Source organism: Enhydra lutris, unplaced genomic scaffold, assembly GCF_002288905.1.
Source record: "Enhydra lutris kenyoni isolate GAN:26980312 unplaced genomic scaffold, ASM228890v2 scaffoldscaffold25, whole genome shotgun sequence".
NCBI lineage: Eukaryota > Metazoa > Chordata > Mammalia > Carnivora > Mustelidae > Enhydra > Enhydra lutris.
This window is the reverse complement of record NW_019154109.1, coordinates 21,445,982-21,590,160: the sequence shown is the minus strand read 5'-3', so window position 1 is coordinate 21,590,160 and position 144,179 is coordinate 21,445,982. Positions and strand designations below refer to the sequence as shown.

The following is a 144,179-nucleotide window of genomic DNA, read 5'->3' as shown; positions in this document are numbered from 1 at the left end:
ATCACAAAAAATAGTTAGAGAAATCTCACTTCTAATTTTGATAGCTTTATGGGTTTAATAGTATAGGAAGTGGATATAAGATGTCTTGATTTCAAAAAAAATATTTCATTCTCCATTGTCAAAAAAGATTCAAGCCATTGATAAATATGGACATGACATGTCCCATCCCCGCATCTTGAACCACTGTTAGGTATATTCATAAGTGGGTGATCAATTTTACCCAAACATTTCGTTTTAATTCATGATTCACATCAACCAAGAAAAGATCATTGTTGACAGATCAGAGGACTCTGCTTCGAACTCTGTCCTTTTCTCTTTAACCATTAACTTAAATACAGTTTTTAAGAATCATTGAATGTATCTTCTCAAAAATGTTGTGGAACAGGAGGATATAGAGAGCATACTTAACAAATTTATCAATAAAATGAACCTGGGAAGGGTAGTTAGCATATTTGATCACAGAATAAGTATTCAAAAAGTTACAAACACTGAGAAAAGAGGGCCAAGTCCAACAGGATAGTATATCAGGAATAATTAATAAGTTCCCAAAATATTCATGTTCAAGTGATAAAAAGTAAATCTGATTTACATTTGTTTAAAAAAGAGGTTTTTGGTTGACAGCATATATGCTCAGTGATAAGCCAATAATGTAATTCAGTGACTTCAGAAGGCTATTAATTTTACAGCCTTTTTAAAAGTTTTTTTTTTTCTATTACAAAAAATAGGAAATGCAGAAAAGTAGCAAAAAGTGAACAAAAATTATCCATCATACCACCACTACCAATACCGTCAATCATTTCAGATAGTTTCCTTAGTATCACTTATTTTTAAATTGATTTTATGCTGTGATTATATTAGATGTGCCACATTGTAGCCTATAGCTAAGGAGTAATGGAAAAACAGTAATAATCTCCTGGTCCTCTGTATTGGTAATAACCTCCCTATCATCTGTACCTGTCAGATATGACTAGTACTACTCTCCCTGTCCTTTGTACTGGTAATAATCTCCTTCTGTATTGGTCACATACTTCTAGGTAATAGATTAAAAAAAAAAAGTAATAGTCGCCCTGTCCTCTGTATGGTCAGGCACTTCTAGGTAATAGGTAAGAAAAAAAGGTAACAGTCGCCCTGTCCTCTGTATAGTCAGACACTTTTAGGTAATAGGTGAGCAAAAAAGGTAACAGTCACCCTGTCCTCTGTATGGTCAGGCACTTCTAGATAATAGATGGTAAAAAAGGTAACAATCGCCCTGTCCTCTCTACTGGTCAGGCACTTTGTTGATACCTCATTTTAAAAGAGACAGAGCAGAATTAAATTTGTCACACAAAAGATTCAGAACGATGAGGTCTGGCATTATGTCAGTAGAAAGAGCAGGAAATATTATCCTGGACAAGAAAAGAATTGGGATAGCTTTCCTCATATACTTAATGGCTGGCAATGTGTTTGCTTTCCTCTAGAGAGTAGTGTCCAGACTTGATTGATGCAGAAGTCATCTTCAAATTTAACAATTCTTTTAAGAAGTTTCCACAGATATTTCTAGAATACCTCTGGTGTGCCAGACACAATTCTTTAGGAAATAAAACAAAGATCTCTGTCTTTGTGGCCCTGTATTCCAGCAGACTAGTATTTTGCATGTAGGTAACCAGAAGACTTAAGCATGGCATACAAGTCTTTGATTTTCATGATCATTCCTTGTTTCATTAAAAAGTATTGTAAAATATTTACTATTTACAGTAATAATTTTGTAACTCCACCCAATCAGGCATATATGTATGTATAAATTGCAACATGTCATAATTCTGTGAAAGCAGACTATAGAAGACGTTGTGGTTGTCATTTGTAAGATTTTCCACAGTCTTCTACTAGAATGACTATCTGACGGTAGGGATTGAGTAAGAATGCTGTGTGTGAGCTAAATATATCAAAGGTAATGCTGTTCATTTTCATAGTTTTTATATTTTGGAAACAGGAATTCTTTCTATCATCATGAGGACCTGTTGAATTATTAGGAAAGTAGATGCTTAGTAGATTAGAAGATTAGTGAGTAGAAGTTATAGAAAGATTCAAGTTGGGAATATCTTTCAAACAGCTAAAGATAGTTTTTAGCTTTGACTGCCATGAAAAGTTATGAATCTCCTGTCTCTTCATCTTTTTAAGCAGAAGATTGATCTAGAGGTCTTTTTTTTTTTTTTTTGAAGATTTTATTTATTTGACAGACAGAGATCACAAGTAGTCAGAGAGGCAGGCAGAGAGAGAGGGGGGAACCAGGGTCCCCACTGAGCAGAGAGCCCGATGTGGGGCTTGATCCCAGAACCCTGGAACCATGACCTGAGCCAAAGGCAGAGGCTTAACCCACTGAGCCACCCAGGTGCCCCTGATCTAGAGATCTAATGTAGGGAATTTATCAACTGGGGGAGAAAGTGTTCTTATAATCTAAAAGCTCCTTTCCAAACTTTAACCACTATAAATCCCATGAGAAAAACCAAGCCAGGAAACTAATTGACTCATTGGGTGTTAAGTTCCATGAATCTAAAAACAAGTGCAACTTAAATGACATAAACACTCATGCACTAGGAATCAGAGGACAACTTATTTCAGATTAGTTCTGCTAAAATTTACATTCTTTGTTGCAGACCTGTGCAACAGACCTGCAGACCAAAGCTGACCGATTGGCACAAATGAGCATTTGCTCTTCGCTGGCACGGAAATTCCCCAAACTAACAATAATAGGGGAAGAGGTAAGACTTGTAAGGAATGATCTCTTTTTTTAATGACTGTTTATCATATGGATTTATAATTGCCACTTTTTAATGACTTCTGTACCACTGTCATTATTTCAAGCATTACATCTGGTGTTTTAACACCAAAATAATTAGCCTGTTCCCTTGGACTTGAAGGAAACATCCGATTATAAAATATTTTAGTCCATTTCTAGGCAGATGTCTCAATTCTTGACTGCAGAAGATAGGGTTCCTGTTGTAATATTTAGCATGCAAACTAAGAGATGGACAGAGTTCTAGACCTTTGGAATAAAAGGGATTTTGTTGTTTCTGGTTTTTTTTTTTTTTTTAATCGCATACTTGTCCAGTGACTGTAACACTGAAAGTGAAGGAATTCACATTTTATGTAACGGAGAGAGAAGTATCTCATGTCAGAACCACTTACTTACTTATTTATTTAGTTTGGTTTTTTTTTTAAGATTTTATTTATTTGACAGAGAGAGACACAGTGAGAGAGGGAACACAAGCACGCGGAGTGGGAGAGGGAGAAGCCAGCCTCCTGCCAGGCAGGGAGCCTGACACAGGGCGTCATTGGATCATGACCTGAGCTGAAGGCAGACACTTAACGGCTGAGCTACCCAGGCGCCCCTATTTATTTTGATTTTTAAGAATGTGTTTATAAGGGCTTAGGATGATAAAGGGCAGGAATCTTATGCTTACAAATAGGTTTATAATGATTAATTCATGATGAATTATTAACTACTGAATCCTGTTGAGGGCAGGTTAGGCATTTGAAGCCATTTAAGTGTTCCCATGGAAACTAGAGTGAAGTCAGAACTCTTTTAATTTTTTTTTGTTTTTGATTAGTTTTTTTATTTACATTCAATTAACATGTAATACATTATTAATTTCAGAGGTGGAGTTCAGTGACTTCATCCGTCTTATTAATAATCAGTGTTCATTTCATCACGTGCCAACATCCATTTACCCCATACCCCTCCAGCAACCCTCAGTTGGTTTCCTACAATTCAGAGTCTCTTATGGTTTGTCTCCCTCTCTGATTTTGTCTTACTTTATTTTTCCCTCCATTCCCCTACGATCCTGTTTTGTTTCTTAAATTCCACATATGAGTGAGAGCATATGATAGTTGTTTTTCTCTGATTGACTTATTTTGCTTAGTATAATACCCTCTAGTTCTGTCCACGTCGTTGCAAATGGTGAGATTTCATTATTTTTGATGGCTGAGTAGGATTCCGTTGTGTGTATAGACTACATCTTCATTCATCTGTCAGTGGACATTGTAGAGGCACTTACTTAAATAAGCTTTTAGCACTTAGATTTTTTTTTAACTGTTCAGGATAATGAAGATGGGATTTTTTCGTACTCAACTTTGATCAGCCATATGTGGTCATTTTTGCAGTTTTATTCAGTGTGCTTTATTTTTTGACTCAGTTAAGCTCTAGACATAAATGGGAAACAGGAAGGTCTGGTGAACTCTGATGCTGCATTTCTTCTGTCACTAAGACAATGGGTGCTCTGGGAATACCAAACAGCTTCAGTAACCATCCTCATTATCTGCTTTAGGATCTGCCTTTTGAAGAAGTGGACCAAGAGCTCATTGAAGATGGTCAGTGGGAGGAGATACTGCAGCAGCCGTGCCCATCCCAGTACAGTGCTATTAAAGAAGAAGATGTATGATCCATATGATTTCTTAAGTCTTTGTTGACCCTCTGTTTGTGCTCTAGTAAATAAATTTTGCCTGTAAGGTTGAAAAGCTGGCAGGCATAAAATAGGGGCCCCCAGGAACTTGAAATCTTTAAGGGAGAGCAAAGAAGTGTTAGGCGACCATAGGGAATGTGTGACCTGTTGGTTTAGGGCTTGGTTCCTCACCCCATCAGTTTCTTCTCTAAAACTGTTTCTAAAAATACTTCTAGGGAGAACATCTAATTTGTTAGTAGATTTGGTAGTAAAAACTTTTGTTGGTAATTGAGGCTGGAAGGAGGTGAAGTAGGTCGCTGTTTTATGTTTGGAAGGCCATAAAACTCACCTTGCTTCCTTTATAGAGCCGCTTAAACTAAATCTCTGGCTTCAGATAATTATGCTAATTCTTTAGTTGTTGAGTTTTGATTTATTTAACGCACATTCATTGAATACCTACTGTGAGTAAGGTGCTTTGCTTTGAGGGAGGGAGGGCACAAGGACAGTGAGACGTGGTGTCTTCTGGGAGAAGGGGGCTTCATTCACAGATTCATGCCAAGCATTGTAATTCTGGTGGGTCATGCCTACATAGCCTGAATCATCCTGAAGTTCTAAGGAGAAGGGATTTCTTCTTCTTCTCCCTCCTCCTTCTAAGGAGAAGGGATTAAACTTCTACTCTCAGTTTATAAACTGTTCATTTTTCTTTGCTGGACATATGTGGTGTCCTTAAGTTAAAATTAGACTGTCTTAATTTTTTTTTTTTTTAATCAGCCTTTATATGTTAGAGTGAGTAGCAGCCACACACTGTTTAAAACATTTTTGGTGCCACTTTAAAGCTTTCCCTGTACCGCCCCCCAGACCTCAGTGTGTTCATAGCATTTTGTTGAGTGTTCAGGTGACAGTAAATGGATGAGTGAAGCATGTCCTATTCAATATTCTTAGATGGGACTTTTCTCTAATTTAAATGGACTTTTTCCATGATTATGAAACAATAAGGTGTTTTACTATTGTAAAACTGATGACATTAGCTTAAGCAATTCAAAATATAACTTTAAAAATGAAGAAAGAGGTATTTTTAATCTACTTAAACCTATTTTTTAAATGTTGTATGCTTAATTTAGATATTTCCCTTTTTTCAGCTTGTGGTCTGGGTTGATCCTCTGGATGGTACCAAGGAATATACTGAAGGTTGGTATCTCTTCAATATTTGTTTTTGATAGCAGTGGGTCTAGTAAATGATATTTAGTTAAAAACAATTAATATTTCATCTGCTGCGTAACAACCCAGTATCATATTTTATGTTTATGCCCTAAAGCTGCATTTCTGCTCATCCTTGTTATTATTGTATATCAGCGATTGTCAAGACAGGGAAAGAGAAAATTCAGTCCCTTCAAATACCACCCCGTGATCTCTACCAGTGCCATGATTCTAATGTCCCCCAGGTGGGAATAACTAACAGAAAGCTAGGGTTACCAGAAGGACTGTGCTCTGTTGGGGCAGAAAACAAACAGCTGTGCTCTGCAGTCACCTCCCGCCCCTCCCTCCCCAGCCACCCCTTCCCCTGCCACCAAATACCTCCCCTCCAACCACACCCCCTGCCCCCTCATGCCCCCCCCAACTATGAGCTGTTTTCCCACTCATAGCTTCACCTTTAGAGATGAGTTTGGGAACGCGGTACAATATTTCTCCTTTCTGAAATTGTCTGAGATGAGAAAAATTAGAAAGCAGCACATTAAAATAAAATTGGCAGCGTTAAAGTAAAAAGACCAGGCTCAGAGCCAGAGTTTTAGGTTTTAGGAGCAGAGCAGATATAAGCTTAGAGTTTTATTTTTGAAACCAAGATCTATATAAGTTTTCTTATATTGGTTCTCAGCTTCATGACTTAAAAAAAAAAAGATTTCTCATAATCATTAGAAAAAACTCTCTGTGTCCTTGGGTGAGACATACCTATACGTCTGAGTCAGTCACACAGTATATGTGCACGTGTATGTATGTGTATGTGTGCACAGTGAAATGTCACTCTAAGGGAAGCTCTAGACAGCTTAATGTGTGTGAGAACACCCAGGTAGATTGCTTAGATGCTGACACCCACCTCTGGAGATTGATTCACAGGCTCTGGGAAGGACCCAGAAAATCAGTATTAAAAATTATGCCAATGAAGGGGCCCCTGGCTGGCTCAGTCAGTAGAGCATGCAACTCTTGATCTCAGGGTTGTGAGTTTGAGCCCCATTATGGCTGTGGAGTCTACTTAAAAAAAAATTATGCCAATTAGTTCTTATGCTTCTTGATAATCTGCGGACTCTACTTGGAGAACCCTTACCCTGGAGACTTGAAATGCAGGTCTAGACAGTAATCCTGGAGTAGAGAGTGAACCAACAGGCAGGACTGGCATGGGTGGTGGCAGAGGGGACAGGAATCTAACAGTAATGGCTGCAGAGTCATGGCTGGTTTATTCAGTTGATATACAAACTGTACTAATGAGACCGTGTCTACCGACTCAGTTAAGTGGCCAAAGAAGTCGAAGCCTGCTTCTGTCTCTGGCCAGCTATCTCTTATAATTTGTGCATTTTGTCAGAAGTAGGATTGATCGTGGCTGAATCATCACAGATTTCTTACCTTTATTCTAAAAATAACTTGGAGCAATTGATGCGCTGATGATAAGTCAGAAAATTATATAATTGAGCTTGATACTCATTTCTTCTTCACAGGTCTTCTCGACAACGTGACCGTCCTTATTGGAATTGCTTATGAAGGAAAAGCCATAGCAGGAGTTATTAACCAGCCATATTACAACTACCAGGTATTACTATAAATGATACAGAAATACTTTATTAGATACATAAGTAGAGTGTTCTGTGATTTCCTGATGATATCTAAACCAGTGGTTTCTAGCTTTGTTTCCCGTACAATTACTGGGAAGGTCTACAAAATACAGCTTCCCAGATCATACCCCAGACCTGTTGAATCAGAGCCTCTCAGGGCGTAGGTATTTCTCTCCGGAATGTATATGTATGTATCTGTGTGTAGGCAGACACACCGTATGTATTCATATATGTATGTATTTTATGGATGCCTCTTGATTCAAATGTAGAAGTTTGGGAATTACTGACATGGTTCTTGATTAGCTTGGTCATTGAGACACCTGATTTGCAGGTGGTTCTTGAAGCAATTGAAGAAATGAACCATTTCAACCAAGGAAAGATGCTAGCCATGTTGTTTGCCAGGTAATACTGCATAGCACCTAAATTACAGTCAGCATTAGTAACAGAACTAGATACGCTCTTGCGCTCATTTGTCTTACTTTATCTCTCTAATCTGCTCTTTCTACTCCAAAGAAACTGTCTTTCTTACAAGCCAGAGACTAATGTAATTCCAAAGCAGAAATATACCATGAAATTGCATTAAATGTTAAAGGAAATTGTTGCAGTAAAATATTTGAGGTATTCACATTAGTGTGATCTTGATTGAACTTCGGAGAAGCAAAGTAACCAGAGTAGGGACTATTACTACTGAATTTCTAATTTGAGTTTAGAGCAGGATTAATCTCTGCTTCTAAGATAAATTTGTTTCTCATGTGTATGATTATAACTTTTTTATTTATAATCCTGTGCTGCTTAAATTTATTTAGCAAAAATAGTGGATTATTGGGAAAGTCTCCCATATTGAATTGCTTAAGTGTCCATGAATTCTTTTAATATGACTTTAACGTTTATACAGCGTTATAGAAAGACACAAGCTTGTGGTTTTTGTGTAGACTTTCAAGTAAGTTAACGCTATTACTTAAAAGAGGGGCATATAGTTCATAGATAATGTTGTAATGCATGGCACGTTTCATCAGAAGAAGATCACAGTGCTTAGAGGTTATCAATACTTTCTATCACTTCTTTCTGAGATTAGAAACATTGTATTCGTTTTCCACAGAACAATGAAAAGCAGAAGTTAAGGGAACACAAGAATGAAGCAAAGGTGAGAAAAATAGCTAGGGTTTTGACCCCACTAGTAGGTAGAAAAGAGGCAGGTGACTTGTGGTACCCCAGGTGGCCATTGTCCATCCCCTGTCTCAGTTCACTTCCTCCTATTCTGCTTCTCCTGTTGCTGCCTTTCCCTTTACCACAGTTCCTCTGCACTCTCTTGTTCCTCTCGTCCACCATCCACTCCTGCTTATGCCTTAAAATTTGTTGCGAAAGTGGAAAAGTTGCTTAGTTCTGTTGATGGTATTCAGGGCTGGACATTCCATTTTTAGTAACCATCAATATAATAACAATAGCTAAAATTCATTATGAGTTTACTGTGTGCTGCCAGACTGAAGGGATTCACATGCATTATCTCATTTAATACACACCACAGTCCTTTAAGGAAACTTTGTTCCTGTTTTAAAGAAGAGGAAACTGAGTCAAGGAACTTGCCCCCAGACCTCCCAGTTGTCATTGACAGATCTGTAGATTGAAACCCAGGCCCAGGGGTGCCTGGGTGGCTCTATGGGTTAAGTGTCTGACTCTTGTTATCAGTTCAGGTCATGATCTCAGGGTCATGAGATCGAGCCCCAAGTCAGACTCCACAGTCAGTGTGGAGTCCATTTGGGATTCTCTCTCTCTCTCTCTCTCCCTCTGCCACTCTCCCCTGCACTTGCTCGCTTCCTCTCTCTCTAAATAAATGAATAAATAAAATCTTTAAAAAAAAAAAGGAAGAAGAAAGAAGGAAACAAACCCAGGTCCAGACCCTTAGCAAATACTCTATAGTGCTTTCTTGAGATAAAGACTTCTAACAATGCAAACTTTAGTATTCTAACAGATGCTGAAGCTGGTAGGCACTTGAAAGAAACAGCTTAGTGCAAAGAGACCTAATCTGTCTTTATGTTGGAGATAGCTTCTTTTTTTTTTTTTTAAGATTTTATTTATTTATTTGACAGACAGAGATCACAAGTAGTCAGAGAAGCAGGCAGAAAGAGGGGGGGAAGCAGGCTCCCTGCTGAGCAGAGAGCCCGATGCGGGGCTCAATCCCAGGACCCTGAGATCATGACCTGAGCTGAAGGCAGAGGCTTTAACCCACTGAGCCACCCAGGCACCCCTGGAGGTAGCTTCTTAACCACTGTGAATCATAATTAACCATTATGAAGTAAGATGACAATGTTAGCCTTTACCACCCGCCAGAAAGTTGTGGTGGGGCTCTGAAGGAGAGAGACAGAGACGAGGAGCACAGCGGAAGGCTGGCTGGCAGCCTCTTGGGGTCGCATTTACCTCCCCAGGGTGCCAGATCCCCTGGGCACATCCTCTTTGCCGCCATACTCACTTACAGAGGGAATATGACATCTTAGGGAACAGAATACCCATGTCCACTCTCCAATATGCTTTCCTTTCTTTTTCAGAATAACTGGAGAGCTGAATTAATAAAAAGGCTCCTTGAAAGCATGACTTGTATCTCAGCAATTAAGCGAAAGCCCAGTGGGCACCAGAGCCCATCTGTACTTCTCAGGTTCTAAGACTCCTGTAGTGTAGACTCGATGGCGAGCACAGGAAGCACGTGAACATATCCTGAGCTCCCAGTGCTTGTTCTTTGGTTCCTTTGTTGCCCCATTTGCAGGGCGAGCTGTGAGCAGACAGCCTCCTGCTGGCTGCCTCTTCAGGGATCACCTCACTTGTAAAGAGCTGCATGGCCCCGTGAGGTGCCCTTTCTCAAGGCGGTCCATTTCCAGTGACTGGTTATTGCCTGAGTATAAGTGCCTGGTATCTCCTTCTGATTTTATTTTTTTTTAAAGATTCATTTGTTTATTTGACAGACAGCGATCACAAGTAGGCAGAGAGGCAGGCAGAGAGAGAGGCAGAGAGAGAGGGGGAAGCAGGCTCCCTGCTGAGCAGAGAGCCCGATGCGGGGCTCGATCCCAGGACCCTGGGATCATGACCTGAGCCGAAGGCAGAGGCTTTAACCCACTGAGCCACCCAGGCGCCCCTCTCCTTCCGATTTTTATAACCCTGAAGGGCCATTCTAGCTTCAGAGCTCCCCCCAGGGCCGGCTGAGACTGTTGTTGGATCTGCATGACAGCTCTGGGTCTCCCTCTGCCCACTAGTGCTTCCTTCCCTCCCATCCACAGGGGTTAATCCCAGGGGTACTCCATGATAAAGACGCTGTCTGTCCCAGAATCTGCTTCCCAGGAAATCCAACCTGCAACATAGGTGTATTTCACTGTAACGGCAGCCAGGGTACTGTTAGTGGGCGACTAAGATGTGTTTGAAAGCATTTTATTTTTTTAAAGATTTTATTTATTTATTTATTTTTGCGAGAGAGACAGAGAGAGAGAGAGAGAGAGAGAATGAGAGCACATGTGCATGACCAGCAGGGAGGGGCTGTGGGAGAAGCAGACCTCCCACTGAGCAGGGAGCTTAATGTAGGACTCGATCCAGGACTCTAGGATCATAATCTGAGCCGTAGGCAGTTGCTTAACCCACTGATCCACCCAGGCGCCCCTGTTTGGAAGGATTTTAATAAGGAAAATGGGGCAGTATAGTTTAGTGATGAAGACTACTGGCTTGGAATACAGATGAGCCTGAGTTTGGTTATGATCTTACTGGAGTCCTTGGGCGGGTTACTTCAGGGATTCCAAATCTCATTTTTCTCATCTAAAGAACAAGGATGATAATCCCTACTTCATGGAGTTTTGGGGGATTAAATAAGATAATACATGTAAGGCATTTAGAATAGCACCTGCTATACTAAATAGTATTACTTAGTATTCAGTAAAATATCTGTATGTCTACAATATATGTTTACTGTATTAACATAATGGTGTTACGATGACTCTGTGTTAATCATTTTATGCATCGGGTTACGTTTTTCTGCATGAAGTGTATAGTTATAACCATGTGTTTGAAAATTCTTTGAGCTCTGCAAAGGAAATACAGATGCTGAGATTGCATTGTCATTGCCCTTTTTACCAGCACAATTGTCAGCACAATTTTTAACCCTGACCCCATTGTCTGTGGCTGCCCCTCAGTATCAGCCTGTTCAGTTGCCCTGTCTCTATCGCAGCAAAATACATAACTGCCATTACCTATTCCCACAGTAACAAGATCCTTGTTCCCTGGATAATGAAAAGTAGTAATCAATACATCGTGTTTCATTTCCTGGGGACTTGAGTACCTTTTGCAAACAGCTATTTTCAAATACAATAATGAGATCACTGGCTGACTCAGAGAGACATGGGAATCAGTATATGATGTTTCCTTTCCTGAGGACTTGAAGGAGTAACTGTAAGTTCCCTCCAGTAGCTCTCAAACCCAGTTTTTAGCCAAAACAACAAGAGAAGGCTCCGTTGATTATCTCGGGAAAATCTCAGGGTGGATGATGATGTTCTGGTTCTTTATTAGATTACGTTGTCATATTTTTATTTTTATAAAAATCAGGATGCAAACGTAAAGCGATAGTCTCTGTATGGCTGACGTTTTTCTCCAGATGATTACAAACATTGCTGTTATTTCACCCACTTGCATAGGCAGGACCCAATGCTACGTTGGGGAGGACAATCTGGGGAGTTTTAGGTTTAGGTGCCTTTGGGTTCCAGCTGAAAGAGGCTCCTGCCGGGAAACACATCATTACAACGACCCGCTCTCATAACAACAAGTTGGTGACTGACTGTGTCACCGCCATGAACCCTGATGATGTGCTGCGCGTGGGAGGAGCAGGAAATAAGGTACGAACACGTCTGCCATTCCGCTGAAATGCAATTGAATTATGGAAAGAAATCCCGAGCATTTCCCGAAACGTGAAATAAGAGCTGGGAGAAGGAGTTAGAGGTTGTAATTGACCCTTAAAAGCACATTTCAGCAACATTTGAATTTTTTTTAAATGTTATCGTTCGAGTCTTTTTATCTAAGAGAGTTCTGTGCTAATGCAAGTCATTAGGAGGACATCTTGAGCCTCTTGCCAGCCCTCGTATTCTTGAGGACCCTCTTGGGTTACTTCCTAGACCTTTCTTCTGTGGACCCAAAGGATGGGCCTGCCCCCCGTTCCTGGACGCTTCCCCCATTCTTTCACGTAGGCTTCCATTCTGCCGAGAAAGTTGTGAAACAGAACCCAGTTAGGTCTGCGTCCCTAGCCCTGATCTCTTCTCATCTGATTGCCCCCTGGATAGCACCATGATGACATACTTCAGATATCTCAAATTCAGCATGCTCAATTGGATCTCTTCCTTTTTCCTTCCTGCCCCTACACGCATTCCTCCTATTTCCTGTCTGCTTAATAGTACCACCATTTGCCTAATTGCTCCAGCCAGGCCCCTGAAAGTCACCCTAGACTCCTTCCTTCCTCATATCCCATCTGTATCTTCTTAATTCCTCCCTAACGTCTCCTTTGTCCATCTCAGCTGCCTCCACCCTAGTTAAAACTTATCATCATCTCTCACCCAGACTTTCCAGTAGTTTCCAACTGGTCTGTCTATTCAGTCTTAGGCCTCACAGTACCATAAAGCAGTTAAAAATGCAAAACTTACTGTATATCACTTCCTTGCCCCAAATTCTTGGATAACTCCCTGCACAACAGTTTAAAACCCAAGCCTGTGAGAATGGAATGTTAATTCCCTTATGTTTTGGCCCTTGAACACACCCCAGGCTTATCTCATGCCATCCCCCAACTCAGACCCTGGGGATACCAGACTGGCTTCAGTTCCCGATGTAAGTCTTCTTACACTTGTGTCCCTGGCACGGGGAAGGCAAATCGTAAATACTTACTGAACTGAGTGGAATTCATTTTTCTTTACCTACCCTTTGGAAGCAATAATCAACTATTTTTAGATTTTCCAAAAGCATTTACTGGTGAGAGGATGAAAATGGGAGTTTAAAAATAATAGTATTTTGGGGAAAAAAATTCTAAAACATTTCCAAGTAAAAATGTATTCACTAAATATAGTGGCAGGTGTAATTTCTCTTTGCCCTTACTTTTTTTTTTAAATTAATTAATTAATTTATTTATTTGACAGACAGAGATCACAAGTAGGCAGAGAGGCAGGCAGAGAGAGAGAGGGAAGCAGGCTCCCCGCTGAGCAGAGAGCCCGATGTGGGGCTTGATCCCAGGACCCTGGGATCATGACCTGAGCCGAAGGCAGAGGCTTTAACCCACTGAGCCACCCAGGTGCCCCTCTTTGCCCTTACTTTTATAACTGCAAAAATCCCATTATGTGTTTTATTCCCAAGGGGCACCATTCTCTTTAGGAACAAAGTCCCCACCCTGTACATCCCCCACCTTTTCTCCTATAAAAGTTGGGGCAATTATTAACTTTTTTGGGCATGTTACTAACTTGTTGGGCAGTTTAACTTTTTCATGTCAAGGACTTCTTTAAGAGTCTAATGAAGGCTACAGCCCTTCTTCCCTTAAGAAAACAGACCCAAAATAGTTCCTGGCACATAATAAGACTTGACACATATTTGTTGAATGAAAGAAAAGCGTTTTACATAGAGGTCTACAGCAAGGTTTAATCGTTTGATGGTGTTCTTGAAGAGTCCTAAGAAGAGTAATTGGTTACATTGCATTCATTGAGATTTTCCTCCTCCTCTCAGTCTGCTCTCTTCCTCTGAATATTTGAGGCCTGAATTTTACAGTACTGATTATTTTATGGTATAACCCAAAAATAAGTAAATGATTCATGAAAGCCTGATAGCAGGTTACTCTTTAGAGTCATGTCGATTCTATCAAATACCCTCAGTTTTGTTAGAGAATTATAGGAGTTATTTTTTTTTTTTTTTTAAAGATTTTATTTATTTATTTGTCAGAAAGAGAGAGCGAGCGAGCGAGCACAGGCAGACAGAGTGGCAGGCAGAGGGAGAAGCAGGCTCCCCACGGAACAAGGAGCCCGATGTGAGACTCGATCCCAGGACGCTGGGATCATGACCTGAGCCGAAGGCAGCTGCTTAAACAACTGAGCCACCCAGGCGTCCCGAGAATTATAGGAGTTATTAAGATGACAATTTAAAAATTCATAATTTGGTAGAAGAAACGGTAATATGTAGTAGGACTCCAAAGACTTAAGAAACTACTTGTTAGTTTCTTTGTCAGCATTGCATTTGTATTAGGACTTACTGCATTTTATCTTGTAAAATGTTGATGTTCCTCTAGCCTTTAATCTACAGGATTAAAAATCTTCAATTTTTCTATAATATACAGTACATTGTTTCTACAGCAGGAAAAAAACCAACACAATAAAAAGCAAACTTTATTTATCTAAGTAGGACTATGAAGACTGTTCTGATCTCTTCCTTGTAGCTTATTTAACCACTTCCTCCCCACCCCAGGTCACTGTATGATTCTATATTTTATTGTATTCTGTATATTTCTCCATAATACTCATGTTCCTTTCAACCTGCTAATAGCTTTCACCTAAGTTGAGTCTGACAGAGGCATGGATGAAATACACTTGGTAGAAACAAGCATTTTCTCTTATTCTTTAATCATTTCATGGCCAGGGGATAATTATTATCTCCAACCCTACAGATCATTCAGCTGATTGAAGGCAAAGCCTCTGCGTATGTATTTGCGAGTCCTGGATGTAAGAAGTGGGATACTTGTGCTCCAGAAGTCATTTTACATGCTGTGGGAGGTCAGTCCCTTTTATTTTGGGGAATTACAGGTGTTACAGCTTTTTTATTACGCTACGACAGAATCTTTCAGTATATTTACCTACATTCTGAGGCCAGAAAAGCTCAGAGGAATCCTAGAGATTAGCCAGCCCAACCCCTGCATTTCAGAAGTGAGGATGTCAATTTTTCAGCAAATTCATTTTCTTTAGTTATTGTTTATCTTTTGGACTTCAATCTACATATAGATGACTTAATTAAACCCTTATTGATTTGTGGATTTAATGCTTCTAGGGTTTCTCTTTTCTTGAAAAGTAAAATGGTCATCACCATTGTCTTCACCTCACTTAGTTTCATTTAAGCCAATACTGGTAAATGTTTCAGTACTAGTGCTTAAGATCACAGAGTTAGAATTTTTTTTAAATCTGACAATATATTACAAATATATGCATAGTAAGAGGATTTTCTATTTCCATTAGACATAACTTGACTTCTACTCTTAAGCGAAACATTTGATTTTTGTTCTATCCTTTCTCCTAATATATTATCCAATTTCATATCTCATCAGCATATTACATGACAAGGGAGTTAAATTCATCACAATTCCATCTCATTAGGATGCTAAATGAAACTATAATGTGACACAATTAAATTTAATGAGCATACTTCATTTAAACCTTAATAAATTGTTAATACTTGGTGGTAGAATGAAGAAAACACTTTTGAAAATGGGAATAGTAGCAATAGGGTAGAACCAGCAGAAAAAGTAATCATCTCAGGAAAAGAGAAATTAACTGATACCGAGAAATAGGAGTTAAAAATGCTAAATGAAATTAATTTTAACCAGGGAGAAAAATAATTTTTTGTCTTTCAGTTAGTCAAAATTGTTCTATAGTTTTAAATTTAAGTGAATTAAAACTTAAGCCTTTATAGTCACTCATTATTTTTCCTATCTTATCCAGAATAAATTGATACTATCCCATAGGGAAGTAAGAGGCACTTAAAAATAACTAGAAATGTAACGATCCGGCCAGCCACTGATGTTGTATTGATGTTTCTTCTGTAGGCAAGTTAACCGATATCCATGGAAATGCCCTTCAGTATAACAAGGAGGTGAAACACATGAACTCCGCAGGCGTCCTCGCCACGCTGCGCAATTACGACTACTATGCAAGTCGGGTTCCAGAGTCTGTGAAAAACGTACTTGTTCCTTAAAGGAAAACCTCATTTACTTAACTAGGAGAAGGACACTTGATTCTCAGAATAATATACTTTAAAACGAATTGGATGAAATTACTAGAGTTCCCCTTTCACTTAATTCATTGTTGATCAGTGATTTATATTTAGTTACTTAGCAGTAAAAAAGGAAAGAATTTCTTGATTAATTATTGACCCAGGCCAATTGTGAGATCAGAAGGATTTATAAAGTAAGTGTGTTACGGTTCTTTTCCTCCTTGTGAAAGGAAGGGTTAGTTTCAACTCGCTATTCTGGTCGATTGTTTAATCAACATCCCTGTTATTGTGAACAGTTTCTTTAGGGCACAGAATCACAAGTTGTTACCTGAATCTCATTCTTGTTTTTCACAATAATTTTAAGTTTTCCTTACTCCAGTTAAGAATATACTGAAATGTCATGTATGTTGATGAAACAGATTTATGGAAAAACTTCTTTGTAATAAATTATTTAATTCTAGTTTTTTATGTTCTTTACCACCTTTTAAAATTTTTAAGTAGTATTTGAAAATGACATAGTCTCTACCGTGGACATTACTTAATTCTTATGGTGCCATTGTAATGCCTAGCTCTGGCAACTTGGGTAATTACCTTAGTTCTTTACAAGGGGAGATTATAACATAAGCTATCAAAATTATTCTGACATTTTTGGGTCTCTTTCCAGTGCTTTTAAATAAATGTCTCTGTTACTGGATTAGGTGAGTCGTCTAAATTAATGGTTCTTAGACCCGACTATACATCAGAATCACCCAGGAGGCTTTTCAGAAATACAGACTCATAGGCTCATCCCAGCAGTTTTGATTCTGTATATTTTAAGAAGTCTACTCCAGGGAGTTTGATAATCACTGAAGTTTAGATAATATCCTCAGAACATCCGTAACCTAGCCTGAAGAGGTCTTTGTGGCTTTGACACCTTCGATGACTCCAGTCTCTTGTGACTCTCTTCTCAGTGACTTTCTTTTTTTTTTTTTTTTTTTTACATTTTATTTATTTATTTGAGAGAGAGAGAGAGACACAGTGAGAGAGAGCATGAGCGAGGAGAAGGTCAGAGGGAGAAGCAGACTCCCTGTGGAGCTGGGAGCCCGATGCGGGACTTGATCCCGGAATTCCAGGATCATGACCTGAGCCGAAGGCAGTCGCTTAACCAACTGAGCCACCCAGGTGCCCCCTCAGTGACTTTCTTATTCCCTCTTCTAGCCACTCCTACTTGGTCTCCTTTCTTGGTTTCTCTTTGTTTCCCTTCCCTTAAATGTCAACATTCACCAGGATTCTCTAGGTTCCCTCTACTTTCTCAAAAGATGATCTAATCCACACGTATGGCTTCATTTGGGTTGTTTGTCCTTAATTCCAGAATCTTTATCTTGTTTAGAGCTCATGGCGCGCCTGGCTGGCCCAGTCAATAAAGCATGTGACCCTTCACCTAGGAGTTGTGAGTTCAATCCCCTCTGCACCTTGGGCGTAGAGCTTACTTAAACAAAGCAAAAAACTTCTCAAGTTCTAGGTTATGCCCAAGAGCCTGCTTTGATGTCTCGCAGGTGTCTGTGAATTATTATGTCTACAAAGCTCTTCATTCTTTCCCATCCGTCCTTAAATTATTTTACAAATCCTTAAGGTGATCCTAATAACTGGCCAAATTTGGAAATCACTTCTGAAATCCATTTTCTTCCCTCTAAGAACACAATTCCTTATCTATAAAGAAGAGACTAAACTTAATTAAAAAAAAAAAAAAAAACAACCCAAGTGCAATGTGAGAAAAACTTTGAAGGCATTTTCTACATGTTCCTATTTAAAAGTGAATTATCCGAGAGACATATTGGCACGTCCACATTCTCTCTTCATTCACATTGCCTATTCATTAATTCACACCCTCATGCTCCTTTATTTCTTCCACAGATCACTGTCATGCCTTCCTGACTAATCTGCCTGCCCGCCCTGTACTTTCCCTCTGTTCTACTTATCATATCCTCAGGGGTGATTTTTCCCAAAATCAAATCTGGTAGTGCCACTCTCTTAAAATCTTTTAGGGCTTCTTTTTGCCTTCAGGATAATATACAAGTTTCTTGTCACAGCATGTGAACCTCTGATGTCATAGCTTCTTCCTTCTCCCGCGTCAACTCTGATCACTAACTTATATCCATGCTCAACCATTTAAAGTCCCCCCCCCAAATACCATGCTTTCTCTCACTGTGGCTTCCATTAATTCATTCAACAAATAATGTTTTGAACACGTGCTATATGTTGGTCACTGCTCTAGGTACTCAACATTTACTGGTGCATATAACACTGGTGTGAGTCTGTTCTGTTGAGCTCATATGCTTGTGAAGCAAATGAGATAAGGAACAAGTAAATGATATCATTTAGCTTGTGGTAAAGCTGCAGAGGAAATCAATTAGGAAGAGTAGCTAGAAAGCAACAGGGGCAGGATGGGAGTGGCTGGAGGAGGATCTCCTTTATTTTTAATTTATTTTTTAAAGTTTTTATTTGAGAGAGAGAGGCAGAGAGGACTAGTGGGGTGGGGGGCGGTGAACATAGGGAGTGGGGGAGGGGCAGAGGAAGAGGGAGAAGCAGGCTCCCAGAGCCTAATCTGGGGGCTTGATCCCAGGATGGTGGGATCATGACCTGAGCTGAAGGCAGACACTTAAGGGGCTGAGCCATCCCGGTGACCCAAGGATCTCCTTTGCATAAAGCGGCTATCCTTTCTGGGAGGTGATGTCTGTACTGAAAACTGGATGAAAAGACGTCAGTCATATCTAAAGCAAAAGGTACAGGGTTTCTTTTTGGAGTGATGGTTTAAAATTGTCTTAATGATTGGACAATTCTGAATATACTCAAAAATCATTGAATTGCGTACTTTAAATTGGTGAATTATATGGTATATAAACTATATTTTAACGAACCTGTTAGAAAAAAATTAAATAGCCCCATGTGGCTAGATCCCATCATATTACATAGCACAGCTCCATATCCGCTTCCTGGTTTATTCCAACAATTTCAACAACCACTCAACTCCAGCAAGACGTTTCAACTAAGCCTCAGAATTAGAATATGCACACGCTGTGGGATATTTTCATCTAGATATATTATAAGCATCTCAAAAAACCAGTCTGGAGTCAAATACTTTGCCAGACCTGTTTTCCTTCCTGTCTTCCCTTCTTAGATGATGACATCACTGTCCAACCAGTTATCCAACCTGAAGTCTGGTGACAAACGTAGACACACCTGCTTCCCTGCCACTAATCCCTCCCCAGGATCTCATCCAGTCACTATGTCTGGAACTTGCTCTCTGTTGTCAGTTATGATTTTCACTGCCTTGGTTTAGGCCTTCATCTTTTATCTTCTCTCACATAGACTGTGGTAATCGCATCTTAACTGGTCTCTCTGCCACCATTTCTGCACATTCCAATCCATCTGCCATATTGTCACTGCAGTCCTTGTAAAATGCAATCCTAATCATCTCTCTCAATGTCACTTAAAACACTGATTCCCTATCCTATCACAGGATAAAATCTGGCTCCTCAGAACTCTTTATAATTTAGTGTCTGCCTATCATCTAGCCTTGTAATCTCTCATTGCAAAATAGTTTACATTCTGACAGTAATGAACTGGCCAGTTTTCTAAATACGCACGGCTTCATGACTCCAGGCTCTAGCTCATGTTCTTCCTTTAAACTCTTTTTTCCATCCCCTAGATATGCCATCTCTTATTGGGAGCTTTCCTTTGCTATTTTTTCCTCCCTCTCCAACTCACCGTGGATAATAATTTTCCATCCTTTGAGCTACTTTTGTACTTTGTGCAGACTTTCATTTATTCATTTGCCTTTTGTTTCGTTGATTTTTTTTCTTTTGCTAGGCAGAAAAACCTTTTATTTTGATGTAGTCCCAATAGTTTGTTTTTGCTTTTATTTCCCTTGCCTCAGGAGACATATCTAGAAAAATGTTGCTATGGCTGATGTTAGAGAAATTATTGCCTGTGTTCTCACTAGGACTTTTATGGTTTCAGATCTTCTATTTGATCCATTTTGAGTTTGATCCATTTTGATCCATTTTGAGTTTATTTTTGTATATGGTGTGAGAAAGGGATCCGATTTCATTCTTTTACATGTAGCTGTCCAGTTTTACCAACACCATTCATTAAAAAGGCTTGTATATTCTTGTACATACAAGAATCGCATATTCTTGCCTTCTTTCTTGTAGATTAATTGACCTTATAAATATGGTTTTATTTCTGAGCTCTCTATCTTGGAATTGTTTACAATCTTAATAGGAGTCAACAGTTTAATGTGACTGTAAAGAGTTAATGTGGTATCCATTAATAGCATTGTGATGGACAGGATAAAAGAGACTGCTTCTGCCTGCACTCTGCCCTGATCACACCACACCCAGAACATTTTGTTCCATTTTGATCACATTTTAAAAGGCACATTGAGTAACTGGAGCATGTTTGGAAGAGAGCAGCTGGGATCAATTAAAACTATCATTTGAAGGATTACTGAAACAATTGGAGACTTCTGGCCTAGAGAACAAAGATGGGGAGATATCATGACAGCCTTCAATGTATGAAAAGTTGTCATGTGGAGGACCCCAGATCTGTTCTGCAGACCCTCTGAGGATTCAGGGGTATCTAATTGTAATTAATAGGTGTTTAGAAACAGAGGGGGTTGTCTTGGGTGGTAGTAAGTTCCTCATCACTGAAGGTGTTCACAAACAGTTTATTTGGTTATTCCTTTTTTTAAAAAGATTTATTTATTTTAGAGGTGAGGAAGAGAGGAGAGAGTAAGAAAATCCCAAGCAGACTCCTCATCGAGTGCGGAGCCTGACACAAGGCTCAATCCCATGACCCTGAGATCATGACCTGAGCCGAAATCAAGAGTCAGACACTTAACTGACTGAGCCACCCAGGCACTCCTTGTTTGTTGAATAAATGATTTCAGTGTTCTTTGTGCATTACCTGGTGCATCATATGGTAAAAGACAGTCAACATGAAAAGAATTTTGAAAAGAGACCCAAGGATTTCTCAGCAAATAAACAGCTATATATCCCTATATATCATATATGATTCAATCACTCCATAATATTTAGTGACTGTGCATCTTTGATGTGCTGGAAACTCTGTTGGACCCTTGTGAAACTTAATAACATTAAAGAAATCTTAAAAGTCGTATTGACCAAGAGGAGTATGTTTGGGAGACGGCAGCTATCAGTATAATCTATCTTAGTATTAGCACTGCATAAACACATTGCTTACTACCTACATGGAAGCTGTGACCAAATCTGAAAGAATTACATGAGGTATAAGTTGATGAGTGGAAGGGCCCACAACCAGGGAAGAATGTGACTTTCACCTTAGAGTTCCTAATAGTCATAAAATAATGCTGAGCATGATAATACAAGTTTTCTCGTCTTAATGGGATCATATAGCACTTTATAAATCTCTTTCCCCACCCCCTCTAACCATTACCTCATTTAACTTTATTCAAGTGTTTCCATACATTTAGAAAAAGTATCCTGTGGCCATTTATGATACTATGGCCAGAAAAATAAAAGGCTCTTTCATTGTTGTATGTTCAAATGAAATTATGAGTCTCTAATCATAAATAAAACTAATATGTAATAAAATGGCCAGAACAGGAGCTGAAGTGGCAGCAGCGTAAGGAGGTCTCTGCCAAGTGATTTTAGGAGAAATTCAAGACGGGAAAAGTAACAAAAGATCCAAAACTACTCTGATTTCAAGTAGAGCGTTTTATCTAATTTACTAGTAGAGATAGACCATCAATGGAGAATATGAGGTTAAACAGGTTATGGGACCATCTTAACAAGGCCAAACAGGTAACAGGTCCATTTCTCACTATTGTGTTTATATGTTTAAAAGACATGAATCTATAAATATTATGTCTGAAAGGCTATAGATAAGCAATGCAAGATTAGCAATAATTAAATGCTTAAAGAAAGCAAAAGGGATATATGCAGGTTTATTCAGGTCTGAGATTTGAGTAAGAAGTCTGTCATATAAAAATCTGGGGGGAAATAATTTCAGGCAAAAGGAAAGTGGTACAAACAGATAAAAGATGGGCTAGTATTCTTTTTTAATTTGAGTAAGTCATTGGTTTACTGATAATGTTTTATAAAATAAAGGAAAATAGATACATAAAGGTCCCAGATATCACCTGAATTCAAAGAAATGGAGGAGTCTGGATTAATAAGTTTGAGGATCAATTGTAATTTGGTTTAATATAAAACAGTTCACAAATGATATTTCAACTTCAGAAGATGCAGTATTGAAATATCCCTTTGTCCAATCTTGAAGCTGCATGTTTTGTCCAAAGGGATTTTTTTTTTTTCTAGAGAGGGTGTAGGTTTACATGTGTGGAGAATAGGTGGACATGCTATTTCAACTATTAAATTCTTGGTTATACGTGGTATTAGAAAGGAAAAACAAATCAAAATTATTTCTAGCAATCAATTTTCTGGAACAACTCTGTGGGCTTTTACCAAAAGTGGTGACTGGCTGATAGCATCTAGGGAGAAGAGGCTTTGCCAAAGAAAAAAGTACCATTGGTTTGAATGTGATTGAAGAACAGAAGGGTGATCACAGTGGAAATTTTCATGAATTGGCAATGATGTTGGAAGTTTCCATGCCAGTGTCAGCTGCAGACTCTGTGCCCTGCTCAGTCACCTCCACAAGGGACTTGTTTTAGGATTTTAGATGCTTCAGACCCCTGGCTCCTGGTCATGCCCTATTGACTGAAGGCAGCCACTATTCCCATGGCTCCCAGCATGGCCTTGACATCAGAGCTCTCTTCCACTTTGAACAGAGAGAAGTACAAATCTACATCTTTCTTGCTCGTATTCTACGAGTTGGCCACGTTATCAAGTTTTTAGTGGTGAGTTTATCTTTAAGCTTCTGCAGATCACGTACTTCATTTGGCAGCAGCAAAATCCTGCTCAGATCTGCACGGTCGGCCCTGCTTAGATCAGCACAGTCATGCTTGCCTTTTTTACGGTATCCAGGATCTTGGCTTGTGCATCCTTCAGGAAGGCAAAACTAAAGACCTTGCTTTGTTTCATCATCTGCTTAGATTTGCTCATATTTTTGTTCAGCCAAAATTCTCCTTCTTCAGTATGTTCTTTATCAAATTCCTGCTCCCACTGCCCTTTGAAATAGACTGTGTTCATCGGAACCAGTACAACAGAGCTGCTAGGAGCGAGACTGGGAAGTAATCCTTACTGTTCCTCCTGCTTGGCTTTCCACCCAGGAATTAACCCTCTTTACTTTCTGCAGTGTTTACATAATCAACAGATTCCACATTGGCTAGGTTAAGTTTGTTAACATTACCCAAGTCCTGAAGAAACTGATGCATCATTTTTCCCTAGAGCCTGTTGGCCGTGATGTTCAGTTCAGGTGCATCAGTGGGTTTAATTCAGTAAGAAACTTTCGAAATGGATGATGCGGACATCCTGACTTTAAACCTGACTTGTTGGAAGTCCTTCCTTTTGTGTCTCTGTGACTTCATTAAAGTGTGTCAAATTCCCCTCTCCTTCTAGGATGATGTAATCTCTAGATCCTTAACTTCACTACATATGCAAAAACTCTATTTCCCAATAGTCACATTACAGGGACTGAGGGCTCGGACTTGGACATATCTTCTCTCGGGAGACACAATTTAATCTACTATTTACCCCAGTGAACCAAACCGCCTGGTATTCATGCCTTTGTGCAGTCCCCTATTTTGTATCTGGGGGGGGGCCTTTGGGACTGGTGACACTGGTCACCAGTCAAGTGTCGAAAAAGTGATGCTGTGTAATTTCCAAAGCTAGATCGGAAGGAACGTGGAAGCTTTCCAACTTGGGTCTTTTGGAACCTTCACTCTCACCGTACCCAGACACCCTGAAAGAAGTCTTACTACCCTGTTGGAGGCTTCACACGGAGCGGATCTAAGAAACTATGGACAGGGAGTGGGGTCCAGCTGAGTCTAGGCTTCCAGACTTCCCACCGCAGGCATCAGGTGAGTGAAGTCTTCTACACCTTCCTCCACCCTAGCTTCCAGTTAAGTAACACCAAGCGACCCCACCTAATGCCGTGGGGCATCTGATGGTGGTAGTGGAGTGATGAGGTTGAGCTGTTCTGTAATTAATCCTTTGCCCCTCGACCCTTTGGAACACACACACAAACACACAGGAAAAGAAATCCGATGACCCTGTGAAAGGCACGCTTGCAGAGTCCAGGCAAAGCTAACACAAATTCGGGCAAATTCGGGCACCGGCTTTTAGTAATGCCTTTTATAAATAAATCCATCCTTTTTAAGCACTAATTTCACGTACGAAAATAACTCTTGGAATTACATTCTTCTTTTGAAAAATACGAAACATTAGAAAAGCTCCCCCATCCCCAGCGGAACCGGGGCTGTCGGCGTGGTGTGCACGCTTCCACGACTTTCCTGTGTTTACAAACACGCAGTGCCATCAACAACACCCTGCTCCACTTGCGTGTTCCGTTCCGGAACTCACGTGTACGGCTCGCACACCGTAGAAACGGTCTCGTAACTTGTTCTCGCTTTACGAAGTGTCGTAAAGTCTCGTTCGCTTCAGCTTCTCCCCCCTCAGCGCGAGTCGCCACGTAGGCCCTCCTGTTCCCAGATGCGGAGGGGCGGGGTCGGAAGCCGCGGACTCCCGTGAGCCGGCCGAGAGGCGCACGGCGATGACGCACCGCGGTGTGCGCGAAGACGGCGGCAGCCACGACGCAGGGGAGGGGCGAAGGCTGCGGCAGCGTCCGGCGCGCGCACACGTTGCAGCTTCTTGCTTTCGGCGGGGTACGGAGAGGTTCTGACGGCCAGGCAGGCGCACTGATAGGTAGCTGCAGACCGGCGGAGATGGCGACGCTCTGTCTGACCGTGAATGCAGGAGACCCTCCGCTGGGTAAGGGGCCGAGGCCGCGGACCTGCGTGGGTTGCATCAGCCGTGGAGGGTGCGGGGCAGGGAAGGTCGCCGCGCCCGGCGTTGCGCAGTGGCGGTCACGGTCTGGGAGATTAGGCCTGCCGGCTCCTCGAAACTGTGCACGGAGTAAGCTCTGCGCCCTCCTGGCATGTGGATCTGCTCCTGAAGACAGTTTTCTCGGGCGTGGAGGGAGGCGTGGTGTGAGCCCAGGCAGGGCGACACGTCGCTCAGCTTCGGACCTTTTCTCTAACAGGGATGATTCTCAGCCAGCTCCCCTCTCCCTTTTTTTGAAATGGCTTTCCCTGGAGACCTCGAGCTGCCGGTAGAAATGTCGTTTTGAAAGTTAAAATCCATCGTCTTCGCGTCCCCCTCTTTCCGCATACCCCCCTTTACTTACATCTCCCTTCCTCCCTCTTCTCAGAAAATATCTTTAATACCCTAGACTACCTTATGTTTCGTTGGGTTCAAGGGGTGCAAGGCAGTGTAGTAGCTGAGGTTGCATTACAACCGAGGTTGCATTTATTTTTAATTAATGGTGGCACGGTAATTGCTAGAACACTCGAGTGCACTGCGGACTGATAGGGTTCCTTTCCTACACACCCTTGTGGATGTGGTCAACGCCAGAGTAAATGTCGGAACTGTTCCCCTTGCTAGTACGTGTTAAGTTCTATTTAGATTTGCTTTTTCTGTGGGGCCGAGGTTGTTTTCGATAGATCGCTTAGAATTTCTGCTTTTTTATTACTTTGGGAAATTTCACAAAAGAATTTGAGTAGTTTATTAATCTCCTATTTGTTAACGTGTATGCATAGTATAGACTCATAAGTAGTTTTTTTTTTTTTTTAAGGTTTTATTTTTAGGTAATCTCTACAGCAAACATGGGGCTGGAACCAACAACGAGGTCACCCGCTCTACAGACTAAGCCAGCTAGTCTTTTGGCATAAAACCCACAACTTAATAGCCATTTTACGTATTTTAAAAATGCTGATGTTTTAGCATATTGGTTCTAGTAATTATGGGCTAACCTCACACAAATCAATAAACTCTAAAAAAAAAATGGTTTTGCTCTTTGGGCTGGAAAGTACTAGACGGTGTGGTCTCATGGTTAAGAGCAGAAACATTTGGTTCCTGGAGACTTGGGTCCAATCCTGGCTGCCATTTACCAGTTGTGGAACCTTGGCAGGTTGCATGTTTGGCTTCTCCCACAGTTTCTTTGGTTAAGAAAGGAGGAATAGTATTTTCTACATAGGGTTGGTTGCCAGAATTAAATGAGACGAAGGTAAAATTCCTGACACATTTGAGATACTCCGTAGCTATAGTTTTTACTATTGTTACCTAGTAAATCACCCTGTTTCCTTGGTTACCACATTCTGACTGTTCTGGAAGAACAGAGGATCTTCAAGAAATTTGTTGTCATTTTGAACTGTAGACCAGTGATAGAGTGTATGTATGTTTTCTTCTCTCCTCCTTTTTTGTTTTTTAATTCTTCCCACTGTTTGATTAAAGCACATCTCTAAAGATTGAATGAAACATTTAGAAAAACAGATTGCATTGCTGGAATTTCCCTGTTTGACATGCATTCAGCACGGGAAATTTTTTTTTTTTAATGTTAAAATAATTTCAAACTTAAAAAGGTACAAGAATAGAATCAAGTACTTTTTTCCCCCTGTACCACTGGAGAGCATACTGCAGATCATGATGCTTCAGCATCAGGAATACGCCAACACACAGCTCTCTCAAGCAAGGAAGGTCTTCACATGACCTGACAGGACCATCAAAATCAGGAAGTACACATTGATACTATTCTTCCATTTAATGCGAAGCCCCTATTCATATTCCAACACTAATTGTTTCAGCAAAACTCCTTTTTATTTTTTTTAAAGGGAGGGATGGGCTATTTTTTTTTTAAGATTTGTTTATTTATTTATTAGACAGAGATCACAAGTAGGCAGAGAGGCAGGCAGAGAGAGAGGAGGAAGCCGGCTCCCTGCTGAGCAGAGAGTCCGATGCAGGGCTCGATCCTAGGACCCTGAGATCATGACCTGAGCCAAAGGCAGAGGCTTTAACCCACTGAGCCACCCAGGTGCCTGTTTCAGCAACACTCTTAACAGTACAGGGATCAAAATCCAGAATCAAGCTTTGCACCTCCTTGTCATGTCTCTCCAGTTTCTGGAATGTTTTTTCAGTCTTCTCTTGGCTCTCGTAGCTTTGACCTCTCTGAAGACTAAAGACCAGTTACTTGAAGAATGTCCCTCCCCATCAGATTGTTTGATGTTTCCTTGTGGCTGTATTCAGCTACACATCTTTGGCAAGAGTAGCACAGAAGTGATTCGTTTTTCTTCATTGCAGCCCATTAATTGGTGCATGAATTTGATTTTTCCATTACTGATGATCTAACCTTGATTATTTAAGATGGTGCCAGCCAGCTTTATGAACTGCAAAATTTTCTCTTTGCATTTTTTAAAAAATTTTATTTATTTATTTGACAGAGAGAGATCACAAGTAGGCAGAGAGGCAGGCGGGGTGGGGGGAGCAGGCTCCCTGCTGAGCAGAGAGCCGGATAGGGGGCTCGATCCCAGGACCCTGGGATCATGACCTAAGCCAAAGGCAGAGGCTTAACCCACTGAGCCACCCAGGTGCCCCTTCTCTTTGCATTTGACAGGCATTTTGTGGGGAGATGCTTTAGGACCATGTAAACATGCCACTCAAACCTTCGTTTACTGGTTTCAGCATCCACCGATGCTTCCTGCCCAACTTTATTATTATTAAGATGCCAAAAGGTCACCTTCCAGTTCTGTTCCTTCTACATGTATTAGTTGGCATTTTTCTGTCAGAGGATCTTTTTTCTTTTCCATTAAAAAAATTTCATAAGAAAATGTACTCAGGTTACAATCTGTATTATTTACTTTTATTCTTTTAATTTAAAACTTTTATTTTTTAAAATTAGTTTTATTAAGCTATAATGTGCATTTACTAAGCTTCACCAATTTAAAATTGACAAATATGTACAGTAACCACCGCAATAATGATAGAGAATATTTCTCTCATTTCACAAGGTTTCCTTATGTTCCTTTGCAGTCAGTTCCCTTTCCCCATCTCTGGTCCCTGATAGCCTCTGATCTGCTTTCTGTCATTATTGTGCCTTTTTTTTTTTTTTTCTAGAATTTCATATACACTGTATCATATATCATACCTAGGATAATGCTTTGGGATTCATCTGTCTTATTGCCTGTGACAGCACTTCATGGTTTTTATTTGCCGTGTAGGATTTTGTTGTATGGATACACTAAAACTTTTATCATTTACGTTAGTGGTTACATTGCTGCTGTTCGCCAGTGGGAGCCCCTCCAAGCTGGCCTCTGTGTCGTTTTGGTTTATCTGTTTGATTACTTCTTGCTTTCTAGCACAGATTTTCCAGGTCTGTCTTGTACCTTCCTTGCCACAGCCCTGTTTCCAGTGGAGCTTGGTATTTAGAAATCAATATCTGGGTGCTGGTGGTTCATCTTAGCCAAATTTCAAGGACAAAAGATTAATGGATCAATTTAGGATATTTAATAGGTGTTGCGAGGCAGATTACACTGTGTTTCAGAGTAACTTCTGGGTTGCCTTAGGCCTGCATTCAATTCCTGAGTGCCACATATTTAGTTAAGGACTTTGGGTTCAGTATTTAATCTTTTCAAGCCTCAATTCCCTCTTCTGTAAAAGGAAGATAAAGATGTCTCCCTCTTAAGATCACTACGAAGATTAAAAATTTCGATGAGGGGCACCTGGGTGGCTCACTGGGTTAAGCCTCTGCCTTCGGCTCAGGTCATGATCTCAGGGTCCTGGGATCGAGCCCCACATCGGGCTCTCTGCTCAGCAGGGAGCCTGCTTCCCCCTCTCTCTCTGCCTGCCTCGCTGCCTGCTTGTGATCTCTCTCTGTCTCTCTGTCAAATAAATAAATAAAATCTTTAAAAAAATAAAAATAAAAATTTTGATGACTGTAAGGCATTTTAGCACAGTGCGTACCACATAGTAATTACTCAGATGCTATTAACAGTAGTTTTTATACAAGGCACTGCTCTCATTTCTTGTCTCCTGAGGGAGGAGTAGATGTATTTCGATGCCCTTAACTGGAAGCTGAACATACGCAAAAGCAGTTGGACTATGCCAGTGCATAGTTTCTGATATGTTATTTTCCCAAGACTGGAAGAGGATTCTTTCTTTTTATAGACTACTGGGAAAGAAGTTTACTCCTCGCAGGACTCAGTATTGGCTTGTTGAGTCATTCTTACTGCTTTATGATTCAGGTTTTAAATACTACATTGTTAATAAAGAAACATCTTTTCATCTCCTTCCACCTAGGAGCTTTGCTGGCCGTAGAACATGTGAAAGACAATGTCAGCATTTCTGTTGAAGAAGGGAAAGAGAATATACTTCATGTGTCTGAGTAAGTACTTTTGTATCTGTTTTCAGTACTGAACAGCATTTTTTAGATATTCAGAATTCAGTGTTCTGTGCTTGTTTTATTTGCTTATTGGTAGATTAGAAAGAATTGTGCTTTTCTTCCTCATTCTTAAAAGAAGTATATCCAGAGACTTAAATTTGTCAGCAAGCTCTCTGATCCCACTTACAATCTAAAAGAAACTAGAAACATACTGAAAGATTCTTTTTTTCTTTTTACTTCTCTGTTTTCACGGCTTTCTACAATGAGCATATATTGTATGTTCCTGATTAAAGTGAACCATTTGCATCCCAGGATATATGGAAGATTAAACTTCTTTTTCAGGAACCCACTGAGAAGAATAAAAAGAACTGAAAGGGAGATATTATTATCCTTAATTTTAGTTTAATGAAACTGAGGAATAGATATAATCTGGTTTTAGATTCTTTTAAAAATACTTCACCACATAATAAAATCTGGACCAAACTGAAAGAAATTTTCCAGGGTATTCTCAAGCAGGATACAGATTTGAAATGTGTTTCAAAGGTCCATAAAAACTGACAGAGAGACTTGTATTGGGAAAAGGGCAAGATACATAAAAACACATACTCACACACACTCTTCTACTCCCCATCTCCTCCTTCCTCCCAGTATAGTTGTATCATAATTTTGGTTAGGTTTCCATTCCGTGTTTACACTGTAATGACCCAGCAAGTTTTATTCACTGCTAAGCCACATATTATGATTATTTTTTGTGTATGACTCTTACTTTTCCATGGAATAATTGTTTGTTTTGTTCTCTTTCTTCTGAAGCCTCTCTGATTCCTGATCTTTTCTGTGTGACTTCAGGGGTTTGTAGGAATATTTTCTTTTGATGTGGGTCATTTTTTTTTTTTTAAGATTTTATTTTTAAATGATCTATACACCCAACGTGGGGCTTGAACTACCAACCCCAAGATCAAGAGTCACATGTTACATTGACTGAGCCAAGCTGGTGTCCTCTGTGGGTCTATTTTTAATCTCTTCCACTAGGTGCTTGGTCTCCTTTCAATGTGAAAACTTGGAATCCTTCTATTTTGGAAAATTTGAATAATTTTTTTCTTTGATGATTTTCTCCTCCCTTTTTTGTTCTTATGGATGTTGAGATTAAGTATTACCTTCATTTTTCATCTAATTTTTCTTTTTTCTTTACTTTCTGGAGAGTTCTTCGACTTTACCATCCTAATTTTCTATTGAGTTTTCTATTTCTGCTATTATATCTTTAGTATCTAAGAGCTTGGTTTTTTATTTTCTTTTCTTTTCTAATATCCTGTTCTTGTTTTATGACTGCAATATATTGTTTCATTGCCTAAAGGAAATTTATTTGTTTACTTTTTAAATTTTCTTTTCTCTAATTTGTCCAAGTTGCATTTCTCCATGTTTTTATTTTGGTTACTATCTTTCAGGTTAAAAGCTTTCTTCAGATATTTGGTAACTCCTGAGGACCTTCTCAGATTTAAGCTGGAGTTTAAAGCTGTTTATTAGTTCTGAACTCTAGGGTAGGCTTGTTAGTTCTGAGCATACTTTGGGATGGTCTGATTGAACGGTTCATTTAGGGGGAACTTCTGATGTTAGTATCCTTAGTTATTTCTTCTTAGGCTGGTCAGATTATTTAGTGAAGACTTTCAGCCTCCCGTTTGGAAGGTAAAGAGTTGATGCCAGAATATTTTGGAAGCTGAGGGTGGGAAGAAGGCTGAGGATCTTAGCATCTAGTGTGTATGTGTGTATTCTCCCAGTTACCTGTGTAACCCAGTTCACTGCCCTGCCAGATTGCCCCCAGTTGAGAGAGCCTTCGTTTTACTCTTTAGAGAAAAGGCTTCAGTTTTTGCCACGATTGAGTAAAAGCAGTGGTTCCGCTGAGCAGAACAGGGCTCGATGGTGTCTGTTTCCCACCGATTAGTAAACAGACTTTCTATCACCCCTACTTTAGCCCCAGTTCACTTTTGCTTCCATCGAGTCATTACTCTTTCGTGGATTCTAAAATTTAGGTTGGGTTGGTTTACAACTTTGTCCACTACTCACTTAAAATTCAGTTTCTTCAGACCTGCTGAATCCATCTGCTGTCTGGCTTCGTAAACTTTATTGTGACTGTTTCTTCTCCTTAGTCTCTTTCCTTATGGGTGTGTGTCTCTTAAAAAAATAATTTCTACAGAACAATTTTGGTGGGGTTTGAGCTGTCCTCTTTTACTTGGAAGTAGATAAAACTAGCCTCTTCCTGACTGTGTATCCTTGACATCTCTGCCTTGATTTATTTTAAATCACTGTTATTCTTGCCGTCCCAGTTATATTTTCGTATTTACACCGCAAATAGACAATAGTTAGAAGGACAAAGCATTATAGTTTACTCTGAACTGAATTGTTGGATTTAGCCAAACATTCAGAACAAATTGGATTTTGATAGAAACAGTAAGGAATAAATTAGGCAGATTTTTTTAAACTGTAGTTAAAAATACATGGTAAATAAAAGGTTTATATTTTTTATACTCCTTTGTAAGTCTCATGACTCCTACTGATTTGCTAGAGCTGTGGTAATACTTTATCACATGCTTATATTCTAGAGATGTGGTGTTCACCGACGTAAATTCCATACTTCGCTACTTGGCTCGAGTTGCTACTACAGCTGGGCTCTATGGCTCTGACTTGCTGGAACATACTGAGGTAAGGGATGAACATTTCCTTGGGCTTATTTTGATTTATGCCTGTTCTTTTGAGCACTTCATTTTATTGTTGGCTTATATACTATTATTCTATGTAAGGATAGTAATGGAGTTTAGTGATGGACCTAGTTAAGGAATTCTTGTCCTGTTTTTATTTTTAGGAAAACAAAAAAACACCTCATATTTCCTAAGTTTGAACTTTTAATCACATACCAGCTGTCCTGTTGGGCCCATGAGTGCGGTCGTCTTCCTAGATTCCTAGAATTTCAGGCTGGATGTGACTGTATAGATCATCTCATACAAATCCCTTAACTTTACAGATGACGCAGCGGGCCTAGAAAAGTTAAGAGGTTTTCCCAGGGTCACACACACAGTTTGGATCCCTTTCTCCTTTCTCGGTATATACTTTAATTATCGTATGTGCTGCCAAAGCGAGCATGGTGATACATTAATTAATTACAGCAACTGTAGATTAACTTCCAGTACTGCTGTTTAGATGCTTTTTGTTTGTATTCAGCTCCAGTTCTCCTCAGTTTTATAAAAGTCAGCATACAAAGGATAGTTTCCTCGGTATTTACTTTTAAATTTTGCAGGTGGATGAATCTGTTTGGCTAGGTATCACCTGTTAGTTTTGATCAAGTGGGTTATTCCTTCCTGCTGCCAGTTCTCCAATCTTTTTCTTCTCCGAAGTGCTCCTCTGCACTTTTGCAGGAGTGAGGGAAGCACAGAAATAGAACAATGAAGTTTGTTTATTTGGATGCCACTTTAGATCTCAGGCAACCAGAATTAAATCCACACAGTGGCAAATTCAATAATTTGAGATAAGATAGGCATGGTTCTGAGTTCATTTGTTTGTTTAAGTCTAAACGCCGAGGTACATTTCTTTTCGATCTTTTATGTCCACAGATTGATCACTGGTTGGAGTTTAGTGCTACAAAATTGTCTTCATGTAGTTTGTTTACTTCTGCAATCAACGAGCTCAATCATTGCCTGTCTCTGAGAACATATTTAGTTGGAAATTCCTTGAGCTTAGCGGATTTATGTGTTTGGGCCACCCTAAAAGGTACCATTTATTCTTCCTGAAGAATGCTGTATCTTTATTGCTTGATATTTTGCTGGGTAAGAAGTGTGCATGTTTCTCTCTATATAGGTCTCTAAATACACACACACACACACACACACACACACACATATATTTATTTATATACAAATAAAGTCAGATATGTGAGTGTGTGTTTGTGTAGAACGAGAGTCACTGAGGACTTCCTTGCAAAGGAATGACTGCCTTGGCTGTTTCATTCCTATCCACATGTAGGAATTCCTAATAGTTTGCTGTCCCGAGAGGTCTTTTGTCTCTCACTAACCTAGCTCCCTTCTGCTTGTAAGGCTGACCTTGGTCCTATTGAAGAAGCTCTCATCCCATTTATGTCAGCACCTCTCCTGTCTCAGCCATTCCTTTACTCCAGGCATTATTGTCTCTGATTACTTAGTAGGGATGTATGTGTGTTTGAGGGGGTGATCTGGAGTTGTTCCTTTTGGAGGTCATAGATTCTCTGACTAGTTGGCAACAGAGTGAGATTATAGGATTGATGAGAGGTGTAAAGAGGACTTGAATTTTCTTAGCTTATTTTCTTGGGGGAAAAAAAAAAAAGGCAAATATGCCAGAAAGTTTTATCATTCTTTAGTATTGCATCATGTGGGGTTTTTTATATTTTTTACTATTTTTTTTAATTTTTTTTTAATATTTTTTTTAAAGATTTTATTTATTTATTGGACAGACAGAGATCACAAGTAGGCAGAGAGGCAGGCAGAGAGAGGAGGAAGCAGGCTCCCTGCTGAGCAGAGAGCCCGATGTGGGACTCGATCCCAGGACCCTGGGATCATGACCTGAGCCGAAGGCAGAGGCTTTAACCCACTGAGCCACCCAGGCGCCCCTATTTTTTACTATTTTTGTGGCTAAAACTTTTCTCCAAATTGTCATAATAATAACCAATATAAAATGAAGGCTTTTTCTAATTAGATGTTTTCATGTATAGTTTTGACATTTTTCATCTTTTTTCGATTTTTGACTTAATATTCATGGAAGGAGGATACTACCTTGAGGATGTAGCTTTGTGATATTACAGAATTAAATTTTCCTTCACTGCCTCCTTTTGATACTACATTTGAAGAAATGAGCTAATTCTTGATCTTAGTTTCCTATTTTGTTTTCTAGTTGATCTACTTAAAGCATTTCCTTAATTATGAAATAGGACATTGGCCTTATAACGGGGGTGTGGTGGTGTTAAGGGCAGGATTTAGTATTTACTTCAGTGAGTTGAACTGCAAAAATATTTTTAACTTCCGTGAATTCTGTAAAGTGTATTAAAACATTAGAAAATGTTACAATGCATTAACCTAGATGTAAATTTTTCATTACAGAAGCACTTTTTTTTTTTTTTTTTTTTTTTTAAGTAGGCTTCACGCCCAACATGGGGCTTGAACTCAAGACCCTGGGATTAAGAGTCACATGCTCTATGGCCTGAGCCAGCCAGGGATACCTATAGAAGCACAACTTTAAGCTATCTCATTTACTTAAATTAACCACAACTAGAACTTTGCTTTTAAAGTTGTGGATTTATCGAATGGTTTTAAAATAATTTTTGCTAGGGGCATTTGGGTGGCTCAGTCAGTTAAGTGGTTGCCTTCAGCTCAGGTCATGATCCTGGGGTCGTGGGATTGAGCCCCACGTAAGGCTCTCTGCTCAGCAGGGTAGCCTGCTTCTCCCTCTGCCTGCTGCTCCCCCTGCTTCTGCTCTCTTTCCTCCCCCTCCCTCTCCATCTCTGTGAAATAAATAAAATGTTTTAAAAAAAATTATTTTTGCTAATAGGCAGTGCTGCATGGCAGGAACAGTTGAAACAGAACAAAGCTCCAGTGCACGTAAAACGCTGGTTTGGCTTTCTCGAAGCCCAGCAGGCCTTCCAGTCTGTAGGTACCAAGTGGAATGTTTCAGCGACCAAAGCTAAAGCGGTAAGCATTTTTTAATGCTGATACCTTAGTTTTTTTGAGACCGTAGATCTGAAAAGAAAATTATTCTTACTTGGAGTTTTTCTTTTCATATGTGAAAAAGGATCTTCTTGGAAAAATCTGCTGAGTCTGTTAAGTGTGGGCTTGCCTGTAACTGTTTAACTCCATAAAGCCTTAATTATCTGTCTAAAATATTATGATCATGCAGTGTATATCTCTTAGGAAATCCAAAATCCAATTAATTAAAATCTCATTATTTATAGCTATATGAGTTTTCCTTACTCCCAACTCTCCTGTTTGCTCATTTTTGACCATTGAGTCCTGAGCTTCCGCAGAGCCTTTTTGTTGGTCCTCTAGGAGGATGTGATGCAGAGTCCAGTAGGAAAGATTGTCTTCCCCAGCCAGAGCCTCTTTATTTCGATCTGTTTCACACATTAGGCATGTGTAGTAAAGTCTCAACTTAAAGGCTTTCCACTGTAGTAAAATTAGAAAACTACTGCCTGCTTGAGTAAAGACACAACAGTCTACTCAGTTGTTTTGGCTAAAAATCGTCACTTGTCCTTCACCATTTTTCCCATGAAATCAGTTACTAAGTTCTGTTCTTATATTTGTTGATATGTTTTCTGTCTCCACTGTTACTTAGTTTTATTGGAGCTTCATTACCTCTTGATTGATTTAATACCATAATCTCACCCAAGGTCTCTCTCTTTTCTACTTCAGTCTCTGCATTGTCCACGGTATCATTTTAGAAAATACAAATAAATGGTCCTGTTACTCCTGGGATTTCCTTGTTGCCTAAAACCGAAAAGCACGTGTATGAGGAGCTTCATATTCTGGACCTCATCAACAGTTTCACCTTCCTTGTCCACCCATCCCACATGCATTTTTTAACTTTTTGTGGATGTTGCACTGTCTCTGTGTCTTATGTGTGCTGTTGTTCCTTTTCTTAGAATGAAGGCACTTATACATTCTACATCTAATGTATTTCCACTTATTTTTTAAGGTCCAGCTTTGGTTCTTAATCTCCTTTTAAGCTTTTCCTGATGACCCTAGAAGCTGTTGGTTAATGTCAACTGACTGCTCTGACAGCACTCTCTAAATACATATGGATATCTCTGTTCCCAGTGGTTGGTTTTATTTACATACTTCATAAGATTTTGGGTGCTCAAGTGCAAGGACAACGTTCTGTTCCTCATGTGTCTTGTAATCATGCCTGGTACATAGTGGGCACTGAGTTAAGTATTTGTTGAATGAATGTGTTCTTTAACATTTAACGATGTAACTGTATTTGTTGTTTTTGTTCTGCTTTTCAGATACCTGAGAAAAGACAAGATGTTGGGAAATTTGTTGAGCTTCCAGGTGCTGAGATGGGAAAGGTTACTGTCAGATTTCCTCCAGAGGCTAGTGGGTAAGGAAATGTAACTTGTAATTACAGTGGAATATTTTTAGTGGAAAAGCTTTAGGATAGTTGAGAACTTATGATATTACTAGATTACTAATATAGAAGAAAATAAGTAAGATTTTAGTTGTGGGAACCAAAATTCTAAACATCTTAATAGTCTATTATTGACAAGTAATGTTAATGTATCAAATTTATAGTTTTAGCTTATTAATCAGACAATATTGTTATTTTGCCCCACACAGAATTTTAATTATAAATAGAAAAATATCCATCAATAGAAAGCCTTAAGTTTTATTTAATTTTGAGAATCTTCAGCTCTCATTTAATGAGGATTTGTAGTTGTACCCTGCACGGTCCTTTCGGTTAGCAGTAGAAGTTATGGTAGAATTATTTTTAGGTTCCTTTTTTTCTGAAATAAAGGGGCATCCTGAAAAAATCCTATTCCTTTTCAGTTCTTTCTATTGTCAGCAGACTTCCCAACCCCTTTCGCTTTTGGTAGCAAAAGAAAATAACATTTGAATAGCTCTTTGGAGAAAAAGTCTTGTTTTGGCTGGCGGCCACCAGCCTGCGGCCTTCCCAGGCCTTGCGCAGCATTGCCCAGGGCTGTGGGGAGTCCACCTTTGCACATGCGTTGGCCTCTTTGAGCTGGACAAGCTTTGTAATAGTGCCCTTCCAGTGAGGATAATGTAAAAGGGGTCTTATTAAAGCCATTAGCCTCAGGAACTTAGCCATTAGGAAAGAATTGTGCCACATTTGGTAAATGAGATGATTTTTTCCCCCCAAATTTGTTTTAATTTCAGATTGTGTATTCTGTAGCTAAATTCTTACCCATTTGTGGTAAGTGGAATGTGTAGACAGTAGAAAGTAGCAGAGTAAGCAAAAAACCGTTTTATTTTAGCTGTTCTTAATAGTTCTCCACAGACTTCTCATAAGCACCACTGACAGGAAAATTTGTTGTAGAATTCCACATTTTCTCTCTGCTTTTCTAAGTTTGCCGATGAAGGTGGTAAAATAAAGGATAGATAGAAGGAGATGAAAGAGAAATAATAAATTCAGAAAATTCATAGACTAATTAAATGATCGCTTGGTAGTTGATTGGGTGGAATCTCATAAATCAGACTTACTGTATGTGCCTTAATTCCCACAGACATCTCGGGTCCTTGTGGCCCAGTGTTCTGCTCCTGTGTGCTTCATCACAACTGCTTTCCCATTGGTAGTGACTTCAGTGGTTTTCTAAAGCCACTTTCTTAACAGTGGCTGTTTATAGCTCTGGCATTTGGACATTAGTTCTTTTACAATCTTTTTATATTTTCTGTCACTGTCATTTCTTAGAATAATGAGTACCTCATGTTTATAATTTATGAAGTACATTTGTCTGCCATAAATTATATCAATTTCAGAGACATGCTCTTTGCCAAATACAGCTTGAGGATTTGGAATATAAATCAGTATTCAGGTGTTTTTTTGGTCTTTTTTGTTTTTTGTTTTACTATTCATAATTTTATCATACCCCTTTATACTGCTAAAGAATTTTTAATTTTTTTTTCTTTCTTTTCTTTTTTTTTTTTTAAGATTTTATTTTTAAGTAATCTCTACACCCAGCATGGGGCCTTAAATTACAACCTTGAGATCAAGAGTTGCGTGTCTACCAACTGAGCCAGCTAGGGTCCCCCTGTAATTTTTCTTATTAGTCATTTTATTTTTCTGTGTCTTTCATGAAATGCCAGAAGGCATGACTTTTTTGTTTGTTTAAGATTTTATTAATTTATTTGACAGAGAGAGAACACAAAAGCAGGGTGAGTAGCAGGCAGAGGAAGTGGGAGAAGCAGACTTCCCACTGAGCTGGGAGCCCTCACATCTCAGGGCTTGATCCCAGGACCGTGGGATCGTGACCTGAGGTGAAGGCAGATGCTTAATCAACTGAGCTACCCAGGTGCCCCGAAGGCTTGACTTTTGCCCTTTTTCTTACTCTTAGCTAACATATATAGAACCTGTTATGTGCAGGGACTACCAAACATTGTACATTTAGTGTTTTAATCCTAATAGCCCTGTGAGGAAAGCACTTTTAATAGCTGCATTTTACAAATGGTTTCAGAAACTGATTCCTACAACATTTTGGTAGTTTGCCAAACTTGTGCTATCTGGCTCTAGAGTCCATTTGACTTAAAATTCTGCAGCCTATACTGTTCGTGTGGCAGAAGCCCAACTCGGTATTAGTACTAACTGAAAAGCGTGAATCTTACTTTCTTTAGCTAGCTAGATGTCTCTTGAGCTGGTTATTTTAGTTATCTTGTGAATATTTCATAGTCCTTTTAACTTTCTTGATATTTAGAATTGTTAGAACCATATACATTATTTCAGATTCAGAAACATCATCTGTAAGATAATGGTTTGATTTCCTCACCTCTCTTAAATTAATTCCTTTATGTAAAGCCTAACACATTAACTATCAGATAGTGTGGGTAGTTAGTGATTATTAGTTTGTTTGTTCTTTTTTTTTCTTCCTAATGATGAGTATAGGATGATATAGGTATAACACTTTCAACAAAGACTATAGACAGTGTTTCTGTTTCTTTCTTGGAACTCACTGTCCTTTGTTTTATTTTCTTTTTGGTTAACCTTTTGTTTTAGAGTAGTTGTAATTTTCAGAAGCATAGCAAGGATAGTACAAAATGTTCCCACGTACACTGCCCCCAGTTATCTGTAATGTTTACCATCTTACATTACTCTTGTACCTTTATCACAGCTGGTGAACCAATATCATTATCATCACCTAAACTCTATACCTTTTTTGGATTTCATTAATTTTTTCCTAATGTCCTTTTTCTGTTTTAGAATCTCATCTGGGATACCAGTGACAGCCTTTTATGTTACGCAGAAAGTTTTGAGTAACCCTAAATGCATTGCTTTGTCTTTGTCTGCATTTGTCTGCCTAAATTCTTCTTAACACTTAATCATTGATCTAGAATGCTGCCTGAATTTCTAAAACATGGATTGATTTAAAAACTGATGTGAAGACTTGCAAGGAGTTGTATTTTCCCCTTCCCTCTTGACACCATGTTGACATGAAACCAGGAAGCTAGTGCAGTGGGACCATGGCTACCACTAGTGGAAACTAGTAGAAATGATCAAATGTCCTTGCTTCATGCCATGCTTGCTGCCTGGGAAAGGGTATTTTCAACAGTAGTGGTATAGGATACTGCTTTTTACCCACATTGCTGATAGAAGAGAACATTGATATAGAATATTACCGACAGTGCCTGTGACATACTTTATTCCTTGTAATTGCCAGTTGCCCGTAGAACAGAGTAGTGTTTTCATAGATTGTGATTCACAGAGCGTTGGTACTGGATGGTCCTTTAGTTCAAATCCTCTTGTTTTGGCTTCTGAGGAAACTGACACCTTGAGAAGTGGCTCTCCTGCAGCCTCCTGATCCCCATGTGCCCTTTCATGGGATCCTCCTGTGGCAGTGGTGATCTCAGAGGTGCCTCTTGCTGGCCTGCATGAGGTGGGCACTCGGTTCTCAGTAGCATCAGGTCTTAGTGAAGAAGATACACTACCGCATAGCACTAAAAGCTGTTTTGGAAGCCGTTTTCCTCTAACTAAATGACCACTTGTTTCCTCTGTAAGGAAAAAAAAAAGGATTTTCCTTGAGGTTGGTTTTTTGTTTATTTTGTTCTTTGTTTTTTCTCCTGAAGGTTGTAATGTTAACAAATAACTTGTCCCTTTGTGAGATTTTACATATGACATTGTTTCTTGTGATTATTTTATAAGTGTTATAGCCTTTTTCTTCCTGTGAGGGTCAGATTTTCTATCACAGTACTTTTTTATTAGAAAATAAAATATGACTGGAGTACCAACTAGAAGGATTTTTGTTTAGTTCTCATCTCCTCAAAAAGGTTAAGTTTAAGTATTTAGTTAAAACATGTTAATGAGTTTCTTTGTGAAATGTTTTTGTTTTAGTTACTTACACATTGGGCATGCAAAAGCTGCTCTTCTGAACCAGCACTACCAGGTTAACTTTAAAGGGAAACTGATCATGAGATTTGATGACACAAATCCTGAAAAAGAAAAGGAAGATTTTGAGAAGGTAATTAAAGGTGTAGTGATGACCCTTTGTCAGAAAAGTTGATGAAAATTAGAGGGTGACCTGATACCTTCATGGTATGAAAATAAGTTTGTTCTCATAGCCACTTTTATCCCTCATCTGTATATTCTGTGTCTGAGACCTAAGCCCAGCAATACTGAGCTCCCATACCAAAAAACTTCAATTTATTTTTTGCTTCCTCAATTGTACAATTTACCAAAGTGTGCTATATTTTCCTTTAAGTACCAATTTCTTACATGAATTGGTCACTAGAGGCAGGTTTCCTTTTTGTCATATAATTTTAAGTGTATGAATGAAACAGTCACTTAAGTAGGTATTGGAAAATCGGGAAGGTTTCCTAGCCTCTTTTATCCTCTTTATTCAGAAGCATTTCAATTTATTCAAAGAGAGGGCAAATGATTGTCAGTATGACCAATAATAACCAGTTTTCCAGAGTAAATGGAAAGCTCTTTCATGAGATCAGCTTTCTCAGCTGAAAATTTGGAGACTAATATAATGAATATCTTTTTTTCTTTTCTTACCTAATATACAACTTGCACAAACATTTTCAGGCCTTTTTTTTTTTTTTTTTTTTTTGACCGATGGTGTATAATTACATTTGCCCAAATGCAGTATCAAGGATTGAAAATACACAAGAAAATGCAAAAGATAAAGTGATGGTTATTTTGGATTCTTTTTGTAGGTTATCTTGGAAGATGTTGCAATGTTGCATATCAAACCAGATCAATTTACTTATACCTCGGATCATTTTGAGACTATAATGAAATATGCAGAGAAGCTAATTCAGGAAGGGAAGGCTTATGTGGATGATACTCCTGCAGAGCAGTTGAAGGCAGAACGTGAACAGAGGATCGAATCCAAGCACAGAAAAAACTGTAAGGCACATGTAGTGTATTGTATTTTAATTGATGGGCTTCTGTTCTATTTCTCTAGTAGAACAAGATTTCTGTGAAAGATGCTCGTTTGAGACACATTTGGGAATATGATTCATACGTTTACTCATCATAATTCTTTTTCTTTCTTTATCATCTTCAGTTGTTTTTACTTTGTTGCCATCACACCTGCATGTGATGTGTGTTTCGCTTAGTAAGTGCCGTCTTTGGCGTTATATTCATTCCGTTTGAATGGTTATTTCTGCAACTTTTTATAGTTCTCCCAATTTAAATACTGAGTCTTTCTGTAAAATGATCATGTTATTAGTACCCAAATCTTCTTAGCATGTGGGTAGATGTGAATATAATACTGAATATAATATTGAAGCTCGGTGTACTGCTCTGTACCTCAGAAATACCACTTGATGAAATAACCTTTCTTATTCATTACTTGTCCCCTGAGTTACTGAATAGGGCTATTTTCACTCTGTAATTATGTTGCCATAATTTCCACAGTATACTGTATTTAAATCTTGGGAAGTGTCTAGTGAATTTAGATTGTTACAGAAGTCTTTCTTTTTTTTCTCTCTTTTTTAAGTTTCCCTACATTTTCAGAGATTGTTAACAACTTTACTTGTAGACCTCACTTGATTTTTTTTTGAGGGCAGGGGAGATGTGTGCATTCCCTTCAGGAGTTTCCGCAGACAATCACTGTGTCATAGTTCTTTCTTTCCTACATGGGACAGGTTTTCAGTGTTCTCACATAAATAGAACCATAACCACTTAGGACATAGAATTCTTTTTTCTGGGATTAAACTTGTGTCATTGTTTTCTGTGCTCTCTCATGTTTTTCAGTATAAGAGTCTCCTGCTTTCCACTGGAATGACTGACAGGACTTTCAGGGACCCCACAGGCTCAGGCTTACAGCCCGAGCTGTGTTCTTTACCTGGGCACGGGCAGTAGCACTGATCCCTGTGGGCCCTGTGGATCAGGCCAATCTGGTCTGTCCCCTGGGCATGAGGTGGCAAAGGGACAGAATGCTTCTGCTTCAAAGGCAGTGTTAAATTCGAGGGGGTCGGGCTGACCAGTTGTGCAATGATGGGAAAAGAGGAAATGCAGGATGAGAAAAACCTGGCCTCTTTCGCTCTTACTCTTAAATCGGTATTAACATCAGTGAAATGTATTGATTTGACTGCCTTTAAAAATATATTTATAGAGTGTATTTTTTAAGCGTTTTGTGAGACTTCATAAAAAATGATGCATTTACTCTTCATACCAAATATTAGAATTATTATCATACTTTTAAACTGTGGAGTGTGCTTTTATTATACAAGTAGAATGTGGAAATTTGTATCAGATTATGGGACTATTAAAATAATTTGAATTCAACTAGATTAGTAATACATGAGATAACCTAATAGAATTATCATCTTATAGCTGTTGAGAAGAATCTGCAAATGTGGGAAGAAATGAAAAAAGGGAGCCAGCTTGGCCAGACCTGTTGTCTGAGAGCAAAAATTGACATGAGTAGTAACAATGGATGTATGAGAGACCCAACGCTTTATCGCTGTAAAATTCAGCCACATCCAAGAACTGGAAATAAATACAAGTGAGTGTCTCTCTTTCATTATGCTCTGTAGCCTAGTATGATTTTTGTTGATCTCTGTAAATGTGGAGTACATTCAGAATAGTCAAGAGACTTGGATCTTTGTTCATCCACAGGTTAGTAACTGCTGTTGGTTGAGTGTGTAACCTAATCTCTTGGGGGTTTACTCACCTATTGATTAAGGTTATGTTAGGTTATTTCTAAGATTATTTCCATCTATAAAAGTCCTATACTCTCCCGAAAATTGCTTTTTGTATTGACTAGGTTTACTGTGGTGTGTATCTTTATTTTTTATTTTATTTTATTTTTTTAAAGATTTTATTTATTTATTTGGCAGAGAGAGAGAGAGATCACAGGTAGGCAGAGAGGCAGGCAGAGAGAGAAGCAGGCTCCCCACTGAGCTGAGAGTCTGATGCGGGGCTTGATCCCAGGACCCTGGGATCATGACCTGAGCCGAAGGCAGAGGCTTAACCCACTGAGCCACCCAGGTGCCCCGGTGTGTATCTTTAGATGAAGATAGTTTTCTTCTTCTTATAAACTTGGATTCTGCTGGGCGTAAATTGATTCACAAAAGTGATGGAATTGAAAATTTACAGAAATAGGAACAATATAAGAAAGTATCATGCATCTTTTTTCTAGTTTTGATTAGCTTTTTATGTGGGTTTTCAGTTAATGATTTTTTTCTTCAAATGGGTTCCCCTCCCCTATTAATTTACTTTTATAAAGTAACTATAGAATTTTTTTTTAATAATTTGAAGAAGCCTACTGCATATAATTGCTGAATCTGCACTTCTGAGATTAGTGAATGTAAATGCTAACCTCTTTAGCTAATGTAACTTTCTTTAAATGTGTAGGTGTAGATATGGTGTCCATATGTAGACAAAACCTTACACATGTGGTTACAGGTATCTACATAAGTCATTTTTAATAGGGTGCTTTCTCCTTTTTTTATTAAGCAAATACTTCGACTACCTTTGGAAAAGTGAATTTGGATACACATTTTCAGTATCAAATAATTGCCAAGCATAATGCAGTAGCATTTTAATGAAGCCGTATCCAAAAAATTAGAAGGCATAATGCAATAATATATTTCTTAAAACTCAGAGTGCTTTCACATTGTGTACATTATTTTAATCAGGAATTGTTTCTAAGGCCATTTCATCTTGAATGGAATTTTAATTAACCTACTTTTCTTCTCTTTTACTTGTCAGAGAAGGAAATGCTTTATTCTTAAATTCATTTAATTACTGGAGATTAAGCTTAGGTATTTATTCAAGTGTGGGATTTATTAAGATATTGAAAAGCTAAAAATTCCTTTGGATTATTATGTACAGTTGGCTCTTGAGCAGTGCAGGGAGTTAGGGTGCTGACCCCCTGTGCAGTCAAAAATCTGATGACTTCTGATTCCCCAAGAACTTAGCTACTAGTAGCCTCCTATTGACAGAAGCCTTACTGATAACATAGTCAATTAACACATTTTTATGTTATATGTATTATATACTGTATTCATAAACTAAACCAGAGAAAATAAAATACTAAGAATATCATAAGAATATCATAAGAATATATTTGCAGTACTGTACCGTGTTTATAAAAGTCCATGGATAAGTGGACACATGTAGTTCTAATTTGCGGTGTTCAAGGGTCAGCAGTATTTTGCTTTTTGCTTTTTCCTATGCTATACATGAAGTGTAGATTGTAGAATTTGCTGTGCCAATACCCAGTTGTCGGTTAAGTTGCAAATTTGCTTTTTTGTTTGAATATTGAGTGGGTTAACTGATTTGTTGGTCTCAAAGACTGATAATATTTTGATATACTTTGAAAATTATGGGTCATGAAACCTGTTGATTTTTAAGAAATTCCTAATTTGTAAGGAATTATATTTCAAATTACTCTTGCTTCTTATAATGCAATAATCTAAGATGGAAAGGGTAAAATGCTTCAGTTTACTTTTGAACATATTCCTTTTTTTTCCAGTGTTTATCCAACATACGATTTTGCCTGTCCCATAGTTGACAGTATTGAAGGCGTTACACATGCCCTGAGAACAACAGAATACCATGACAGAGATGAACAGTTTTATTGGATTATTGAAGCCTTAGGCATAAGAAAACCATATATTTGGGAATATAGTCGACTAAATCTCAACAACACAGTGCTCTCAAAAAGAAAACTCACATGGTTTGTCAACGAAGGATTGGTAGATGGATGGTATGTTTACTGTGACCTAGAATTTAGAGGAAGTAGTAAGAACATGGTCTATCAGTGATTTTAAAACTGTTTTGAGGGGCGGGTGGGAGGGTGAATGGGAAAAGGTAGAGTGGGTGGGCCTCTAGGGTTTCTGGTCCTTATCTTTATTTCATCCAGTGCATCAAGTTCCTCTACCGCTCCCCTTTATTTTAATGCTACAAATATGGAGTGCCCATTTGGATCCTGGTGCATGGGAATGCAAAACACACAAAGGCACATTCTCTGCTGATCTTAGCATTTTGTAGAAAATTAGTTGTGACTCTTGTCCTTTGTATATCTGGTTACCATTTTCCACACTCTGCTGAGGCTCTGAGGCTTTTCAGCTAGGTCCTAGGAAGGCCAAAAATACTGAGTTGAGGCGAAGACATAAACGGTTTCTGCCTTGGTGGTGAAGACCCACCTCGCGGAGCCATTGGTTGCCCAGAGTACTCAGCTCCTAGGAAAAGTTAGCAAATCTCTGTAGCAAGTTAACCTATATAGGATTTCTATGAGAAAGAGGAATATAAAAATTCAAGTCATCTTGTAGCCATAGATCTGTGTAAAGGAAACCTGTTCAAATGAGTTACCATGCTGATGAGTGTGTTCTTTATGTGAATTAACGGGAATGTATGTATCAGTTTCTGTTAGCATCGTGTAATAGTTAATATGTATTTTATACTGGTTTTAGAGCTGAATTTGATAAAAGGCAAGTTTATCTTGGGCTCCAGGCAGAAGTTTTTATTGAAAATAAAATAAAATTTCTGCAGAATGTTAATAACCAGTGTATATATTTTTTACAACCCAAGGGGCTTTGTAAAGTATATTCATATATGGGTGACATGATACCATTTCTTATCTGATTCTCATGGTCATATGTAGAATAGGGAGCTTGAATATTTGTTAAATAAAAAGCAAATAAGAATGTTTTAATACATGGGTTTTCCCTATTTGAAGATGTCACCTGTGTCTTTTTTGAAATGTGTTTTTACTATTCGTAGTAGTGCATTTATTTTACTGAGCAGTATTTGACTAGTAAGCAGTTTTCCTCTTCCATGTATGTGGGCTCATTGGTATTTTAAGCTACTCATTATTTAAACAACTCAGTCCAACTATTTCATAAGCTAACTATAATTATTATTCATTAAGGTATTTTGTACTGCTTGTGTTTGTACATTAAAAAGATCTCCTTGGTACTTACAATTTCCCAATTTCCCAGGGATGACCCAAGGTTTCCTACGGTCCGTGGTGTGCTCAGGAGAGGGATGACTGTCGAAGGGCTGAAACAGTTCATTGCTGCTCAGGTGACCTACGTTTGTTTTCCATCTTCTCTGTTTGAGTTTTCTAGTGTCTTATTAATATCCCTCTAGTCTCTATTAATTTCTGTTCATTTTGTTCCTTGTTCCTTATAATGCAAAGGCAGAATTTTTTTTTCAAAGAGTATGTTTAGGATGGTGGAAAATTGAGAACATCCTTCTCTAGTAAGCTGGAGCGGGACAGAGATGGCCTGTAGTATTTTTATATAGTGAAATATACAGCTCTTGAGTCTGGCTGTTCAGGGTAACCAAATTAGTTTGTGCATACTAGGTTTTATATTCCAATGGAAGTAAACTTGCAAGTATTTGGGGGGTTTATTTTTTTTCTAACATGCTTAGCTTACGTACTCCAATGAATACTTTTTGCCTTTTAAGTCATTTTATTATTGCTTTTCTAGGGCTCTTCACGTTCAGTTGTGAACATGGAATGGGACAAAATTTGGGCATTTAATAAAAAGGTACTCATTTTTGACTTTTGGTCCTCCTTTCTTGTGCCTAACTCCTGAATAATATGATATGTGTAGAATTCATTAGTGTGTTCATCATAGAGAAAACTCTGTGAAGAATGTTACCATTTTGCAGACCTTCAGGAAAATGGAATGTTTTCCTTTCTTAAACCTATAAAGAGTATTAAGCCTATTTTCTGTACCAAACGAGTCACAGTGATTAAAACAAACTTGGAGTTAGTGGGGAGCGGTAACAGTTTTTTCCTTAAATATCTTATGAACACTGCATTTCATTTTTCTGCTTTCAAGCTGCGAGCTCTCTGTAAGAAGGTATCACTTAACGCTTTTATTTGCCTTACCTAGCACATAGCTTTTAGCGTATTACATGTTATAACCTGAGATGTTATACAGCTTTGAAGCACAATCACATTTATATAAAAGACTTGCTTATACAAATCCACTGAAAATGCATTATTCCTAGTTTTAAAAATCATGTCCTCTGGTTTTCTTAGTGGCAAAGGGAAGATCTGGCTAACTTTATTCCACTGTTCCCTTGTGTGCTGAGAGGACGGAGTTTTTAAGTTGTCTGTTTCACCGCGTTGTATTGAAGGTTCACTAATTGTAATTCCTGTGTCTTATTGAATCTAGTTTTTTTTTTTTAACTGTTCTTAAATGAAATCAAATAAGGAATACTGCATATTGACATTGTTAATTGCCAATTGGAAGCAGATGCTTAGACACTATAATAAGGCAAATCATTAAAATGCCATGTTTTAAACTATAGTTTCTGTGATTGTGTTCTGTACTTTTTTCTTACTGCTGCTTGATTGTGCTGATGCCTTGCTTCAAGAAAGACTTGCTTGTCTCGCATGTGTCTTGAATTTGTTTTATTTAGTGTCGTGTGTTTTTGATACATAAAGGAATTAATTGGCTCTTTCTGTTGCTGCAGTTACTAATTATAAATACAAGTAGAATTTACAGGCAAGTTTAATTTGGTGTACTTTTCATTAACCCAAATTTTAAAGGTTTTAAGTTTTAATAAAGTTATACATGTGCACTTAGTTCAAATACATGAATTATATTTCACCACGGTCAGTTCTGTAGGGTCTGTTAAGGTGAGGAGCATATTTCCCTCTCTTCTTTCCTTCCATTCCCCGCCCCTCAGAGAAATACTTTCAGCTCTTTTAGATCATTGTTTTGGTATTTTTATTGTCGGTATCTCTAAATAATATGTGTGTTGCTATTTCTTATTTTTTACTTAAGTTTTAGGCATCCTCCTTTGACTCACACAATGAAAAGAGGGGACATGAGTCTCTTACTTTTTCTCAGACCCTCTTGGTTTTCTTGTAGTTAATTATTGTTTTCCCTCATTTGTTTCGTTTTCTACTTCTGTCCTCTTGGAATTGTCTGAATTCCCTACCAAGGTGTTCTTGTGCCTCAGTGTTCTTTCAGTTCCGTCGTGGAGACCGATCTGCTAGAGCCTTCTGCCCTGCTCTGCGCTGCTTCGGAGGCTCAGCAGTCTTCCGTGCTCGGCCATCATTCCAGGGTTTCGTGCGCTTTTGTTCTGTGATGGATTGATCACCTGGTTCTTGGAGCTCTCGTCTCTTTTTATGTTCCTCTTGCTTTGCTCTGCTGTGTCCTTTGGTAGCTCCCTGAGAAGGGGGCAAGGGATAAAGATTTTTGAGACCTTGTATATGACCTTTTTCATTCTGAAATTTCATGAGGAGGTGTTGTGGCGGGGCTCTGTTTTCATCTTTATCCGTCAGAAAAACAGGTGGCTTCCAGTCTGGAAACTCGTTCCTTCAGTTCTGGGAAATTGTCTTGAATCCTTTCTTTATTTTTTCTCTGCCTTGTGTTCTTCTCCCTGGATCTCGTGAGCAGATGTTGGGCCTCCTGGACTGGTCCTCCAGGTTTATCTTCTCTCTTTTTTTCTATCTCATCTTTTGGCTTTGCTATGTGCTGGATTGACTCAGCTGTATCTTCCCGACCTCCTGTTGAGTTTTTCATTTATATATCATGTTTCCAGGGTTTTGTTTCTGTTCTCTGATTTTAAAAAAAAGTTCTTGTTCTTGTTCCTGTTTCATGCTTAGAATACTAACATCAATAGGAATTCTTCTTGTGATCTCTTTCCTGCAGATTATTTTGGCTTTCTGTTTCATACTAAAAGCATGTTAAAGACACCTCAGAGGTCTGGATAATCTTGGTTATCTGCTCATGTTTAACATGGAGGACTAAAGGAGCAGTCAGCAGGCCCAAAACAAAGAGTTGGACTTGTCAGCTGAGCCTCACTGTAGGATGACCTAGCTGAGTCAGTAGTTGGAGAACCTCTGTGTCAGTAACTTCATCTCTTATCTCTTGGAATTGGCAGTTTTTCCAAGGAAGTTTCTTTTAATTACCTGCCTGAAGTGTGAAGGCTTAGCTGTCAGAGCTTTGGAGCTGAACAGAAGAGGACCGAGGGCCTTTCTACGTAGTATCATGCATTCACTTAATTTTGTGCAGTACCCTCTCCTTCAGCTCCTCCTAGTACTTGCCAGGATCTAGGCACCCTCCTCCTTGCAGAGAAAACTTCTTTCTGTAGTGGGGATGGGGAAGTGGCAGTACCTCATTTATGGAACAGAGAGGGGATGTTTCTGTATGGTTTTCAGATCACAGAATTTTGTTGTTATCTCCTCTTTGATTACACTAGTTTTCGGGGTTTGTACTTTTAAACAACAACAACAAAAAATCCTTTTCTTTAAATCTTTTCCTTTTTTTTAAGATTTTATTTATTTGAGAGAGAGAGAGAGCAAGCACTGAGCGGGGAGGAGAGGGAGAAGCAGGTTCCCTTCAAGCAAGGAGCCCAATGCAGGGCTCGATCCCAGGACCCCGGGATCATGATCTGAGCTAAAGGTGGATGCTTAACTGACTGAGCCACCCAGGTGCCCCAGTCCTTTATGTTTTTTTATTGGGATTACAGGAGGGAATGAAAGTAGGTGAGTATTCGTCAGGCTGCTTTGTTTATCCATACATCTGTGGGACCTCTAATCAGTAAGCACCATGTTGAAAACAGCACAGTTAAAACATTTTGATGGGTAGTAAAGATGACGTTATTCTGGTGACGTACCTTTTCGTTTCTGTTGCTGGCTTTCCTCACGTCCTCCTACACTTCCTTCGCTTTGCCACCCTTTCTGCCCCTTGAGGTACAGATCTCATATTTAGGGTTCATGTCCCATTCATTCTGATTACTGCTTTGTTATTTTGTAGCTCACTCTTTCTTTCCAAGCTCTGTGAAGAAAATGTAAGTGAGACATCACTGAACTAAATTTAACACCATGGCTCGGTGAGGCAGTCATTAAGGACAGAGATAAAATGTCATTCTCTGGACACTCTCCCGCTCTTCATAACTTAGCATTTTTGTTAAAGCCTCTTCTGCTAAAGGACTAGAGGGGTAACTGGATTAGCTGGAACTCTTTAAGTACATGTTCCTTTGGAGAAAGAGCTTTATTTGCAGAGCATAGTGTATATGGCCGAGAAAAGGGGAGAAATGGATGAAGGGGACAGTGAGATGTAGTGAGTAATAATCTCAATATCCTCCTGAAAATTCTGTAATCCATATTTTCATAGCCTGGCTTTTCATATTGCTCAGAAATTAATACATAATTTTTCTGAATCATAATTAAAGTTACCTAGTTCCATTATATATAATCTGCCGTAATACTGATAGGAGACATTTCACTAGCTTACTCTGTATTAACGTAATTTTCTTCTTGGTTGTATGTAAGTGTAAGTATTAGGATCTGAACTCGTTAGCCAAGGCAGGAAAGTCATAGCTTTAAGGTGTTCATTTTACAGTAATACTTGCTTACATCAACCTTCCTTTATTGCTATAATTTTTAAAGCTATGTTAGTATTCAGTAGTATGATAATATCATAGCCCCCCCCCCAAATCGCATCCCAACTCCCTTGCTTCTGCCCCTACCTAGTAAATTTAAAGTAGGTAGAGACTTCTCTCTTTGACCCCCAAAAAGGAAAGTCTTCAAATGAAAACTTCTCAAGTAAACCCCGGTAAATAAAAGGGTAGCTTTTCTGGTGGAAGTGTGTTAAGGGTTCTGGAGTCTTATCCACAGTCCCAGGCCTGTCTTTCCCTCACTGGGTGGTGTATGCCAGGGGAACTCCTTGAAATCCCTGGGACACTTCGGAGTAATTTGATCCAGAATTTTTAGAATTGTATAATTTAGAGCTGAAAAACTTAAAATCTTTTAATCCAAGATTTCTCAGACTTCACTGTCCCTGACTATCCTATGGAATGCTTGTTAGAAATAGATTTCTTTAGCCTTTACTTCAGACTATCACATTCATTGTCCTGTAGGGTTAAGTGGCCTGAGAATCTGAGCTGGCCGCCCTGTAAGTGAGGATTGTAAATAATCGGGTGTGAGAAACCATCTTATCCGGCTCTCGTCAGGTCCGGAGGCTGAGCTGCAGTGACCTGGAAGAGGTTTCCCAGGCCGGCTTGTCTAGTTGTAGCTTTCTTTAAAGAAATTTTATCTTCCTGGCTTAAGTACTGAACTGAGGAATTGCAGATTAAGTCTTCGATCATTTTAGCCCAGTTGAAGCTGAAAGGAGGAATCTTTAACTAGTAAGGATGATCTTTAAGCTAACTCAAGGAAGGAAGGAATGGAATGACGATATAGAGAGAGGCTGGTCCTGATTTACTACCAACATGAAATAGAAGCCAGGAGGAGTAGCAGACACAGGGAGTTAAAGAGCATTTCGGACTTTTATGAGTGACCCTCTGAGTCACTGAGAATTTTCATATTATTCTTTTCAGAAGCTGGAAAATACTCTAAAAGCAAACATACAAAAAAATAACCCAGCAGTGGTAACAACAACAGAATAATATAAAACAAACACAGCCAAGTTCAGTTAGCCATACACTGTTTTCCTACATCCTCCTTAGCACCTCACTCTGTACATACGCCTCTATCTACGTTTTTCTTCCATATGCTTTATTTAGTGTCTAAACACTGCTGTTTTGTGTGATCACCATGGATAATTGTAAATTGAACAGTGAAGTGAGGAAAATACATCCGATCCAGAAGGGCATGCTACTGCTGTTTTGGAGGTGGAGTTAGGTCAGAGCACAGCGAGTAGAACCATTCATCCAGTGAATCCGCACATGTCTGTTGATTACCTGTGTGTGCCAGGCCCTGGCTCAGTACTGGGAGCACAGTGGTCCCTGTATATGTAGCTTGCAGACCAGCATAAATGTCTTGTTTATACTATTGAGTTTATAGAATTGCCTTATTATAGTGACCTAATAATGTTTTGCTTTTGATTGTGATGTGTTGTCTAACACTGGTTAAAACTGATACTAAGATACATTACCTATATTCTTTGAAAACGGACTTTTCCAACAATACAAAAGGACATATCACACTTAGCCATAGGAATGATAGATGACCCCGCAGGATGATTTTACCTCATCTTCTGATAACAGAGTTATAAGTTATTTTCAAAGGTAATATTTTGCTTTAACTAATTGGTTTCTTTTCGCCTGTCAGGACTTATTCTTGAGAAGGAACTCTGAATTTCATGTAGCTTTTGATTATGATTGTTTTCTTTTTTTCTACTGGACAGTTAAATATTAAAGGAGACTTAGCAGGTAAAACAAAAAATTAGTAAATGCAGTAACAAAGAAAGCCAGTTAGTATTCCTGTGCTATCATTTATTTTATTTGTGAAGTTTTAAAAATATCCAGATGTTTTAACACGAGGTTGCATTTGTTGCAGGTTATTGACCCGGTGGCGCCACGATATGTTGCATTACTGAAGAAAGAAGTGGTTCCTGTGAATGTCCCTGAGGCTCAGGAGGAGATGAAAGAAGTAGCCAAACACCCAAAGGTCACCCTGCCCTGTCACCAGTGTTACCCTCAGAAGGAGCAGGATGAGAAAAGGGAAAATTTGGCTTGGGGGCAGCTGTTGCATGGTTTTGAGATCATTTTCTGTTCAATATTATTTGTCAGTATTTGATACTGATTGAAGTAAATGTTTTTGTGGGTTTTTTTGCTGAGGAAATTTATTCTAGTAATAATCCAAACACATCTCAGAACTTTAACACTCTGTGCCTTTGTTGTTGTTGTTGTTCTGTAGAGATAGTATATACGTCTATAATAAAAGTTCACCTTTTCTTGGAGTCCTTCTGAAAGATGATACCATAATTCAGGCTGTTGTCTTTATAGGAAAGCCGAGGTGTGTTCTCTGTTAACTAGTTATTCATTGGTACCTTTGTCTTTAAGCCCAAACATTAGACCTAGTAATATTGAATCACAATTTTTATTTTTTTTAAAGTAGGCTCCACGCCCAGTGTGGGGCTCGGACTCATGACCCTGAGATCAAGAGTCGTGTGCTCTACCGATTGAGCCAGCCAGGTGCCCTTTGAGTCACAGTTTTCGTTCACAGTCTATCACACTGGCATTTAGTCTGTTTTAGAGAATATCAGTGAAGTGAGAATGAACTCTGTCCATCTAAATTGAGAATGTAAATCTTAGATACAAGTAGTAGGGAATTCCTCTTAGTTAAACCATGGTGGTTGTCTTCGTTATGACTGCTTGGTTGACAGCCTTGAAGCAAAAATAGATCCTTTTATTCAAGCTTTCTGGGTTGTCTATAAATACCTTCATTGTATAATGGAGACGCATAGACTGACTCACTCATACAATAGCCTGATATGCTCATAACCTTACTCATAACTGTGTTATGTACACAGGCTAACTCACATATAAAATAATAGGCATCTGAGTTGTAGCCTTATATGATTGTCTTTCTACATGGCAGTGGCTATTTTTAACTTTAAAGATTTGAGTTATTTTAGGGTGACTCCTAATAAGATTTGGAAAGAGTATATGTCTGTGATAGATTTGACTTTGCCTTTATCTTAGATCTGATTGGTTCAACCAGGCGATGTGCTATCTGTGTATCATGTCACTGACTACAGTTAGCTTAATTGTGAAGCTTACTGAATGCTTTGAGATTTGAGTGGTGAGATAAAATGTCCTAAAGCACTTATTTGTTAAAATGGTAGTTGTGTTCAGATAGCATAGTTAATAGTTACACGTAATAAAGGATAAGTTTATTACTCATTTGGAGACACTCTTTAAATGATGACTGGAGTGCTCAGTGCGATCTGTGGAATCTTAGGTATCATTTTCCTCACTAAATCTTAGCCTGTTACCATTCTTCTCTGAGCCCAGCAGAATGTAAGTCAATATAGCATACTGATTTTTCTCAAATACATTGGTACATTTATTGAGTAATTACTAAATACATGCTGTGTAATATTTATTTCAAAAAAATCTTAGACTTTTCTTCTTTTGAAGTCTGTTAAACAAAAACAGAGTTAACACACCATTCTTTTTATTCTCCAAATCTTTTTCCTTCTTTTATAATACATACTGAAAAGACAGAAAATTTATCTATCTATACAAATATGATACTCTTTAATTTGTCATCTAAAATATGAAAGGTCCACAAATTTTCTTGCTGTGGTGACATCTGTTGTCCTGTAATGTTCTGTAGCCACCGATCAGGAGTGACTTCATTTTCTCCTTTGCTGCCAAGCACTAGTGACATTCTGAGGATTGCAAAGTAGATTCTGGTTGGAGGGACAGCAAAAACAAATGATACTGTCTTAGCTCTGAAAACAAAGAATTTTAGGCTGGAAGTAATTGTAGGGACAGCTCACTTCGTCTGACTCCCATTAGCATTACTGCCACATGGCTGGGATTCAGCATGTTTGATAAAAGAATTAAATGAATGAATGAATATTAAATTTGCATGCTGGGTTCAATAAGTTGTTTCAATCAACACTCTTCTTTTTTTTTTTTTTTTTTAATCAATCAGAATCCTGATGTTGGCTTGAAGCCAGTGTGGTACAGTCCTAAAGTTTTCATTGAAGGTGCTGATGCAGAGACCTTATCGGAGGGGGAGATGGTTACCTTTATAAATTGGGGCAACATCAACATTACTAAAATAAATAAGTAAGAACTTTTTGTCTGTTTTTAAATAAATATGGAAAGGAATTCTTAGTTTATTCACTTATTAAAAATTACCAGATTTAGTCTCATGCACTTTCCCGCCGGTAAATCTGCTCAGGGGTAGAAACTGCTAATTCTGGACGCACAACAGGTTTCTTTTCCATATGTGTCCAGTTTACTAATTGGGTATTGGGGTGTTTTGCTTGTGATACTGAAAATTACTGTGTCTAGATGTTAAAAAAAATAGTTCTCATGCTTACAGGTCTCTTCTTGTCATCTAATTCTCTTTGTACAGTTGCTGGGCAAGGGATCCTTTGGACAGAATTTGTATACATAACATTCTTTACCCTAAAATCTGTTTTAAAATTATTTTGTGATGAATACGAGCTTTCTAGTTAATATAGTGTGTTACACTTGTTCTTAAGGTTACATAAATGGAATATAGTATGCTAATAAAATTTATATAAACTCTGAAATCTGAATTGTCCAGTCATTACATATGATTTCAAGTAATTGTTAAATGTTTAAAAATATGGTACTTTACATTTTTTAATGTTTAATGCAGATGACTTTAAAATTTGTAGATATGTTCATGTTTTTTATCAGATGAGTGTGCATCTGTTCTCTAGTAGATTATATTTTATTCGTCTCTTAACCACTAGGTGTCTGGAACATAGTAGAAGCTCAAATAGATGTTTGCTTTGGCATTTTTCCAAAGAAAATTCCTAGCCATTTATTATAGGTACAGGACAAAATAATGCATTTTTGACAGTTATGGTTTTCTTTTAACACTTTTCAATCTTATATCTAGAAGTGCAGATGGAAAAATTGTATCTCTTGATGCAAAGTTGAATTTGGAGAACAAAGACTACAAGAAAACCACGAAGATCACGTGGCTTGCAGAGACTGCACGTGCCCTTCCTATTCCTGCAATCTGTGTCACCTACGAGCACTTGATCACCAAGCCGGTGCTGGGGAAGGATGAGGACTTTAAGCATTATGTCAACAAGAACAGTAAGGTAGCCTCCTGAAAGACACCAGTTTCTTTTTTCCTTGTTATATCAACTTTTTTTTTAGAATTTTTAAAATTACTTTTGAGTATTTGGTTTTCAAGTAAAATGGAAAAGATCTGTAAAATTTTGTTAAAATGGAAAGATGTAAAAAAAGTGATGTTTCTGTTTTACAGAAGGTAAGAGTTGAAGCAAAGCAGGGTTAAGGAACTTGCTTATGCTTAAGTGCCGTGCTGCTGTGCCTTACAGCTGGGTTTCTCTCTGCTTTTCTCACTGCCGCTCATGGTGGAATTTATGGTGGGAAACTTACTTAAGTATTCAGGGATACCAATCAAGTTGGTTAAAAGGTTTCCTGAAGTTAATTCATCAGTTCATCAATTTTAAGTTTTAAAAAAATACAATATGTGTAATTGTTTACTTCTTTACTGTTTCACTGTATCTGCTTAAGTAGTAAAGTTTTTAACATATCTGTTTAAATTAAGGATATTCCACCTTCTGGAAAAACAACTTCTATTTCAGAGTTGTTTTCAGTGCTCTGATTTCTAAGAAGTTTTATTTTGGTTTTCTATCATCTTTACAGCATGAAGAACTAATGCTGGGGGATCCCTGCCTTAAGGATTTGAAAAAAGGAGACATTATACAACTTCAGAGAAGAGGATTCTTCATATGTGATCAGCCGTATGAACCTGTTAGGTAAGTAAATGTCATTGAGCTTTTAAATGAAAATGCTTAACATTCTTACAGTAAATAAGATTTTAAATATCGAATTTCTACTAAAATACTCTACCTGATAATTCTCTATTCAGTTTGATATTTGCCTTTTATATTTAATATTTCGACCTTAAGGTAACAAGCAGTAACTTTGAAACAGCATAATAATAACAAATTATTGATTTCTAAAATTAAACCATCTTATAATTCATCTTCATGTAGTCCAAGTATAAAGAGAAAATTTCAGTATATCGTTGGGTAAAAATTATTACTATTACTTTTTTATAGTGTATTTTCATTAGATGCATTGTAGAATATAAATAACGCAGCAGGTACATTTAGAGGAAAATAGTAATCTTATCTCAGTAAAGCTATTATTCAAAAATATTGAAGAGATGTACTGAATTCTTCTCTTTATACTTTCACTTGAGCTCTTACTACAAAATTTGAAGAAGTCATTTGCTTATGAATAGTCTTGGTGGCAGTGGATTTTGCTGATTACTTTTAAAAATTAAGAAATCCTTATAAGTGTTTTATGGAAATTTTTCTGTTTACAAGCATATTAGGTGTTGTATGGAGATGCATTTGTCTTTCGGTCAAGAATGAGCACCCACTAGTGCCATTTCTGGTGGCAGGTAGAGGAGCTGAACTTTTGTCCTGGAGTTAGCCTGTTTATATCTATAAAAGATCTTAAACTGGAAGGTTATAATTAGCACTATGAATTTTTATTTATGTATCCATTGTTTTTAAACTACTCTGAAGAGCTTCTGATTTGAATAATAAGAGAATGGACTGTTTATACTTCAAGAAGCATTAACTTGATGCCAGTGACTTAATCTAGGAATTTAGTTTGAATTAGAGTCACGTAATTTTGTTCTAAATCTTTTTGGCCCTCCGTTTTCTCTTTAGCCCATATAGCTGCAAAGAAGCCCCGTGTGTTTTGATATATATTCCTGATGGACATACAAAGGAAATGCCAACATCTGGGTCAAGGGAAAAGACCAAGGTAGAAACAACAAAAAATGAGGTAAACATTGATTTCTATGGATATGTCTCTAATCAACCATCTTTTTACCCCAGGATTTAGAATCTTTCTTCACGGTACCCACGGGCTAAGTGAAATTCTAATAGTTCTCTTTGTTAAGTTCAAAGAGATAAATGTTTCTTACGCCAGTAGTTACTTGAAGAAATAATAGATGTAAGTGGAATAAAAGAAAAATTTTATTGTTACAAGATTGTGTTCCCAAATTTAAGTATTTTAATTATTTCATTCTAAAAGTGATACACTGATTAAAAGAAAAAATAATACTTTCTTTCCTGAATCTTATACTTGCCTTGGATACTACAGTGCTAACTTCCTGTTCCATAGTGATTTTCCTGTGGTGTTTGATTTTAACATAGCAGCTGTGGAAATTTTAGTTTTGCAAAGGTAGGACATCATTGAAAGGAATGTGACATGCTCTGATGTTAACATTGAGCCATCTTGAGATTGTAGTACATGTAGTGTTTGACAGATGTACATGTTGCTCTGTTTACCTCAAATACTTAAAATATTTTGTGGCACCCCTATGAATTTCCTGTGGCACCCTGGAGCACCTTGATGCATGCTTTGGGATCCATGGGTGTTGGGTCCGCATTGACATCTTGGCAGGTGGATGGGAAGTAGGATTAGAAGATGTGTTAAGTGGTAGGAAGCCAGAGGATGAGGGAAGGGAAGATATAAAGTAGGACACGAATTCAGGAAGTAGAATAAGTAATATAGTAAGTCCTAATTTTGTGTGATTGAATAGGTAAATAAAAAATAACCTGAGCTAGGGAAGATAGAAACACATAAGTTTATTAGATATGAGTTTAGAACTCTTTACAATGGGAATGTCATAACTTGAGCTTTTAATTTATATACATTAAATACTGTGTGATCTCAGAAAAAAGAAAATTAAAGGAAGAAAAGAATTTAAATAGATTTTATTTATTAATTTGACAGAGATCACAAGTAGGCAGAGAGGGAGGCGGGGTTGCGGGGGGCGGGGGGGGGGCAGGCTCCCCGCTGAGCAGAGAGCCAGACCTGGGGCTCTATCTCAGGATCCGAGCCCAAGACAGACACTGAACCACCCAGGCGCCCCAAGAGCCTGTATCCTCTTAAAAATGATTGAGGACCCTTTTTGTTTATGTGGGTTATATTTATCAGTATTTGGTATACTAAGAGTTGAAACTGACAAGTTTTTAAATTAAGGATTAATTTGTTTTATTTTACTTATTTATCTATCTACTTTTTAAGAGAGAGGGTGAGAGAGAAAGAGATTGGCGTACACAAGCCAGGGGCAGGAGAGGGAGAGTGTCTTCAGCAGGCTCCATACCAGGCATGGAGCCCGATACAGGACTTGATCTCACAACCCTGAGATCATAACCTGAGCCAAAATCAAGAGTTAAACAACTTAGACTTAAAACTTAAACCACCCCCGCACCCTTATCAATTTGTTTTAAAATGGCAATAATGAACCCAATTATATTTATATAAATATTTTTTATGAAAAATAACTATTTTTTAAAAGTTTGAATTAGAAGAATGCTGTGGTTTTGCACTTTTAAATATCTCTTTAAGATCTGACTTAGTAGCCTCCAAAAAATTGCACTGTATACTCATGAAAGGCTGACTCAAAATGACAGATTACGTCTTAGTGTATTAGAAAATAGCTGTGGCCTTACAGATCTCCTTTGAAAGGATCTCAGAAATCCTCTGGGCTCTGTATGCCTCACCTTGAGAACTGCCAGTACATATGATGAAATAAGAGTGACGTGGGGAATGTGGCTACCTAGGCTCTTGTTGGTCCCAGTGTCCCCCAGTAAAATTTTGCATATGCTGTAAAGATGCTAGTGTAACGCTGTAAGTTTCTGTATTTATTTTCAAATTTTTATTTAAATTCTAGTTAGTTAACATATAATGTAATACTGGTTTCGGAAATTTGTGTATTCTTGAGAAACTTTGTTCTGTAAAACAGCATACTAAGAATGACAGGGCTGGTTTATTAGGAAAAATAGGCTTGGGGCAAAACACTAAGAACCTGTGCGTCTCCTGTAGCTTTAGTCAACTGTTGGCTGGTTGGCAGTCATCAGAGGCCTCGCTGGACATCCATGGTGGCTCACTCTCATGGGTCGCAGTTGATGCTGACTGTTGGCTAAGAAAGGAGAAATGTCACACAAAGTAGCTACCAGTGACCTCTTTAGCGTGATAGTGTCAGGGTAGTGAAACTTTTTGTAGGACAACTCAGGGCTCCGGAAGTGAGTGGCTGGTAGACATGGTGGAAGCAGCATTGCCTTTTATGTTTTAACCTTAAAAATCTCACATAGTGTCATTTCTGCTGTGCTCTTGGTCCATGCACTCATAATCTTGCCCAGATTCAAAAGTAGGGGGTACACCTCTTGATGAACGGAGTGTCAGAAAGTTTGTGGATATGTTTTGGAACCTGCACAAATCCTAAGAGAAGTTCAACTGCACTTCACTAGCATTGGAATCCAACACCGCCTGGCAGCCTTGAGCCTTAGCAGTAAGCTGTCTCCTTTGGTATGTTGGTCTCTGAGGGTGTTTTCCTCTAATAGAGAGCAGTACCATCAGAACTAGAGTCTGACTCAGCGTGGATCCCGCCTCATCTTTTTTTTAAAAACCCAGGAGGCTAGCTCTTCGAAATTCCTTCATCTGCACTTGTACCTTCATTAGATGGCTTAATGTTATGGTAAACAGTGTTTTTAAAGTACCACCGTCACTCAAGGAAGTTACTCCTCGGGGCTGGGGGCTCAGATAATGCAGACTTCCCACGAGCATGAAGCCTGGCATGGGCTTTGATCCCTGAATCCTGGGATCATGACCTGAGCTGAACACAGCTGCTTAACTGACTGAGCCACCTGGGTGCCCCAAGGAAGACACTTCTAAAGCTTTCTCTTTTAATTGTGAGAAAGCTTTTTCCTGTATGCTTCTTTGACATCAAACATTAACATACTGGCAGAAACCACCACAAGGTGGTGTGATTTTTCAGTGTTACCCTAATATCTTTAATAGTGTTTCCCTGTTTACTAGGCATGAATGAGTCCATTCAGTTATCAAAAATAAGTATAGCAGGGCGCCTGGGTGGCTCAGTTGGTTAAGCAACTGCCTTCGGCTCAGGTCATGATCCCAGAGCCCTGGGATCGAGTCCCACATCGGGCTCCCAGCTCCATGGGGAGTCTGCTTCTCCCTCTGACCTCCCCTCTCATGCTCTCTCTCACTCTGTCTCTCTGTCTCTCAAAATAAATAAAAAATATTAAAAAAAAATAAGTATAGCAGAACAGAATGTATATATTTTTGATACAGAATGACTCTATTGTATTCTTGCTTTACTGTATAATACTTTGCATTTATATGTGTATATTAACATTTATGGTTGTATATTTTAAGGGAGTAATTTCGAGTATATGTGTTTTTTTTAAGATTTTATTTACTTTTTTTTTTAATTTTTTAATTTTAATTTTAATTTTTTTTTTTAAAGATTTTATAAGTAGGCAGAGAGGCAGGCACAGAGAGAGGGGGAGGCAGGCTCCCTGCCGAGCAGAGAGCCCGATGCGGGGCTTGATCCCAGGACCCTGAGATCATGACTGGAGCCGAAGGCAGAGGCTTTAACCCACTGAGCCACCCAGGCGCCCCTTTACTTATTTTTTAATAATCTCTACACTCAATATGGGGTTTAAACTCACAACTCTGAAACTAAGGGTCACATGCTCTACCACGTGAGCTAGCAAACCTATGTGGTTTTTGTTTTTTTTTAATATTTTATTTATTTATTTGACAGAGATCACAAGTAGATAGAGAGGCAGGTAGGCATAGAGAGAGAGGGGGAAACAGGCTCCCCGCTGAGCAGAGGAGCCCTATGCAGGCTCAGTCCCAGGACTCTGAGATCATGACCTGAACCAAAGGCAGAGGCTTAACCAACTGAGCCACCCAGGTACCCCCTATGTGGTTTTTGACTTACATGTTTCCTTTAGAACCTAACCCCGATGTAAAATGCAACTCTGATGTAGCTCGACATGTTCCTTAGCTATCCAGGTAAAGATATCTGAAAGACAATTCAGAGTGCTGGGTCTGGGATCGGGACAGTTCAAGTAGAGATAAAACATTCTGGAGTTAATATACAGGAGTCATGAATATGGATTAAGCAGAAGTCCATTAAAGATAAAAACCACGGGGAAGGTATGATGTGAGCTGGGTTTTAAATTTGGAAGCATTTCAGTAGGGTAGAAAGCTTTCTAGGCAGAAAGAAAGCGTAACATTGAGAATAAAAATAGCATAGTTACTCACTACCCAGAGATCATTTTAGTTTACGTATCTCTAGGTTTATTGCATATATCTGTATATAATCATATGCCTGGAAATAAATAATTTTATACAAAATATATAATTTTATACTATGGAACTGTTCCATAGTAAGGAGTTAAAATTGTATCACAGTATTTTATGGAGGTCTTGCTTTGTCATCAATCTAGATATTATCTCAAAAAATTAATAATTCCTGAAACTTATTGATACTTTTCCCCAGCATTTGTAACTAAAAGCTTTAAGCAGATTTATTGCCTTTTATTTTCCCATCACACTGATGGGTTCAATATAGTTACTTTTCTTTTATAGTTAAAACCAGAAACAGCTTATGGAACTAATTTAAGGTCGCACAGCTAGTATGTGGTGAAACAATGATTTATTCTCAGATCTTTTGGATGTGTCATAATTTCTTTAATCCACTAATGGTAAGGATTTAGCTGATTTTCAGTTTTTTATTATTCTCATAAAAATGCTTTAGTACATAACCATGTACCTCTATGTTTGTTTACTTCTGTCATTTTCCATTAGGATAAATTTTTAGGAATGAGATTATTTACTTAAACTTTTTAAGGGATCAAAATTTAATTTTTTTAGCGTGAAATGTTGTATGACAAACAGTTTGATACAATTTTGTGAGAGGACATTTAACATGAATTAATTTTTTCGCTTTTGGTTCTCTGCTTCTGTAGCCGACTACTCCTCTTAAGGAAAGACCAGGTCCTTTGGATAATACCTGTGCTCCATCTGAGGATTCCTTGGTCCTTTACAACAGAGTGGCTGCTCAAGGGGATGTGGTTCGTGAATTAAAAGCCAAGAAGGCAGCTAAGGAAGATATAGATGCAGCTGTAAAACAGCTTTTGGCTTTGAAAGCTGAATATAAGGAGAAAACTGGTCAGGAATATAAACCTGGAAACCCTCCTACAGTGGTACAGAATGTTTCCTCTGGATCATCAGCAAGTGTTGTGGAAAGTCAGTCTCTCTACGATGAAGTCGCTGCACAAGGGGAGGTGGTTCGGAAACTGAAAGCTGAAAAAGCCCCCAAGGTCAGTGTTTTGGAACAGGGCGAGACAACACTGGGAGGGAGCTCGTGAATTCAGCCGGTTTAGGGTGGCTGTAGTCTCATCTTTTAAGACATACTGTTTATAGACTGCTTGAATATTTTGGCAGAGCAGTCCATCATTACTGATACCTGCTATGTGCCAAGCTCTGAAAATACTAACAAGCAGCTCACCGTCTAGTGTGGGAGTGGGTGTCAGGGAGGAAATATGCACACTGTGATCCACGTGGCGGACTGTAATCCTGTCCTGTGTGATGTGTAAATTGTTCTCAGAAGCACTTGTGGTTATAAGTGGCAGGGAAGGAGGAAACTGTTCATAAAGGATATTTAAAGTAGTCCTGAGATAGAGGAAGCTCTTTATATGTGAACAAAATTCAGTGAAAGTGTAAGTGGAGATCCATGGTTCTCAGCTTCATTTTACATTAGGATTACTAGAGAGCTTGCTAAAACACAGATTTCAGGGTCCTACCTCTTGAACAACTTCTTCAGTAAGTCTGGAATATGGAGAGAATAATGCATTTGTAAAAAGTTGTCTAGGAGATGCTGGTGCTGCTGGCCTGGGGCCTGGTAAGGAAGACAAGCAGCGGCAGGGGCAGAGAGGTACGAAGGTTCAAGGTATATTCAAAGAATAATAGTTTGTCAGGTGCACCTGGGTGGCTCAGTGGGTTAAAGCCTCTGCCTTCAGCCCAGGTCATGATCCCAGGGTCCTGGGATGGAGCCCCACATTGGGGTGCTCTGCTCAGCGGGGAGCCTGCTTCCTTTCCTTTTTCTCCCCCTGCCTTTCTTCCTACTTGTGATCTCTGTCTGTCAAATAAATAAAATCTTTTTAAAAAAAAAAAAAAAGGACATTTTTGACCAGTGACCATTTCCAGCTCTTTGTAGGGGAACCCTCAAGTGATAAGAATTTTTAACTAACGTATACATTTTATTCTTGTTTTAATTATGTCTTTATGCCAAACATTTAGCCACGTGGGTGGTAGCACAGAGTGTGGAACAGGATTGTTTGTTGTAAGAGACAAGAGGAATAGTATCTGTGATAAAGGTCATATATATATATATATATATTTTTTTTTTATTTTTAAAATTTTTATTTATTTATTTTAGAGAAAGAGCACGCATGGTGGGACAGAGGCATGGGGGAGGGAGAGGGACAAGCAGATTCCCGCTGAACTCGGAGCCTAGTGTGGGGCTCAACCCCATAACCCTGAAATCATGACCTGAGCCTGGAACCAAGAGTCAGACCTTCACCAACTGAGCCACCCAGGCTTCCTGAGAATGGTCATATTTAATAATCAAGATGTACAGTACTGTTCAAACAGTAGTATAGTTCTAAAACGTGAACAAATGGATAATGCTATAATTGGATATAATTCAGTCACTCATGAGCTTCCAAAAATTACAGACTCTGGACTGTGACGTGAACACAGAGAGGTATGGTGAACCCTTGGATTTGACTTCAGTGACTAGGGGAGATTTGTTCTTTTCAGGGGATCTACTGTCCCTTCAGCATCCTGGGCTTTGGTTGGAGAAGAATGGAGTAAGAGGTTACAATTTCCTCATCTCATTAACAAGTTGCTAGGCATCTGACTGGGAACTGTGCCTCCAAGATTCTTTATTTCGTGGACATTTGACCTCTGTTGAAGAGAGAACATGCTTTGGGGGGATTTTGGGGTTTTATTCCAGAAGTTAATATTTTTCTCTCCCTTGTGAGGTGTGGAGAAATCTTTTTTCTCTTTTGTGAGCCTGTTGGAAGTCCTGCAGAGCTATTATGATCTTCAAATAGCTCTGCTTCTAGGAATAAAGCCTGCAGCTTGGGATGTAAATCCTTGATATTTCCTGTCCTTTGGCAAGGTTAAGAGTATTTTTCACTCTGTAGATCAGACACAAGCTATGGACCCTTTTTGAGGGGAAGGGCTTTGGTCTTTAAATTCCTTCATTTTGAGTAGGGTACATTGAGATTCTGTGCTGATTCTTGGTCAAAAATTATGTGTGGGGCACTAACAGCAGCGGCCGTTACACTCACAGCGGCAGCCAACTACACCTCCCGTCTCATTGGGTGAATGGATTATATCCTGCTTCCCTGGAATAGCATGGTCAAGCTTATGAAAAGTCAGCCCGTGGGTTAAAAAATCTACATTCTTTGGTCATTAGGCAGCTGCTTTCATTAGGTTGTTTGATCGTGATAGATGTGGTACTGAAGTGACTCTGACTTCAACCTACATTCCCTGAATGCTTCCAGTGTACCATAGCTGTGTTTCAGAATACCGCTTACCTTTTGTTTCCTCTCTGAATGCGAAGAGTAGTAAATAGTGCTCTCTCCTGTTCTGGAGAATCAACCCAGTGACTAGGAACAGAAGTATTTTTTAAACTACATCTGGCACCGTGTACCATACACTGTTACTATTTTTGCATTTAATCCTCACAATAGCCACGTTCAATAATGTTCAAATAATACTTTTTTAAAGATTTTATTTATTAGAGAGCGCAGAGGGAGAGTGAGAGGACGAAGCTGACTCTCCGCTGAGCATGGAGCCCAAAGTGGGGTTTGATCCCAAGGCCCTGAGGTCATGACCCAAGCTGAAGGCAGATGCTTATCTGATTAAGCCACCCACGCGCTCAGTACTTCTTTTTATATTTGTTGGTGTTAGTAACCGGTGAGAAACTGAATATGAAAGTAATTTTCTGAAGTTTACAAAGCCTCAGTTCCAATTTTGCAGTCAGATTCCCAAGTTATTTCTCATTGGAGATGATGGCAGTGGGGCATTGCATTATGAACACCAGAGGGTTATGTTTTTACTAGTTTATTAACTTACTAAACAAGTCCATGCTTATTTTATATTAATAATTTATCTAAACCTCTTAACCGTTGTATTTCCTCCAAAAGTAGTTCTCTTACGTCATATTCAGTTGTAAAGAAGGTGATCAGCTGAGAATTTATAGTTACAGGCTTCGATTAGAATTTTTCCTTCTCTATTTGTCCATTCTTCTGCCCTTCTCCCTGCCTCCCTCCTGCTTCCGGATCAGATGGTAACTCTGTGTAGAACTTCTGAACATAAAGGCAGAGTATAAGCAAAGACGGGCGAGGAGGGAGAACTTGGAGGTCTGCCTTCAGTTTCTCCTTCAAGTCCACCTTCTTCTTCTCCTCTTTCCTTTTTCTCTTGCTCAGTAGGTTGTTGCAAAACAGTGGATCAGGCAGATAGAGTTGGGAGTTGCTTATCTGAGAATACACCAAAGATAAAATAATTCTGAATGCTGAGTTACTTTAAAAATTGAAGTCACTTTTCAGATTTGAAATATTAACTTAATATTAAGTTTGAAAGTTAAGGCTTCAAAAAACAAAACTTTGATTTTGAACACATTCCTCTGATTTGAAATCTAAGTGCGTACAGTTTAACTTGAAATCTTAGTATTGCTTTCTTGAAATGGGAGTCAAAAAATGGTAAATTAAGGATTTTATGGAATATAACACTTCAAATTCTGGGACCAGGTTTGGCAAACTGTGGTCTGCCCCTGTGTTATATAAGTGAAATTTTATTGGGATACAACCACACTTCATAGTTTACGTATTATCTAAGGCTCTTTTTGTGCTGTAACTGCTGAGTTGAGTAATTAGACTCACAAAGCCTACAATATTTTTTACATGGCCCTGGCCCTTTATTGGAGAAATCAGCTGACCCATCCCCTATAGGACAGAGACTTAAAGATGTCTGTAGTAATGACTTTTTTTTTTTTTTTTTTTAATTTATTTGACAGATCACAAGTAGGCAGAGAGGCAGGCAGAGAGAGAGGAAGGAAAGCAGGCTCCCTGCTGAGCAGAGAGCCCGATTCGGGGCTTGATCCCAGGACCCTGGGATCATGACCTGAACCGAAAGCAGAGGCTTTAACCCACTGAGCCACCCAGGTGCCCCAATAATGACTTTTTTGATTGAAGTAATAAATAGCAGCAAAATCAAATGATTATTATGTTAAACAGAAACAGTAATTCACAGTTGTTCGGTCCTGGCATTAACAGCCTCTCTGTCAGAGCCCATCTGTGTGGCTGGGTGCTGGTCACCGTACTTCTGCAGTTGGAGCATTTGATTTGTGGCATGTTGTGTTTTATGCCCTCAGTAATTCAGCTTAAATATTCTGCCAGTCTTTGCCCTTTTATATTTTACACCAGTGTTTTTGATTTTGAAAATCCAAATCACAGCTTATCGGGAGAGGAAACACGTTACATCTCTTTGGTAAATAGGCTGTTCTAGAAAACCACTGCCTCTCACCCCCACCCCAAATACCCTTGATTCTAAGGCCAAAAAATAAAGATTGCAGGGGGTAGAAAATCAGAAGACACAAACCGATCCTTTCCCTTAACAGATTTTGAGCTTCTTGTTTGGAATTTGTGTGTAACGAGTTTCTGCTATATCTGTATTTGGTGTTTAACACAAGCTTGATTTTGCTCTGAGAAGGTATAAATCCATCCATCTTGTAAGACAAGCTATTTCACAAGACTGACTACAGCTTTGGGATCTTCTAGGAAAATCTGAGGAGTTTATGTTGATTGGTGTCGGGGAAAAGTCGCGGATACATTGTGATCTAGGTAAATGAACCCATAGCTGAACTGAGAAATGGAAGAGCAGATGTTCCAACTCAGAATGACTCCAGAGTCCGGGCGCTCGTGTGCTGGACTGGCTCCTGGGACTGAGGTTCAGAATTGGGCTGTGCCGTACAGGATTAGGCATTTAAGCTGAATAAAGATTTCTGACCACTTGACTTAGTAAAACCCCCAAACACCTTGTTTTAAAAACCCGTGAACTTTTAGTTTACTAAATCTCTTAGCCGGCTTTTTTATATGATACGAGCTTCATTACTCTCTGTCCCCAACTTGGGAGAATTCCCTCTTTGGGTTGTTACTCCTCTCCCATCCCCACTGAGTGAGAAGCTCATGGGGCATGGTCATCGCTCGTGTGTGCAGGCGGCCCTCTCTGGGATAGGTTAAGAAGGAGCAAAAGGTGGGAGAACATCCATAGAGTTGGGAAAAATAGATGAAGTAGGAAACACAGATTTTTTAAAAAAGCTGTTTTCAGGGCGCCTGGGTGGCTCAGTGGGTTAAGCCGCTGCCTTCGGCTCAGGTCATGATCTCAGGGTCCTGGGATCGAGTCCCGCGTCGGGCTCTCTGCTCAGCGGGGAGCCTGCTTCCCTCTCTCTCTCTGCCTGCCTCTCTGTCTACTTGTGATCTCTGTCTGTCAAATAAATAAATAAAATCTTTAAAAAAAAAAAAAAAGCTGTTTTCATTGATAATTGAGGTGCTCACGCCTTTCTGTTCTTACACTTAAAATGGTATTGTTTAGGTTTTTCTTCTTAAAGTTCTTTCCTTCCCCACAGAGAAATGTTTCCATCTAGTGTGTGCTGCATAAATAGCAGTTGGGCACTTGTAGGTGTAACCAGGTGAGTTCTCTGCCATCCTCAGTCCCGTTCCCAGGTCACGTGTACTTTCTCAAATTCCCATCTTAAACTCTCACCAAAGTGGTTTTTTGATAGGCTGTTTCCTTCCTCATTCAACTGCATCAACAATTATTTATTGAAATCTTTTCATGTTGTATTGGCTATGTTAGATACGTTTAAAACCGTTTTGTCTATTAAGAACTTAAGATTTGGGGTGCCAGTGCCTGGGTGGCTCAGTGGGTTAAGCCTCTGCCTTCGGCTTGGGTCATGATCTCAGGGTCCTGGGATCTTAAAAAAAAAAAAAAAAAGAACTTGAGATTTGTCAGCACCTGCTTGTAGGCTTCTGCTGTTTAATCTTTTATCTATTACTACCATCCAATTTTTCTTTGTGAATATCTTTTATTCCAGAAAACTAGAGTATTAAAAGTGATTATTTTTTCCTCGTTCAACGAGACGTTGTTAAGTAAGAATCAAAGACCTCTTTTAAAAATGCAGTTTTCGGGGCACCTGGGTGGCTTACTTGTTAAGCGTCTGCCTTCAGCTCAGGTCATGATCCCAGGGTCCTGGGATCGAGCCCCACATCGGGCTCTCTGCTCAGTGGGGAGCCTGCTTCTTCCTCTCCCACTCCCCCCGCTTGTGTTCCCTCTCTCGCTCACTGTATCTCTCTCTCTGTCAAATAATAAATAAAATCTTTAAAAAAAAATGCAGTTTTCGTGGCATGTTAGCAGGAGTCAATCACAGACTCTAGAATAAACCCTAGATTAAATCCTGGCTCTCCTACCGCTTACCGTGTAGCTTCGGGTAATGTGCTTCATCTTATGTCCAAGCTATACCTCTTCTATACAGTGAGTCAGGGTGGTTTTGAAAAAATAAAATGATCCACATAAAGCACTTAGCATAGTGTCCAGCACAGAGTAAATAAATGGGCCATAAGATAATAGTGATAGGTTTTTTTGTATCGATAATGCTAATTCTAATTCAAGACTCTTTAGATACGTTCTAAATCATCAGAGAAGACCGCGTAGAGAGCAGTATTGTTTCACTATTTTGAAAACTAACTGAATAGATAACTCAGTTATCACACTGTTCCATTTCTCAGTTGGAGAAAATATAAGTATATATAATTTTATTTATTTATTTTTAAAGATTTTATTTATTTATTTGACAGAGATCACAAGTAGGCAGAGAGGCAGGCAGAGAGAGAGAGAAAGGGAAGCAGGCTCCCCGCTGAGCAGAGAGCCCGATGTGGGGCTCGATCCCAGGACCCTGAGATCATGACCTGAGCCAAAGGCAGAGGCTTAACCCACTGAGCCACCCAGGTGCCCCAAGTATATATAATTTTAAATGATAATTTGGTAGTAAAGTGATTTGTCCATTTTAATTTTCTTCTTTATAGTATCTTGAATTGTAATCTTGCCAAAGGTTTTTATCTTCCTGAATTGTGTGTCACCGGACTTCAGATTCTGGTCAACACTTGCTTATAGGTTAAACTGGAACTCCTTTCAAAGGCCTCTTTTTGTAGAAATAGTTCCAGGGAAGTCCCTTAACTTTCTTCCCATTTTCTTTCTTTTAGCTGATGGAAGTTTATTTTTCCTTGATTCTTAGAATTCTGATTAATTGTGTCTTATTCCTTAGGAGTTGAAAGGAATATGTTGTTGTGAAAATGCTTTTAATTCTAAAGGCAGTGTAAACAAGAGACAGATCAGGGGTACAAGCTTCCTGCTTCTCTTTGTGTGATTTCTCCTCTTCTATTTATTCCTGTGTGGTACCTGGGGTGACAGACTCTACTTCTGTAGGCAACAAAACACATTGTATCATAAATTATCGGAACAAGGAGATGTTACTTGTTGATCCATAGATGCGAGTTCTTAGAAGGTCGACCAGTGCTTCTGCACTCCTCTGACCCCCACTGTAGTATTCTTCCTGGCCTCTGTTGCTTGCTCGTAGATGTTTGGAGCGCGGTTATAATGTAGTGATGAAACTTGGAAACTAGGGCAATTGAGAGGTACTTTTCCTTTCTCTGATTGGTGAGATGGCTTTTCAGTGGTGTAGATAGTACTACCATTCAGGTAAAGTGTCAAACCTGTGTCCTTTGCCTGCATTGTTGTCCTTCTCTGCTAGAATCATAAGCATCTCATTTCATTATTTTTCATTATGATTACATTGAAGTGTCAGAGGATGATGTGTATACATTAATGTATACACATCATCCTCTGACACTTCAATGTAATGTGTATACATTAATGTCTAATTAAAACCACAGCATACTGGAGCGCCTGGGTAGCTCAGTTGGTTAAGCGTATGACACTTGGTTTCAGCTCGGGTCAGGATCTTAGGGTCATGAGATCCATCCCTTTTTGGGCACCATGCTGAGCAGAGAGTCTGCTTCTCTACTGCCCTCTCTCCTGCCCCTCCCCCTGCTCACGCAGTCTCTCTCTCTCTCTCTCAACTAAATAAATCTTTAAAAACACATACACACACACACACAAACTCAATATACCTTTTCGTTTTATTTTAAAATTTTAAAAGAATAATGTAACTATTCTTTAGTTAGGCCCAAACTGTGGTTTATTTTGTACTGTGTTTAGTGTTTGTTTAGTAGGCTAATGAAAATAAGGTTTGTATAGCAAAGCCATTGAGCTGATCTTTATTCTGATTTTGTAATTTCTGCCTCTCCTATTTATAGACACAGGGCTTGGACAATGCCACTTTGCTTGGATATCCTATTATTTATTTGTCTGTTTACATACGTAAAATGTGAAGTTACAGTACTATATGTATATGTGTTTATGTTTATTTTTATGGTTTGTATATAGGATTATAATGTGGTTTATATTTTTAACTTTTTTTTTTAACTTTGATCTATTATTTTATAATTGAACTCCTTTGTTGCTTGGGTTTCTCCATGATGATTATTTATAGAAATACCTTGGTGGTAATTACTGATTTTTGATAATCATTGAAATTTTCAGAAATTTTGAAGTTTTAAATAATTGTGTTTTGTCTTTTATCTCAGGCTAAAATAAACGAAGCCGTAGAATGCTTACTCTCCCTGAAAGCTCAGTATAAAGAGAAAACTGGAAAGGAGTACATTCCCGGTCAGCCTCCATTATCTCAAAGTTCAGACTCAACCAACAGCTCTGAGCATAGCAGTTCAGAAACACCAGAAGCCAAAGTACTTTTTGACAAAGTAGCTTCTCAAGGAGAAGTTGTTCGAAAACTTAAAGCTGAAAAGGCCTCTAAGGTTAGTGTGGTATTTTGTTTGTATTTTTGTTTTTCACATTACAGGCTACTTTCCTTTCCTGGAACACTTTCTGGCCAATCGAATCTAAGTTCTGCTCTTATGTTTCAGTTCTTAGCCTTAGTCTTGGGGATTAGAGAAGCCTTCACTGATTGCTTTTCTCCCCGTCTGTGTTTGACCAGACGTTCTCATAAGACTCTGCCTTCTCTGACATTGTACTTAAACACCATGTTTTAGCTATTGGTTAAATAGTCTGCTTCTTTCTCTTCTGTGAGACTCTAGAGGATAGGGACTTAGACTCCAACAGTGCCTGGCTCACTGTAGGCCCTTGGTGCATGCTCTTTGTTTTACTCATTCTGGAGCTGAGTCAGTTTCAAATGCAAGTGTTATTTTGAGCTCTGGTGTAGTCTGTGCTAATTATATTTTCTTCAGAAGAGTTGGATTTTTTAGGTACAGATTTGTGAATGGAAAACAGTATGTCATTACAGATTTTAAAGTTTAACCAGTAATGTAGAAACTTGATTGCTATCATCTTTGTGATTATGAAATGTTGAACGAATGTAGCGTAATGGCTCCTAACTTAAATTGCGGTGGGATACATGTTATACTAGAGCTTCCTGTGACAGTGGAAGTGTTCTGTAGCAGTTCTGTCCCGTCCCGCAGTCTTCACCACTGAAGACTTGAAATGTTGTGACTGAGTAACTGAGTTTTTAATTTTATTTAATTTTATTTTTTTATATTATTTTTATAAACATATAATGTATTATTTGCCCCAAGGGTACAGGTATGTGAATCGTCAGGCTTACACACTTCACAGCACTCACCGTAGCACATACCCTCCCCAATATCCATACCCCAACCACTGTATCCCTAACCCCCCACACCCCAGCAACCCTCAGTTTGCTTTGTGAGATTAAGAGTCTCTTATTTTCTTGAATTTAAATAGCCAAATGTGGCCGGTGGCTCCCGTTCAGACAGTGCAGTTATAGTACTGTTTTTTTTTTTTCAGTCCCTCTTTTGTATAATTCTTTCCCTGTTTCTTGTATTTTTTTTGTTTCCAGTCGTTAGTATATTTAATGTTCTTTATTTTTACCACTTTGCCTTCTGCCTTCACTTATGTTTTCAAATCTGCTTAGGAAGCTTTGGTCATTGATGCTTAGACAATGATTTGAATTAAATATTGTCTTCTCTTTTCCTTTTTTGTTAAACTGAAGGATCAGGTAGATTCAGCTGTACAAGAACTCCTTCAGCTGAAAGCACAATACAGATCTCTGACAGGAGTCGAGTATAAGCCTGTCTCTGTCACTGGGGCTGAGGACAAAGATAAGAAAAAGAAAGAAAAAGAAAATAAGTCTGAAAAGCAGAATAAGCCTCAGAAGCAAAGTGATGGCCAAAAGAAAGACTCCTTTAAAAGCCAAGGAAGTGGACTGTCGTCCAGTGGAGCGGGAGAAGGGCAGGGGCCTAAGAAACAGACCAGGTAATAGAACGTGGAAGCTGCATTCCAGGTGAAGCCGTTGTGAAGGAATTCAACCCCAGAATTATTTTTTTAAAAAACAGGTTTTGGTTAGTTTGCTTGTCATGTGAAGTTGGAGGATGCTGTTTATTTAGGTAACAAGTTCATCTGCTTAGTTCAGGACTCTCAGAATATCAGAAGTTAGGTGAAGTCTCACTCCTATGCTTATATCCCATCTTCCCAGTTTCTCCTAGCGCCATCTTGAATTGGTAACCGCAGCTAGTTTCTTCCGTAACCACTGAGAGATCTTCATTTGGCTACACAAGTGAGAACAAATATGTATAAATGTTCCCTCTTTCCTCCCATTTAACACAGTTGGTAGCCTGACAATACTCATTGTCTTACACCTTAAGCAAATTTTTCAGATGAAAATCTTTTATGGTGACTAAGTGACAACTTCATTCTCGATAGGATTTTGAGTTTGGTAGGGTAGGTATGGAACAAAGCTGTTTAAAAGACAAAACATTGGAATAGATGATGTTTTAGCGTGTTCCAGTTTGTATGAATAACGTGATGCCTCTGTCCATAATCCCCAGGACAGAATTACAGTGGACTTTGTTCTAGCTTCCTTCAGTGGCTTAGTAAAAAGAAAAAGCTATCATTAGTAACTGCTGTTGTGAGATTTTTTTTTTTTAAAGATTTGATCTATTTATTTGACAGAGATCACAGGTAGAGAGGCAGGCAGAGAGAGAGGAAGGGAAGCAGGCTCCCTGCTGAGCAGAGAGCCCAATGCGGGGCTCAATTCCAGGACCCTGGGATCATGATCTGATCCAAAGGCAGAGGCTTTAACCTACTGAGCCACCCAGGCGCCCCAGATTTTTTTTTTTTTGCGAGATCTTTTGGTTTTAGATTTGTTGAGCTGATTTTAAAATTCTGCCTCTTAACCCTCATGTCATACATGCAACGTCTCCTTAAAAAAGAGAATATAACAGTTGTTTTTCATGCATTTGACTGAGTGATCGGACTTATAGATCCTAGAATAATAGAGGACAGAACACGAACTTCTCACTTTTTACCTCTGTTTGTGAAAAGACCAGGTTTCAGGCATCTTGTTGAGCCGTGTCAAAGTGAAACAGTGGAGAAGTCAGCTTTAAATACATTAAAATTTTAAGCCAATAAAGCGTTGTTTGTAAACTCTAAAACAGGACTAATGGGTGATTTTTTTCTATGTGGATCATAAGACCACAGTCCTTGAATAATTACTGGTTTCAAGAAAAGGATCATCGCCTAGAATAGTTTTTTTATTGCAGATCTGACTTATTTTGCATCTGTCTCTGCAGTTTTTCCTTACTGCAATTAAAAGAAAAATTTGTAGACTCTGTAAGGATTATGTCTACCTATGTATGCACACATACACACACAGCCGTTTTCATTACTTTTTACGTGTTACTCTCAGTGGGCATTGATCATGCTAATTACAATGTTTTCTGGATCGATTTTGGCAAAAGAGTTTTTTTAGTGAGAGAATTCTATGTGAATACTATTTTTATTACAAATACATTACCTTATAAAGAACTTTGTGGAAAGAGATGTCTGCATTAAAATCATAGCTTTTGCTAGCTTAACTTTCCTAGTTCTTTGTGGGCAGTATCTTAACCACCTCTTTAAGAGGTTAAAAATGTTATCTTGGGAATGAATATACAAGAGAGATAAATATGGAAATAACTCATATTGAAGAAAACGTTTTCTGTTTTGAACTTCAGAAGTTTGTTTCCATTCAGCCTAAAAGCAATTGATGAATGAAGAGATTGATACATTATTTTTCGTATCTGCAGGTTGGGTCTAGAGGCAAAAAAAGAAGAAAACCTTGCAGATTGGTATTCTCAAGTGAGTATGCATTCAGTTTGTTTTCATATTTTAAATTTCTCAAAGACTACTTTGTATTTAGATTCTTGAAGTCCAGACACAAAGTAATGTACGAAGTCATGAATTTTATATATATATATATATACTATATATATATATAGTATAGCTATTTAACCTGTCAAGTTTTTAGATCATGTTCACATAAAGCAGTGAATTAAGAAGTAGCCCTTTGAGATAATCATTATTCTATTTTTTTTTCCTTAAATGGCGAGGTGAAGGGGTTAATCCGAAGTCACAAATATAGTAAACAGCAGAAGCAAGATTAGAATTCAAGTCTTAAGGGCTTTAGGGTTGGTGTTTCTCACTATAGAAAAGGCCATTTTACACGCACATTAAGGGAATCTACCAGCAGTGGAAGCCTCCAGATTTGAAGCTTGGTTATCATTCACTTGACACTTTTATTATAATTTTGGTTTAATTTAGGCTTCAAAGACTGTATTTTTCTTTTAAAAAGGTCATCACAAAGTCAGAACTGATTGAATACTATGATGTAAGTGGCTGCTATATTCTTCGTCCCTGGGCGTATTCCATTTGGGAATCCATCAAGGACTTTTTTGATGCTGAGATCAAGAAACTTGGTGTTGAAAACTGCTATTTCCCCATGTTTGTGTCTCAAGGTGCATTAGAGAAAGAGAAGACTCATATTGCTGACTTTGCCCCTGAGGTAAGTTCGTTTGCTTTATTTTTGCAGTTTTCTCTCATAAACTAGAAAAGTGTATTTTCAGTTCACACTTGAACAGGAATTTAGATGGCAAGACCAATTTAGAGAACTATAAAGCCATTAAAAATATGTATTTATTTGTACCTTCGGGGCAAGTTATGATTCTGTTTGTTACATTAACTAACTGGCTCTTTCTTTTTGCTAAATATTTATAAGGACAGTATGAATCTACTTTTCTTACCAGGAACAGCAGCAATTACTTAACTTGCCTTAACTTACTGTAGCAAAAATTGAAATAGATTTGCCTGTATTTGTGCTGTTTCTCTGAAGTGCTGTTTAAAAAAATGTATGGAAAATGATTTTATCTTACTAGGTTGCTTGGGTTACAAGATCTGGCAAAACGGAGTTGGCAGAACCAATCGCTGTTCGTCCCACTAGTGAAACAGGTGAGGATGGGCCTTGGGGCATAGGAGAGTGCTCACTGGGACACCTGAGATGGCTCCTAGAGTTGCCTCAGTGTTGATTTTGTGATATATATGATCCTCCTTGACAGTAACACAGTTTAACAAATGTTGATAAAGATGAATATATACCGCAGTTGCGTAGAATTTTATTCTCAGTGCAGTAAACATTGCAGAGCTCTTTACTAGAATAAAGTTTGTTGTTGTTTTAAAGACACGTTGATCTTTTTTTTTATTTGATGCTGTAATTTTTCAGAACTTTACAGGACTTATTCTTGGAATAATTTTAATTCTTGGAATTGATAATAAGTTTGCCAACCCTGATGTTTTATGCCATATTTTCTTACAGATTTTGTTAGTCATTTTAATATGACATTTATATTTGTATAGGGTTTTTATAGGTTACTAAGTGATTTCATTTATATATTCTTAGTGAGTGAGAAAAGTTGAGGTAGCGATTATAATCTCCATTTTGCAGGTTAAAAAAAAGGTCTCAGCAAGGTTTTTGGGTTTATCATTGTTTTCCAAAGTAATTATCCACCTTTAGAATGAAGGACTCTTTGCTCTTTACGTCATACTTCTGGTGATACTCTTGTATAATATTGTAAGGATGCATTATTGAAATAATGACACCAGCTGTTTCCTGGTTGGCAGAGTGTTTAGTAATTCTAGCCATGAGCAGCCGTGATAAGACAGGACACCTTCATTTAAATTAACAGTTCTTGGCAAGAGCTTTCATACTCTGGATAGATGCATTGGAGAGATTTAATCTGAATTCTAATTCTAATCGATAATTTTGCTGGATTCAGCAAGTTATTTAACCTCTCTGTGCTCAGATTCCGCATCTTGGGTACTAAGATCATGATACCGACTTTCTAGATTGAGCGCGGGAACTGAACAGCGTCATAGGTGCGAAGAACTTCACAGACGGCATGATGTGTGCTGTAAGCTTCTCTTAGTGTTTTTGAAAATAAAACCGCTGAAAAGCAGTGAAATTAAATGTGAAGTGTAAATTTCAATCTGAAAAACAAAATAAGGTCAGGTTTAGGTAGATTTATTTCCTTGACTAATCCACTTGATGAAATAACGTAACTGTTCACTTACCATTACAAACATTGGAAACGCATTTACACAAACAGAGTATTTTAACTTCTATTCACTGTGTTACTCGTGTAGCTCTTACCAGCCTTCAAAGAGAAAAAAAGCCTTCAATGACTAACCACCTGTATTTTCTTGTATCTTTTCAGTCATGTATCCTGCATATGCAAAGTGGGTGCAGTCACACAGAGACCTGCCCATCAGACTCAATCAGTGGTGTAATGTGGTGGTAGGTACATACTCTTTCTTACATTCTTTCATTATTCTTTGTACTCAGTTTTGTTTTGTTTTTTAAGCACATTTTATTTTTCCTTATTTTTATATTCAAAGGATTGGGAGAATGGAAGCAGTTTTTAATCACAGTTACGGATTACAATTATGATTTCTGGTTACTTGCCACATTAAATTGTTAATAAAAATGGAAAAGCTTTCCATAATGATCAGATTGTGTTCTTGCCTCTTCCAGCGTTGGGAATTCAAACATCCTCAGCCTTTCCTACGCACTCGTGAATTCCTTTGGCAGGAAGGGCACAGTGCATTTGCTACCTTTGAAGAAGCAGCAGAAGAGGTATAAAAAGTTGTCTTCCATATTAATTATGTTCCATTTCTTTCTCCAAGCTGTGCTTTATTCCCCCAACTCTAAGTAATACAGTATTACTGCTTACATAATAATCATTTAATAAATAATTCTAAATTGAAATTTAATCTGATCTGAAAATAACATTAAAAGATAATTTCCTGATATAATTATTTTGTTACTTAAAATTTGTGTACCACCTGTTAAAAGAAAAAGACACAAGTTAATACAGATGTACACAGACTTAAGAAACTGCTTTAATGAAATTTTATTAGAAAATGTGCTGTTTTAAATTTTCAGATGAAAATATTTTTGGACTTCCCTGTATGGAGGAAATTATAATCCCGGGGTGAAATTAATTATTCTTAAGAAGACTTTCATCCTGGTTCTCTCTCTCTCTCTCTCTCTCATACACACACACACTATAACCTGGTCACACACACATATATTTGTATCTTTCATAAACATTTTTTTAGTAATCTAAATTTATGAACATTTTTAAAAAGTTAATAAACTTCTTCCACGTTACTTTATTGAATGTCTTCCTTAGTAAATACACACTGGCTGCTTTAACCTTTCCATAAGAAAAGGTTTTCATTGTTTTATGTATTTTTCCACCACAGTTAGTTTTAAACAGTATAGCTTTATAGATCTGTAAGAAACAAATACACCATAAATTGGAACACTTTCATGTTTAAAATGTTGTTACAGGTCTTGCAGATACTTGACTTATATGCTCAGATATACGAAGAACTCCTGGCAATTCCTGTTGTAAAAGGCAGAAAGACTGAAAAGGAGAAATTTGCAGGAGGAGATTATACAACTACCTTAGAAGTGTTTATATCTGCTAGTGGAAGAGCCATCCAGGTACCAGCAAAATGCTGCATGGGGTTCATGGGTGACTAAGCATAGCCTGTGGGCAATCCAATAGACTTCTGTCACCAGAGAAGGAGACTCTTTCCAAAAAAAAAAAAAAAAACCTGTGTATTTTGTGTGCTTTCCAGACCATGTTATAATTTCAGGCTTATCTATTCCATTCTTAAAATCTCTAAGGTCAATTAATTGAAGGCTTATATTCTGAATTACCAAAGCATCGATTCTTTTTTTAACGTTTGTAGTTGAAGTTATTCCTACAAAAGGGGCTGCTTACAGCAGTACACTTCTGTACTTTTTTTTCCTTTTTGACTAATTCTGGTCTTTTTTTGTATGATTTATGCTGTAAAAACTTAATATAAAAAAAAGTCAAGGAACGTAAAACATGTCTAGTGACATTTTAAGGTGTATGATCTTACAGAAATCATTTTCAGAGGCATAATTAGTTACTAACATTGATGCTTCTATTTCTCTGTTTTAGGGGGCAACATCACATCATTTAGGGCAGAATTTTTCCAGAATGTTTGAAATTGTTTTTGAAGATCCAAAGACACCAGGAGAGAAGCAGTTTGCTTATCAGAACTCCTGGGGCCTGACCACTCGAACTATTGGTGTTATGACCATGGTTCATGGAGACAACATGGGCTTAGTATTACCACCCCGTGTAGCTTCTGTTCAGGTAAGGGAAGTATTTCTGTTTATCACTCTTTCTATAAAATACAGTCTGGACCTCAGTATTGTGTAACTGTGTGTATCATTTCTGTTACTGTTTTTTTGCTTTTTTAATTTTTAGCTGCTTTTTATACAAAACTTTCTTAGAAATCTTCTGTTTGAAATGATTCATAAGCTTAATGAGATATAGTAGGTCAAATAAGATGCATTTAGCGTAGACAAGTAATGTGCACTGGTTGGTAGACATTCCATGGAGATTAAAAATCACACAAATTGATCTGTGTTAAAAATTACATAGTCCCCAGTAGATTTTGATTCCTGGGTATCATGCAGCAGCCTGACCACATTACTTTGTATGCTGTTTCTTTGTTTAAATTTGTGCTCTTGCTCTGGTTCTAGGTGATGGTTATTCCTTGTGGCATTACAAATGCGCTTTCTGAAGAAGACAGAGAGGCTCTGATTGCAAAATGCAATGATTATCGAAGGCGGTTACTCAGTGTTAATATTAGAGTCAGAGTTGACTTGCGAGATAACTACTCTCCAGGTTGGAAATTCAATCACTGGGAGCTCAAGGTAAATTCTTCAGTTACATCTTTTACTTCCATACTCCCAATTTGGGATTAGATTTTTTTTTTAACATATGTTTCTATGAAATGTAAGGTTTTCTCATTACTTTTCTCTACTTGGGTAATTGTGAATTTTTTTCTTTTTCACTTAATTTTCATAAAGTCCAGATCTTTATAATGGTGTTATATAAATATTATATACATATATATATATACATATATATATATATGTATATATAAAGTTTATATATTTGCTAAATTTAAAATCTTTTTTCCGGAAGCTTATTTTTATTATGTTAAAATTAAAATGATCTTGAAGACCTTGTATATGATTAATAAACCTCATAGGGTTGTTACACTAAATGTTTATACCAGGAATTCATATAATAAGTAAGCTGTTTAAACGGTAAGACTATCAGAGCAATGGTGCATGGGCATCACCTAGCTGTCATTGTTAACAGCGGATCAGTAAAACATCAGAGAGTAATACCATATTTGGTTTTTTACACCACTCTGTCTCACACCCATTTGTTGATCTTTATTTCATATATTCAAGGCTAAATTCTGATTTAATGTTTTTTTTTTTTAAGATTTTGTAAATATTGGGCGCCTGGGTGGCTCAGTGGGTTAATAAGCCTCTGCCTTCGTCTCAGGTCATGATCTCAGGGTCCTGGGATCGAGTCCCGCATCAGGCTCTCTGCTTGTCAGGGAGCCTGCTTTCTCCTCTCTGTCTCTCTATCTGCCTCTCTGCCTACTTGTGATCTCTCTCTGTCAAATAAATAAATAAAATATTTAAAAAAAAAAAGATTTTGTAAATATTATTCATTTATTTATTTGACAGGCAGAGATCACAAGTAGGCAGAGAGGCAGGCAGAGAGAGGGGGGGAAGCAGGCTCCCCGCTGAGCAGAAGAGAGCCTGATGCGGGGCTTGATCCCAGGACCCTGGGATCATGACCTGAGCTGAAGGCAGAGGCTTTAACCCACTGAGCCATCCAGGCGCCCCTTAATGTTTTTAATATAAATTTCATTTATTGCATATCATCATTAGTAGATGATCTATATTTTTAATAACATTTTTCAAACTTTGGGAATTTAATTTTTTTCATAAGCTTTACCAAGGGAATCTTACTAGAGTAGCAGAATTTCTAAACTCACATAGGAGATAGAGGAGAAGATGTAGTGATACTGCAGCTCCAAGCTGATTCCAAGTATGGAGGCTCAGCAGCATTGGGATTATTCAGTGTGAACACATACAGGCTTCCCACAGTTGCTGGTATTTATACAACTGTTTGTTTTAATTGGCCCCTAAGGTAAATCTTCGGTGCTAAAAATTAGTTGTACTGATTTTGTTTCTCTTCTGTATAATACATTTTTCCTTTACTTACTCACCTACCTTTAATGAAGACTTTAAAGATAAATGTTTTCTTACATACTTGCCTTCCAATTACAGTACTTTGTGCTTACTTAGAAAGAGGAGTGTGTGATGCCAGCAGCAGCTTGTCTGAGCCACTGTGTCCTTGCCTGAGGTTCCAGATGTTAAAGGAGAAACATATTCTTTGTTACCGGCTGGATTGAAAGAGAAAAAGGCATCCATATACACTTCTCCCTTCTGTCTTCCTCCTCTTCCTTTTCACTTCTCCCTCTAGGACTGACTTTGTCACTGTCACTCTTCTTTTTAGTACCATGATGAGCCTATACTGTGAAGGAAATTCTGGGTGTAAGTAGGCTTTGCTACAGCTTCCTTGTCTGCAGTTCTCAGGAAAGAGTACAGACATCTAAATTCTAAACTTGATGCCCAAGACTAAAGAACAGTGAGAGGGGTCACTAGTTAGTGAAAAGTACTCAGGGCATTTCTCTCCATTCAGTCCAAGAATTCCTGAGAAAAGAAAATAGTTTTGGAAGATCTAGATTTGTATTCATTTGATAGTGATGAACTTTGTACAATGAGGCAGTTTGGGGGTGGGATGAGATGTGTATGTATTGGGAGACTCAGTTTCATTACTGGGATATATGGTGTAGTTACCAGACTAGAACCCAGGGACTGCCACAACTTCTTCATACCTCTTCCCATATTATGAAAGTTGAAAGGGGAAAAGAATGAGTGAATTAACTACTTTTCTTTTTACTGTGTTGGATGACTAAGATAATTTTGTGTTGCTATTGAAAAGAAAAAGAAGCAAACCAAAACAATCCATTATGAGTAAATTCATAACATTTTACTTAGAAAAAATGGTCAGCAGAATATATGCCTCCTCTGTGATTTGGCCTCAGATGATCTTTCTGGCCATTGCCTCCCACTCCCCTGTGTGAGTGCCCTGCTTATTCCCCATGGCCTCTGTCACTCTGTGCCAGGTTATTCTCACGCCAAGATGCCCTCTCGCCAGACTCAGGCTTTGACGCCCTGCTCTGAGCTACTCTTCTCATCCAGCACAGGACCTAGTCCTGTTAGTTGTCATGTCAGTTTCGTTTCCGTTACTGAGGAGAAGTTCCTTAGCCTTTCTCTGTCATTCATGACATGGGCATTTTTGTGGATAGAGGTTAATTATTTTATAGAATGTTCCTCAGTTTTGATGAAATTACTCATTAATTTTTACCTTCTAGTAACTTTCCTTCTCTTTCAGCTGAGGATAGTCTCCCACTTGTGATTTTCTGTACTGATTATTTGTGTGCATGCCATATTTACCTGGCAGAATATGAAGCTCCTTGAGGACAGGATCTGTTTCTTCTTATTCCTCTTGTAAATCTCATTGCACTTAACCCTTTTACCCATGCATACATTAGGTGAATAAAGGAAGACAATAAAACAATACTTAACATACAATAATTTGTTCTCTGGTATTCATTATTTTATAAAATAAGTCTTTAAAGATAAATCTTTTTTTTTTTTTTTTAAAGAATAACATTTAAAATTTTCCTTTGACTTTGATTTAGGAGACTGCCATCGGCTAAACTAACTTAAATTCGAAACCCCAGATTAGTTTTAGAGGATCGTTTGCTCAGAAAGAAAATGTTTAAAAGACCTACGGTTTTAATGTTTAGAAAATTTACTGTTTATCCTAAAAATAAGGTCTCTCTGGGTCTTAATTCCCCTCCTGGAGCATTCATAAGGGTTGAACATTCACAGGCTTAAACTTGCATATGGTCCCTAAGCTCCGTGTGAGATCCATAGGGAATAGGGGAATGGTTCCCAGAGTGCAGCCCCAGCCTCACTTGAGAACTTGTTAGAAATATGAATCTTTAGGCCCCATTCCTGGACCTCCTGTAATAAGAAATTCAGGGGGTGGAGCCCAGCAGTCCTTGCTTTAACGAGCCCCTCACGCTGCGTGCTGGAGTATCCGGAGCTAAGATGTAACCACACCGTTGTGCCCTGAGTGAATCACAGATGTGCCAGGTGTACTGATCAGCGACTTGGGGCAGCCTTAAAGAAGTCCTCTCTATTTACCACTTTGTGTGCCCTACAGATGCAACTTTCTGTGCGTGCTTTTATGGGAGAAGAGGTAGGAATATTGATCTAGACAGCACTACCTTCATGTTTCTCAACTCTTAGCTCAAAATTGGTTGGGGAGTACATTTTTTTCCTTAGGTTTATACATTCTTATCGGAAGAGATTTCTGTAGTGTCTCAGGAATATTGCCTGCTGTTTTTATTATTTGCTTATGCCTTTGATTTTGGGGTTTTTATGATTTGTAGGAGATAAAGCCATGAAATATTCTGTGTCTTCAGGAAGAGACAGGCATGTATCATTTTAACTGCCTTTTTTGTTTTCTAGGGAGTTCCCGTCAGACTTGAAGTTGGGCCACGTGACATGAAGAGCTGCCAGTTTGTAGCGGTCAGACGAGATACTGGAGAAAAGCTGACGGTGGCTGATACTGAGGCTGAGACTAAACTTCACGCTCTTTTGGAAGACATCCACGTGAACCTTTTTACAAGGTTAGTTCCTTAGGATTGCTTTTGTCTCTGATCTTGACACCCTGTTCAGCTTTTGAGAGCTGTACTCAGGAATTTTGTGAGTGTCCCGACTGGAAGTCATCTTTCCCTCTGAGCTCCCAGAGTTCTTAATTTGCCTCTCTTGTGTTTTTGACCTGTGTCATCATGATTTTTCCGAGGGCTTTCTCCATCCTGCTAGGTTTGCAGTGCTGGCCTGGCTGTCCCATGGACTAATTTGGGTTGACTTTAAATTGAGGCCTTAAAGATGTGTAAATTTGAGGGATGAAGGCATTGATTCTCACCTGTGAGTACACATTAGTAGCACCTAGGAAGCTTTAAAAATAGCAGCACCTAGACGCCTCCCCAGAGATGTTAATTTAGTTAGTCTAGGGCGAGTGTGGCAGCTGTAGTATTAAAAGCTCCCCATGTGATTATGATGTGTAGCCAAGGCAAAGAACGGTTTGACTGGGATTGGAGATCTGGGGTGAAAGGAAGCTTCAGGACAGCCCTGATCTGTGGAGAGTGTTCTAGAATCCAAGTTCTCAGGGCAGAGGCACGAAAAGATTGATGCATATGTGTGGCACCTTACTTACTTTCCTGTCCACCTGAGACAAAAGAGGAAGGTCCATTGCCTGTTTGGGGGAAGGTGGTGCCTGCATCTTTTTATGTATTCATATGTCTTCTAGGACCTTGTGCCCCGCTCATATTAGGCCTCAGTAAATTTTGCATTTAAGGAATGAACTAATTTTAGTCTTGGCATTACATGGTTTTGGGCAAGTGATTTTGCTTGTCTTGGCTTGCTTGCCCTAAAATGAGAATGAGAACGAGTCACTTGACTTCAAGGATTTGCTTAGCCTACTAATGAGTAGTGCATTTGAAGTCCATCTGAGCTGAGAGCAGGTCATATTGTCAGAGGTTAAAGGTTAGAAAGCTGCTTGTCCTTACTGCTGCCGTTTAAATAGTGCGTTTAGTACAGGGGTTCTTTCTGGGGGTTTCTCTTCAGAGTCACCTGGGAGGTTTGGGAAAGAAGCATACCGGAGCATCACACCTGGAGTTTCTGATCCGTTGGTTTTAAGATTGGTTCTGGTCATCTGTGGTGTAAAACTGTTCGGTGTGTGATTCACATGCATCCTCTGATTGGAAAACCACTGCTTTTGTGGCTAAAAAGCAGTTTTATCATTGACATTTTTATTCAGTAAATGTGTTAATAATGTCGGTTTCGTAAAGGTGCATTTTTGCCCCATCCTTAGGTTTAACCCTTATATATTTTCCTGGATCTCACTGGCTGTGACTTACTCACATGGGCCTCTCAGACTATGAAAAGGTCAGAAGAAGGGTTTGGTGGAGAGCTAGCAGTTATTGGCAGAGAAGTCACATGGTCTTAGTCCTCAGATTCAGAAAAGAAAAATATGCCTTCTCTTTCTTGGTTACCACCCATGAACCATCCTATATGTAATGTGTGACTTTGAATGTAAAAGGGAGTGATACTCCCATTTCTAAAACCCGAAGTTCTTAGAAAAGAATTATGTAGTATATGAAAATAGCTCGAATAATGTGTATTTGTGGTTTTTCCTTTTTTATAACATTTCCATGCCTTTCTGTTTGATTCACACAACAATCTGTATGGCAGTTAGACTTACTTGAGTATTTTTCCAGTTTTGTAGAAAGGAAAACTAGGACCAAAGAGGTTTTAAAAATAATGCAGACTCTCATAGGTGCTGAGTGGTATAGCCAGGCATAGAATGTTCTGGAGAGTTTTAATGGCAATAACAAAAGTAATTATTGCCTATTGTGTGCTCGGCAAATTCCCCTTCATCTAGTGTTAATCCAGTGATGTGCTGAGATTGCCACACAGTGGAGGTTCAAACTGAGATGTTCTCACTTCCAGGTTATTGCTCTTTTGTTAAATTTTACTTATTTTCTTTAAAAACAAAAACAAAAACACTTTGTCACGTTAGTAAGAAAAAATATGTATTCTTTTGCAATTATATTGTGATAGGGCTTCCGAAGACCTTAAGACTCATATGGTTGTGGCTAATACAATGGAAGACTTTCAGAAGATGCTAGATTCTGGGAAGGTAAGAGACTTCTGAAAAGTTTTGAATATAAAAATGTTTCAATGGTATTTTAAGACTCATGCATGATATTAATCCCTTTTTTAAGGCCAGTCATGTGACAGGATTATATATTACTCCACATTCTATGCTCTGTTTTCCACTGGCTTTCCTAAAGCATTACAGCATTTTATCATTTTTGGATTACACTGTGAACTGATTGTAAAAGTTTTTTCTCATGCTTGAAGTGCAGACTAAACATTAATTCTGTTTTAATTACTGAAATTTTTCATTTTGTTTTTCAGCTTGAATTAGATTCCTAAAGTAAGCATTGTTGTAATGTAATGTGTATATTCCTAAGATAAGGTTAAAAGTCCATGTCAGAAATTTCAGTTCTCTGACCTGTGTGTGTGTGTGTGTGTGTCTATTTCCCCTGATCTTAATTGACTAAACTTTTCTGAATAATAAGAGGGAGAGTACTGCTCATGTCTAAGCCTGTTTTTTTGAATGAGTGGGTACTTCACTCGCCTTTAAAAGACCCAGGTCTTTCTAATTAGGTACTTTAGTGGTTCTTTAAGATTTTTATCAGGTTTATGTGTTGTGAGTACGCAGGTGTTCTAGTCGAAACTTTTAATTTTCATAGTGAAGAGGTCCTGATTTGCAAAATTATTAATTACTGGAATGAATCACTTAAGAACTTTAGTATTCTGGTATCCATGCTTGATTATACAACCAGTTCTGTGTTCTCAGATTATAAATGAGGAAACCACAGGCCAGAGTCTAAATGAATTACCCTGACCTCTACAGGGGTGGACTTGGTCCTAGAATTCAGATCTCTCTCCTGACTCATTTTAATGCACTTTCCCTTTTTGTTCACTTGCTTTAATTTTTTAATTTTATTTTTTTTAAGATTTTATTTTTAAGTAATCTCTACACCTAGTGTGGGGCTCAAACTCACACCCCCAAGATTAAGAGTTGCATGCTTCAGTGACGGAGCCTGCAGGCACCCCTCTTTATTTTTAATCCATGCTGAGAGTGTAAGGCAAAATTTTAATTGGTTAGGGTCATAACCTCTTAATATGTCTCTTACTGCGTCAGCTGGGACAGTGTTAATCTTTTTGGCTCTCAGTTTACTAATGTGTAAAATGAGTACAAGATAATCTTAAAATCCCCTTCAGATCCATAATTCTTCAGTATTTAGCTTTCTATTCTTGGTGTATTGCCTTTGTCATCTTCCATCTTTCTGGTTTCCATAATTTTTCCATAATTTCCATACGTACTTCCAGTAGAAGTCTAGAGAAGTGGATAGCCATCTATCTGGTGCAGTGTTTTTTTTTTTCTTTCACTGTAATTTATGATTATTTTTCTATTACTGAATTTTTAAATTTCATTCATTATAGAAGTATGGTAGTCACTTTTGCAGTACAGACTGGTAAAGATATTTACATAAGAGTTAATAAATCAATAGAGTAACTATGAGTTAATCCATTGCTTTCAAAGAAATGAACCTCAGCAGGTCTCAGTAGAGTCGCATCTTTTATTCTGATATTAGGTCAGAGATTTCAACATCTATTCTAGAGCAGCCAGTGGATAGTATATTCGCTGTATGTCCAAAGAGCGCGTGGAGATTAGAGGAGGTTGTGTCTCTTGGATCCCGGAGCCAGCACCAGCTCCACCCCGTCTCACTTCAGTGTGGTGACTGACCAGCAAGCAACCTTTGAGGCTCTTGTAAACAAAACTGTGTTTACTAGGTGGGGAGAAGGAGAAAAGGATCTTTGGAACTTGAATGTAGGTGAAAGTTGGGTTTTCTACTCTTCTTTGTTGGTAAAATTTAAAAAAAAACTGTATCAGATTCACAGAACTTGAGTAAATTTTTCAAAGGAACGATGTTAATTAAATGAAAAATAGATGTTATTTATATATAATTTTTTTTTTACTGTTGACCTATATTACTAACCTATTGAGCACTATTTTTGGTTGATAGGATTATTGGTATTTGTCATCATTAGCATTTTCTGCTACAGAATTCAAAATACTATATATTGCAAAAAATTTTATCTCTTTGTAGCATATATAGAGATAATAAAAAATAAAAGTTAAAGACCTTTCCGTGGTTGAACAAACAGCCTAAAACTATGTGTTATTTTTTCATGTTAATGAATTACATGCGTAACTAGTCAGACATTTTAGGTCTTATCACTTACACTTTACTTTGAAGCTACAAGGAATTAAAACATGGGTTTTACAAAATTGTTATTTATGAGTCTAAATAACTTCAGTTGAACTTTTTCACACTATTCCATTTTAAGTTTTAAAAATTATTTTAGGGATGCCTGGGTGGCTCATTCAGTGAAGCATCTACCTTCAGCTCAGGTCATGATTTCAGGGTCCTGGTATTGAACCCCACATCAGGCTCCCTGCTCAGCGGGCAACCTGTTTCTCCGTCTGCCCTTGCTCCCACCCATGCTCTGTCTCTCTCTCTCAAATATATCAAAATATTGTAAAAAATTTTAAAAAAATTATTATTTTATAAATACCTTCTCAAGGCTCAGTAGTTTTTTTCTTAGGGAAAAATAAAACCATTTACTGTAAAATTTGTTAAAGTTAGGAAAGTAAAGCTGTGTGTGGGTTAAAAATAAAAGTAAAATTTTCTAAGAAACCAAATTTAAATTTATTACCCAAAGACAGTCTTTGTAATTAAGTCTTAATATTTTTATTATTTCGCAGTGACTGTGCTTAAAGTTTTCCTCCCATTCTTTTGTAATGAATTTTAAACAATACTTTTATGAATGTACATTCTTTCCATGCTTTCTGTTTGTACCGATGCTAATGATTTACCAAGTTTCAATACACGGGGGTAACTTTGGGTTATTTCAGCTCTTGTATCTTTAGGTTTATTTTTGCTTCTGTTTTCCTTACAGTTTTTATTAAAATTTTTCAAGATACATATTACTAACAAACCTTCCACCTTCTCTCATCCACCACTCCCATCCCCTGGGGATTTTCCTGCCAATTTATTACTTCTTTATTGTCTTAAGGCAGATTATCAAAATTACAGTTTATCAGTTCTGGGAGTTTGGCTGACACATTTTACCAAATGAACGTAAGAGACAGATAACTAACTCTTCCTCGCCCGGAAGAATCTTCCCTTGATCAATTACTTGTTCTTTTTGTAATTTCCTAATGTCAGTGTACTTGCACCTTACCTCTTAGTGAAGACTTTTGAAGTATATTTAGCCAAATTCTGAGTGCCTTAGTGTTTGCAGGAGGGTCTCAGTTTGAGTACAGAATGTGTGGCTCGGAATGATTGATCAGAAGTTGATGAGGAAGCTGGATAGCCTCTTAACTGTTTTTAAACTGGCATTTCTAACGCATGGGTGGGATTATCCACGTTATCCACGCTTTTGATCTCCCCACTGCTAACCTTGATTTCCAGGAGTTTTCTGTAGGACTGTTAACATAATTGTTATTGCATCCAAATCTCATTTTGAAGTAGACATGATATGAAAGTTTAGGATTTACAACTGAAAGAAATCTTAATTCTTGTCTTGTCCAACACACATTTTACAAAAGAAAACTCGAAACTAGGGATTTTCAAACAGGCAGTGAATTTCAAAATTGAGGTAAAGTCCCGGCTATCTTGATTTTGCCTGTTATTGTATATGGCCCATGAAAGAAAATTTGAGAAGTTGTTTTTTCTAATACGAAATGATATTTGACTTTCACACACTGTGTGGACTTTAAAAATGATTCACTTACCTATAACAGTGTGGCATAAAGTGAGGCTGACCTTTTGTTAATGGTTATTGTTAACAACTGTAAAAATCAAGTTTACTATTTGTCGTCTCCTCTCTGTCCTCCTCATAACCGTTTACCTAGGCAGAGCAGGTGGTGGTCAGATTTGAAATGAGGGGGAGGTACAGCTAGAGTCTGGACTCAGACTACTTACTCTTCCTTCCTTCTCTTCAGGCACTGTGTTGTAGCTAGTGTGTTTGGACACTGAAGTATACTACAAAGATGTTTTTGTTTTGTCTTGATGTCTTCTGGTATGTGGGTTTGGGATCCAGGAAAAACAGCTTGCAGCTCTGAGCAGTGTTCCTTGAAGGTCCTGGGGCCTGAAAAAGGCTGGGAGACCTGTCCTTTTTGCTTGTCAGTTTAATAGACCATTCAGGTGTTCCTTTTATAGAACAGGAGTTAAAAATCCTGAATATTTTTCCTTTTCTGTTAGATTGCTCAGATTCCATTCTGTGGGGAAATTGACTGTGAAGACTGGATCAAAAAGACCACTGCTAGGTAAATATGGTTAACAGACCGAACTTGTGACAGTAACAACGAATGGGAATATACAGCATAAATAAGTTGAATTCTTACCTGTTTTTAATTGCAGGGATCAAGATCTTGAACCTGGTGCTCCATCCATGGGAGCTAAAAGCCTTTGCATCCCCTTCCAACCACTCTGTGAGCTGCAGCCGGGAGCGAAATGCATCTGTGGCAGGAACCCTGCCAAGTACTATACCTTGTTTGGTCGTAGTTACTAAGGGACGAAACAAAACTGCTATCTCCAACCCGCCTCACTTTTTAAAAAATTGATATTAATATCTTCCCAGATGTAGACAGTTTTATGATTTTTTTAAATAAAAGTTCAAATAGGAGGTCACATGAGACACAAACACCTTATTCTTATGCCTAAATTAACGGTGGGAAAGAAGACTTTTCAGTAAAGAACCCCAGTAATAAATACCATGAACTGATACTGTCTTATGTATTCATTTGTTTCTGGAATATCTGAAGCGTGTGCTACGGGACATTCTCACAGAGAGCTGAAGAAAACTGGACCCTGAGGTAACTGCCCTTGGTCTGAGCATCCCTCATGGTTCAGACCTCGAACGTGCAGCTATCCGGTTTCCTGTATGTTGAAGTACTTCCCTTTCTTCACTCCTGCCAAATCTAAAATGGTCCTCGATCTCTCTGTTTAAAAAAACAAAGCCACAATAGACAAAAAGCCAAAACAACCCCCAACTTTCCCTTGAGGAGCTCGCTCCCTCTCGTTACTACTAGTTACTGTGGGGTCTTAAAAAAAAAGGTCATGATTTCTGAAGGAGGGAGCAACCCCCCGCCCCACCTCTGCCCCCCACACTACCACTATTTCCCTGATATACTGCTGCCTCTTCTGACCAAAGCTAACTTCTGAGTGTCGTGTCTTACTGTGTCACTCTGCTGCATTTCTGCTGCTATAAAACATTTCTCTTTTTACTAAAATTACTCCTCTGACTCGCCCTCCTGCTTTCTGGTTCTTTCTCTTGGTTACGGGTCTTTCACCAGCATTCCTCCTCGGCTTCCTTCACAGACATCCCAAGCCCAAGCTTCCGTACTTGGTGCTCTTCTTGTCTAATCCGCTGGATTCAGAGAACACGAACGGGATGAGCAGCCAACATTTTCACCTCTAGACCTCCATTCCAGCAGTCGGGTCTCTCGAGCGTTCCATCAGAGTATCAGGTCCTCAGTCCCCAAGCCCACATTTCACTGCCCACTCCCAGACCTGGCCTTCCTACAGTACTTCCTGCCTGAAGGATTAGCATGAGCAAAATATACCAGTAACCTAAACCAGAACCCGAGAGCCATGCTAGTCAGCCCCTCCAGCACACGGTCTGCTGTCTTCATGGCCTAGCATGACATCCCGCCCTTACCGCTGACGGGTCCTGGGTCTCCCATTTTACAGATGACTTGACTGCCTCTGATGTCAGTTACTATAATGGCCTCCAGAGATTCATCTGAAGCAGTCCCCACATTTTCATAGGGTTTTTTTCCTTCATGTACGATGTATTAAGATGTTCATCTTCCCCTTAAAATCTTTTCTTGGCTCACCATCACTAACGGGAGAAAATATGAACCCTTTAGCCTAGTCTGGTTCAGCCTACCTGTCCAGTCTCCTCTTCAACCAATCCAGCAAAGTCCTTTGCAACCTAACAATTTGCGGTTTCTTGTGCAATTTCCCATGTACCATTTCCCAACTCTGTGTGTGTCCCTTTGCCTGGAATGCCTTTTACTAATTCCTAGTCTACTGGCTAAGTCTCTTTATTTGGGGCCCTGTCCTAACAGCACTTTCCCACTTGGTAGTGATAAATACATACCAATAAGGGGAAAAGCTTCAGAAATGACTTGGAATTTAGAGTCCAGCTTCAAAGACCAGTGGAATTTTAATAAATAGAAAAGGAAGGACATTCCAGGCAGAGGCAACAGCATATGCAAAACCATGAAAGTATATGCTGTGTGTGAGAACACAACAAAACTGTTCTTAAATGGTTAGGAAATTGTCAAAGCAGATAAAATACAGCATGCCGTCAAGACTGATGTTTTCAGTGTATATATTCGTATACCTAACTTAAAGGGATAAATACATGAGCCACATTTCTGTACTGGACTCGATATCTTAATGAACTGTGGCAGTTCAGAATGTTCTATCTTGTCTTTCCACCCTTAGTAGCTGTGTAAAGTGCCTATTCAGTTGTAAAATGGAGAGAAGTCTAATACCTGTATCGTAGTTACTCTCCCTTATAAAGGACTTAGAACAATGCCTAGCACATACTAACTAAATAATACCTAGTGTTGTTAGGACAATGCAGAGTCCAGTCGCTCCTAATTTTAGCTTTAATTAACAATAGTTACTTTAGCTTCTATTTTATTTATTTATTTATTTTTTCTGCGAGCATACATGCTCTGAAGGACAAGGTTTTTTCAGTGGGTCCATGACAAAAGGCTGAAAAGTAGATCAGAGACTAATAACCACATTTTGTCCATAGCCCCTGTCCATTTTGGAAGAGTTGGCAATCACTGGTGCAAAGACAGATCCCCAGACTGTTTTTGGAAGTTTCAGATGAGTAGAACTAGTCACAGAAAAGCTTGGAGTTTGCTGTTTTAAAGGTATTCACTATTTTTTTTAAGGTTATGTAATTTGAAAAAAATTTTTTTTATTTTTATTATGTTAAGTTAGCCACTATACAGTACATCATTAATTTTTGGTGTAGTTTTCAGTGACTTGTTAGTTGGGTATAACATCCAGGGCTCATTACAACATGTGTCCTCCTTAATACCCATCACCCGGCAACCCCATCCCCCGACCCCCCTCCCCTCTGAAACCCTCAGTTTGTTTCCTGGAGTCCATAGTCTCTCATGGTTTGTCTCCCTCTCTGATTTCTGCCCCCTTCAGGTTTCTCTTCCTTCCCCTAATGTCCTCCATGCTATTCCTTATGTTCCACATATGAGTGAAACCATAGGATAATTGACTTTCTCTGCTTGACTTATTTCACTCAGCACAGTACCCTCCAGTTCCATCCATGTGGGTGCAAATGATATTCATTCTTTCTGATGGCTGAGTAATAGTCCATTGTGTGTATGACCCACATCTTCTCTATCCATTCATGTGTTAAAGGGCGTCTTGGCTCCTTCCAGAGTTCAGCTATTATGGACATTGCTGCTATGAACATTGGGGTTCATGTGCCCCTTCTTTTCACTACATCTGTATCTTTGGGGTAAATACCCAGTAATGCAATTGCTGGGTTGTAGGGTAGCTCTATTTTTAACTTTTTGAGGAACTTCCGTACTGTTTTCCAGAGTGGCTGCACCAGCTTGCATTCCCACCAACAGTGTAGGAGGTTCCCCTTTCTCCACATCCTTGCCAACATTTGTTGTTTCCTGCCTTGTTAATTTTTAAAGGTATTCACCAATTAAAGGAACTCTCTAGGAAGTAATTATGTTAAGGAAGGAATCCTTCACCCCAAATCTGTTTGTGATAAATTGCTTTCTTTCTTAAATTGAGGTTCAGCTAAAATACCAGAACCTTCTCAGACATCTTAAGAGTGGTGTTGCTTTTCAAGAGGGTGCAGAAACTGAATCCAAAAGACATCCTTTAAGAAATGATCAGTATTTGGGGCGCCTGGGTGGCTCAGTGGGTTGAGCCGCTGCCTTCGGCTCAGGTCATGATCCCAGGTCCTGGGTTCAAGCCCCACATCGGGCTTTCTGCTCAGCAGGGAGCCTGCTTCCTCCTCTCTCTCTGCCTGCCTCTCTGCCTACTTGTGATTTCTCTCTGTCAAATAAATAAATAAAAAAATCTTTAAAAAAAAAAAATAAGAAATGATCAGTATTTTACCTGCAGATGACGGCCATTAACTGGATATATGACCAATGGTCGCAGAAGTGATTGTGAACCTCGTGTTTGTTGCAGCAAAAAGAAAGCACACAGGTCAAGGGATACTTACTGCCGGCTCTGGTCCCTGGGACACATGGTGTAGGTTGCCTGTAAGCTATTTCTAGGTTCACCTGTGACTGTTGAAAATAGTTCTTAATTATGCAGATAAATCCTAGGAAGCCTTATATTAGAATTAGTAACGGCAACGCATCCAGCCCTCTGCTGCAGAAGCTGTGAGCGGCAGAACACTGCAGAACAAGCAGAGAGAAGGCATTTCGGCTGGAGAGTCTGCACGTAGCACCTGACTTTCTCTCTGACTGTGTCTGTAGATACTAAGTCATCTGTCACAAAACTCCGGTTTTTGGGGGTTGTCAGAGTCAGAAGTCGGGGAGGCAGCTGCCACTACCCTGTTCTTTTCAAACCTATCTTTTTGGCCTTTCCCTTATCGCTTTCACTTTGTCTAGAAAATGCTAGCCATTTATTTAATAAATTTGAGTGCCTCCTCTGTGCAAAGTACCAGAGCACACAGTAGTGAGTCAACATGATTTTTCCTCCTCTTGGCTTTATCTCCTTGATGTTGTCTGTTTTAGCTGCAGAGCTAGGCAACTGAGTGGACAGGGAGGTGGAGTGATGAGCTGGGGCTGAGCCTTGTTAGAAGGAGGCAAAGCCCCAGGGAGGTGATCCCGGCTGACAGCAGCGTGCTGACCGCCATCCTGTCCTAGTGATGACAATAGCTGGAAAACCCTGTTTTGCCACACCACCAGGCTTAAAATTACAGATACAGACGCGTTTCTGTGGCTCAGTAGGGGACGTGAAACCAGAGTCTTTGATCAACTTCACTGGAAGATTTAAGAGTTTGGAATGTCAGTAGTACTGAAGTGATTTAAAGTATTTAAAAATATGAACAAAAAATGTTTTATTAATTACGTTTCATGTAATAGGGCTATTTCAAAATATATCTTAGGTATGTTACCAGAACCAAAATTTGGCACTCACTGGGTGGCTCAGTTGGCTAAATGTTCAGTCTTGGTTTCAGCTCGGGTCATGATCTCGGGGTCATGATCTCAGGGTCATGAGATCAAGGCCCATGTCAGGCTTTGTCCTCAGTGTGGAGTCTGTTTCAGATTCTTTCTCCCTACCCCGCTGCCCCACCGTGTGCTCACTCTCTCTCTCTCTCTCTCTCTCAAATAAATAAAATATTTTTAAAAATAATCCTTTCTTGATTCTATATCCCTTCAGCCTTGTAGCTTTTGTCTACTTTCCCGCTGCTACTCCTCTTGTTCATTCTCTTGAACCCACTTCATTTGCCCTCTTGCTAAGGTTACCAGTGGCCTCCGATAGTGGTAAATTGAGCCATCTTTTCCATTCCTTTTGCTTGCTCCATATTTGACTGGCCGATTCCCCACCACCCCCTCTTTGAAACACATTCTTCCTCGGCCTCCTGGTTTCCCTTCTCTCTCTCTGGTCCTGTTCTCTCATCTCTTTGTATTTTCTTCTCCTTCCAATCCTCTCAAGTTTCCTTGGTGGCCTCCTGCAGTTTCTTGTCAGCATTCAAGTTCATATATTCCCAGCCTATCCATCACCCCTGAACTCCAAACTCAATCAACCTGGCTGTCTAATAGATACACCAAACAAGGTCACTTCTACTCCTTGCTCCCACCCTGGCCCTACAGTTCTCATCTTTGTCTTACCTTCATCTTAGTTGCAACATCAGGTCCGATGCCTAATGTCACCTTGACTGTTCTGTTTCATATCTCTCATCCAGCTGCCCAGCAAATGCTATTGATTCTAACCTCAAAGCAAATTCTGGATATACTCATGGCGGGCTGTGCACCCGTATAGCCACACAGGGCCGTGTGCTTGGTTGAATGCTCTGCGGTTGCTGTCTTGAAACTCTTTTTTTTTTTTTTTAAGATGTTCTTTATTTTAGAGAGAGAGCATGGGGGGAGGAACAGGAGAGGGAGAAGCCGACTCTGCACTGAGCGCAGCACTGAGGCAGGGTTCCGTCTCACAATCCTGAGATCATGACCTGAGCTGACATCAAGAGTCAGAGTCTTAGCCGCCTGAGCCACCCAGTCCCCCGTCTTGAAATTCTTAATAATGAAGAAAAATCTTTAACTTGTCATTTATCAATGACAAAATTTGTCACACTAACCGCTTTTAAGTATATGCTTCAGTATTAAGGATATTCGCATTTTGGGGTAACCAATTAACAGAACGTTTTCATCTTGCCACATTGAAACTATACTCATTTTTAAACACATTTTTAAACACCAAACTACCAGTCTTTCTGCTTCTATGAACTTGACTACTTTAGATAAGTAGCTCATGTAAGTGGAATCATACCGTACTTGTCTTCTTGTGCCCTTATTTAGCCTAGCAGAGTGTCCTCAAGGTCCTGTGGTAGCATGTGTCAGAATTCCCTCCCTTCGTATGGACCAGGTATGCACGTATAACATGTATACATGCACACATATACACACGTACGTACCACATTCTGTTTCTCCTTCCATTTCTCAGTGGACACTTGGGTGTGTTCCCCTCTTTGCTCTTGGAGATAGTGCTGCTATGAACATGGGTGTGCAAATACCTCCTGGAGACCCTCCAATTAGTTCTTTTGGATATTTGCCAGAAAGTAGAATTACTGGATCAAACAGTTCTCTTTTTAATTTTTTGAGGAACTGGCATACTGTTTCTCATAGAGACTACACCATTTAAAATTTAACTTTTTCAACAAAAAGCCTTGCACTTTAATTTCCTGCCGAAGCCCCGTGCGTTAAGCAGCGGGTTCTGTCTGGATTCTCCCTCTTCCCGCCTGCTCTAAGTCACCAGCCTTTGTTTAGATCAGTGCAATCGCCTCCAGACGGTGCCCCTGCTCTCTTGTAATCTCAACACAGGAGTCAAAGAGTCTTTTAAGATCTAAATTAGATCTTGTCATTCTACTCCTCTCCTGGCTCAGGACCCCACATGATCGTCCCCCTCCCACCATCTCCTCTCAGACCTGATAACCTGCTTCTCTCCCTCAGTCACTCCTCTGCAACCAGACTGAGCTCCTTTGATGCTCCTTGAACTTCCCATGCTCACTGCTTCCTCTGCCCAGAAACTTCTTTCAGGAGTCTCCATGGCTCATTTTCTTACCTCCTTCAGATCTGTACTCAAGAACACCTCAGTCAATTTTTCCCTGACTACTTTATTTACTTATTTATTTATTTATTTATTTATTTTTAAGATTTTATTTATTTATTTAACAGAGAGAGAGATCACAAGTAGGCAGAGAGGCAGGCAGAGGGGGAGGGTAAGCAGGCTCCCTGCTAAGCAGAGAGCCCAATGCAGGGCTTGATCCCAGGACCCTAAGATCATGACCTGAGCTGAAGGCAGAGGCTTAACCCACTGAGCCACCCAAGCACCACTTGATACTTTATTTAAAATAACACCCCAACACCTAGGTCAGCACTGTACCCCCTCTCTCTACTTCATTTGTGTCCATAATTCTTACTACCATTGGACAGTCCATACATTTCGTGACTAATTTGTTAATTGTCTCTCTCCCCCATTAGAGTGTAAGTAAGCTTCACAAGGGCAGAGACTTTGCTCGGTTTTATTCACTGCCATCTCCCCAGAGTCTAAGACCGTGTCTGACATGTAGGAACTTAGCGTTTGTTGCATGAATGTGTATGAGTGGGACAGTCTGCGTGCAGGGATGTGCACCATCTGGTAGTATTAGAAGTCTCACTGTTACAGCATCAGCTGAATTGGAGATCATTTCTGAGCTGCTGAGGAAATTATAAGGGCCGCATGGAAGTTGTCAGGTTTTAGTCAAAGTCAGTATACTAGTCAAGGTTCTGTTCTCTAGATGAATAAAACCAATAGGGTGTCTGTACAAATAGAGAGCTTTATCGTAAGGAATTGGCTCATGCCATGACGAAAGCTGACAGGTCCCAAGATCTGCAGGGACTCGGCCAGCCGGAGAACCGGGGGCCTCAATGGTGTAGAAAGACCACAGCGTGGCAACCCTGGAAGAACTGATGTTTCGGTTTAAGCCTGAAGGCAGGAGAAAGCCAGTGCCCTAACTTGAATTCAGGCCATCAGTCAGCTAGCAGGAGGAATTCTCCTCCTCGCAGGATGGTCAGCCATTTTGTTCGGTTCAGGCCTTCGGCGGAGAGGTGAGGCTCAACCACATCAAGGAGGGCAGCCTGCTGTACCTGGTCTACGGACTCGAGCACCAGTCTCCTCCAAAAGACACCCTCACAGCAGCACTCAGAATGATGTCTGACCAAATGTCTTGAACACCTGGCCGCCCAGTCAACTTGACACCTAAAATTAACCATCACACACTTTAAATTCAGAAGAGATTGGGTGTAGTCGTTTCGGTCTATATTTCTGTGAGGGGTTGACTGCAGGCAGTCTGCTCAAAACAATAGAGGCCGCTGCTGTTTTACATATTTGGGACCTGGTCAATCTTTATGGTTTATTAGTGACAGGTGATAAGATTAAAAACAAAAAAATTTCCTTGCCTCAGCTGAATCAACTTATTATAATTCGGCTTTCTTCCTGAAACCAATGGGGTTATGTCTGTAGCACCTTCAGCTTAAAGGCACTTCATCTTTTCTGAACACGAGGAATGTTTTTCTCACCTTCTTTATGGAGAATGTTTGGATGTCGGGTGCTCGTTTATTCCAAATAACAGACAAGGTGGTAGAAAAATCACCGGAGCTTCATCTTTAGCTTTTACTTATCATCGCTCTGACCTGTGGATTAGTGACTCCTAGACATGTTCCCTGTTCCATGCACTTAACCGAATTCAAAATATTTACCCAGACAAGACATGACGGTCATGTCCAATGGCTCGTCTCACCTGAGTAGTTACCGCACACAACAAGATGGGAAAGGCCGACCCCACGGATGGACTTCTGCGTGGTTCAAAGACACAGAGACCCTTGGCTTTTGTAACGAAGCACACAACGAACAAACGAACAAACAAAACCCCCTCAAGTCTGCATCTGAAGCCGGTGTCTTCAATCTCCCTGAGTGCCAGCTCACGTGACATCTCTTGGTTAATTGCCCTTTAAACTGTTTTATAGCTTTATAGCAGCCTATAAAAGGTGATTTCCAAATATGACGTGCTGAAAGGCTGAAGGGGAGACTTATCCAGGAGTCCTAACAGCTAAACCTGTAGCTCAGCCTTCCCGGGAGAGGGCGAGGAGCCTCGGAGGAGCCCTGGAGGAGCCCTGCGCGATGGGGCGATACTCGGGCAGGAGCTTCCGATTAATCTTCATGTGTGTGGTGAGCGTCCTGCTCTTTGTGGCGGAGCTCGTGATCGCCCACATCGGCAACTCCCTCTCCTTGGCCTCCGATGCCTTCGCCGTCCTCTCCCACTTGGTGTCCATGGTCATTGCTGTGTTTGGCGTGAGGGCCAGCAGCGTACAGCGGCACAGGAAGAGCACGTTCGGCCTCCTGCGGGCGGACGTGGTGGGAGCGTTTGGCAACTCCATCTTCGCCGTGGCCCTGATGCTCGGCATCCTGCTGGAAGCTGTCAAAAGGTTTATTAGTCCCCAGAAGACGGAGGAGCCGCTGCTGGTTCTCAGCGCTGGAATCGTCGGGCTGTTCTTCAACGTCCTCAACTATGTCATCTTGGACTGCTGCTACTGCTCGGCACACGGGCCCCCGGGGGACCCGGAGACAGGTAAGCCGTCCTCAGCTGTCCTAACAGATTCGGTCCTGCTCGTGTCCCTGACTTTCCAGAAGATCTTCCTCAAGGGAGTTGCCTGCAGTCCCAGGTTCCTTGTGAGCCGTGGTGGGAGTGTGTGTATGGTGTGTGGGGGGGGGTCCTTCTTTAATTTTTAGTCACTAGGAGTGGAAGGTGTTCAGAGAAGTGGAGAGGGAGTAAAGGGACCGAGCAGGGCACGAAGGGAGCCGTTTGAAAGGAAGCAGATGGGGCACTGAAAATAGCCTTTAATCAGGGGCCAGATGCAACGTGGCTGTGTTTGAATTTAAAAATAATATTTTAGTGTTCCTGTAAGATTTGTTCAAAAAATACTAGACTACCTAACCAGCAGGTATCAAGGAAATTGTCAAACAAGCAGCTAGAAAACAACTGGCTAGGCTGATAAATTCTTAGGAATGGATATTTGAAGAATTTATGTAAAACAGAAAAAATAAAGGAGATGATCGAGTACTTACTTTTTTTAGATGGAAATATTTGTATTTATTGATTATACGCATCCAACCTATTTGAGAAAAAGGAAAACTATTGTCACGTGAACCTTTAAATGGGACTTACGGTGGGTATCAAATGTACTGGGTCATCTGTCAAAAGAGGGAGTTGAATCTTGGAAGAGAACAATACATCTAAAGCAATACATTCATAATAAAGTAGGAGATGGAAACATGTTTCTTTATTGCCACAATAGGAATTAAATATACATAAAAATCTTCTTGCAGAAGAGAGGAATTTCCAGCCCCATCACATGAACAGACCAGGTTCAAATCACGGTTCTCTACCAGAGGGCAGCATTAGCGTTAGCCCACCTAGCCTGGCTGCCCACAGGTAATGCAGAGGTAGGAAGGACTAAGGGAGATCCTACGTGTTCAGCCCTTGAGGCACTTGGTAAAGAGTAACTCTTGTTTTTTAAAACACCAAAAGGCAGGACTTTGAATTATGTAATAATCCAGTAGCATTGAATTCTAATTGCTCATCTGGATTCCAAGGAATTTCAGCGTATTCCTTATTTGATGCTAATCAGTTTCATCTCACTAGTCGGGGTGTTCTACTACGAAGCCCGGGGAGCCTTAGTTCTAAGTTTGCGTTTTTCATTGTGTTCCTCCTGTCTTTGCTACCAGTGTAAATTGTGTCAGCTGGGTCCAATCCTTGATCCAATCTCTGTCTAAATTTCCTATTGGTAGAATAGGATATAGATCACCTATAGTATGTATTAACTATAAAAGGGAACAAAGAAACTAGAACCTATATCTGTATTCAATTTAATGAATCAACTAAAGCCTCATCTTTTAAAAAGACAATAATGAGAGGGGCGCGTGGGTGGCTCAGTGGGTTAAAGCCTCTGCCTTTGGCTCAGGTCATGATCCTGGGGTCCTGGGATCAAGCCCCGTATCGGGCTCTCTGCTCAGCGGGGAGCCTGCTTCCCTCTCTCTCTCTGCCTGCCTCTCTGCCTGCTTGTGATCTCTCTCTCTCTCTCTGTCGAATAAATAAATAAAATCTTTAAAAAAAAGACAATAATGAGTTAACTTGGGACCCTAAACTTTGTTTCCATCAATCATTAGGTAGAAATTATTACTTGAGATTCCAGATTATAAAATTCACATATTAATATTTATTTCTTAGTGCTAGGTATGACTTTAAGGCAAGGAAGCGGATTTCAAGCAAATGATTCGTATTGGCCGTGGAACTGTTGCCATCACTGAACTTGCCATATTGTTTCAGACGTGATATAGACCTGCATATAGCAAAGGCTGTTTAGACAAAGGGTGTGACTCTGTGACCAGTGTGAAAATTGATAGACAACTGTAATTTTATTTTTATAAGTTGAATTATTATCAGGTCTTAGTTCAGCTCCTGTTTGGGAAGTAGTGCTTTCCAATGTCTATGTCCATGCTAAAATGACAAGAAGAGGCTTAAGACAAATATTTCACCCTAACCATATCAGTTTCTATTGCCTTAATTCCAGAATCTCCATCTCCTCTTAAAGGGTCAGATGCTATGTAGTTTGCTACTTTAACTAACTATAGTGTTAGGTATACACATACAGCTAATTTTTAAAGTTTTTTTATTTATTTGACACAGAGATAGAGATCACAAGTAGGCAGAGCAGCAGGCAGAGGGAGAAGGAGAAGCAGGCTCCCTGCTGAGCAGAGAGCCCGATACGGGGCTTGATCCCAGGACCCCAGGATCATGACCTGAGCCAAAGGCAGAGGCTTTAACCCACTGAGCCACCCACGCGCCCCTACAGCTGATGTTTTAAGAATCATGTTCTATGTTCACTTTATTTTGGTAGCTTTTCGTATTGCATTATTCTATTATTAGTTTCAGACTGTTTAAGCCCTCCAAGTGATTTTAGCATAGCTATTTCGCTTCTTGACATTATATCTTGAGTTAGGTATTTAGCACTTTTTCTAAAACATACATTTTGATATCTTTCCCATCACCTTAATAAGTTTAAAGCAAACTTTTGGATGAATCTCATACACTGACATTAACCCAATTTTAATTATCTTTCATTTCAAGAAGAAATGTGATTAGTCCATGCATATTAATTTATACCAGGAGGTGTACAATATGAAAGAAAATGACTCTTGACTTTAGAAGATTTGACCTAACAGATAATTATATCCTAATTTATTTGGATAAAGAATTTCTGTATGTCTAGAGCCCTGACTTGTAGCTCTGTGGTACTTCCTGGGTTAGTGATCAAAACCAAGATAATCCACGACCGTTTCTGTGGGATCTGTGGCCAGAGAGAGTGTTTACTTAGTTAGCAAGTCTTCAGTGTCTCCCGGTTCTGTGGATCTTTAACTCGTTCTGCTTGATCTGTCTGAGGTGGGAATTGACACCAGTTACATCTGTTGTTTGACATCATAGGAAAGTAAAAAATAAGACCACTCACTTTAAATTAAATATAAACAGACTGGATTGTCTGTACAGCTAAGACTTAAAACATCCCTGAGATTCATGGAGTGAGAGAAGTTGGAGGATCAGACAGATGGAGCCAGAAATTAAACAAACAAACAGACAAACAGAAGAAAACCAAAAAAGCTTTGGGAAAAAAGGAACGTGTAGAAGATTTGGCTGAGATGAAGAAACCTTGAAGCTCTGGGTCAGTCCTTTGCCAGCGTGAGTCCATCCTTGACGTGAAAAGTGATAGGGGAGGCAGGTGGTTTTGGCTAAAGTAAAAGGCAAAATGAAAAAAGTAAAAATCTCAAGCATGAAAGAAAAAACAAACAAGAGGGAAGGATTGAAATGTGGATGGCTACGTGTGTATTTGCAGAAGCGGTGGGGGGTTAAAACGACATGGGGATTCGGAACCCTGGAGATAGAGGACACCAAGGATTTTCTTTCTCTAGACTTAGGGACTAACGGTGCTTTGTTTACATTTCTTCCTACTCTTTGTTTACTTAATTTTCCTTGACTTTCACTTTGTCTTTTAGGTCTGGATTTTATTTTTTATTATTTCTCAGGATTGAGTTTTCTTTAGAATAAAATGAATCCAACTCTCTATGCCCTTACCTGACACTTGAACAGACAGATACCTTTATGTATACTGGCTTTTTTTTTTTTTTTTAAGATTTTATTTACTTATTTGAGAGAGAGAGAAAGAGGCACAAGCAGGGTGAAGGAAAGAAGGAGAAGTAGATTCCCTGCTGAGCAGGGAGCTGGATGTGGGGCTCCATCCATCCCGGGGTCCTAGGATCATGACCTCAGCCGAAGGCAGATGCTCAACAGACTGAGCCACCCAGGCGCCCCTGTACACTGGCCTTTATTTTAAACCAGAAGCAATTTTGTGCAGCTCTGTCTGGGCTAGATTAGGCTTGCCATGTATATAATATATACATGGCAAATTTATATTGGAAATAGCTGCTTTTTATTTAATTAATTAATTAATTAATTATTTTTACCAAATGCCTTTCCTTTAAATTTACTTGAAGTGTTTTTGAGTCCAAACTGTGTTGATTTTCTCTCTCTCCTTTTGTCTCTTCCTCTCTCCTTCCACTCTCCCTGCCCCCCTCCCTCTCTTTCTCACCACCTCCCTGGCTTTATGTGTCTCCAACCAAATCACTAGAGGCAGTGACAGCACAGTAGTCCACAAAATTCCTGGTTGCAGAAGGTTTTAACACACAGCAGATTGGCTGCTCTCATCTGCTCCTAGTCTACACTAGTCAGTACTAGTTAGGACTCGGGACTCCAGCCTGATGGAAGCCTTAAACCTAGACAGTCCTGTAGACTCTGAAAGCAGATCTGGTTTCCTTTCCTTGTAGAGCAAATTCTATCCAGAGACAAGCAAAGTAAGCAAGGCTCTGCGAGTTTCGGGAGGGACAAGAGGACATCTGCTTCTGTTCTCCCAGTAGCCAATACCGTGCTGTCACTAAGAGGGCAGCAACCACACATTCGAGCACAGCTTTTCACACTGTGCTCGAAGGGGGAAGGTTTTCAAGGATGAGTTCCCCATCTCATTCAGAGGCAGGATTGGAATGATTGGGAATTTGCAATAATTATTATATAATTTTAAGAATCATGCTTAATTCCCAGAAGCTGGTACTTTGCCATTTGTCCATATCTGACACCATTGTTTTCCAAGCACCTTCTCGGCTTCTGAACAATTAACTTCCACATGAGGGTTCGGTGATAAGTACACACACTCCCGTCAGAGCTCACAGTATCTGTCCCACTGTAGACGCTTCATGTATTCCCTTACACCTCTTTCCGTCCTCTCACAGCGCCGTGGGGAGTCCCTCCCTTCTCCGGTTGGAGAAGTTACAGGCTTCTGGGTCAGTGACAGGGCTCTGGGTCAGTTCTAGGGAGTGAATAAGAAAGATCAACTGAAGATTGAAACTTAGGAACTATTTCACATTTGCGAAGTCAAATTCAACTGAAGAAAAAGAATAAAGCAGTTCCTTTTTCTAAGCCATTTTCTTCTAACATACAGAGGCTGCTCTGATTGATATCTGGGTTAAATTTTAATGAAAACCAAGTGTTTATTGACATCTGTGGGATGTCAGGCACTTGGAAAGCATACAGATAATAGTCCCAGCACTGTGTGGCATACATTTGGAGAACTGTATGTTTTATGAAAGAATTAGAAAGTATTGCACTGAATTCGAGAATTGTGTATATTATGAGACAATATTTGCTATTTTCATTTGCAGACAAGGAAACAGGTTGAGCATCATAGAGGTAGTTCATGGAAGAGTGACAAAGAAATTACAAGGTTGATTCTAGGCCCTTAATTCAAGGTCTTATTCTGCTTCACCAAGAAAAGAAAAACAGTGAAAAATCGCTTGGCAATAATCATAAAATATCAGGTTAAAAAGTACCAATTAATACACTATAAAGTGAATCCCAATTCCAGTAGCTGAGTGACCGACAGAAAGTCACTCAAGCTTTCTAAACCCCAGTTTCTCGATCTGTAAAATGGGTGGGTAGTATCGCGCTCCTAAGGGTGTTGTGAGGATGAAGTTACATGGTTTGTGTGAACTACTCACCATAGCACCTGGTGGTGGTGGTTCATAGTGATTGTCCAAGGGCTGAAGGGACAAGGAATGAATGAAATATTAGGAATACCCCTTTGCAGACAAGTCCCTTGCTCTGCTCCACAACCACGGCTGGCAGCCCGCCTTATCCCTGGCCAACATTCATCATTGTTTGCTGCTACTTATACATTTGGTCAATACAGGTCCATCGCTAGTCCTGGAAAACCACACAATACATGTGTATTGCCAATGACTGGTAGCATCCTTAGTGGGGTGAACCGATAGGAACGTGAACCAGGTACCGGAAAATATCAGGCTCTGGAACTTCTCCCCTCATTCTCTGGGTCTGACAATGGAGAAGATACTTAACCACTTTGAACCTCATCTCATGTATCATTATACCAGTTTTCAAGAATCGGTAGGCTTTTCTTTGGATAAATACTAATACTTTCACAATGCATGATTTTTCAAAGGGTTCTTATGTTACCTTCCTTGCTTTCAGTGCTCAAGATAACACTTTGTAGAAGGCCATTGCTTATGTTTTTCAACTGTTAAAAATTATATGTTTTAAACTGTTGTAATGGCATTAACATCAGAATATGAGACTCATGAAAATAATGCAAATGTAGCTTGTATTTCCAAGTTGCAAATGAAGAAACCAAGGCACCAAAGGTTTTGAGGTTAACCCAAAGTTGATGCTAGAACCAGGACTTTGCATTTTCATATGTCTATCCTACCATAAGGCGATTTGCCCTTTAAACATTTCCCTACTGTTCTGTCTAGCGAATAGTGACATTCCCATTTTCCTTACCAAAAGCCTTCATTTTCTAAGAAGGTGGGCTGAAAGAAAGCTTATTATTTTGGTTTTCTTTTGGCCAGATGCTTACAAAATGTAAAGAGTATATTTATTACTTTTCTCCTCTGCCTCAGTCTTCTGAAAGAGACAATAATTAACATGGTTTTTATAAAACATTATGTATCACTGTATCTGATGACTATGGCATTTTATAAGCAGCAATAAATCTGGTGATTCCATTTTCTTGGAAATTATCTTCCAAAGTCCATGTCCTGATATTTATTGTCTACGTCTAAGGTGTTGAGAGGATTTTGAAGGAAGTAATTTTTAATAAAGTATATCTGCGCTCTTGTTCTTTTTTTTTTAAAGATATTATTTATTTATTTATTTATTTATTTGTCAGAGAGAGCACAAGCAGGGGGAGCAGCAGGCAGAGGGGGAGGCAGGCTTCTGCTGAGCAAGGAGCCTGATACGGGGCTGGATCCCAGGACCCTGAAAAAAGGCAGAGGCTGAACCGACTGAGCCATCCCAGTGTCCCTGTGTTCTTGTTCTTTATCTGCTGAGACAACACTAAAAATACTTCCGCCCAATAGGCCATAGGACAAAGATGATCCTTAACTCAGGCCGATGAAAACTCAAGGTTGGTTCCTTAGAGGAGAGCCGCAGAGAAGTCAGGTTGAAGGAGACACTGTCGGGATGAGCCGCCTGTTTTCTGTAGAATTCTTTACATGAAGAAACTGCCTTGAGATTTTGTAGGACCAAATGGAATGGAACCAACAACCAGCTTGATAGCTGATGCCTAAAGTCAACTGAGGACATTGTTGGGACATTATGGGACCAATAAACAACTTCCACCTTGAGTCTAGAGCTAAGTGAGAACTAAGGGATCAAAGATAGTCAGCAATAAAAAGAGAAGTCTAGATCTTGATAAAAGCTCGTCTGGAGAATGTACCTTGAATGTCACAATAGGCCCAGCAGTAAACTTACCCTTCCTCTTACAAGCAGAGCTCAACAACTGGGGGAGCAGAGGTGGACCCCAAAACAGAGACAGTGTGCGTTCTCTGAGGGCAGGCCGTTGGAAGGGTAAAGCTCCGGAGGCGCTGAGCCGGGCTTCTTCCATTCCTTCACCTAAACCCACCAGTGAGAGAAGACCTTTCCACTCCAGGAGTGACTTCTTACCTGAAAGTTGGAGTGGGAATGAAGGGGGTCAGACATCGGCCACCCTGATGGGCCCCTCATGGACCCACGAGACAAGAGTAATGGAGATCGTCCCTTTACCTGTGCTGCTTCATGTATTCACTCCTAGCTGTCCTTGAAGGACTGGGAGAAGTTACCAGGACAGGGGTGCCCACTTTCTGAAGGCTTGGGCTCCCAGTGCCAACCACTGTTTCCTTTCAACATTCTTCTTGGGACCAGTGCTCAGCAATTTAAAAACCCCTAGTGACTGAAATGGAGGAGAACAGTAAGTGTATCAGTGATATCGACCCCGAGGACCCACGGGTAGTCAGTATTGCTCACTAGAAATTACGTGCTGACATGAAATGATAGCATCAAGATATTTTAATAATTCAATGTCAGCAGTATAAAAATGCCCCCAATTTAAATGTGAATCCCTTCACCATATCAAATTAGGAGAGAAAAATCAAAATCCAAAGTAGATATGTTTGACCTGATGAGTTCCCGTCCAGAGAAATCAAAGCCTCTCATTATTAATTTGAAGGACGGCCCAAAGGCGCAGCACAATGAAACCACAGAACCCCCAATCTCGTTCACTTGGAGCCCCATCTCAGTTGGAGTGTCATCTCTGCCTGATGGAGCCAGTAGTTTTAGCCTGAATTGTTTTCCACTGGAATGGATGTCGTTCTTCAGGACATCCAAGTTGGATAAGTTGGACACCAAGACTTCGATGTGCTCCACCTTTCAAAGATCTCTTTGTCTTTGGAGGGGTGCTTGGGTGGCTCAGTCGGTTGGGTGTCCAGCTCCCTGCTGAGCATGGAGTCCACTTCTCCTCTGGCCCTCCCCCATCCCCACACATACTCTTTCCCCACACATACTTTTTTTAAGATTTATCTTAATCTTAAAATCTTAAATCTTAAAAAAAAATCTTAAAAAAATCTTAAAATCTTAAATCTTAAAAAAATCTTGAAAAATCTTAAAAAAAATCTTAAAATCTTAAAATCTTTAAAAAAATCTTAAAATCTTAAAAAAAAAAATCTCTTTATCTTTGGTTCTCTTCAGTTTTGCTACAGTATTTCCTTACATGAATTTCTTTTTATTTATCCCACCTGGGAATCATTGTGCTTCTGAAATCTAAGCATTTGTATCTTTTATAAATTCCAGAAGATTTTCAGATACCGTTTCTTCTAGCTTTGCCTCTCTCCTGTTCCTTCTAGTTTCGCCTCCCATAACACCAGTTAGATAATATCAGATCTTCTCATTCGGTCCTCCATATTTTGTACACCGTTTTTCATCTTTTCCGCTTTATGTTGTTTTGTGTTGCGCTCTAGGTAGTGTGGAGAGATCTTCAGATTTGCCTTCACTTTTTCAGAAACTGATACTGCTGCAATGGGCGTGTGTAGTTCTCTGCCATTTTGCCACATGTGTACATTTGTGTAATCCCCACCAAAATCAAGATACAGAGCTATTACCTCACCACAAAGCTATCCCTCCTGCCATGTTTTTATAATCATACCCACCGTCCCTCCCCTCACTCCCTATCTCTATGAACTTGAAGCCACTCATCTGTTTCCATCATTATTATAATTTCAAAAATGTTATGTAAAAATAGAATCATACATATATGACCTTTGAAATTGGCTTTTTTCTTTTGGTATAATGCCCTTAAGATCAGCCAAGTTGTTGTGTGTGTCAGTAGTTGGTTTCCTCATATTGCTGAGAAGTATTCCATGGCTTGGATATAGTCGGATGTTTTAAAGTCATTCTGCCAATTGTATGCCTTTTAATTATATTTGTTATATTGTTATATTTATACCATCTACATTCAATACAATTACTGGAGTTAGGGCTTAACCATTTCATTTTTATTTTCTGTTTGTTCCTTCTGTTTTTATTTCTCTGTTTTCCTTTTCCTGTCTTCCTTGAACATCTTTTAGGTTTCAGTTTTGATGGTCCCATATTTTTTAGTTTTTGAGTATATCTTGGCATATCTCTGTGAGTGGTTGCTCTAATCATTGCATTTCACATACTAATCTACCAGAGTGTGTCAGTACTGGTGTCAGTATTTTACCAGTTTGAAGCGTAGAAGCCTTACCTCCCTTTATGTACCATTATCTTCCCCCATTTACTTATTATTATTATTTTTAGAGGAGGGAGGAGAGGCAGAGGGAGAGGGAAAGAGAGAATCGAGAGAATCTTTTTTTTTTTTTTAAGATTATTTATTTATTTATTTATTTGACAGAGAGAGATCACAAGTAGATGGAGAGGCAGGCAGAGAGAGAGAGAGAGAGAGAGAGGGAAGCAGGCACCCTGCTGAGCAGAGAGCCCGATGTGGGACTCGATCCCAGGACCCTGAGATCATGACCTGAGCTGAAGGCAGCGGCTTAATCCACTGAGCCACCCAGGTGCCCGAGAATCGAGAGAATCTTAAACAGGCTCCACTCCCAGCACAGACCCCAACACAGGGCTTGATCTCACGACCCTGAGATCATCACCCGAGCTTAACCAACTGAGCTACCCACACTCCCGTATCTTCCCCCATTTATAGTTGTTACAGTCACACTCGTCCCTAAGACCCTGCTCATCCTTTTTTTAGGAGCCAGTAGAATTTTAATCCTTAACTTGCTTTGGAAACATTCAGTTTCTTTGCTTTTTTAGTTTTCTGAGTGGCTTTCAGCTTCTTCTTTTTGAAGTGTTTCTTTTTCTTAGTACTTCTCACATCTCTGTGGTGTAGCGGCTCTTCACAGAGAGCCCCTCATCTGAGCTGTTAGAGCCTGGCGTTACCTCTGGGAGCCGTTGGCCCTCACACCAGTGTCATCAAACTTTGATCTCACGTTTTCATCCAGCCAGCGACCATACTTTTCAGTAGATGCACATGAACTGGAGTCGTTGTGCTTTGTCTTTTGTTTTCTTGGTCAATTACCCATTCATTATAAAGGATACAACTTAGGGACAACCAAATAGAAGAAATACCCGGGCAAGGTAGGAGGAATGCATGACAAGCTTCCATGCCCTCACTGGGCGCACCATTTTCCCAGTCCGACCCAGAAGCTCTTGTTCAACGCCCCCCTCCTTTTTCTCTCTGTTGTTCAGATAGGATACTTTCTATTATCCTGTCTTCAGGTTTGTGGATTTTTTCCTTTGTCTTTTCCACTCTGCTGTTAAGCCCATCAACTGAGGTTTTTTTGTTTGTTTATTGTATTTTTCAGTTTTAAAATCTCCATTTCGTTCTTCTCTGTTTGTTGAGACTCTCTATTTTTTCATTTATTTCAAATATATTTGTAATTGCTTGTTGGAGTATTTTTATGAAAACTACTTTAAAATCCTGTCAGTGCCTCTTAACATCTGTGTCACCCAAGCATTGGCATTATTTTTCATTCAAGCAGAGATTTCCCTGGTTTTTGATATAACAAAATATTTTCGGTTGAGTCCTGGACATTTGGGGTTATAGGACACCGTGGATCTTATTTACATTTCCTGTTTGAGCAGGCCTTCTCTGACACTGTGCTGGGGGAAGGGGTGCTACTTGTCATTGTAAAATGGGATTAGAAGTCCACATTCCCACTTGGCCTCTGTTGGCACCCGGGAGGTGTGAGAGGTCAGGCTCCCCGTTGGGCCTTCACTGATAACATTCTGGCTAGGAGGAACAGGGGCACCTTCTACTGAGTTCTTAATATTAGCTATTTTTCAGTTATGTTGCTTTGATCTTCACTCACACTGTCCATATTTTCCTTTATTCCTATATATTAAATACACTTAGTTTATATCCTATCATTGTGGTTTCAACATCAGCAACTTTTACACGTCTGATCTTGCTGTTTATTATCTTTAAATTTTTTTTATTTTTTTATTTTTTATTTTTATTTTTTTAATAGATTTTATTTATTTATTTAACAGAGAGAGATCACAAGTAGCCAGAGAGGCAGGCAGAGAGAGAGAGAGAGAGAGGGAAGCAGGCTCCCTGCTGAGCAGAGAGCCCGATGCGGGACTCGATCCCATGACCCGAGCTGAAGGCAGCAGCTTAACCCACTGAGCCACCCAGGTGCCCTAAAATTTTTTTTAAAGATTTATTTATTTTAGAGAGAGAGAGAGAGAGCAAAGGGTAGAGGGACAAAGGGAGAGGGGGAGAGAGAACCTCAAGCAAACTCCTGCCTGAGCACAGAGCCTGACGAGGGGCTCAGTCTCACGACCCGGAGATCATGACCTGAACTGAAGTGAAGAGTCGGACACTCAACTCACTGAGCCACCCAGGTGCCCCTGCTGTTTAATTATTTTTGCTGCTTCTCTTAAGTGGCTTCCTTTCTCCTGTTTTATGTGTTTCATGATTTTTTAGCGTGAACTTACTCATGTTCAATGGAAAGTTCAATGGAAATTTCTCTTGAGGAATATTTAAGTACATTCTTCCACACAAGATATGCATTTATTTCTGTCAGGTCCCTAAGGGTATGACCAGCTTGTGAGCACATAAAAAATTCTTTGCTTGAAAGCTGTTGTTGTTGTTTCTATTATTATTACAACATAAGTAACATACATTTAGACAGTATTCCCATATGAAGGCCATAGTATAGTTTCAGCTTCCTGTGGGAGAGTTTTTCCTCTTCACCCATAACCAAGGCTGAAACATGCATTTTCTTTGCTGTCTTCTTTGTGGCAGTGAGTGTTTGTTTGATGGCTTCATTTCACTTCAAACTTTCACCAAGGGATTTCTCTTTGAGGGGATCTCTAATCCAACGCTCCCCTTTGTATGGATCTAAGTTTTGTCCTTTATGCCGTCCATGTCTATATGGCTATTAAAATCCAAGACTGGAACATTTGTCTTTATTGGAAAGATAGCCCTCAGTCAGATCCTGGTTTCAACTCATCTTGTTGGCTTTTGACTTTCACTTCATTTTTGGTCCCTGAGTGTTTTCTTAATTTCCTGTCACAGTTTTTGAAGAGTTCAAAAACTGCGACAGAACCATATAATTGTATCCCAGAGCTAGAGCCCTTAATATAGATAGTCTTAGGTTCTCAGAGCTCAGCACCTAGGATAGCCTGGGCGGCTCAGTCATGGTTAAGTGTCTGACTCTTGATTTCAGCTCAGGTCATGATCTGAGGGTCCAGTCGGGCTCCACACACAGCGGGGAGTCTTAGATTGTCTCTCTCCCTCTGCCCCTCCCCTACGCATGCACACACACACACTCTCTCTCTCTCTCTCCTTAAAATAAAAATAAAATCCAAAAGAACAAGCCAAAAAAACAAAAACAAAAAACTCAGCACTTAGAATAAGCCAGGCCCTCATCACCACTTGCCAGGACTGAGTCAACGCTGTAAGGGGACAGGACTGCAGACAGAGGGCGTCCTCTGGTTTTCTGCCTCTGTAATGCCAGCAAGATGGACCCAGACTGGCCAGGGCCTGGACCTGCACCCTTAGCTCCAGTGGTAACAAGAGGTTAATTATGTACCAAGTTTTTCCACATCTGGTAAACACACCGTGTCCTTTCCCAAAGGGTGACATTTAAAATATTGCTGCCTGCTCACAGAGTTTAGGAATTTGCAGCAACAACGTCCTTGGCTCCATATTTTATTTGTGGCATTTTTCTTTCCCAATCAGTGCATGTGTGTGCATGTGTGTGAGTGTGTGTGTGTGTATAAGAGAGAGAAAGAGAGGAGGAAGCGGAAGGGAGGAGGGAGGAAGGAAGGAGGGAAGATAGAAGAAAAGGGAGAAGGAGGGAAGGAGGGAGGAAAAAAGGAGGAAGGAAGGAAGGAAAGAACATTTTAAGTTCCATTTCCATCTTGAGCTCCTGTTCCTGGCTCTGTTGACAGTCACTCTCCTGTGGGTGGGCTTTATTCAGTCCTGTACCTCAAGGACAGCTGCCCCTGCCCTTAGTGTCAGAACCACTTAGGCCTGGGAATCCCGTTCCCCGCAGAAGCGTCTCCCGCACTCCACATTTGATTCAGGCTGAGTGTCGGGCTTAGCAGATGTCTGAGTTGAAGCCATTTTGACCGTGTTCGGGGGCTCCCGTTGCTCCCGCTCCTGCTCCTACTTTATGCTCCCATAGACACCCGGCTTTCCACAGCTTTGGCATGTTTCAGGCCTTGGGGTTTGCGGGGAGTATATCATCCTGCTGAATCTCTTGTTCTGAAGTTTGGGAGGCGCTTCTAGTGTTTTGCTTCCTTTGTGTTCTTTTCTCAGAAACACTCAGTGGAGTTGTCGATGATTTAATGTTTTAATCAAGTTCTAAAAATTGTTCCCTTTCCTTCTCTACCACGCATGAGGCTGGCATTTTTGTTGGACTTTTTTCTTTCCACTTTGTCATTGTTTTTTGGGTCAGACATTTGTCTTTCCCACATGGATTTTTTTTTTTTCTTATCACCGTGAGAAAAGTGAAGTCAGTGTTTTCAGGGTCTGCCAAAAGCAACTGTTGTCCAAACAAATCTTGTCAACTCTCACCTCTTAGAGTTGGATCACCTCATGTGAAAAGCATTTTCCACTTAAATACAACATTTAATGCAGGCCTGGACTCAAGCTATCATATTCTTGCCTCAGTCCCCTTCAGTGTGTCTCATTCTCCCTGAGCCAGTCCTGGAGTCCTAAGTGTCCATTTCTGGACCTGTGCCCATAGGACACAGGCAAACCCTACATCCGCAATAACTGTTTTGATTTGAAGCCCATCTAACAATGCTTTAAATATTCTATGCTAATCTTCCTAGGCTTCTCCTCTCAAATAGCTCTGGATTTTGTGGAAGTTTGTATAGACGTGCCAATCTTTCCACAGTGGTTCCTTGTTCTGGTTGCTGTGTAATGAACCACCGCAGATTTAATGGCATGAAACAACAAGCATTTTATGATACTTGGGATTCTGTGCGCTGGAATTTGGAAAGGAACCAGCAGGAACAGCCCATCTGCCGCATGAGGTGTGGGGCCTCGGCTGGGAAGGCTCCGCGGATGCGACGGTGACTTGATGGCAGGTGGCAGCATCATCATCTATCTGGTGTCTGGGCTGGAAGGTCTCGACGTCTAGGACTGCTGACTGGACTGTGAGCTTGGCTTCACGCTGTCGGTGTAGTCAGTGTAGCTTGGCTTCCTCACACTGGAGTGGCCTTGGGACATCGTACGTGCTGTCTTGGGTCTCAAACGTGAGTGCTCCATCAGACAAGGTAGACACCTCAATACCTCTTTTGGTCCAACTTCAGATTCTATAGATTACAAACAAGTGACATCATAGAAGGAGTGTCAAGCCCATGGACCCACTTCTTTTTTTTTTTTTAAGATTTTATTTATTATTTATTTATTTGAGAATGAGAGAGAGAGAGAGAGAGCATGCCTGAGTGAGGGGAGAGACAGAGGGAGAGGAAGAATCAGACTCCCCACAAAGCAGAGAGCCCAATGTGGGACTCCATCCCAGGACCCTGAGATCCTGACTGAGCTGAATGAAGGCAGACGCCTAACTGACTGAGCACCCAGGCGCCCCTATGGACCCACTTCTGATGGAAGGAACATCAGTCACCCTGTGGAAAAACACATAGAATAGAAGATAAGTTGTGCCCATATTTGGAAGAAGCAACTTGCACAGCCTGCCCTCAGGCTAACAGTGCACATCCCTTCCACATACAAAATCCACTTCCCAGAACTCCTGAAGTCTCCTCCCATGGGCCACTGGCTTCTGGCCCAGGCTCTTGGTCATCTCAGTCAGGGCCAGGCCGAATGAGTCTCCTCAGGTGCAATTCCATGAGTGTTTCCTCCCTCCCCCCCACTGTCTGAAGATCTGTGAACTAGAGATGCAAACGCCCTGCTCTCTGCACACCCAACATACAATTGTGGGGGGGGGGCATGGTTTGTAGGACAGACTTCGCGTAGCTGCCGTGTCCGCAGTTGCTTTTACTTCAGACAATATTGGCAGCTTTAGAAGGATGATTTTTAATAGTTCCCTGGACCTGATTCTCTCTGGTGATGGTGGACACATTTCAGAGCCCAGTTGGCTCCCTGAAATCTCGACTTTCTGCCTCTGAACTGAAGGATGTCTTTGGTTCCCAGTCCCTAGTCTGATCTGATCTAACCCCCTCCTTAAGAACATTTAAAGATGGGTGCATTTCCTTTTCTTTTTTTCATGTCTGTCTCGCTTCAGGAAAACACCCGTCCTCTGGTGCAATCTTCTTTCTGAGAGCAAATTTCTCTCCCGCTCCCTTTCTACACAGTAAGACTGGAGTACGGAGTAAAACCAGTTTTAAAACTCTTGCTCACAAGGGACACCTGGGTGGTTCAGTGGGTTAAGCCTCTGCCTTCGGCTCAGGTCGTGATCTCAGGGTCCTGGGATCGAGCCCCACATTGGGCTCTCTTCTGGCACGGAGCCTGCTTCCTCCTCTCTCTCTCTGCCTGCCTCTCTGCCTACTTGTGATCTCTGTCTGTCAAATAAATAAATTAAACATTTTTTTTAAAAAAGCTAAATATGTTTTAGAAAAAAACAAAAACTCAAAACTCATGCTCATGAGAGCCTATTAAAACAGCCCTGCCTCGATGACAAGAGCCACTTTTTTCTGTGAGGCAGGAAGCTGCTGTGACTCGTCGAGGTCCAAATATGGCCAGATTCACGCAGGAGCCTTCACACCTCACAGCACCCACCCTGGTCCTGCCAGGAACCTCAGCCCCCACGTGCTACTTTGGCCCGTAGAGTCTTAGCCTAATCCTTCTCCAGGCTCCTGGCAACTCACCAGGATGGTAGGGCTTAGGGACTAATAAATCCTACCCCTCTCTTACTCTCCTAGGTTTGGAAACAACTGCTAGGTAAGATACAGATGGCGTTTGAACATAATGCCAACTTTACTGTAGATATGACATAGCCCGGGATAGGACTTAGATGTTGAACAGCAGAGAGCTTGTTAAGAATTCATCTGGCAAATCTGGAAAAGAAAGGTGAGAAGAGGTCAGCTGTGCATGCTCCAAGCTTTCCCCCACACCTAGCAACTGAAGTAGTTACCCAGCTTCTGAGAAAAGCTGCGGAAGCGGAAGCATAGAAAGAGGTGAAGAGTGTTGTTGTCCCCCCATCCCCCACGCCCACCCCAGGTGTCCCTGGGGAAATGCAAAGCTTGGAGAATGGAATGGAGAGTCTCCTTAACACAACCAAAACTGTGAGCTCCAATGTGAGCCATGTTCGTTCATTCCCTTCGTCCCTCCTTCCGTCTCTTCCTTCCACCCTCTTTCTTTTATTTTTTGTCTGTTCCTTTTTTTTATCTCCTGTCATCCTGCAGGCTACACAGGGGGTGAGTGTCAAGGAAGTCTCCCTGAAGAACTGTCTTTTGAGACCGAAGGCATGGGGAGGAGGAGTTGAGTGGGGGTAGAGAAGGTTCCAGGAGGTGGGAAGAGCATAAGCCACGTCCTGGAGAATGGGCAGGGTGAGAGATAACCAGAGGGATGAGCTTGGATAGAGAGGAGTAGTGGGCCTAAGACTGAGTCTTGGGACACACCGACATTTAGAAATGAAGAGGAGGGGGAGGAACTATCCATGAGATATATGGAAAACCAGGAGGGTACATTATTTGGGGGTCAAGTGGAGAGAGTCTTCAGAAAGGAAAACCAGGTTTTCAGGAACAAATGTTGCTGAGAATGCCAAGACGAGCGTAGAAAAGCAGGAGATCCCAGCATGAGGAGGTCGTGAGTAACTTTCCCAAAGCCTTGTCCATGGTGTGGTGGAAATGGAGGTGGCATTGGGTGGGTGACAGAGAGACTGGGATTTGAGGAAGTAAAGGCTGTGTGGGACAGTGTTTTCTGGAGCTTTTCTTTTGGAGGGAGCACAAAAATGGAGCAGGAATAAGTTCTCCAGCATTGGTGAGGAATCGAAGTAAGGAAAGGTCCTATTTTGTCAGCCGTTTTATTTTTCTAATTATTAAATTTATATTTGTCCTGAGTCATGAATGTGGAGAAGAGGAGAAAACCACTCTTAGCAACTGATAGTAGGTGTGGTTTCTCGGTGAGCTGCGGACCGGGAGTGTCTGGTTGCAAGTGACAAGACCTCCTTACGCTTGCTTCAGCGAAAAGGGAACTTACATTGGTTCACAGAATTAACTTGGAACCGGAGACTGAAACTCCATCAGAGGTTCTCTTTCACTGCCTCTCTTCTCTTTCTGCTTCCTTCCTTACTGCAGAATGAAGGGTCTGGGGAAGAAAGCAAGGGGAGACGTAATGATTAGGGGCTCTGGGTCACCTCCTCACTGCTTAAGTGACCAAACAAGAAAGGGGAAACTCTCTCTCTCTGTGATATATTTTGGAAACTTCCAGAGAAGGACTCTGGCCCATGTTGGGTCAGGTGGCCATCCTTTGACTCAAGAACTGTGGCCAGGGGCTGAGGAACTATGTTTGGCTCAATCTTGGCTATACGCCCATGTATGTGTCCAACGGGACAAGACGTCTTACCAGAAGGAAGCAGGGAAGGGTTCCAGGCAGCTGAAAACCTTGGCTGAACCGTTTACATTAGTGGTGGTTACCAATAACCGTGCTCGCTTTCTATAGTTCATGTTAATTGCGGCTTCTTCATGGCAACAACAGCAATGCCTTTTATTTGTGTATTTGTACCTTCATTGTCTTATTTGATGTTGAAAACATCGACGTGCACTAAGTAGTATGAGATTCTTATTTGCATTCTACAGATTAGGAAACCAAGGCTCAGAAATGAAGTGACTGGTCTAAGTTTGAGTAATTTAGCGCCGGAGGTCAAGAATCTTCGTTTTCCAGATCTCATTTCGATACTTAACACAGCTTCTCATTTTGTGACAGCAATAAAATTAGGTTTCTCAGTCCAGTCACCTGATTCTCTCTGCTCTCCTGCCACAGAAGACTCATGATGGACAAGGAAGTATAGTAATGATAGCTGAGAAGTTTGGAGTTTTAGATTTGTAAAATAGTTATTTTAAATGTTTTTATATCCTCAAAATATCTCATTAATCAATATTTTGGTTCATAATTCATTGTATTAATCAACAGCTAATTAGTTCTAAGCAAAATAGATTATTTGAACCAAGGGGAAATAGATGATCTTATAAAAAATAGGATAATCTAAAGAAGTGAATGCCCCATTATTACTTATCAGAAGTCAACAGTGGTTCTGGGAATGGTGACAGCCAGAAGGTCACCATTTGTCATAAGAAAGGAGCCACCCTTTGTCAGCTGTTTATTATAAGAGTACGATGCAGGCTCTCCACTAGGCTATCTCCTTTGACTCTCACAACCACTGTGTGAGAAGATGACATCTCTACCTCCAGATCATAAATGAAAACACAGACCTCAGAGAAGTTAAGGGATTTGTCCAGTTGTTAATAATGGATAGAGCCAAGATCGTATCCTAGATTTGAGTGGCTCGAAAACGTATGTCTCTCCCCTACATCACCTTGACTGTTGAATCAGTGCATTTGGCAGATAAAGGTAAAGGTATTTATTTATGGGTTTTATTTTAACCCATGCACAATTATTCCCACAATTTCTTGGGCAAAAGGACTCTCTCATTTTCATAGACAGTAGTCACATGGGGTACATTCCAGGACCCCCAATGAATGTCTGAAACCACAGAGAGTACCAAACCCTATATATACCATGTTTTTTCCTATACATACATATCTGTGAGAAAGTCCAACTTATGAATTGGACACGGTAAGAGATAACCAATAATAAAATAGAATAATTATAAAAATGAACTGTAATAGAAATTATGTGAATGTGGTCGCTCTCAAGATATCTGACTGTATGTACTTCCCCTTCTTGTGATGATGCGAGATGATAAGATAGACGAGGCTTGTGGATAACGTAGGCATCGTGACGTCATCCTGGGCTCCTATTGACCTTCTGCGGTTATATGAGAAGGCTCACCTTCCAGATCACAGCTGACTGTGGGGACTAAAACTTCAGAAAGTGCAACTGTAGAAGAGGGCTAGAGGGAACTAATGCAATCTGAATATTAAGGTGAATCTAGCAGTGAAGAAATCTGCTGTTTACGTGGGAATGTTTCCGATGGCATTCAGTAACGCCTGTAAAAGCTTTTTGTAAATTATTAAGTGACACGAGACTTAATTTATAGCTAAATAGCTCAAACTATTACTGGCTTTAGACTCAATATTGGAGGGGGGGGCGTTTCTCCCCTGTTTCTTGCACCTCTGACTGTTTTTGGTTTGGTTTTTTGCTTCCATTTGAATTGGAAATGGTCCAAAAGCTGATTTTTTCCCCTTCTATTCACCAAGCAGGAGGAGTCACACCCAAATGTTGTCAGGAAGTGACAAGTTTTGGATGATGTTTTTCTCGAATTCCCAGTTCTGCCTCTGATCCTTTCCCCTTTCCTCCCAATAGCCATGTCCCTTTCCACTTGCTTGCTCTCACCTACCCTCCCCTCCCTCTCCAAATGTCACGCATAGCGCTTCTCCGTAAGTATCTTGACATGCCCTTCAGGTCTGCAGATGGTGAGAAGCACACAGACCAGAGGTGCCGTGCCCACAGAGACAAGCCGGCCCCAAATAACATGGCATTGTTATTGCCAAATATATCAGATAGCCCAATCTTATCATCCCCGGTGGGATATACAAATCACGGCCATTTGTTCATACCTGGGCACTCTGCAGTTGGTAACTTGCTTTCTGATTTGTCGTAGTCCGTTTAAGCTCTGACAAAATACCACAACCTGGGTAGTTAAGAAAAAAAAAAAAAAAGGTTAACACTCACTGAATCCTTCTAAGAGGCCGGGCACTCCACTAAGCAATTTACATGCATTTTCTCACTTAAGCCTCGCAACAACCCATGAGATAGTTACCATTATGATCCTTAGTTCACACACACCAATAAAAAGGTTTTAAGGAACTTGCCCAAGGTCATGCAAGTAAGTAGCAGAGCTGGGATTTGGTTCTAAGTCTGTCTGACCCCAAAGGTCAAATTATTAACTGTTACCCTCCTCAACCTTTTAAGTTTTCTTAAATGAGTGCGAAATTAAAATGATCTAGAGTCTATTTTTTTTATTTTTTCAAAAAGAAAGTTGTATTCGTTGATGGTGTGATGAGGCTTCCATTTGACCACTGCCTAGTACCAGATACACCACTTTTATATAAGAAAGTGGCATTTTGGAGAAACCATGGAGGGCCCACTTGACAGGATGATGGGCGGAGCTCTAAATTCATGCGGGACCTGCCTCCTTTGAGTGGGCTGCAACTCACATCATTGCTGAGCATTTCTCCCTGAACAGCTCATTCAAAGTGGAGTTGACCAGGACCTACTTCTTATCTTCTTTATACCTCCTGCTTCTATCATTAAAAAAAAGTGTGGTCAACTCCTGTAAAGGATCTCTTGAATTTAATGTATTCTAAAAACTTTCAAGGACAAGATGCATACTTTTGGGGTACAGAAAGGATCTGTGTTACAAAGTGTTACAAATATACACATTATATAAATTCACCAACAAGAAGCAGACGTGTAAGGGAGAGTCCTCTAGAGAAGTACTTTCCTTTTCGAAAGTCCTCACGTATTACCATGCTCTGCGGGTTGGGGCTGGGCTAATGGTGAGAAGTATCCGGCTTCTGGTGATGTATTTAAAATCTGGAGGAAGGGGCGCCTGGGTGGCTCAGTTGGTTAAGCGACTGCCTTCAGCTCAGGTCATGATCCTGGAGTCCCGGGATTGAGTCCCACATCGGGCTCCCTGCTTGGCAGGGAGTCTGCTTTTCCCTCTGGCCTCTCCTCTCTCATGCTGTCTCTCTCCCTCTCTCTCAAATAAGTAAATAAGTAAATAAAATCTTTAAAATCTGGAGGAAGGAGCTATGGGAAAAAAGAGCTACAGCCTCTTTGAGATAATGGCTTGGTACCTTCGATGAGATGTCCACTCTCTTCCTTGAAGGGAACATCATCTCTGGTCAACTAGAACAAAAAAATGAAAACAAAACCAGCTACTTTTTCAATTTCTTTAAAAAAAAAAAAAAAGGTTGGTTAGTTTCTGGGTCAATACCAGTGTAGGAAGAACTTCTAGGGCTATAATCTCTACTTTATAAACTTTAGCACATCAAGTTCTATGCCAATAAAAGGTGAACTTAAAAAAAAAACCTTTCATTAGTTTAGAACAAAAGGAGTATTAGGAGTGATCGACTTAGTATAACGTGGGGGCGAAGAAGGTCCGCTCTGGGTTGTGACGCCTGGATCGGATCTTCATTGTATCACTTACTTATTGTGTGATCTTGGGTGAGTTCCTTACAGTCTCTGGGTCCAGGTCTTCACCTTTATGAGTCAGTTGTGGGGATGAAACGAGATGATGCCTATAAAGTACTCAGCACAGGGCTGGGCCGTCAAAACCCAATAAACAGAAGCTGTTGAACCCTCATCATCTACAGGAACGTGTAGGAGGCAGTCTGAATTTTTGTCAATGAACTTAGATTATAAAGATCCTCTCTCTCTATATATAAACTATATACAGCTCTCTCTCCCTCTAATCATAGTTAGCTAGTCAATGCATTTCTCTTGAGCACATTTTGTTGACACTCTCCGCCTATCTTGAAGTCAGAAACCAGGCCCCTAGGCAGGGCCCCTCACACACAGCTCCCTCCTCTGCCTCCCCAGCAGCCGGCCAGCTTTCCAGTTCCATCAACTACCTTCGGGGCAGTGACATAATTCTTGTTAGCTGCCTTCCATTAGGAGGATGACTGGGTAACAGGCACACGTGATAGATTTCTGCTGACCTGGAGTTTTTCTTTCAGTTGTGAATGACACGGAAATGGCAGTCAGCAGGGACTGAGCTCTGTCAAGTGATTTCCACCAGCCCCTGTCTCGTCTCGACTACTTTGCCTGCTGTCCTACGTTACGCATCGCAGAGCCTTTGTAGTTTGAAGACAGGATAAGCCAGGAACTGGGGTAGCTTTCTCTGCAACTGAGTGTGACATCTGTGGTTCAAGAGTAATTCTGGTACACATGTGCCATCATGCTAATGTTAATATAAGCATGCTGATGATAACGGGTGGCCCTCTGGCCCACTTTGCCCTCCCCTTCTCCTCCCTCCCACTCTCTTCCTCCTCATCCCATTCCTACTTTTTCTTCTTTTTTTTTTTTAACCCACTTAATCCTCACAAACATATGAGGAGACACTATTACTATTCCCTTTATAGAGGCATGAAAGCCAGACGAGACCACTAAGGAACTTGTCTAAGACCAAAAAGCTCAAAGCTTTCATCCACCTATCAATATCTCTTCATTTCTTTTAAGTTATTGACCATTTTAATACTCGTGTTTAGAGATACTTGCAATGATCAGTTTTCTCAAGTTCTCGGTGTCGGGATATTTTCCTGGAGGCGGGGAGGGAATGTTTAATGGGCTTCTTGAGTTTGGATACTCATCTTGTGGAAGGTGGGAACATCAGGTCAAGGACATTTTAGCATGCTTGTTAGGCTCCCTTAGTGCTAGAAGACAAGGTCATGATTTATAAGGCTAAGACAATGAATGGGGGGAGAATCAGCATGCTACTGATCGGTGCAGTTATTTCCAAGTCCAATCCACATGTGTTTCAGGAATGGTTAAAGTTCAAGGGTTAGAGACAGGAGGTGGGGAATAGAGATCACCAGACTTCACAGATCCTTTTTGGGAATAAGGAAAGAATATAAAACAAAACAAACCAAGAAAGAAAATTGCAAGGGTTCCCCCAACCCCCTTCCCTGAACACACAACAGCAAACACCATTCCTTTTTCAAGGATTCCAGGGCTCCGCCTCTCCTAGAGTCCTGGGGACAGTTCTCTTCTGGATAACTTTTACTTGGAACAGAGCCTGTTGTCAACAGGAAAGGCTCTGTTTGGGATAAACCTTCATGGAGGTCAGTCGACTGAACTTTGAGTATCAGGTCATGCTGTGAGGGACACAGGGGGTGGAAAAGAATATTCTCCGCCATGGAAAAATGAGACAAGGACAGAGAGGAGGCCTGTCCCGAGGTCTTTGGTGGTCAAGGGACTTGTGTCCACTCCCGGGAAACTGATTTCTGAGTGTTGGGTGGGAGGGCCATGCTTCCGAAAAGTGCGTATGGTCTGTGCTCCCCTCCAGGGCTGTCTGCAGCTCGCCTGGGGAGGGAGGCCTTGTGTGTGAAGACGCTGGGAGAAGAGAATGGGGGACAAGGACGATATCGTGCCCTGACGGGGTGACGGAAACGACAATGCGCTCCTTGCGCAAAGGCTACCCGCAAGGAGAGCGGATAAAACAGCGAGACCACGGGCCCTCGTGGAGGGGGAAGACCGAGGGCTCAGCTCCAGCTTCACGAAGCGCATTGCAGGAAGCACCCTGAAGGCTGGGCAGAGTTGGCCGGGGCCTCCCGGGGTTAATGCGGAGTCTATGATGCCCGCAGCGTCCCGGCACGTACGTGAAGGCGTCCACGTCCACCGCGGCGAACACGCCCCACGGCAGTCAAGTCCTGATCGCCAGGAGTCCACAGGGCGCGGGGAGGGGAGAGGCTGGGGACGCGGGGTCGGAGTGGGCGGGTGAATCCCCCCGCCCAAGCCTCAGGGTGTCGGGGAGGAGGGCGCTCCAGACACGCCCCCTGTCCCCAGCAGCCCCCACTCTGCCCGGCGCTGTCCTAGAAGGCCAGACATTGGCCCGTGGCCACCTGCCAAGTGGGGCCGGGAGCCGGGACCGGGGGAAAGGGCCTCGGCGGCGGCCCGAGGGCCCTCAGAGCCTGCCGCCGCGGCCACTCCCTTAGACTCTGGCCGTGCGGGGACCGGGGGCGCTCTGCCTCCGCCTTATAAGAAGCCCGGCGCGGGGCCCGCGGCGGGGCCGGAGGCGGGCACGGGGCTCGGGCCGCGCAGGGGCGCCCCCACCAGCGGCGGCGCGGCGACATGGGCCGCTACTCGGGCAAGACGTGCCGGCTGCTCTTCATGCTGGTGCTCACCGTCGCCTTCTTCGTGGCCGAGCTGGTCTCGGGCTACGTAGGCAACTCCATCGCGCTGCTGTCCGACTCCTTCAACATGCTGTCCGACCTGATCTCGCTGTGCGTGGGGCTGGGCGCCGGCTACGTGGCGCGGCGACCCCGCGGGGGCCTGGGGGCCACCTACGGCTACGCGCGCGCCGAGGTGCTGGGCGCGCTGAGCAACGCCGTCTTCCTCACGGCGCTCTGCTTCACCATCGCCGTGGAGGCCGTGCTGCGCCTGGCGCGGCCCGAGCGCATCGACGACCCCGGGCTGGTGCTCGTCGTGGGCGCGCTGGGGCTGGCCGTCAACGTGCTGGGGCTGCTCATCTTCCAGGACTGCGCCGCCTGGCTCGCCTGCTGGGGCCCCCGCCGCCGCCCGCCGCCGCCGCCGCGCGAGCAGCCCCAGCCGCCGGCCCGGGGCCGCGCCCCGAGCGCCATCGGGGGCCCCCGCCGGCCCTCGGCCGCCGCCCGCGGCGTGGCGGCCGCTGCAAGGCAGGACGAGCAGGGGGCGACGGTGTTCTCCAACGTAGCAGGTGCCTTTCGGTTGCATCCTCCGGACCTCGCTCTGCCTTTCCCTCCTCCCGCCCGTCCCTTCCTCCTCATCCACGCCCTCTTTTTCTTCCGGGCTGTGGCTGCTGTGGCTGCTTCTATTTTGTTTAAAAAAAAAAAAAGAAAGAAAAAAAAAATCCATGTCCTCTGTAGCTCGGCTTTAATTATCTGCTCCTCATTTATTGTATTCCCCACAGTGTCTCTGTTTTTTTCCTGGATCTTCAGGCCTCCCCCACCTCTTCCCTTCCCCTTATTCTCTCTGTTTCAGAGCCTTGATTTTCTTAAATATAGTTATTATTGGGCAACAGATCATGAGATACGGTCTGAACTTTGTTTTCTCCTTTCCGCCTCGCCCACCCTTCTATCCTCCGGGGAGTTATGGGTTTGGAGATGGGGGTGGGATTCCACTTGCCTCTGTTTTTTGTTTTTTAAACTTAAATGGAAGTGTGAATGAAATCCAGAGGTGGGTCACAAGGCTTATGTCAAGGCCAAAATGTACTATTCTGGGTTGTGTGTGTGGAGAGGTAGGGGGTTCTGATGAGCTAGTAGGAGTTTAAGATAACAAAACCTTTTTTTGAGTTCATTGGTTCTTTTTGTTTGTAGAACTTATACACAACACAAGGTTTCTTCTTTGAATGCAGGTGATTCTCTGAACACCCAGAATGAACCAGAAGAGACTATGAAAACGGAGAAAAAGTCTGAAGCCCTGAATATCAGAGGTAGGATTGACTTCAGGTGGATTTGAAACCCTTGTTTGTAATGCATATGGGCTGTGCTGTACTCTGCATTTCTGTTTGCCTTTTAATAAGGTGTGTTAGAAAGTAGGCCAGTTGCACTAATAGACTATGACCCTAGTCTCTTGCCTAATGGCTGCATTGATTTGGAGAGACACTCTAGCTGCTAATGATTTATCCTTGCTCCGCTTAGAGCCAGGCTCATGCTGCCTGCTCCAGACACTCACAGATCAGGAGTAACATGTTATTACTTTACTCAGTTTTCCCCACTCGTGGGTATGAGGGTATGAGGTCTAATGCAAATGAGGTCTATTTTAATTGAATGTAATTTTGATGAAGGTGAGAAGAGAGTTGCTGGCGGCTGTCCATCGTGGCACTGCTGATTGACCCTCACGCTTCACTTATTTCTGCCAGGACTCTGCAGCTGGGGTGGGTCTCTTGGCTCTCTTGAATCTCTACTTCCGGGCCCAAAGCGGAGGGTTCTGGTGAGGCATGTGGAAGGCACGTTACTAGTATTTTCCCTGCCGTGTGCTCAAGGTCACAAGCACTGGGCAAATGTTAGTCCAGGGAGTTCAGAGGTGAATTTCTCACCAGATACCAACATTGTATCCAGCACCTCTGTCTTCCAACTTCTTGGGCAGAGACTTTGCTTCCGAGTGATTCCAGAAGGGTCAGTCCACCATCTCAACTTGGAGGATTTCAACAAAGATTATTTAACCCTTTACTTTCAGATGATTTGGGGGAAGCCTGTGATAGGGCTTAAATGGAAATAATATAAATAAAAAGTAATCATCTGGGAGACATTTTCATTTTTGAGAGTCTCCCGTCTGTTTTACAAAGTGATACCTGGTATGCATCTACAGGGAAAGTCAGAAGAAAAAAAAACAACAATGACAACAACCATGCATGAGCTCCTAAAAATTTCTATGTGAGTCACTTTTTAAAATTGAACTGCAGTAGGAGAATTTCTGAAGTGCTAGCTGGCGAATCTTTTTTGAAAAGAGAGAATCTGTATTGAAAAACCATTATCCTTTGTCTTTCTTTGGGTTCAGTTAAAAAAAAAGTATATATAATATATACTATACACATTTTGATATCAAATACATACTACATATTATATATATCACAGATTTTTCCACAGTACTTTAATTTTTCAAGGCACATTCTGTTATTCATTCTCATGCTGCAGAGAAGGAGAACGGGTAAGCGAAAAGGTGCTAAGAGGATTTAATAGTGGGACCAATAGATAGTGTGACCTTGTTCGGGAAGCATGATATATGAACCTGCAGCATGATCATGAAACTTGTACGATCTGGCCGATCTTTAGTCTAAAGTCGGAGCTCCTAGGTGGAACAATGCCAGGGTAAAGCCTTGCTGTACCTGGCTCAGCCCTGAGCTCCGCTGACCAGTGTGTTCTGTAGCTTCCGACAGAGGTGAATAATGCAGCAGCTAAAAGATTGGGATTTGTGCTCAAGATGTCTGGGTTTGAGGTCTTGGCTCTACCACTTAAGCCTCTGACTTTGGGCAAGTTTTTGGACTTCTCTAAGCCTCCAATTCCCTCATCTTTTAAATAGTATCTACTTGAGGGGGTGGCTGTTAGATGAAGCATGTCAAGTTCTTGGGCAATGCAGAGGGAAAATGTGCTTTTGTGCCAGGCACCGTGCGGGCACAAGTCACTTGCATTTGTAAGAATCTCACCAGGTGGGAGCTGTTGTCTCTCAGGTAGTGAGTGGAATTGCTGGGCTCAGCCCTACTGTGTAAGTGGGGGTGAGTGCTCCGGGCCCTGCTGTGGCTCCCAGGAGTCTCTCCATCTTTCAGGCCAAATGGGAGGCTGGCCTCCCCTTAGATCTTGTGTCCTCATCTTGGATCCATGATTCAGAGAAGGTGCACACAATGTTACAGCAGAAAAGGACTTAGTGGGAATGAACTCCACGCCCCCTCGTTTTGCAGATAAGGAAGCAGGGTCCTGAGAGTCTGGTGACTTCCCAAGTCACCCAGGCAACCTCAGAAGCAGGGCTGGGCTCCTGGGCTCCTTCATATTTCCACCTCTTTCCAGTCTTGCACACTGCCGGTACACTCCATGCAGAATGGCTTACTTCTCCAGTGTAGACAGTCCACTGAGTGGTTACACTTTTGACCTTTAAGCCACTGTTTGAGAAAGCAGGACTATTCCCCCAGATCTGCAGGGGAGCAAACGACGGGCGGGGATTCTTGTGAATAAGAATCATTTCTGGATATACATTGGTGTTTCTCATTTCAGTGGAATAAAACAAATGCCTTCTGAGAAACACAGTCCATCTTCTGCAAAGCACCGTGAAAGCACAATCCTTTAAAAATTCTCACCAGTTGTGGTGGTTGATTTTATTTAATAGGATCAAATGTGATACATCCAAAAATGTTGCGACAGAGGGTCAGAAAGATAATTAACTTTTTGTATTTCAGTATAAATGTAAATAGATAGACCACAATCTAGACATCATTTGAAAATAAGTCTCCTTTGATGAGATGTTTCTAATTTTTTTTTCCAGTAAGAAAGCTCTCTCTTCCTTCCATAACCACTTGTTAATGCCCAGGGCTGGTGTACTGTATTCCTGGTTATCAGCAAAGTCAACAACACCGATGGCTTTTCCAAGGGCTGGGACACACCAAATTTCAGCTGATGTCAAATTGCCAGTTTTTCTGAGTTTTTGGAAAAAATCTCAAGACAGGAAGTGAGGTCCAACCGTTGAGGTGTCCTGTCCTCGCACTTGTACCTTGTGAGAATGATGACTAATCAGATCGTTGAGCTGTCTACCAACGGCTGATCTTCGTCTCTCAGATAACGCTGCCTGACTTACCTTTCTGAATCATAGATGTGATCCCATCAGAGCCTGCTCAGAAATCTTTCCCCTTCCGGAATAAGGTCCTAACACTGCTGGCAGTCAAGGGCTTGCTGTTCCCATGTCAGCACTCCTTTCTAGATGTTTCTGCCCTGTTCTTCACCCCTTCGCTGTCCCACCTCCTCTCCTAGACCCGAGCCATTTCTCCTGTCCCCATCCCCATCTAATGCACACGTACAGTGAGGCGAGAAGAGCTCAGCCAGGCAGATCTGGTTCAAGGTCAGCCTCTGCCTTTTACCAGCTAGGTGATCTTGGGCAAGTAACTTAACTTTTTTGAGCTTTAGTCTCCCTGCCGACGTAGTGGAGATCACCACAACATCGCTGTGGGGTTGCGAGCATTGCATGAGGGGTTGGAAGAGCGCAGAGGACACAGTCCTCAAATCATGCAAATTATCATTGTCGCAATCATTTCTATGCACTTACGTCTCAGTGGGCTTTCAGACATTGTTTCAACAGATTCTTCAGAACTAGCCTCCGAGAGAAGTGAGACAGACGCTGTTCTCATCCCCATTGTACAGAGGACGATGCTGGTGTTCAGAGAGGTTGACTTCCACAAGGTCCATGCGCACAGAGACTCTCAGGGTCTATGACTTCACACTGAATGTGCCTCTCTCGCATGCTGCCTGATGGGCACGTCCTCACCTGCGGCCTCCCTTGAGCTTCCTGCCTGGAACACTTTCTCTCTGAGCTCTCTCTGCTTGGAACCCCTCTGCCTATTGAGGTCCGTCCCCGCTTCAGAGTCCTGCCCAATTGCTTCATCTCTTGAGATGCTGTCCCTGAGATTGCCCATCACAGGGAATCACCACCCCCCCATCCTGAGGTTCCTGGTGCCCTTTTCTGAGAATCCTGCCAGTGTGGACTCTGGTCCCTGGAGGATGATGACCAGGCCTTCTTCGTCCTTACACGGGAGGCCAGAAAACACACTATAATATCCAGTCTCTGGAATTTGAAAGAATCAGGCTTTAAGAGGATTTTCAAACTGAAGGCCATGATAGGTTGACTCATAAAATCAATTTAGTAGAATATGATGAGCATTTAGAAAATTAACCAGAATTGAATGAAATAGAATAGAAAACAGTAATAAGTCATAGGTTAGGATAGGCTTTGTTTTTTCACATTTGTTTCAATGCGTGTCTCTGGGTGTGCTAGGAGGCAAAATAGGATTCTTACTGTGGATTATGGGAAGAAGAAGTTTGAAAGCTATTTTATGTAATTATGGGGGGCTGGCAGGGAGATTTCGTGGGAGGAAAACATGAAATGGGAATCTAGGCTGTCTATGAGGCAGGGTGCACAGTGGTTTTTTGTTTGTTTGTTTGTCTTTTTAAAGATTTTATTTATTTATTTGACAGACAAATCACAAGTAGGCAGAGAGAGATGCAGAGAGAGAGGAGGAAGCAGGGTCCCGGCTGAGCAGAGAGCCAGATGTGGGGCTCGATCCCAGGACCCTGGGATCACAACCTGAGCCGAAGGCAGAGGCTTTAACCCACTGAGCCACCCGGGTGCCTTGCACAGTGGTTTTCTAAGCAGACTTGTATCCCCACTCGAACCCTTTCTGGTTCTGTGATCTTGGATAAGTTATTCAGCTACTCCATGCCTCAGTTCCCTCATTTGTAAAATGGAGAGGGTAACCGCTTCAGAGAGTCTTAATATGTAAGGACATGGGACACACTTACAACAACGTCTGATGCATGTTTGTTAGCTAGCAATACAATTATTATTATTAAGTAAAAGACAGAAGACACTCTATGTCATGGGAGTTATGACCGGCCAACCAGAAAATACTGTTTCGTTGAGTGCCTGCATTGTGTGCTTCTGGTGCTAAAATATAAACACAAGAAGTGCAGAACATGACCCTCGTCCTCATGTCACTTAGCGACTAATGGAGGAAACAAGGCTATCATGCAGGAAACAGAGGATGAAAATGGTCTTAGGCGGTGAAGCTGTTGTCAAGTGCAAATAGGAAATACTTGGTTTTTGTATTTTTGTAGTCCTACCGTGTACCTCCCTGGAGAGGGTCCAAGCTTCGATCTTCAGGTTTCCCTGGAGGAACAAGGTATATAGACCAGCTCTTGGGAATTTCTCTTTGTGGCTCAGAACAAGGGCTGGGGAGTAAAAAGCTCTTCCAGAGGTGGGGTGTGTGAAAGGGGGCACAGAATTAGAAAATGGAATTATTTAATCTATTCATTGAATCAGGATCCTATTCTAACAACTAAACACTCTGCCAGAAGGGAAAGTGAAGATACTTTGTATTTCTGTATTATTTTGGGGTGGGAGGAAGTTTGCCACAAATTGCATTTAGTATGTTTACAGAATGCTGTTTCACCTCTGATGCTACTCAGCTATGCAGAATCCTAAAAGTATTGTCAAAAAGAAGCATTCGCCCAATTAAACCATCTTCCAAGTGAGACTGTTTGGTTGTAGCCACAAGTGAGTTATGAGGATTTGGGATTCTTATTAATTCAACCCAGTGGATCTGTGGGATCCCTGGAGAGACAAAACGAGCCTTTCTTAATCTATACGCTTTCTTCTAGAGCACTGTTCTGGGACTTTCATGTGAGTTTCGGGCCCCTGTGATCTTGTTAAAAATGCAGAATCAGATTCCATAGCCTCTGACATGGGGCCCGAGATTCTGCATCTCTCACCAGCTTCTGGGGGTTGCTGATGCGGCCAGTCCGGACACCAGCCTGACTAGCAAGAGTCTGATGTATTCTGCAGAAAAAAAAAAAGAAAGAAAAAGAAAGAAAGAAAGAAAGAAAGAAAGAAAGAAAGAAAGAAAGAAAGAAAAAAAGAAAAAAAGAAAAAACCAAAACCAAACCAAAACAAAAAAACCAAACCACGACAAAAAAACCTAGTGTTTGTATTTTTAGAATTCTTCTGACAAAGTTTTCACCTAAATCCCAGTTTAGTCTGTGTGTCGCATACAACTGGACACCCAGATCTTCTGTGTTAGGATGGCAAATTTTTTGTATCATAATCAAAACATTGAAGGTTGGTTCCCTTAATTAAAGGCAACCGTGACGTTATTATCTCTTAAATTTTAATTTAATTTTATTTTGACAAATGGCTCTTTATTCAGCGGCAGTGTTGCTGGAGACCCTTCTTTTTTTTTTTTTTTAATTGACTCCCTTTTTTTGGTTAAGACTTTATTTATTTGACAGAGAGCACAAGGAAGCAGAGCAGCAGGCAGAGGGAGAGGGAGAAGCAGACTCTCTGCTGAGCAGGGAGCCTGATGTGGGGCTTGATCCGAGGATGCTAGGATCATGACCTGAGCTGAAGGCAGATGCTTAACTGACTAAGCCACCCAGGCACCCCTGGAGACCCTTCTTAAGGACCTTTCAAACCAGATCCAGTTTAAATGACTGAGGCTAAGTGAGGAAAAGGCAAAGGCATGTAGGAAAGGGGGGGAATGGATCAAGGAAGAGGGAAGACAAGGAATAACAAGAACCACTCTCTATCATTTTTTTTTTTTAAGATTGTGTTTATTTATTTGACAGAGAGAGAGTAAGCAGAAGCAGGGGGAACAGCAGACAGAGGGAGAGGGAGAAGCAGGCACCCCGCTGAGCAGGGAGCCCGATGTGGGGCTCAATCCCAGGACTCTGGGATCATGACCTGAGCCAAAGTCAAATGCTTAATGGACTGAGCCATCCGGATGCCCCAAGAACCTCTCTTTTGATAAGTCTTAATTCCTTCTCCTCTTCAAAATGTTTAAAACCATTTAAATCACAGACACATGTCTGAAAGAATAAGAAACCATTTGCACAACCTCTGTTTACCAGTTCTGTGCCTTCTGACAAGTGGTAGGCAGCCGTGGTGAGACAGGTGAGCTGTGAACAGACAGTCCCTTTCCCCACTGGGGTCTGCAGCTCAGAATCTTCCTAGGCTATTATGGGTTCTCTGGGTCCTGGGATGCTGGCCTAGGGTTTTGTTTTCTGCAAAGTAGCTGACTTTTTTTTTTTTTTTTTTTTTGTCCGTTTGAATCCATCCTGCTCTTCTAACCAAAAAGAAAACAAGTAGCAACTGGTCTTCTTAGACTTGGCAACCCCGGTCACAGAGCGTCCCATGGCTCCCAAATGTGGATCTGTGCTTGAGAGGTCTTTCTTCCTTCCCAACAGGTGTGCTTTTGCACGTGATGGGCGATGCCCTGGGGTCAGTGGTCGTGGTGGTCGCGGCCATCATATTCTACGTGCGTCCCCTGCCCCCTGAGGACCCATGTAACTGGCAGTGCTACATCGACCCCAGCCTGACTGTCTTCATGGTCATTATCATTTTGTCATCCGCCTTCCCGCTCATCAAGGAGACCGCTGCCATCCTGCTGCAGATGGTCCCCAAAGGCCTGAACATGGAAGCGCTGAGTGAGTCACGTGGTCCTTATCTAGAGCCATGCCCACCTAGTGCTCCGTGGGTCAAAGGGCTGGTGTTATTTCAGAGCAGTGTTTGATTTATGTATCTTGGAATACTGTAAATCACCTGGCCGTAGAAACATCTATCATATGTTTGGTAGCCGAGTAAGATGACTCACAGCTCCGAGAACCAAAGGTCCTTTGCAACCCATGACCCTCTGACTCGGCCGCAGATTTTTGAGAATAGAGTGTTGGGCAGAACCTGCTCCTTGGGTCCTACCTTCACGTCAGAGATTGATTTTAATTCCAGTAAGGTTACCCTGCCAAGAACTTGATTTTTATTCTCCTTATTCTGAAAACAGGAATCATTCATTTGCATTTGGGATCCTGCTTTCTAGGGAGCTGATTTTGTATGGGCATGCAAGTCGCCGTGTCTCTTGTGACACCCTGTTTAAATGTAAACATGAATTTAAAACAGGACCGTGTTTTAAATTCAGATCATTCATGGCCTCCTTTGGTAATGAAACCTCTTTGCTGGGCTCAAAGAAAAGGTCAATCTCCCACCTTAGTTATGTGCGTCTGAGCATACGTAGGTTAGAGACTTGGCCGAGTTGCTAACTGGGGACAATCCAAATGCTGGTGAGAAGTTGAATGTGCTTCTTTATTTTCTAGTGTTTCTACTGTGAGGTAAGAGCCTGGCCCACTGTGGGGCTCAAAGTTGGAAGACCTTAACTTCATGACAGATCCCCGACAGGAGGTTTGAATGGGTCTTAATCCATCGTATGGCCACGGCTAGGCCTTCCCCTGGGAGGGCGTGATTTATGGTGGTCACTGTTGGTCAGAGCCCGGCCAGCCCCGTGTTTAGGAGCACGCATTGGGACCAGCTGCTTGGGCCATTGCCAACAGCCTGTGCTTCTCCTGGTCTTTCCCCCTGGATGTTCTTTTTGCCTTTTGGTGCCTCCTCTTGGGCAGCACTGCTTTATAGTCTCAGGGCCACTTAGGTGGTCAGCTCTCCAGCTGCTTTACCGTGCTGTGTCCCAACAACCAGCCTTCATTTCCTGCAACCTGGTATCTACCCAGTCCGGCAGGCAGAGGAGGTGGGCGGTGAGGAAGGAGATACCTAGGAGCAGACACGCAACATTGTCTCTCCCTTCCAGGAACTTGTTTTCCAGTTGAAGAAACAAGATAAACATATCAAAGCAATTTGTGATAGATAATGGCTTATATTGCCTTTTAACCAAGTTATCTATATTTAAAAACATTTAAAAAATAGATGGTAAGAACAGGAGCAACCTTTCTATGGGACTATTATACTATATGCTGACAATGTTCTAAGTGCTTTACTTATATTCACTCATTTTAATTCTGCAAGTAAACCTGTGGGGTACTATTGTTATTGTTCCCGACTTACAGGTAAGGAGACTGAGGCCCTGGGAGCTAGCTAAATTACCCAAGGCCGTGTCTAAACTGGGATTCAGACTCTGGCTAGCTTACAGGGTCTTTGCTCCTAATCACTATTCCACATCATCTCTCTAAAGACGTGCTCATTTGAGAAAGTATGGAGAATATAGAAGACTTAAATAAAAAATAGAAGTCTCTCGTAATCTTGCCACCCAGAAATTACCTCTTTTAATATTTTTGAATCAGTCATTCAGTGAGACAAGCTTTTAGCAGCATAAAATTTGTGTGTGTATATATACACTGATGTTTGCTTAAAAAAAAAAGAAAAAGATTGTGCCGTATATACAGTATAACTATTTCATTTTTCACTTAAAGATATCTTATATACGTCTCCTCATATCCTTAAATATGCAACTTACTTATTAATGGCTGTAATCATATTCTTTTATATATAATTGATTTAACTATTTCCTTATTTCTGTTTTTTTCATTAATACAAAAAACACTGCCCAAACCATTTTTATAAATGAATGTTTGGGTATTTCCCTATAGGTTAAATTCTGAGTACTAGAGATGCTGGTAAAAGTTTTCCATCCATATTGCCAAGTTCTCCTCTTTCAAAAAGACACCCTATTTCATACTCCAGGCACAGCCCGTCAGGGTGTCTGTTCCCTTGTAAACTCACCAATCCTGGGAATTTTTTGGTATGTTGTTAAACTTCTTTTCTTGAATTGCCTTTTATGGGTTCATGATGGATGTATAGGGACTCAGAGAGGACGGAGAAGATTATGGGAAAATGTACCCATGTAGATACAGCTCTTTTTCTTCCCATTGTTGTAAATACATCATTTTGGTGAGAATGCCTTCAGGGACCGTGTCCCTCCCGTAGAGGTACCTTGTTTCCAGTAGCCCCCACTAACTGTCTGTTCTTCCTTGTTGTAGTGAGCCAGCTCTCAGCTGTGCCGGGGATTAGCAGCATACATGAAGTGCACATCTGGGAACTTATAAGTGGAAAGATCATTGCCACACTGCACATCAAGTATCAGAAGGACAGGGGCTATCAGGACACCAGTAGGAAAATTCGAGAGATCTTCCACAGTGCGGGAATCCACAATGTGACCATCCAGTTTGAGCAGGTGGACTTGAAGGACCCCGTGGAACAAAAGGACCTGCTGTTGCTCTGCAGCTCCCCCTGCATCTCTAAGGGCTGTGAGAAGAAGCTGTGCTGCCCTCCCGGGGCCCTACCCCTGGCGCACGTCAACGGCTGTGCGGAACACAATGGCTGTACCCCTCTAGACACAACCCCGAGTGATAGCTTTGCTAGGCAAGAAACAGAAGTGGTTATTGAAGTATCTTCAGACAACTGTCTGAGTGACCATGGACAAGCTCTTAGCAAAACTCAGGAGGACCAACATTATGTCAACAGCACACATTTTTAATCTGGTCCCCACATAAACAGACAGAATAGACGACGCATTCTGGCTGGTGGAAAGACCTGGGTGGGCTGTATCAAATTTGCGGTGTGCTTGCTCTGTGTTCAAAAGGGGCTGGTTGTTTGGGATGTTAATTGCATGTATCTGTTAATTTCTCTGTGACTGAGAACTTTACGTTGTCCCCAGTGTCTCAGGCTGCTCTTCAACAAACTCACTGTTTTAGTTTGAACATTTATTTTAAGAAGCAAACTGTGCTCGTATCTGTGTCAGGGATGTTGAAGGCTGGGACTCCATGGCTGTGGACACGGGATTCAAAGCAGTTCCTGTTTTAAAGTGATAAGAACTTGTAGCGGACTCTTAGGTGAGCTCATAGCCAAGTACATCGAAAAAGCTTAAAAATCGTGATAGCTATTTTTTTTTTCATTCCACTAGACGATCACAAAAAAAGGAAAGTTGGATAGTCCTGTCACTGTGGAAATTTTTTTCTTTGACTCATTTTCGAATAAATGAAAAGTGAGCATCTATTAGAGTAGAAAATATTCTCAGAACATTAGAGGAAGTGGAGTTTATTAGGGGAAGACAGGAAGAAAATCCGTTGACTACCTCTTCATTTTGTCAGGTGGAGGGAGAACTAATGTTTACTTTCCATTGCGAAATGAATTGCAGCTGTAGGGTGCTTCAGATGTTTAATGCATAAAATACCTTTTTTTCTGCTTGGAAGTATGGGAATATTTCCACTTTCTAAGGTACAACACAATACTTGTATCTTGTCTTGTGGGATCAGTCCACTGGGACTGTTCTTATTTATTGCATAATGGCTCATTTGTCCAAATTTCCTTTGGGTCTTTTTTTTTTTTTTTTTTTTTAGGCTCACACTTATAAGTATAGCATTTACCAGGAGAACATGGGTATTCCTGAGGTAGAAGAATATATGACACTGAGTAGTCATTCCTGCCCCCACAAAAATAAATAAATAAATAAGCTAGAGTGACTTTTCTTTCACTAGGCATATTTTGAAGTATTTATTACAGTTGCCAACTAGCAACTTGATGGAAAAGCGTATGTGTAGGGAAACATGAGAATTAATTTAACTGCTGCCTTTAAATGTGTCTTGGGGAACTTACAGTTTCCCTTATTTCCTTTTCTGACTCTGACCCCTATTACCAATTTCAAATAAATTTATTAGACTCTAATTTGGATCTACAATCGACTTACATTAGCATTGGAGAAGCATTTGTCCCGTACTGAACACATTGTTGAGGCAGCAGTATTTTAATCAGAAGAGTTTCAAGATAGGTCTGAGAAAGTGGAAGATACCCTCATAGAGAACTAGAGTCTTACCCGATGGGTTACAAAATTGACTGGCAATGGTCGTCTCTTAGGCTCCAGGCACTGAGTCCTGTTTCATATCTGCACAGTAGTCAACAGAAATGCTGGGTTGGTCACGGAAAAAGCGCCCGCATTTTTCAGCACTAATACCATCTTTAAAAAGTGCCTTAGTGTTCATTCTAAGGCTGAAATAAATAAGCAGCTGTGATCAGTAGGATAGGAATCTTTTCTCTTTCCTTGAAAATTTATGATCTGAGTTTAAATTGGCCATGAATTAAGTAAATGCATTTTTATCCCTAGCTGTTTATTGGATTAGTCTGTATAGCCAAAAGAAGGGTTAAAAAAAAGGACAATGTTTTTATTTTTGATACTAAAGGTACAGCATGTACTCACACACACACACACCACGCACACACATACACACACACAAAACGGGATTCTCTTTGACGCTCACCACGGTGACGAGTGGATGAAATTCTAGACAAGTGTTGGTTGAGATGTCTTGACTGGAACCAAAGAAGAAATGTGTCCTTCATTTCCAAATTTGAAGGTCTAATTTGATTTCACCTCATTCTGCTTTTATCAAAAGATTATAATTTTACAGTTTCTTTGCAGCTGGCTAAAGAAGTGCATACTGGTTTATACCCAGATAATGTTAAGGTAGAGTCACTTAATTTGAATAGAACTAAATTTACTTCAGAAAAGTAGCGTAATGGACACTTACTCACAAAGCGTGAATGTGAAATAATCCCTTTTAAGACAGTTCGAGTACATTTCAAGTGTTTGAGCAAGCTAATTCAGTGCAATATTTTTGTGTGGGGCTCGGTGCTTTCCTTCGTCTTCTCCAGCACTGTGATGCCTGCAGTCTGGTCTCTTTACTTGGGTTTTGCTCTCTCAGGGAAAGGTGGGATTTTTCTGTTCCTCTTTGAGGCAGCCTTGCTTGGTGGCAGTAGGTCTGATGAACAGTGGCTTTACCAATGCAGTTTTCCTCTGAGATTAGAAAAGCACAGTCGTTTATGTTAGCATCCCTGTGTGCTTAGGGCAGTTCCAGAGATCTTCCTCTTTTTTAAGGAGATGAAAATAATTTTTGAAAAGTCTAGGGCATCCTCTGACTATCTGGTCAGGGACAGCCATCCTGCATGCTAACCTAGAAGACTCAAGGGGTGGTTCTTGCTTCTGCCCTCTGTCCTTCTGTCTCCATAGAAAGAGTCCATCCTCCTCTATTGCAGCATTGGCTGTGGGAAGTCCTGTGTTTGCTTTTATCGTCCCAATTTCAATTTTGGCTTGGAAGAGAGAGATGAATTGTTTTCATGACCCCTGGCCATTATGAATATCCACGAGAGCTCTCAGGCTCCACTGTGGACAGCAAAAAAAAAAAAAAAAAAAAAAAAAAGTATGATCCCTCTAATGAGTGATAAAGCATCAATAAAATAGGGAGACATTGTTTGAGGAAGAATTAAAAATATTCTTTATATTGGTTACTTTTTTTTCTCTTTTTGCCACCAGCTGGTCAAACTTTAGTGGGGGATAAATCAGGAACACCAAGTTCTGTAGGAAAGCGTGCTTTCAAGATGAAAGAAATCACGGGAGTGGATTTGGGATTATAATAAAGGCAGCTGCCCTGTAAGCAAGAATTTTTGCTATGCTGTCTTAGCATTAGGGACATTTTCAACTGGATAATTCCTTGCTGTGTGGAGCAGTCCTCTGCGTTGTAAGATGTCGCGCAGCATGTCTGGCTCCTGCCCTCTCAGATCCACACCCACGAATCGTGACAACAAAAAATGTCTCAGGACATCACCCCAGTCCTCTCTGGGCAAACTGGTCTCTAGTCCTGAGCCCACCAAGTTAACCTAACGATAATTGAGAATTATTGTTGATAAAAGTCCCTCCAGAGCCCTGTAATCATTTTATTGGGATCAGTCCTGCAGAATTCACTCTTTAAAAAATATTTTTCCAGGAGAGATCAAACTGCTCGCGAAAATGACAGTCATCTCTACATAGGAACTTTGGACATTTAAAGGAAAGATATAATTGGCGGGGGCGGGGGAGGCCTTACAAATCCAATTAGGCAGATCGGTTGATGTAACAGTGAATGAAGTGAAGAAAAAACATTTGTTCTCACTGTTCTGTCATGACCTCTTCAACTCATGAAAGTCCTCAGTTTGATGAACTCCCTATAAAATGAGACCAGAAAATACCAGTATGATTGATTGTTGGGGCTAAGCTGTTTAATTCATCACTGGTTTTAAGCTTGATGAGGTTTCTTCTATTGGTTCCAGACAAGCAGCTCATCTTGGTGCCAAGGACAAGTTTAGATCCTAAAAAAAATTCTGTATTGTCTGTGGTTTGCTTAATCCTTTGCCAACACATATCACATTTTTTCCCCGGAGGGCAAGATACATTTCCTGCTTTTAAATATATCTTTACACTCTTGCAATTAAAGACTGCAAAAAAGGACTGTGTTAGGGGGGAAAAAAACCACGAGGAAACGCAACCTGATTTGGGTTTTGAATTTAGACCGAATGATGGCCCCATGCCTATTGCCTAGCTTTGCCCTTCACCTGCTAAGTTTTTACCCATTTGTACTTCTGAGTGTATTTGCACATGAGTCGCCGCAAGTAGGAATGAAAGTGTTGAATCGGGAAAGTGGCTGCTCCCGTGGAAATTGCATCAGACCTTAATCCTCACCATGATCTAAATGCCCTTATGACTTTGGAGATAAGCAAATGTGGATTGTCATGTTTGGAGCTTCTCTTTTCAGGTGTTTTATTCTGGACCTTTTCGTTTACATGGAACTTTCTTGAATATTGCTGGATGGATCAACTGTCTGTTCTTGGTACAAAGCCAGGCCAGAGACAATGAACCCGCTGTGAATTCTGGTGGGAATCATCCAGGAAGGACGATGATATTTGGAGGGAGGGCGTCCTCTTCCAGGAGGTCGACCCCTTCCAGGAGGTCCGAAGTTAATGTTACAGTATTATGGAGTTTTGTTGCTTCAAGTCTTCCTGCTGTCCTCACAGGTGATTTTGCCAAAGCGTCATTGTCACATTTGTGGGAACTATTCGAACTTGAAGATACAAAGTTCAAATAACTCATTGAGAATTCATGTGAAATCCCCCAGTAACGTATGAACATGCACACCTGTAACAGTGAAAGATCTTCAATGGTGCTGTAAGAGAAATTAAAAAAGAACCACACACATCACACCTGATTGAGATGTTCCTGGAAATCAGACAGATAACTTGAAGTAGTTGAACTCACTTTGTCATTGCTGCTTACTCTAGTCCGGTTATCACTCAGGAACCCTTCAGGTCAGTTTTACGCTAACGTGGGACTAAGTCTCCCATCTGTGTTTTGCTGCTGTCTTCTCCGTACCCCTCTGCCACTCTCCACCACCTGCAATGTCACAGGGCCCGTTTTAGCAAAAATGTTCCAGATTGGCGCAGCAGACTACTTACCGTAGCCTGGACTGACCTGGTTTCCTAGGGGGCCTCGTGCGATGCAGGGCTGCTCAGTGGGGTTTGTGCAAGAGGGGAGCTCCTGGGATGGAGGGAATGGTGGAGAATCTAGGCTTATTTTGGAGAAGTCCTATAGATTTTAAGAGGAACCGTCCGTGGTGCTTCCAATTATTTTTAATCTGATCAACCCATTGACTGATAACCGCGGGGCACTTACTGGAAAATGTGCGAGTGGTTCTTGCCTCCAGGGAGATTACAGTCTACCCTGGAAGCTAAGTAACACAGTCCAGCTTTGTGGGAGTTTAAGGAGACCGACTCATAGCCAGGGGGGCGGGGCGTGGAGGATCTTGCGCTGAATGGATTTTGGTCCTCAGATGTACACATCCCAAGCCCTGGGCAGTACCTGCCAAAGAAGAGGGCTACACACTTCACCACCATGAGCGTCCCTCCACAATGAGTCTGCAGGATGGAACAGAGGACTGGGCTCAGGGCTCAGAGTACAGGATGCCTGAGGACCCTATCTAGTGGGGAGCCCTGTCTCCTCTGTCTCCCCGCCTTGATGTTTCTTCATAGCATTGCCACTTTGTAACATTAAATCATACATTTACTCATTTATTTCCTGTGTCTCCCCCTAGAGTAAGGCTACAGATGACCCACGGCTGTTCTTCAGCCCCCCTCCCGTGCTTGGAAGGGTGTCGCAGGACCTGTCACCAATAAATGCTGAATGAGTGAATGACTAAACACATGAATGAATGACTAGGCTCAACTTCTGGTGTTACCAGCTCTAGGATTTGGACAAATCCTTTAACTTCATGGAGCTTCAGGGTTTTTTGTTTTCTCTCTCTCTCTTTTTTTTCTTCAGTGATGAAGGCCTGTGTTCCCTTCCTTGCGGGGTTGTTGGAGGAGTCCTAGGAGACAGGAGAGCAGAGTTAAATGTCAAGTGATTTTGTTATCTTACATGTTCAACCTGGCACTCATGATTTTCCTGTTCTTATCCTGCCTCCTCCCCTCTCTGTAATTCCATTTTGTCAATTAAATACATTTAACGCGAACTGGCATTAAATAATGCTACAATCAACATGCGTGAAGGTGAAGAGGAAAGGCTTCATGGACGACTTGGCATTTGAAATTGGCCTTGGCGTAGTTCAGTGTGTGGAGAAAGGGGGGAAGGACAAGCCAACCTGAAAGCTTAGACTTCATTCTTTAAGCAATTGGCTCCAAAGCTTTTGTGGGGAGGGGGCTGCAGATTGGGGAAATGCAGGCGCTAGACTATTCACTGCGGCGGGGGGGGGGGGGGGGGGCGGCTTTTTCCAGGTGCCTTCCCCACCGTACACCCGGTGCTGCCTTGTTGCTCAGTGTTGGGGGCCTCTGCCATGTCACCTCCTGTCCTTCCAGAATCTGAGCTCCACCAGCTGTGGCTGAGCGTGCAGTGGGCACGTCCTCGAGCAGTCTACACACACCCCTCCAAATTCCCAGGGAGTTTCTCTCACTTCTAAGATCAACTTTCCTCGGTGCATTTCTGCTCCAACCTTGCTGCCGCGCATAATGCTGCCTTTACTCCCATCCTATGTCTGTCTAGTCATTGAGCCCCATTACTGTTTTCTTCAAGGACTCGATGTCAGTCCCTGCTTCTTGAATCTTGTCCCCATCTCTCCAGTTCAGCTTGATCACCTCACATCCGTGCTGTAGCAGAAGCCTCCCGACCAGCCTCCTGTCCACCTCCAAACTCTTGGTCAGCCTTCCTGCTTCTCTCTGCTCTGGGGGGGAGGGACAAAGCCAGCCTGTCCCAGAAGCTCCCTCTCTCACCTGGCCCCCAGCCTTATCTTCTGCAGCAGATGAGAAGCACGCAGATCCCCAGGAAGTTAGAAGAGCAGAGGGGGTGAGGACGACTGGTAAATAGAGTGTTGCATGAGTCGGGGAGTGAATATCATACCTGTTCCTTTTACACTCGGGAGTCATTTTCACTTTTTCCAGTGCTGGATTACATTCACTTAGTTACTTCCTTTCTGGTTTCTCTTTTTGGGCCACTTTCTTCCTTTTCGAAGTTAGTGTGTCTCGTGGCCCCATTCCTGTGGATGACAGACTACAGCCCTCACATGCCTGGTGTCCTGATTCAGGAGCACAACCGGAAAGGGATGTATCCTGTGCCCAGAAGCAGAGCCATGATCTCCTCCTGGGCAGAGGGCGGACTTTGTCACCTCGTATTTTCACCCCGTGATCATAACACCGAGCACCAATATAGAGCACAAACATTTGGCGTGCTTATCCACATTGATTCTTTCAGGCTTGGAGATGCGAGAAGAAATTGGCACGGGATTTACAACCAAGGGCTGGGGGTATTTTGCCTACTTTTTCTCAAGGGAGGGAGCAGGGAGAGAGGTGGACAAATTCTCAGAGTGGCCCCATGGACACCGGCTTGCAGTGGGTGTGATAATCACCAGGGCTCCTATCTGCTTCAGAAAGCTGGAACCTAAAGCAAATCGTGCAGACTTCGGTGAGTTTGTGGCTATAATCTGATGTTCAGAGGTACTCAGAAAAAACTAAGAGGACACTTTGGAAAGAGCGAGGCTTGATGCTTGCTTTATAGCTCTTGCTTTCTGTGGTTTAAACTTTCCCTGCATAGTACTTCCTAAGTGGGGAGAGATGATTTGGCCCATTGTACCACCAAACCTACATTACAGAAAAGTGCTTTACCGAGAGATTCTATTATATGAATTAATATATATTATGGAGTAGAACTTCAAGTTTGAGCATTCTGGTTTCCAAACTGGCCTGCCCTTATCCGATGAGTTGCTTGACCTCAGGAAGAATATTGTCTGTGAATAAAAAAGTTCTCCAGGCTTCAATTTTTCCATCTCTCAAATGGGAGAAAATTAGAATCCTTGCCTCTTGACATTGTTGTTGGGGTGATAGGAGATCGCCCCTGTGGGTCTCAGCACAGGGGGAGAATGCTAGATCTTAAAAGTCCACTTTAAGAGGTAAGACTTCAAGTAGAATTATTTCCCCCTTTAAAGCTTTTATTTATTTATTTGTCAGAGAGAGGGAGAGAGTACAAGCAAGTGGAGCAGCAGGCAGAGGGAGAAGCAGGAGCAAGGAGCCAGATGCTGACTTGAACACAGGTTGCTGTGATCATGACCTGAGCCAAAGGCAAGTGCTTCACAGACTGAGCCACCCAGGCAACCCGTCAAGCAGATTTCTTCTTCTTTTTCTTCTCCTTCTCCTTCTCCTTCTCCTTCTCCTTCTTCTTCTTCTTCTTCTTTTTAAGATTTTATTTATGAACTTGACAGAGAGAGACACAGGGAGAGGGACCACAAGCAGGGGGAGTGGGAAAGGGAGAAGCAGGCTTCCCTGAGCAGGAGCCCAATGTGGGGCTCGATTCCAGGACCCTATGTTCATGACCTGAGCTGAAGGCAGATGCTTAAAGACTGAGCCACCCAGGTGCCCCAAGCAGATTTATTCTTATTTTAACTCATAACTCACAATGGAAATGCCAAAAATGTAGAGCATAGATCAACCCAGTT

General features: G+C 40.6%; 3 protein-coding genes across 7 annotated transcripts in view; all 3 read left to right on the top strand.

Annotated features, from left to right (window-relative positions):
- The window catches only part of LOC111151142 (3'(2'), 5'-bisphosphate nucleotidase 1), a 24,289-nt gene extending 7,619 nt beyond the window's left edge, over positions 1–16,670 (top strand). For 3 of the 4 annotated variants that reach the window (XM_022508931.1, XM_022508932.1, XM_022508933.1), the window contains exons 3-10: positions 2,634–2,738; positions 4,305–4,412; positions 5,558–5,606; positions 7,127–7,218; positions 8,340–8,384; positions 11,905–12,102; positions 14,895–15,000; positions 16,044–16,670. In XM_022508931.1, coding sequence (XP_022364639.1) covers positions 2,634–2,738; positions 4,305–4,412; positions 5,558–5,606; positions 7,127–7,218; positions 8,340–8,384; positions 11,905–12,102; positions 14,895–15,000; positions 16,044–16,192 — 852 coding nt within the window. In that variant the 3' untranslated portion in view covers positions 16,193–16,670. The remainder of the gene's footprint in view (positions 1–2,633; positions 2,739–4,304; positions 4,413–5,557; positions 5,607–7,126; positions 7,219–8,339; positions 8,385–11,904; positions 12,103–14,894; positions 15,001–16,043) is intronic. The other variant, XM_022508934.1, reaches the window with a different exon arrangement.
- Positions 16,671–25,034: 8,364 nt separating this feature from the next.
- LOC111151000 (glutamyl-prolyl-tRNA synthetase) lies at positions 25,035–91,057 on the top strand. Of its 2 annotated transcripts, XM_022508687.1 has the most exons (32): positions 25,035–25,122; positions 29,482–29,566; positions 32,158–32,257; positions 33,163–33,319; positions 35,126–35,265; positions 36,576–36,670; positions 40,628–40,754; positions 41,455–41,647; positions 43,082–43,253; positions 45,228–45,461; positions 46,696–46,780; positions 47,191–47,250; positions 53,007–53,117; positions 55,116–55,252; positions 56,061–56,268; positions 56,840–56,952; positions 57,880–57,997; positions 63,004–63,357; positions 71,812–72,039; positions 73,251–73,513; positions 75,325–75,376; positions 75,870–76,079; positions 76,450–76,522; positions 77,785–77,864; positions 78,102–78,203; positions 78,924–79,079; positions 79,567–79,764; positions 80,157–80,330; positions 84,093–84,253; positions 86,250–86,328; positions 90,533–90,597; positions 90,692–91,057. In XM_022508687.1, the coding sequence occupies exons 1-32, from the start codon at positions 25,077–25,079 to the stop codon at positions 90,840–90,842; spliced, it is 4,527 nt and encodes a 1,508-aa protein (XP_022364395.1). In that variant the 5' UTR covers positions 25,035–25,076; the 3' UTR covers positions 90,843–91,057. The 2 variants fall into 2 exon arrangements, with proteins under 2 accessions (XP_022364395.1, XP_022364397.1); XM_022508689.1 differs by lacking the exons at positions 25,035–25,122; positions 29,482–29,566; positions 32,158–32,257; ... (1 more) ...; positions 35,126–35,265; positions 40,628–40,754 and having other exon boundaries at positions 36,616–36,670; positions 90,692–91,055.
- A 33,077-nt stretch (positions 91,058–124,134) lies between these two features.
- LOC111151189 (solute carrier family 30 member 10) lies at positions 124,135–136,031 on the top strand. The gene is made up of 4 exons (XM_022508992.1): positions 124,135–125,068; positions 125,726–125,803; positions 132,810–133,049; positions 135,381–136,031. Exons 1-4 carry the CDS (start codon positions 124,465–124,467, stop codon positions 135,875–135,877), a joined length of 1,419 nt encoding a protein of 472 aa, XP_022364700.1. The 5' UTR covers positions 124,135–124,464; the 3' UTR covers positions 135,878–136,031.
- Positions 136,032–144,179: the final 8,148 nt, after the last annotated feature.

Coding starts and splice junctions, on each gene's coding strand:
- LOC111151000 (XM_022508687.1), top strand. CDS start 25,077: ATGGCGACGCTCTGTCTGACCGTGAATGCAGGAGACCCTCCGCTGG. Junction 56,269..56,839: donor ATGTCAACAAGAACAGTAAG/GTAGCCTCCTGA, acceptor TCATCTTTACAG/CATGAAGAACTAATGCTGGG. Junction 63,358..71,811: donor AAGCTGAAAAAGCCCCCAAG/GTCAGTGTTTTG, acceptor CTTTTATCTCAG/GCTAAAATAAACGAAGCCGT.
- LOC111151189 (XM_022508992.1), top strand. CDS start 124,465: ATGGGCCGCTACTCGGGCAAGACGTGCCGGCTGCTCTTCATGCTGGTG. Junction 125,069..125,725: donor GGTGTTCTCCAACGTAGCAG/GTGCCTTTCGGT, acceptor CTTTGAATGCAG/GTGATTCTCTGAACACCCAG. Junction 125,804..132,809: donor TGAAGCCCTGAATATCAGAG/GTAGGATTGACT, acceptor CCTTCCCAACAG/GTGTGCTTTTGCACGTGATG.